This window comes from Camellia sinensis, chromosome 11 (assembly GCF_055761805.1).
Source record: "Camellia sinensis isolate YWXY chromosome 11, ASM5576180v1, whole genome shotgun sequence".
In the NCBI taxonomy this organism is placed as follows: domain Eukaryota; kingdom Viridiplantae; phylum Streptophyta; class Magnoliopsida; order Ericales; family Theaceae; genus Camellia; species Camellia sinensis.
In genome coordinates, this window is record NC_138971.1 from 42,030,252 (window position 1) to 42,174,430 (window position 144,179).

The 144,179-nt window shown below is 38.3% G+C and overlaps 1 protein-coding gene and 1 pseudogene across 1 annotated transcript; one reads left to right on the plus strand and one right to left on the minus strand.

Moving 5' to 3' along the window:
• Window positions 1–70,488: 70,488 nt before the first annotated feature.
• On the minus strand, window positions 70,489–110,806 carry LOC114255832 (uncharacterized; annotated as a pseudogene).
• On the plus strand, window positions 74,116–81,727 carry LOC114255804 (uncharacterized). Its single transcript, XM_082896551.1, has 6 exons — window positions 74,116–74,217; window positions 75,457–75,605; window positions 78,988–79,088; window positions 79,660–79,778; window positions 80,910–80,989; window positions 81,449–81,727. Exons 1-6 carry the CDS (start codon window positions 74,116–74,118, stop codon window positions 81,657–81,659), a joined length of 762 nt encoding a protein of 253 aa, XP_082752677.1. The 3' UTR covers window positions 81,660–81,727.
• Window positions 110,807–144,179: the final 33,373 nt, after the last annotated feature.

The following is a 144,179-nucleotide window of genomic DNA, read 5'->3' on the forward strand; positions in this document are numbered from 1 at the left end:
CAAGGAGGGTTTTTGCAAGGAGTACTAATGCTGGTAGTAGCGTTATTCCCAAACCCGCCGAAATTAATACAGTCGCCACAGCCAACCCTTTTGCCAAACCAAGCCTACAAACAGCCAGCCTAGCCCGAGCTCAGGGCAGAACTTTCACCCCCCTCTATATGAGCCTGACTAGCGCACTAAAAGTCTTGATGGAAAGAGGGTATCTCAAACCCCTCGATCCTTAACCTCTGTTTGACCCAGTCCCAGCAAGACATAACCCCTCCAAGTACTGTGTGTACCATCAGCAGCACGGTCATGGCACCGACCGTTGCTATCGCCTTCGTTACGAGGTCCAAAATCTCATCGACAACCGGACGATAGCTCCACCTTCAGACCCCAATGACCAAACATCTCCTGCCTACCTCAATCTCATCCATATACTGCCATCCACCTATGACCTCAACATATACATCACCTCGGCCCATCTACCCAAGCCTGAGGTGTTCATTCCAGAAAGCATGGACTTATGCATGATGGATACACCTGGATCCCAATCATCTCAAACCCGTGAGCCCACTACTTCTGAGCTAAAGAGAATGATCGAAGATCTTCAGAGAATTGTGACAAATCTGGCCTCCGAGACATTGGCTCCCTCATCGACCACATCACATATCGGGAATTTCATGACAAAAGGCTCCCTAATCTTGGGACTGGCTGCATTTAAAGAAAGCCAAACCCTTGGCAAAGGGGAAGCAGGTGGTAAGAACAAGGTAGGGGCAGGCATTGGTCCCCATGAACACCTTCAACGGGCTGTGGAGACTTTGAAAGCGGAAGGGCTAAACAAACAGCAAGTACTCGCAGTTGTTGCAAAGATTGTGGAGGATACTTTCGTCACGCAGAATGAGAGCAGTTTGAAACAAGGGGAAAACCGAGAGAAGGGTTGTCGTACCAGAAACGATCTTTTGAGCTCTAATCCTGCACTCGGAATAGATTGGCAAACTAGGCCAGCACCTTCCAATCCCTTTGCTGGTGTGTCCAGCAAAACTCTAGAAACTTTGAAGTACCAACCCCGAGGTCAGAGAGTCTTCCATGCCCTCTATATGCCTTTGTCCAAAGCTCTCCAAATCCTTGTTGGACAAGGCCATCTCAAACCCCTTGAGCCTCGGCCTCTCCCGAATCCTCTTCCGGCTACGCATGATACTGCCCAGTACTGTGCCTTCCATTAACAAACTGGTCATGGCACCGACAATTGCTTTCGTCTTCGCCACGAAGGGCAAGATTTGATTGACAACGGGGTCATTGCCGCGCCAAGCTCGGCAAAGTCTGTCGGCACTGGATCAGTGAACTTAGGGGATAATGCGAACATGTGATCAGGGGATGAACCACCTGCGGGCGGCACTCAGTTTACTCTAGATGTGGCGTATGGAACGCACTGTTTTAAGCATTTGTGAATGCTGGTTTTGTACTTTCTGACTCGGGTATTGAGTCAGTTTTGTTATGTCATTTAGAGTCTGTCCCGTTGTGTAGAGTTAATCTTTTCATACTGAGTCAGTTGGGTTTGTCTTGTTGTATCGAGTCAGTCTTATTTTGTTAGAGTCAGGTGATTCCGGGGATGTTACCTCGGATATTACTATTTTGTTTTGCGTTTGTCTTTTCACTTTCTTTTGAGTTTGTTTCTGCCTTGGAGCCAGTAATGCCAACAGATTTGAATGAACAACAGTGATTTTCACATTCTTGTGTTCGTTTCTGCCTTGTGCCAGTTGTGCCAGAAGTTTGAATGAAACGACAATGCATTTCACCTTCTTTTTTGTGCTTTGAAAATCATTGCATTGACCTAAGTTTTTCAAAACTTTTTGAATATTGTGATGAAAACAAAGAGGGAGGAATTCTTCGGGTTTTGCAAAATTTGATCAACTAAGAGAAAGAGAGACGTGCTAAACCCTTAATGAATGAAATCATGCTTGTTAATGTGAGTATTGAGAAGGACCCTGGCTTGATCCAAATTGGTTCTACACTGTCTTCAGCGCGAGCGATTTGTCGCTTTCTTAAAAAAATTTCAAAAAAATGTTTTGCGCGGTCCTGCGAAGACCTGTGCGGAATTGCTCTTGAGATTGTACAGCCTAGGATCGTTCTCAACCTCAAGACTCAACCCCTTTGCTTTCAAACCTTGAACTTTGATTCAGAATGTTTAACGGTCAATCACAAAGTGAGGCCTGTGTGGCCAGATTTGAAGCAGCCCACGAACCAGGGGCAAGAAAGTCAAAGGAAGCTTGCGAAGCTAGATCAAAAGCCCTCGAACTAGTGGCAAAAATGTCAGATGTGCTTGAAGAGTAAAAAATTGGGATGTTTCTCAAGCTAACAAAGATCAACAAGAATGCCAAATCCCAGAAGGGAGGAAAGAAGAAAGTATTGCTGAAGGACAATCGAGTTCCTATCCACAACACTAGAGGCAAATTCATCCTCCATTGGATGAACTTCTACATCACCAGCGAACAGCAGCCATTTTCCTGGATTCAGATGACTTCAAGATCTCAAACCATTCTACATGGACAAAGCTATACTTTTACCCTTGAGAGGCTCGCTGGGCCGAAAACTCGGAAGGGCGACCCAGGCAAAAGTTAGAGCAAGAAAAAGAAAAAAAAGAACAAAGAAAAAGAAAAGAAAAGAAAAGAAGAAAAAAAATGAAGAAAATGAAAAGAAAAGAAAAGAACAAAAAGAATTGAAAAGAAGAAAAACAGAGCTCGTAAGGTTGAAAACCCGGAAGGGCGGCCTTGGCAAAAGTTAGAGCACAAAAGGAGAGGTTAATACCCGAGTGTACCATAACCCCGAACTATGTAAGGCTTGATTCCCATCTTTGGGATATGTAGGCAACTTCATTCTGAAGTCCAGCCGTAAAACACTTCAAATTGATTGTGCCTATGTAATGGTTTTGATCATCTTCGCGTTCTCTATATTCGAGAATTTGGTTGTGTTCGTCACTCTGAGGACTGACTACAATGCGCTGCGGTGCCATTCAAACAAAGGGCAACTTTCCGTTGGCATTCAATGCGCCGCGGTGTCATTCAAATAGGGGGCAAATTTCCGTTGCCATGCAGTGTCCTTCCGACAAGGGGCAGTTTTCCATTGTTTTGGATCTGAGGTTGTGCATCTTGAGAGTAAGTTTCGTGCTCGTCCAGCAGTGGCCATTTGCAAAAATAGTTTTTGAGAATTTTTACTGAGGTTGACTAATTTTCTCGAAAATTATTTCATTTTTCAAAACTGGACCATTTCTTGGACCCAAAAAAGGAAAATTTTCAGTGCTCATAATCTGACTTGCATGATTTTAAATCAAAAATTGAACAAGTATGTTAATCTAACTCTCATGTTGGTCAAAATTGTTTTAGTAGAAAACCAAAACAAAAAATGGTCAAAATGATGAACTAGGGGCACAGTCGAGTCAGGTATTCTGCCTTTTCCCCATTGTCAATATACTTGCCAAGAAGAGCACTCCACCTACCAAAAAGGGCACAGCTGAAGCTGTCAGTAAAGGGCTGAAAGCTCTCTCATCCTCCAAGCAACGAGGTATTAGGCCATGTACAAAGCATGAATTGGAATGGATCAAGATTTTCCACTCCCTCATTTGGACAGATCTAACCACGTTCAAACTCCTCGGCAGAGCATCGATAGCCGATGTCAGCTGCAGATTCGCTACACGCTCAGTTGCAGCACAACCCCTCTGTGGGAGGAACTCACTAGCTATGCGCAGAAAAAGAAGAATCTAGTTGAGTGCTAGGGGCAAGAGCCCGCAACTTTTTGTTTATCCATCAGCCACTTAGGGGAGGGATAAAAAATGAGAGATTAAAGAATAGAGAGATGTGAGCTGAGAGAAAAAGTGAGGAAAAGGGTTTTGTGAGAAAAGCCGAGCCTGAGGGCCGAGTGATGTGAGAATCACAAATAAGAAATGGTGGGAAACAATACCCGGAGAAACTGGCTCCTCCTGCACCGAGAGGTCTCTTGCCTTTGCAACACAGCTGAGTATTGTGTTTGTGCGTTTTTGTTTGTCTCGATTTTTGCTTTGAGTCGTTTGAGTGTCAACAGATGTTTAGGTCATTTTACCTTGTTTTTCTTTCGTTGAGTTGTGTTTAGGTTGTTCTACCTTTGCTTTCCGTTGTTGAGTCGTTTTGGCTGTGGTCAGTTGTAGGCTCAATACCGGGTTGAGAATCCTTTTCTCATTTCAATTTCAAAAATCGTTTTGTGCTCAGAGTGCCGTGTCGTTCTCCACATTTGTGCAAAACATGATTGGTTCTTTCATAAAGCCGCAGGGTTCAACCCAGGTCATGTCAAAATAGTAAAACAAGGATCTATCTGAAACTATTTAGGGTCCGAACTGCAAAGCAAAAGAAAAGATGGAAAATTTGGAGCATCTTAGCATGTTTCACCTTCAGAAAATTCCGAGATTGCATTCCATATGCACCTCCTCAGGCCTTGTTAATGCTACCAAAGTATGAGTGCGCCTCTACCTCAAGTGTAAGCCTACTTCAAGTCAAAATGGCGGTCTAAGCAGCACATGTGGTTTTCATATACAGATGTTATCTCTTGCCAACATAAACGGGGTGTACCCTTTTCGAGCTGAGTGTGTTGCAAAGCCCTCTGAGAGTTAAATCGGAGGCACCAGAGTACATGTTTGATGCCCCTCTATTGCATAGAATGTGCACTTTCATATACACTATTGTTGCATGCGTGCCGCGCATCGTTATGATTCATGCATAGAATATGCTTGCTTTTGATTCCGCATAGAATATGCTTTGCTTGTCTCATACATAGAATATGCTTTCAATATTACATAGAATGTGCTTCCATACTTGCATAGAAAATGCTCGTATGTGTTGCGTAGAAAATGCTCCCATACTTGCATAGAAGATGCATTTTATCGCACTGTCTTGTGCACTTACACTTTGTATCTCACTAGCACTGTCTTGTGCATCTTGTGGTTGTATCTCACTCACACTATCTTGTGCATTGCATATCACTCGCGCTGTTTAGCGTATCGCATTGTTTAGTGCATTTCAAATCACTCGCTCGGTTTAGCGTATCGCACTGTTTAGTGCATTTCAAATCACTCGCGCTGTTTAGCGTATCGTATTGTTTAGTGCATCAAATCACTCGCGCTGTTTAGCGTATCGCACTGTTTAGTGCATTTCAATCACTCGCGCTGTTTAGCGTATCGCATTGTTTAGTGCATTTCAAATCACTCGCGCTGTTTAGCGTATCGTACTGTTTAGTGCATTTCAAATCACTCGCGCTGTTCAGCATGTCGCACTGTTTAGTGCATTTCAAATCACTCGCGCTGTTTAGCGTATCGCACTATTTAGTGCATTTCAAATCACTCGCGCTGTTTAGCGTATCGTACTATTTAGTGCATTTGAAATCACTCGCGCTGCTTAGAGTATCGCACTGTTAGTGCATTTCAAATCAATCGCGCTGTTTAGCGTATCGCACTGTTTTGTGCAGTTTACATTCGCGCTATTTTGCGCATTGCACTGTTTTGTGCAGTTTATCATTTGCGCTATTTTGCGCACCTCAATCGCACTATTTTGTGCAGTTTACATTCGCGTTATTTTGTGCATCGCACTGTCATGTGTATTACATTCATTCGCGCTATTTTGCGCACCTCAATCGCACTGTCTCGTGCTTTGCATATCACATTGCGCTATCTTGCGCACCTTACCTGCACTTGTTAGTGCATTGTATCGCGTTATCTTGCGCACCTTATCTATATCGCACTGATTTTGTGCATTCACCCTGCTCGTACTGTTTTGTACACCTTTAGCATCGCACTATTTTGTGCATCTGTTTAGCACTGTTTTGTGCATTCACTCTGCATCGCACTGTCTTGTGCACATTGTATTTTTGTATCATCTGCACTGTCTTGTGCACTCCCTGGTCCGGGAGACCTTAAATCCTCTGGTCTAGGAGACCTTAAATCCTGCATCTCTATTCGCACTGTCTTGTGCACTCTTTGGTCTAGGAGACCTGAAATCCTCTAAAGGTGCAATTCCTTTGGTGTTTGTCGTCCCCGAACGACTTCCAGTGGTCTGGTATAGCCACCTACCTGTGTTTGCGGTGAGTTCCTAGGAGACCAACTGAGACGGTGGAAACTAGAGTTCAAATGGCTCGTGCCTAGAACGCAAAGGTCCGGGATTTTCGAAACTAAAGTCTGGTTTAAATACCCAAGGGTATATCCTCGGCTTGAAATCTGTATAGCAGCCCCATAGATTGAGATAACATGTGTATGCGCCTCAATTCTGGATACCGAATCGACCTAGTCTGTCACCCTGTTGGAGAATAGGGAAAGCTGCGACCATAGCCAGGGAGAAAAGTAGTACCTACGGTTCGGAAATACAAGATACAGAAGAGGAAGATTCCCACATCAGCATGAGGTAGGACATTGCCGAGGTAAGTCATTCCCAATTGCCCCTATAAGGTACCTCCCTTTTCCTAGCTATCACATTGCATTTTAGTCACTACAGTGCATTGCACAAATCCTGAATTATCAAACTGGCTTTGTGTAGCGTATAAGTCCAATTATCAAATCGGCTTCGCGTAGCGTATAAGTCCAATTATCAAAATCTTCCTACATAACATTTTGCATCCTGCCCCTGAACTATGCTGGTTTGATTCCTTACAAAGGGATACGTAGGCAGCCTGAGGGCGCAACCATTTATTCATCTGTACTTTGTTTGTCCAAGTCTTCGGCCTTGTCAAAAATGGGTCGTCTCTGGGCTTTGAGATTCACTCCCGTCACTTCTTGACTTCCGAGTTCTGTCAAAGAGGGGCAACTGTAGACACCCCATTTTTGACCGCCCTTAAGACTTGGGCACTACTGATGGTTTACTCGGTGGAGAAAGATGTACAGGGAAAAGGTTCAGTTTCGTCGACAAGGAGAGATTCAAACCTCAACTTCATATCCCTTTTTGGACCAAAACAATCCTGATCAAAAGATTTTAGACCTTGAAACCCTCTCTTTCAAAATGTTTTGAAAATAAAGTTCTGACGATGTTCCGACGCTCGCATTTCGTTAAATGTTGCGCTTTTCGGTAAACCGAGCAAGGGCAAAGTAGAAATGAATGAAAGAGAGATGAAATCTTTGAAAATCTTTCAAAACACCTTACTTAGGGGTTTGGATTTGAGGAAAATTGGAGAAGAGGGAAGAAACCAAGTTGAAGAAGAAGGTGGACATGAATCGCTAAGAGAGAGTCGAGCAGTCCTCGCTAAATCAGGCTTATCTGTCTATACACTTGGATTTAAGCTATGAGGCCACCACCGTTTGGAAGAAGACTTCCAGGCCTTCATTTTACACTCAAGAATCTCCTAAAACCAAGTCCGGACGTGGGAGATATGGTTAGTTGAAGTAGGGCATCAATCCGGTTGGACCGAATCTGCGCGGCTTCACCAAAACAGGCATAACGTTTTGCACAGATGGAATTTTAATGCAAGGTTTGCGCCATTGGAAAGATAACTTCTGGGGCTTCATCATAGAGGATGGCTGAACACCTTGAACCCTTTGACCTGGTCGGCCAGCTCCCACCCTGTTTGTCTCAGTGAGTGTGTTCCAGCTGTGCTAACTGGGAGGCATTTGCTGTATCCTCCATACACGTGTATGGAGGATCTTGGCCCTTGGTTTGAAGCTTCTTTGAGAAGCTTTAGACCTTTTGTTCTATAAGAGAAACCATATCCCTCACTTGAAAGGGTTCAGAAAATTGCTAGGGCTAAACAATATATCTCTCTTTATATCTCTCTCTTTTGAGCTCTAAATTTCTTGGTTCTTGGCCCCTTTGCACCACCTCTCATATTCTAACACTTCCATCATCAACCTAAGGTCCTTGGAGGGTATTTTCAGAGGTTCAAGGTTGGGTTTTTGGGTCCAAAGGCTGCTAGTTTCTGCTGGTCTTCAAGGGTAACCATTTTTTCCCTCTTTGAGCATTATTTTGATCCATCTTTTAGCTATACTTGCAAGAATTTTCGAGCTTTGACATAAACTGAAAAGAGTCTTATTTTGCATCCCTCTTGAAGTTTGTTTAAGGACATTTTTCTGTTAGAGGTCATCTACCCCCTTGTATGCTCCATCCCTATTTTAAGGCTTATTTTACTTCATATCTTAGCCTTACTTGCAAGCATTTTCGAGCCTTGACATAGACTGAAAAAAGTCTTATTTTGAGTTGCTCTTGAAGATTGTTTAAGGTCATTTTTCTGTTGGGGGTCATCTACTCCCTTGCATGCTTGTTTGCATCTGATTTTGAGCCTTGCATCTAGGCCTTGGTTTTGTGCTTTGTTTGGCCTTCTAGCCACTGAAATCCAGTGGATTTTCAGTGGCTAGCATACTATTTTGAGAGCCAAAATCATAGGTGGGTGACCCCCTCTCTCCTTGCCTTGTTTGTTGGCCCTTTTAGCCTTACAAAGGAGCTCCACTTTGCATGTTTTGAAGCCATGTTTCAGGCCCTATTTGGTGAGTTTTAAGGTCTGCATGAACTCTGTCCAGAGCCCATATTTCCATATAAAGTGTCTATTATCCATGTGTAGAGCAATCATATTCAAGGCCTTTCAAAGAGGCTTTCACTTGCATGCTTCCTAGACTAATTTCAGGACCTTTTTGGTGAGTTTTAGGGTCCTCATAACCTCTGCCCAGAGGTGGTTTTGCCATTTTGTATGTCTATCTTATATGTGTGGAACAACCCCTTGCATGGCCTTCTAAAGGAGCACATCATTCTTGCATGCATTGACTGAGTTTCAGTGGGTTTTTGGGCATTATTTGGCATGGAATACTTCTATTTTTGGCTGGTTTGGTGATCTCTCATGTGCTTCATATAGCTGTAGTGCAAATCATGGTTCACTAGCTTACTTCGCATGCCTTGTTGACCCTTGATTTTAGCTTTTTTTGGCCATGCCTTAAACTGATTTTGTGCATATTTTGGACTGCCCTAGCTCTGTTTTTGGGTCTCATGGTCGAATGATGTTTGTTTTGCATGCTTGTAGTTCGATACACTTGCCTAGCTTTGAGTTTCGAGGTCCATTACATGTATATGCTGAGGCATTTTCTTGTTTTGGGGCCATTATACATCATATTTCAGAGCTTATGTGAATGCCATATTCCCATGTTTCATACTCTTTAAATACATTTGAGAGTCGGGCTTGTATGCCTCATTTGCCGACCATTGAATGAGCTCCATTTCTTTGCATTCCGAGCCATCATTTTAGGTCATTTCCCCACTGTTTCAGACCTTCCTAGGGTCTGTTTGGGGTTGATTTTGCCATCCGTGCATTGCTTTATGTACCTCTAGTGTAATCTGCTTCACTAGTTTCGGTATTCGGGCTATCTTGCTTGCATTGTGTGACATATTTTCATGATTCGGAACCATTGCGCATCATGTTTCAGAGCTGGAAATTGCATGTTTGTAGGCCATCTTTCATCCCTTGCCATGTTTTGGTAGAGTGGCATTTGATGCCTTAGGTTCGGTCCATTGCATTCGTGCATGTCTGCATGTATTTCGGTTGTCTCATTTTTCTCATATGGCTACTGATGTGAGTGTGGCTGAGGTCCACTCATATTGGTGTAAGTCTACCTTGCTTTGTGTATGCCATTTTAGTCCATAGCATTGCGTATGCTAGGTTGCATGTTAGTCGCATTGTGTATGCCATCTCATTGCGTTGTGTTTGGGATAAGAGTTAGCCCAAACACGAGAAACGAGGGACGTTTCATACCCGAAGTGACGGAACGTGCCTCAATTCCCGGTCGTCGACACTTCGGATTACCCATGATGGAGTCTAGGCCTTGTTGTGTTGTCATGTGCATTCATTTCACATCGAGTCGTGCAATTCAACCCCTCGGCCATCATGCATCGAGATGCGTGATTGGTGGCACGAGGATCGAGGTGTGCATATATATGTGAAAATACTTTGCCATGCTCCTTTCTTGCTCTCTGTTGCAGTAAACCAAAAATCAGCAGCCTTCTAGAGCTTTGCACAGCATTCCGGGATTAATCGCAAACAGAGGCAAATTGGGGCATCGCGAGGAATTTTCCGACGAGGCGACTCGAACATGCATATACCTTTCATCATTCGGAGCAGAACTGGGGCGGTCCATTTAGCTTGCATGCTAATTCATTTTCTTTCCTAGTTAATTTGTTAATTAATTGGGATTTCGTAATATTTAATTAGCTAGAGTAGTTAATTATTTATTCGGACTGTACTATTTATTCGGACCCTCCGAACGAGGGCAATTGTGTAATAAGTGTGCGTGCGTGTGATGTATGTCTTCCAACCCCACGTCTTTCTCCCTTTTATTTACCAGCTTTTGATGGTTAGATTAGGGCATGTTTCAATTAGCATCTATATGTTCGCATGTTTGCATTCATTCATCTGTATTGCATGCACCGGGCTCGGCGCATCATGCTAACTGCATTGTATTTCAATTCCAAGTTGAATACATGTATCGTTTGTTGCATCTCATATGCCATCTTAGAATAGCCGAGCCTATTGTAGTTGCATTTTTACATGTGTTGCATTAGGCATTCTTAACATAGTTAGGATTCATGCATGATTTCTAATTAGCTTCTTTCTTTGGCTCGGAGTACTCAGTAAGTGTTTATGCTTTAGCATCCTTGCATGTGTGTGAGTGACTGCCATGATAGCATGTTTACCATGAGTCTAACTGTTTATGTGATATACCTGCCTGAATGCCTGTGAGTAAAGGTTGGATTACCTGAATTGGAATAATGCATTGAGTGTGAGTTTTAAGCCCACTAGATAGTGGCAAAACCATGTTTTCTAAGCCCACCTAAGGGTGGCAAAATCTGTATTTTAGCCTACTTGCGAGTAGCAAACCGTTTTCAAAACAAACATGAGATGTTTTGTTCTAATTCAGGCGACCCAGTCTATACTTGTATGCTGTGCGCATCACATAGTAATTCTAGGCTAATAACCAGAATAAGAACGCATAATGTCTTCAAAACTCGATATCATGGTTAGTAGAGGCCGATCTTTGATCGGGCGAGCGGGGGTGCTCACGAAGTGACCTTCCCCAATCGTACCCAAGTTCCCGAGCCGAGGCAACTTTGGTGATGATGGACACGTGGCCTTAGGCAAATGAGTCAGGGTTTCCTAAATTCCCTAAAATAAAATATTTAGGTGGCGACTCTGTATCTGGCAAAGCAGTCCATGTTTGGCACTTCTTTCAAAAAAATCTGTTTTCAAAAACGATTTGCCGGATTTGGACTCTTTGAGGATTCTTCGGTCTTGCATTGCACTCTGCGAGATTAGATACAGGACTGTGACATTTGAGTTCTGAACTGTAGTGAGCCCAAATGAACAAAAAGGGATTCCCTCCCGGGACGTTCGGGGACGTCCATAGTAGCGCTATTTATAGACATACAAAAGAGATGACTTGGTGACGATAATTGAGATGTTGGGGCACTGTGGAAGAAGTGATACCCATGATATTATTTTATCTTATTCATTTCATGCAATCCTGAGTACTCGTGACTTTGTGTACCTGTGATGTAGTCACAGACGTGGTTATCAGATAAAATCATAATTGTGGGTCATCTTTTTTTACAATGCAATCCCTTCATATTCGAGCAGTGAGTTGTCAAATTAATCAGTAATGTAGTGAGTTGTCACATCGCCACAGTAAACCGTTTCTGATGCTTGCTTTTTTAATACAGTAAGTAGTCACTTTGAACTGACGATTTCAGTACAAATTGGTGTTTGCAAAAAATTATAAATTAAATCATAAAATGAAACAGAGGCTTTAATTTTCTTTGTTTTAAAGCAATACTGTTTATAAACAACTATGAAACAGAGTGCAAGTAAACACACAACCTTTCAACTCACTTCGACCTACAAAACTATCGTTGATTTTTTCACCAAAACAATGTTCAAAACAAAACAAAACAAAACAAAACAAAATAATAAAATGGCCACCTGATATGTAAAGAAGATTGGCATTGCAGCCTATATTTTATCTTATTTTCACTTTACAAAACTTCACAGTCATCCCCTTTTCTCCTCTTTGCATTTTGTGCTTTTTTTTGTATTCGGTAAATTACACTTACCTCTTTAGAGATTTTTGACAAATACAAAAATCTCTCCCATAATTTAATAATTACAGAAGTCTGCCTTACTTTTACTGACAATATGAAGATTCTCTCATTTTTGTACTGTTATCCACCCAACTAACCGAAGCTACTGACGTCATAAAAAATAACTACTAAAATGGCCATAATACCCTCAAGTGTCTTGATATGCCCATGAGCTAAGTCATATGAAATAAAATTGAAATTATTTTCTCAGGTGCAGACAGCATTGTGAAACACACCCACAGTGAAGTACCTAGATGTAGAACATGTACCTCAGTTAAAAACTTATGTTGCTTGGGGTTCTTTGAATACTGAGGGGACATGACGAATTTTATTTTATATATTTTTATGTGTTATGTAGATTCATATTACATTCATACCAGTCAGGGTATTCATACCAGTCAGTGTACATTCATATTAGATTCATATTACATTCATACCAGTCAGGATATTCTTTCGTTAAGTTATTCTTTGAGTTAGGTCAGTATGGAATCAATGTCCAATTCAGGGTTCAAAATCCAATCATTCTCAAATTTAATCAAACAAAATTGTTTTCAAACTCAAAGTGATATGCCAGTCACGCCATTGATGAGCAAAAAAGAAACTGATTTTATTGAAGTCAGGGAAGGACATCCCCGATTATAGAGACAACAAAAAAAAAAAAAAAACAAGAACAACAACATCAAACCCATAAATACAAAAAAAAAAAAGAAGAAAAAAAGAAAAACAAGCAACCCAGAAAAACAAAAGAAAAAAAAAGAAAAAAAGAGAGAAATCTCTGGTTTTGTTTCCGGTGACGGCCACACGCTGACTTCACTTACTCGGCTCTTCCACCAAGCTCTTGCTTTTTTTGTCGTCGACACTTGAAGGCCCTGCCACAGCGCTTACAGGACCACCAAGAGGGTTGACTCCCTGTTGGTCGTCAAAAGCAAAGTATAAAGTTGCTCCAAATCAGGCCATAACGGTGGCCTTCCGTTTCAACTCTTTGTTCTCCGCCTTCAGCGAGCAAATCTCCGCTGCGCATCTTTGTACATGTATTGGAGTAGAGAGAGTTGGGAGTTCAGCTGTTGTACCTTACTTGTCCTATTTTGCAACCGGTGAGACAACTTGGAGACCGCAGTCATTGTCTCCATGCAGGACTTCAACGTATAATGGTTGGCCTCAATGTCAGATTGAGCTGCCATTATTTGCTCGATTGATAGCATAGGAAAGTTAAGAGGAGCAAAAGTAGGAGCAGGGGTACTCGGTCCAGCAGAACTTATGGGATCGTTTAGGTCTGGAAACAGAGTAAGGGGATGAGAAGAGGAGGCCATATGTTAGAGGTGAGAGATGTAAAAGAAAGAAAAGAGTCACAGAGAAATAGCAGAGAACAAACTAGTTTTGGCAACCTTTCTACTTCACTCAGTCTCTCTATTCTGTCTCTCGATGAGGAAAAAGAAGGAGAAGAGAGTGATGAAGAAAAAGGAGACATAAGAGAGTGATGAAGAAGAAGGAGATGGAAGAGAATGAGGAAGAAGAAGGAGAAGTGAGTGATTAAGTAGAAGACGGAAGATACTGATTCAGAAGAAGGCAGAAGAGAAGAAGACAAAAAAGGAGAGAGAGCCGAGGCAATCGGTAATCGATGAGGTCTGCTTTTGTCGGCCAGTCGACGCAAAAGCAAGGCCGCGTGTCAAACGCGATTTTCAAAGGAAGAGAGAGACGCGGGAGAGTTGTATGTGTATGTAGATTCAAATTACATTCATCCTAAATTAAAATTAACAAACACTAACATAGTAACATTAATTGAATAAACATAACCATTACATTCAACAAATTAATAGATCATCTATTCACAAAAAAGTCCTAATAAACGATAACCAGAACTAAGACGAGAAGGGAAAACATCCAATATCCAACAATATTTTTCACAAAAACACTAAATAAGAGAGGCAAAAGATTAAAAAAAAAAAAAAAGGTCCTGCCGTGTCCCATGCTGTGTCCCCGCCATGTCCCTGCCGTGTCCCTTACTAAAAAATCATTAAATTAAAAGGACACGCCATCTGGCATGTCCTGTGTCGAACACCGCCATGGCATTGATTTTGGAGTGTCCATGCTTCATAGCCTTCAAGTTATATTAGTCATAAGCATTGATGCATTTAGTGGAAGGAAGACTGGAAGACAAGCTTGCTTAAGTTAATCAAGCTTTTGATTATGTTAAGCGTTGACTGAGACATTTAATCAACACTAGACCATCCCTCTGTGTGTGCGTGTCCGTGCCAATACTAAACCTTGCAGGTTTCTTATTTGTAACCAAAGAGAACATTTATGCCCATTTGCTACAAGATATGGAAAATTGAAACGAAGGTAAGCAGGGTGGAAAAGTAACTTGAGCAAAATAAAACAGCAGTGTTTTCCATTAAATCAGTCTGCCAACTCATACTGCACCACCCTATGCTGCATGAATATATGAAACAAGATGTGGGCGCCAGCTGAAAAATGCCAAAAATATTGATAATGATTGGATAATCTTGCCTCATGAAGTAGAGGGAAGCTTAAAAGACAAGGCAGCTTAAGATTATGTTTGTTGACAGAGGTAAATAGTAGACCGTCCATAAGCACATCCATATCATCGCTTGTCCCCCTTCCTGGGTGTGCATAAGCATATTGAACCTTAAGGTTCATTAGTCAAATAGTGAATCTCTTTTTCATAACCAAAGAGAACATTTATGCCTCATTTTCTAGAAGATATCGAAAATTGAAAGGAAGAAGGTAGGTGGGGCGGAAATGTAACCTTTGGAAACAAAACCATCTTCATTCCCATCTATTTGGCTGATTACCGGAAATGGACATGGAAAGAAGTGTAACTTTATTTTACCATCATACCATTACATCTTACCACAAGAGGGTTATTTAAGGCAGCAAAATTGCAGTAGAATATCATCCTTTCCCTCTTCTTTGTCCCCCCTTTTGGGCAGAAGGAAACTGCAGCTACAGGGGTAACTTCCTTACCCTTCCCATTTCCTTCCAAAGAAAGGATAACATGGCAACTCAAAATTCCAGATAATCTTTACTCGGAAGGACGTTGATGATTGAGTAAAGATTACATGGTAACTCAAAATGTCAGATAACATGGCAATTTGGCTAAATGTTTGGCATATGGTTTCCTGTTCAAATGATGCAGTTTTAAGATGAGATTTTATTGTGAACTCATGAGAATATATAGTTTCCCACTTTTGAAGATTGTGAGCTTGTTTGGTTTGTATCCCAAGATACATTTTTGAGAAAAAATTTCAAATTTTTGTTGAAAAAAATTCCCAAAATCACTTTCTCTCTTCTACACATCAATCAATCACTTTTTCTCTCTCCTCTCTCATTCTCAATCATTTTTTCTCTCACACACATCTACTCAACTACAACAAAATATCAAATCATCCAAAACTCCCAAACTCTAAAACAATTTTCAAAATACATAACCAAACAAATGAAAAAAATTTCTAAACTCTCTTTCGAAATTTTTTTTGAAAATTTATCTCAAAACACAAACCAAACAGACCCTGTGATTTTTCGATATTTATGAATTTTGGAAAATCATTATGACTCCTCATTCAGGTTGATGTTTCCTGTTGTTAATCAACAAATGGCTCAAATGCTATATTAAGTGGGTATGGTGTGCTACTACCTACCTTCACACCCAGAGTGGGCCTGATATGGGCAACCTCAAGGGAGCTCCATGGATAGTGTCATCAAGGGGCATGAATGCTGACACTGCACGTTCCTCCTAGGAGCAAGGTTTAATTGGCTAAAAATGTTCTTCTTTAAAAATAAAAATTATATATATATATATATATATATAAGATTGCTACCACTTCAAATTGAAAAGAAGAAGAAGATGGGTTTGGAGCAGATGTTCCATGGAAGAATAAAAGAAAATATTCTTGAATGTCATTTTCATGGAAGAATACATTCGTGAAGGTCATTTTCTTCTTCCTTTGCCGCATTTCTTTCTTATATTGAATACTCATCAAATAAAAGAACACTCATCTCCTTTCTCTATCACTTCAAATTGACAGACCTCACTTTGTCTCCATTTCTATTTCTATCTTCACTTACTGGTGGAACCAAATCAAGAAAGAGACTTCTTTAGAGAGAGAGAATCCCAAAATGGGTACAAGAGCTCTCAAGCTCTGAAATATTAAATATCAAAATATCATTAACTAAATACTAAAGGGGCTTAACGACCTATTTATAGGATAAAAGACCCAAGTAACTCTAACTCTTATGGTACTAAAACATAACGACCATACTAATTCTAACTACATCACTTACAGCCATCTGCAGAGATGCCATACATTCCAAGCACATGTTGAGATAGTAAATTAAACATGTGTGTCCATGTCAATTCCAGGGTAGGCATTGTCCAACAAAGTAAAATCTTGTATCCACTTATTATACATCTAAACTAAGGACGCATGTAAATGTGAGGATGAATGTAGGGGTCAGAGAGTTTAAATTGATGTTCTTGCATTTCTTGCTAATATGCACATGAGAAGTCAATGATAAGAGTCCATGCCAAGGAACAAAATAGAAACCCATGTATCCATGCAAATGCCCCAAATCATAAAGATTGCTAAATCCAAACGATGGAAAAAGAAAGAATGGCAAAATAAGAAGTAGATCTCCCGTCACCGAAAATACATTAACTCCTAATGAAAATGTTGGAACTTTCCGAAAGACATCCTTCAAACTACGCTATACATAAACATTAATTCCTTGTTCGTCCCGTATCATTGGCTTACCAATACAACCATTGATTCCTACGTCCATGTTGATTCCCAAAATCTGCAATATTATAGCTGAAGTTAACATTGCTTCACTACTTCAAGTTTAATGTCTGAACCAAGACTTCAAACAGAAAGAAATACCTCTGCATCAAGAACATCAAGATGGACAGCTGAAGGATCTTTCTCTGGGCATCCATGCCAACTAAATTTATTTCTCATTTGCAGCTGGCCCAGATCAAGTTGCATGAAACTGCAACAATAAATACAAAAAAGTGAATCAATACCCAGTAATACTTAATATTAAAGATATATCTCAGTTGCACGAAACAGAAGTAGGGACAGGGTGGGGGCGGAGATGGGGGAGTGACGGCTCATAAAGGTGTCCAAGGTTGGGAATACCTAAATATATTAGTATATTGTAAGAAATTTTTTTTGCTTAGTTGTACTAAATATTTGAAATTATGAATAAATATTGGAGAATCTTGTCAAGTTTTCAACTGAAAATTGTAATTATTGTAAATATAGAAAATAAAAAATAAATAAATTGTAAATACACAGTAGTAGTATAAATTTAAGTTAATTTTTTCCTTCTAATGGTTGCAATACATTTTCTCTTGCTTGATAACTGTTCTTTTTGTTTCTTTGGGATTCATATGTTCGAGAAGTTTCATCATAGTTGAGAACGTGGTTCTTTCTTGATGGGAACGAGATTCTAACTTGATTCTTACTCTGAAACACAATTCTAGAGCAGATTTGTCACCCCTAGTAGGAGGTTACTACAACTACGAGCTATATACTACTAGGAAAACAATACTTTTTCCACATTATGATTGTGACTAGTTTTTGAAAGTAACAAAAGAAAAGGGCAACTATAACCAAAAGTCAACCTGAACAAATTGAAAGAGCATCTCAATTGATGGGAGCAACAAGACAGTAAAACAGAACAAATTCCAGGAATCATTAAGCAAAAAATAATAATTTGGAGAGGAAGAGGAAGAAGAAGAAAAACCAAAATGACTACATTTAAGAGACATGTCAGAACTATTTAGATACCAAACCAGCATAAGTCTCATATAATGTCTATTATTCCCATCCCACAAAGCATTCAAATATGTTTTTATAGAAAACATCCAGTTAGATAATTTTATGTAATTTTTGGACCCAGCACGACACATGTCCCAAAAGGATAAAGGTAAGAAGAGAACACAAGTACACAAGGAAGTGTGTTCTGACACAAAGTGAGTATGCATGAAATTATTTATCCTTATCCTTTAAATTATTTATCAAAAAAAAAAAAACTTTTCAAGATCAATAAAATTCTATATATCACCTTATCTGCGCAAACTTATTATTCCTTTGCTGCCAAAAAAACTAAGAACTAAATTAACCAACTGAATACTAAATGACGTGAATTTCTTTAAGAAATACAGACTCTTTACTCATGGAATTTCTTGGTACGATTATTATTGGAGTATCGAGTGAAAGGTCTAGCTTCAATGCCGAGGATCCATCAATCTCATATTTATTAATCAGCCACTCAAAGCCTCCAACTTTATCAACAAGTTTAATTGCTTCTTCAATATGCGGGGTTGCAAGTTCCATAAAGTAAGTAGTTATCTGCAGAAGCATGTATCAACATCTTATGTCAGAAATTCACAACACTAAAACAAGAATTGAACCCAAGAAGTAACAAAAACAAAATCAGTTCAACTAACACCAACAATGAAAAAAACCAGTTATATGAAGTCTAAAAAGTACGGACACAACTATAGAGGAGGCGTGTGGTGTCGGACACCCGTGTCAGACACGACACTCTGTGGACACTCTAACAAAGCGAGTCCGACACTTCTTCAATGTGTCTTAATTAAAAATGTAAACTCCTAATATCAGACACTTTATAGACACTTCTTAAAACCTCCAGACACAACATATGTGATGAATCAATTCATAGTAATAATGTTATGTATTCTTTGGAATGCAACTTATTCACTCTAATATGTTTTGAAACACTTTATAAGATAAATACATTATGTGCATTTTTATGTTCTATAATTATTTTTCATTCTTTATATTGTAATTGTTACATGAATGATATTTTGTTATTTAATCTAATTTTAATTAGTGTTTTGTTGTTTATTTTTTTGATTACCTCTCAATAAACTATTTGTATATATCATTTATAATAAATTTATAAAAATATAAATTTGTAATGTGTCCTAGACGTGTCGTGTGGTGCATTTTTTTAAAAATTGACGTGTCGGCATGTCAGTGTCGTGTCCACATCTTGTCACGTGCCCCATGTCTATGCTACTTAGTATGAAGTAAATGAACAAGAAAGTTGATTAGTGCACTAATTACCAATACTATATATGCACTAGCAGCTTCACCAATATTAACATTAAGAAGAGTTTCCATTTTTAACAGCATCAATTAGACTTACCTCCTGAACAAACCCATTGAGGTAGACAATGCGAACTACAGAAACTTGGCCTTGCAAGCTTTAATCATATCCTTCATAATCGTCATCTTCAGCACTATAAGAATTGAAAGTAAACTGTGAGAGAGAGAGAGAGAGAGAGAGAGAGCAATATTAGAACAATGCAAAAAAAAAAAAATGACAAAATATAAATATAAAAAATAGATAAGAAACCTGTTAGGCATCAGCTTCTAATCAAACTAATTAAAAGGTACCTTGATAAGAGATTCAACCCCCTGATTGCGTATATCACAAAGCCACCCCCAACAGTGATCCATACCAAGAGACATATCACAGAGCCTGAAATTTCCTAATGTGCCTTCAATGGATATAGAACTAGGATGAAGCTGAAAGAATTAAATAAACTCTATCGGACAATGAAATTTACACCAGAATGATAGGCTCAAATTCATGGACCAAAACACATGCCAATAAAAATGCATACGAAAAATTAATTCCCTAAAACAAGCGAGCAGATGACAAATTAATTCCCTAAAACAAGCGAGAATGTTTCATTCAACAAGAATACAAAGTGTTGGGCTTCTCTCAAGTTTTGAACTTGAGTGGTAGGACCCACAATGGGTCCCATCTCGATGTTCATTTTTTAGGGCCTTTCGTGTAAATCATCCATGAAAAAAATTAAGTCAATCCAATAATCGTACCTTTTTTTATTTTTTGTTTTTATAGACGATATTCACGGAGGGCCCTACAAGATGAACGGTTCGGATCTAAGATTTTAGATAAGAGCTAGTGATACAGAATAGGTTAGACCTCATTCCCTTTTATATTGATAATACTGAGTAATTACAGGAGTGCCATAAGGCATAAATTATGGGCCAGCACATTACATCAGTAAAGGGAAAAATAAATACAGAAAGAATAAAATATAACAAATATTCTTTCCTATTCTAACACTCCCCCTCAAGCTGGTGCGATGACATCTCTTATGTCCAGCTTGTTGAGAATGCCATGAAATGGTTTGTTTCCTATGCCCTTGGTGAGAACATCTGCTAGTTGGTCCACAGTTTTCACAAATGGAATACATATGGTGACACTAGTGAGTTTTTCCTTGATGAAGTGCCTATCAATCTCCACATGCTTAGTCCTGTCATGTTGAATTGGATTATGAGCTATGTTGATTGCGGCTTTGTTGTCACAATACAATCTCATGGAATCGATTTGATGGATCCCCAAATCTCCCACTAATAGTCTAATCCATAGCAACAAACATATACCATGAACCATAGCCCTGAATTCTACCTCAACACTAGATCTAGCAACCACATTCTGTTTCTTACTTTGCCAAGTGACGAGGTTGCCTCCAACAAATGTGCAATATCCAGAAGTTGATCGTCTATTAGTGACGAATCTAGCCCAATCTGCATCAGTGAATGCCTTCACACTAAGATGTCCATATTTTGAAAAATAGAGACCCTTTCCAAGAGAAGCCTTCAGGTATCTCAGGATTCTCATAACTGCCTCTAAGTGGGAATTTCTTGGAGCATGCATAAACTGGCTAACCATGCTTACAACAATGGTAATGTCTGGACGGGAGTGGGATAAGTATATAAGCTTATCCACTAACCTCTGATATCTCCCCCTGTCCACTAGATCTCCCCCTTGATCCTCACTTAGTTTCTGGCCCGGTTCTAGAGGTGCATTACATGGTCTACCTCCAAGCATTCCAGTTTCCTTAAGCAAGTCAAGTACATACTTCCTCTGGCATATGAAGATGCCATCCTTGGACCGAGCTACCTTAATGCCCAAAAAATGCTTCAAATTGCCTAAGTTTTCGATTTCAAACTCCTTGGCTAAGTATGCCTTCAACTGAGGAATCTCCTCAACATCATGTCTTGTCAAAATAATATCATCAACATAGACAATAAGAGCTCTAGTCATACCAAGGGAGGAGTGTTTCGCAAATAAGGTGTGATCAACTTGACTTTGCTCGAACCCATATGTCAGCATAGCTTGAGCAAACCTTTTAAACAAAGCCCTAGGGGATTGCTTTAGCCCATGGAGTGACTTCCGAAGCCTGCACACTTTACTTTTGGACCTAGAATTCTCAAAACCAGGGGGAATATCCATATAGACCTTTTCTTCTAGGTCCCTATGAAGGAAGGCATTCTTTACATCAAACTGATGAAGTGGCCAATCCAGATTTACAGCAAGAGAGAGTAGTATTCTCGCAGAGTTCGTTTTAGCAACCGATGCAAATGTCTCCTGGTAATCTACCCCATACGTCTATGTAAAAGCCTTAGCAAGTAGTCTTGCTTTGTACCGTTCTATGGAGCCATCTGCTTTGTGTTTTACAGTGTACACCCACTTACATCCAACTAGATTTTTGCCTCTAGGTAACTCCACTAACTTCCAAGTGCCATTCTTGCTGAGAGCTTTCATCTCTTCCATCATGGCATGTTTCCATTCAGGAATAGTGAGAGCCTCCTGAAAATTTTAGGTAGACTCACAAAAGAAATCTTAGACAAAAAGGCTTATTTGAGGGAGACAGATTAGAATAAGGGACATAATTCGTAATATGATGCTGAGGACATGACCTAACCCCCTTTCTATTAGCAATGAGAACATCAAAATCTAAAAGCGCAAGAATGGGAGCACTAGGATCAGAATTACCTGGACTCTCAGGAAAGGAGGTGACTCTGGACACTCATCCAAGGAAACAGTTGGCAGTAGAGAAGGGACAGTAGGTTCTTGCATCCAGGTGACTTTCTGTCTATCCTTGTCCCTGACATAAACTTTTCCTGCGTCAACAATTATTGTTGGCTCATCATCCTTTATCTGTGCAAACACTGGCAGAGGTGGAACTGGAATCTCTTTACACCATGGCTCCCCCTGAAAGGATGATTGGGACCTTGGAAATGGTAGAAAATAAGACTAAGACTCGAAAATTGTGATATCCATGGAGACAAACCATTTGCGAGTGGGAGGATGATAACACTTATAACCCTTTTATGTGGCAGAGTAACCTAGGAAAACACACCTAAGAGACCTAGGATCCAATATAGGAAGCAAAAGAAGCTCGGTGTTGTTTCCCAAGTAGACAAGACTCACATTGAAAATCAAACACACTATTGTTCTCAAACCCAAAAGGAAATAAATGCTTAAGTAGTAAAAAAGAGGGATGCCCTAAATGACGGGGCCACAGCCAGAGGTCTTCCTTGGGGGATGGTAACTAAATAGAGGAATAAGCCAGCCTATCTGTCTAATCGAGAATGTAGAGACCATGTTCTGCTCTACCACTGCTAATCTTTTTCCTCGTGATAAGGTCCTGGAAAAGACAACGATCAGGAAAAAAACGTCATGCTACAATTCAAATCACGAGTAATACGACTCAAAGATAAAAGATTAACACTAAAATTAGGAACATAGAGAGCAGGTGATAAAAGAAGGGAAGATGTGACATGAATTAAACCTTTTCCAGATACAGACGACATAGTACCATCAGTAATATGTACTTTTTTTTGACCTGAACAGGGGTTATACTCGGAGAATAAATGAGAGGAACCAAACATATGGTCAGAAGCACCAGAATCAATTATCCAGGGCACAATGGTATGAGATAGCAATACATATGGAGAGGAAGCCAAGTTACCTGAATTGGCAAAGGAAGAAGAGGTGCACCTGTGGCAGAAATGGAGGTGCGACGGTCTAGCAAGTGGCGAAGAGCGATCTCAAAATCCGAGGTAGATAACCCCGAAACATTAGCAGCCGGTGAGACAACGGGAGATGAAGGTGGTGGCTCAACCGTATCTGAAAGTTGAGCCCGACCATTGTCCCCTCGGCCTTTAGACGGGCCAGATCTACCCCCGCGAGTACCAGGACGGTCTCTACAACCACCAGGAGTCCCATGAAGCTTCCAACAAGTCTCTCGGGTATGTTGAGGTCAATGGCAGTAGTCACAAAAAAGATTATCCTTCTCAGAAGAAAGATGAGAACCATGAGACATACGCTCGCAGCGCGGGAAGGTGTAGAAACCAAAGCAAAACGATCAGTGGCGGTAGAAGGAAGCATCGCAGAGCAGTGACTCTTCTCATTCTGCACAAAAACAAAGGTTTCCTGGAGAAAAGGAAGCATATCCATGCCAAGGATGCAGCTCCAAACAGGGTCATACTCCACATTTTGGCCTTCCAAGAACTTGAAGACCCGCTTTTGTGCCACAAACTTCTGATAACCAGCAGAATCAGTGGACAGACAGGATTGTAATTCTGAAGATGATCAAGCCTCTTCCACCCATTGCTAAGAAAGGTAAAATACTGGAGAATAGTCATCTCACCTTGTACCGACCTTTCAATGGAGCGACGTAACTCAAAAGCCTGGGAGAAGTTCCCATTTCGGGAGTAAGTGGTAGCCACAACTTCCTAAATATCCTGGGCAGTGTCCATAGAGAGATAGCCCTCTCCAATATCTGGAACCATAGAATGGATCAACCAACCCATAATAAGGGAGTTAGTGATCTCCCACTGATCATAACTCAAGTCTGTGGTGGTTGGTGCCAGTATCCTGCCATCAATATACCCCACCTTCCCTTTGCTCTTTAAAAAAATAGTCAAACTTTGGGACTACGCTAGATAGTTTTGACCATTAAATAGAGATATGGTGATCTTGAGGCCAGGGTTGAGGTTATCAGTCATAGTAGGAGGTATAATGGAACTCTCACCCTGAGGTGGCTGAGAAGTAGTGGATTTACTAAAGGAATCTGCCATGGATACTGTGCTATTTAACTCTCAAAAAACAAGGCCAATCACAAACCCAGAAGATAAAAGTGGAAGGAAAGACACAACTACCAATGTGACAGCATAAAGAATAATTAAGAACTCATCAGTATTTTTTTTTTCCCACTGCATTTTTTTTTTTTTTGGGGTTTAGGTTAAAACAGAAAACAGAGAGCTTAAAACATAGAACGAGAGACCCAGAGACTGGCTGACAGAGACAACCTTCTTGAGTAGTGAGTGTGATGAAGTCTGAGTTGATTTGCCAAGGGTAGTTGATGAATACCTGGATGTCTTTCTCGAGTATCTCACTAGTTTACCACCTTATCGTGAGATTGAATTCTCTATCAACTTGGCGCTTGGCACAACACTGATTTCTATGGCACCGTATAGATTTGTACCCGCCGAGTTGAGTGAGTTGAAGATCCAACTCCAAGAATTGTTAGATAAGGGTTTTATCCACCCTAGCACTTCGCCTTGGAGAGCATCGGCTCTCTTTGCCAAGAAGAAGGATGGCACATTACGACTTTGTGTAGATTATCAGTAATTGAACCGAGTAACTATTAAGAACAAATACCCAATACCTCGTATAGATGATTTATTCGATCAGTTGAAGGGGTCTTGTTGCTTTTCTAAGATAGACCTGAGGTCGGGTTATCACCAATTGAGAGTGAAGGAGGAGGACATCCAAAAGATGACATTCCGTACGCGGTATGACCATTATGAGTTCCTAGTCATGCCCTTTAGGTTAACCAACGCACCGGACATATTTATGGATTTGATGAATCGGATCTTTCGTGAGTTCTTAGACCGCTTTGTAGTCGTCTTTGTTGATGACATCTTGATTTACTCACCCTCTGAGGAGGAGCACAAGGAACACTTGTGAGTTGTACTTGAATTGCTCAGAGCTCACAAATTGTATGCTAAGTTCAGGAAGTGTGAATTCTGGCTGAAGGAGGAAAAGTTCTTAGGCCATGTGATATCCGGGGAAGGAGTGACTATAGATTCCTCTAAGATCGAGGCAGTGCAAGATTGGGAATAACCTAAGAATGCCTTTAAGATTTGTAGTTTCTTGGGGTTGGACGGGTATTATCATCAGTTTGTGAATGATTTCTCTAGATTAGCCTCGCCATTGACTAGGCTTACGAGGAAGGGAGTTAAATTTGTGTGGAATGAGACTTGTGAGAAGTTATTTCAGGAGTTTAAGGTTAGACTTACCACTGCTCCAATGCTGATTATTCTAGAGAGGGTTTGGGCCATTCGGTGTATTGTGATGCTTCACGGGAAGGCTTGGGTTGTGTTTTGATGCAAGAAGGGAAGGGTCTATGGCTTGCGTTAGTTGAAAACACATAAGAGGAACTATTCTACCCATACTTAGAACTAGTAACCGTGATCTTTGCTTTGAAAATTTGGAGGCATTACCTTTATGGTGAGAATTTTGAGGTGTTTTCTAATCATAAGAGTTTGAAGTATCTATTCTCACAGAAAGATCTGAATTTGAGGCCAAGGATATGGATGGAGTTTATGGAGGATTACGATTTTTAGTTGCACTATCATCCGGGAAAAGCCAATGTAGTGGCCTGTGCCTTGAGTAGAAAGTCCTTTAGCAGTATAACGAATATTGCCATTTGGAAATGGGAGATGTTGGGTGCTATTGGTGAGTTTGACTTGCATCTTGGTGAGTCCGTTGAGTCAGCAACCTTGTTTTCAGTAGTTGCACAACCTACACTTGTGAGCCGAGTTATAGAAGCACATAGGGGTGATCTTGAAATAGAAACACTCTGGGAGAAGATCTCTAGGGGGAGGTAGAGAAGGGCTTGAACGTATATTTTGACTCTAGTGTTAGATACCTTGACCGCCTTTTTGTGTCGGAGTCTTCTGGAGAGGAGGTACTCCGAGAGTTTCTGTGAGAACCCGAATATAAAAATTAAGTAAATAATTAAATAATAATATTACAATCTCAAATATTTTGGTGGTGAATTCTAAGGTGCAAATTAAATATTATTGGAGGATCTTTTAATTAATTTTTAAACCTAAAATAAATTTATGGCGAAAGTTTTTAATTTAGAGGCAAGGTTTATTATAAAAAATAAAAATAAAAAAAATAGAGAAGAGGGTGTGACTTGAACTCTAGACCACAAAATTAATAAATAAGGTTCTTACCATTTGAGTTGCATATAACTTATACATATATTTTGTATATTTATCTATTTATTTGACCTACACATGCTTTAGGTGTATCCAACCACTAGTATAAATAAAATAAACACAAACCCTAATTATTATGATATTGTTTTCCCACAACTTTTATGAGCAGCCGTGAGAGGTAAAGGGAGGGAGAGAGATGTCTAGGTCATTGGGTGAAAATTTGTTGAGTTTTGAGGTGGCCATTGGCAAGGTAAATCCCTTATTATTTTTATTCCTTCACTATCTTTTTCTTCTTCTTGTGAGTTGCTAAGTAGTTGATGGATCAAATCGGTGAAGTAGGTACATGTGTTGGGCATGGCTATGAAATATTTGGCTGATTGGGATAGTGTTTTATGTATAAAGAATGGTGTAATTCTTAGTCCAAAAATTCTGCACAGAATCACAAACTTTAAAAATCAAGAAAACATATCAAATGGATGAATTTTAATCTGAAATTTTTACAGTAGATTAATTACATATTGAATTGAATATCTGAATTTTTTCATAATTTTTGGGAGTCAAAATCCATATAAACTGATGTGTTTAAATCTGTCTAGAAAACTAGTTTTTAACAGTAAATTCGGGAGTGTTGTTCTCTTTGGGTATAAATCCAAAAATTATCAAATCAGCGCCATTAGAACTGGTTACGAGTCTGGTTTCTTTAATTTTTGACCTTGCATTGATTGTTCGTGTATACTAAGAGAACCGTCAATTTCTTTAAAGTACTACAGAAAACAACCTGTTTAGATATAATAAATTGTAGATAATTATTTTGATAAGCAAATCAAGTGAAACCAATTGGGTTTGAAACTTAGGATATATTATTTAATATCTGGAGGTTTTTGGAATTCTTCAAATAGCGTGGAGTGGGTTTTGTAATTTTCAAAGTTAGAGAATAGATTGGGAAAACTTGTTTAAAATTCTGTTTTATCTTAAAGTTATTTTTAGTTAAATTTCGATCGGAACCCATGTTTTGGGTGATTTTAGACCTTGAAGAACATGAACTTAGGTAATATTTAAGAGTAACTGTGAGTTGGGTTGAGCCGTGTTAGTGCGCTTTAGTTTGGGGTTACTTAGTTCTTATTCTTTAGTATTTTTAAATTAGTAGTGACGTGTAGTTTTCATACTTGGTTTAGGGTACAAGTTGGACTTTTATACTCTATTCGAGGATTATATTATTTCGGTTTCAGGTGAGTAGTTTTATGCTACATATTTTTACAAATGTTCCCCTACCTTGAACTGTTAGAAAATTAAATTGTTGTTTTATGACTAAACTGTTTTGATAAATTATTATATTATCAATGGAATCAAATTATTTCTAAAACATGTGTGAACTTGGCATACTGTAAACTATTTGTTTTGGTCTCATGTTTATAATGATGAACTACCATGTTTTGCGAAACTGATGTGTATTGATTATTGGGACCATATGTGTATTTAGTCCAGGGAAATTATTCCACTGTTTGTGGTGACTCTGGCCACTAGGGAACAAATCCGGGTTGGGCCGTGATGACTCTAGTGCTCAAGGATTGTAAGGAAAAGACCTTAAAAAAAAACTAGGTGACCTTCAATCGGATCATCTTTGAGAAAAGGCCCAGGTGCCACCCTAAGGATGACTCTTAGTTCGATTTTGGATCCAACGGGGCTTATAGCCTTGAGAACTGTGTGGCATATTATTTGTTTTTCTTGGTACCTAGAAAATTATTGGTGTTCATGTTATAATCCGTTTTAAGTGGAAAATTTCATTTATCATGTTCTTGCGAGACATGAGTATTTTAAGTGTTAAACTGTGAAACCTTCTTTTTGAAACAGATTGTATTTACCAAACTGTATGTCAATCTAGTTTCTGTGATATATATCTTATTTTGGAATTGAGCCATGTTTTCAAAACTGTATTTACTATCCATGTTGCTACTCACTGAGCTATCAGCTGACTTAGTTTTTATCATTTCCAGGTGTTAGAAGGACTTAGGGTGGACTCATGGTGTAGCTGAGACTCGATTTCATGGACCTCAAGGACATACATTTATTTTGTTTTAGATTGTTATGTCAAGTTTGTGCATACTTCTTTTTATTTTTATTGAGGTTCATTTAGGATTATTTTGATATGTGAGCTGTTTATATCCCATAAGTGTGGATGGTATTGATTACGGTTGGTTTTGTCGTTTATACTTGTGGCATGTCACTGGATTGAGTTTGGTTATTTATTACTGGACTTTTGTATAGTTGCTCAATGTGATTATGGATTAGTGGTTAGGCTTACGTGTGCCTTGGGCTAAGTCTCTGTGGGCCACGGCCGGTCATACCCGGATTTGGGGTGTGACAAATTTGTGGTATCAGAGCTATAGTTTATCGAGTTACATATCTTGCATTTCATCATTTAGACGAGGTCCGAGTCCCTATAGTTCTTAGTAGCGTGTGGTTGAGTTAGTTTTATTAAAACTTGTGTTGAATCTTTCTTGATTTAATTTTGAAGGTAGAGAGTTAGTACCTAGGTGTCTATTTGGATTGTTTATTCCTTGTGAGCCTTTTGATGTTTGTATTACCGTGTCTATTCCATTAGGAGAAACAATAGTGCTAGGGGATGTTTGTAGATCTTGTGAGATAGAGATGGATGGTAGAATTTTTCCAGTGGATTTGATTTCTTAAGAGATTAAGGATTTTGATGTGATTTTGGAGATGGATTGGTTGATGAAGTATCATGCCTCTATTGATTGTTTTAGAAAAAAGGTAGTTTTTGCTATGCCAAGACAATATGAGTTTTTTTTTTTCAAGGAGATAGGAAATGGTCTTTTATCTATTTTATTTCTTCCTTTCAGGCTAATCGAATGTTAAGAAAATGGTGTCATGGCTATTTAGCTTGTGTGGTGAGTAGTGAACAACTAGAGCAGAAGTTAGAGGAGTTGCCTGTAGTGAGTGAATGTGTTGATATTTTTTTTCTAGAGGATTTACCTGGACTTACTTCAAATCGTGTGGTAGAATTTTCCATTGACTTGGTCCCCAACACAACACTTATTTCTAAAGCGACCTATAGAATGGCACTGTTGGAGTTGAGGAAGTTACAAACTCAGTTACAGGAGTTATTAGACAAAGGTTTTATTAGGCCTGGTGTTTCACCTTGGGGAGCACCTGTGTTGTTTGTGAAGAAGAATGACTGGTCTATGAGGTTGCGTATTGATTATAAGGAATTGAACAAAGTCATAGTGAAGAATAGGTATCCTTTGCCATGTATTGATGACCTATTTGACCAATTGTAAGGAGCTTAGGTATTCTCTAAGATTGACTGGAGGTCAGGCTATCACTGGTTGAAGGTGAGGGATAAAAATGTTCCTAAGACCGCTTTTAGAACCCGTTATAGGCATTATGAGTTCTTGGTGATATCTTTTGGTCTCACAAATGCACCCGCCGTATTCATGGATTTGATGAACAGAGTATTTAAACGCCATCTGGATAAATTTGTGGTAGTGTTTATTGATGACATCCTAATTTATTTGAGAAGTAAGGAGGAACATTGTAGACGCGCCCTTGGGCTTCATGCTACAGTTCGGACTCAATGTCATGGTTTTTAATCTGATCTCGCAAAGTGTAATGCAAGACCGATAAATCACCAAAGAGTCCAAATCTGGCAAATCGTTTTGAAAAACTGATTTTTAAGAAAGAAGAGTCAAACATGGACTGCTTTGCCAGATACAGAGTCGCCACCTAAATATTTTATTTTGGGGGAATTTAAGAAACCCTGACTCATTGTCTAAGGCCACGTGTCTGTCATCACCAAAGTTATCTTGGCTCGAGAACTTGGGTACGATTGGGGAAGGCCATCTATGAGCACCGTCGCTCGCCCGATCAAAGATCGGCCTGTACTAAGCATGATATCTTGTTTTTGAAAACACATGCGTTCTTATTCCGATTAATTAGCTAATCTTACTATGTGATGCGCACAGCAAACAAGTATAGACTATATCGCCTAATTTGGAACAAAGCATCGCATATTTGTTTGTTTGAAAACAGTTTGAAGTTTGCTACTCGCAAGTAGGCTAAAATGCGGATTTCAATGAATTGTCCTAATTCAAGCAATCCAACCTTCACCCACAGGCATTCAGGCAGTTATATCACATAAGCAATTAGCCTCATGTTAAGTATGTCGTCATGGCAAAACTCACACTCATGCGAGATGCTAAAGCATAAACACTTACAGCGTACTCCGAGCCAAAACAAGAAACTAGTTAGTAATCATACGTGATCTTAGTTCATGTTAAGATGGTTAATGCGACGCATACAAAGATGCGACTAGAAATAGGCTCGGCTATTCTAAGATGACATATGAGATGTGACAATTCGATACATGTATTCAACTTGGAATTGAAATACAATGCAGTTAGTATGATGCGCCGAGCCCGGTGCATGCAATACAAATGAATGGATGCAAACATGCATAGCATAAGGATGCTAATTGAAATATGTCCTAGAACTAACCATCGTAAGCAGTTAAGTACAAGGGAGAAAGATGGGGGGTTAAAAGGCATGCATCACACATACGCACACTTATTACAACAATTGGCCGTCTCGACGGAGGGACCGAAAGAACAATACAAATTAACTAATTAACTAACTAACAAGCTAATTAATTAATTACACAACCAAATCGAAATAAATAACTATTCTAAGTTATTAAAACACTGAAATGGTCTCGAGACGAGGGATGAATGCATGCTCAGACGACTTCGCTTCGAAATCCATCGCCATGCCTCATGTTGCCTCTGTTTGCACTGTTTTGTTCCCCTGAAGACTGAACAAGTCTCTGTGATGCTCCAGAACCAGTTCATGGACATTGTGAGAGATCATCGGCCAAATGGTATAGCCATCGGCCAAGGTAAAGGTGCCATCGACCAACAATAAGGCTCTCGGCCAACAATACTTAGCCGATCGGCACTGCAGATAGCCGATCGGCCATCTTTTCCTACAGAATGTTCTTTTGCTGCAGCAAAGGACAAACACAACATGGCAATACATTTACAAGACAATGTTTGCACGACCACCCTCTCTATCATGTTATGAGCTCAAAGGAGTATAGTCCTCGACCCTCGGGCCCCTAATCACGCATTCCAATGCATGATGGCCAAAGGAGCCAAGTGTGCAATTCAATATCAAATGAAATGCACAAAACACATAAGGGGCCCTAACCTCTATCATGCTTGATCAAGAGGCAAGGAAATGCACACATAATGCAATGCGACCTAAGCATGCAAGCAAGCATGGAAACAACTCAAGTATGATACAAATCTAATGCAACATGAGCATGAAAGTATACAATATGCAATAGGCATACAACCTAAATATTCAAACATGCATAGCATGCAACAACATGCAAAATGAAACAAGCATTCAATAACATGGTAAGATGGACTTAAACCAAAATGGGCAACTCTTAAACATGCCCAAATCAGTGGTCAAAGTGCTATGGAAATGAAGACAAAGGTACATACAAACATGCATGCCAATTGGCCTATCACCTAAGCATAGGAGAGCAACTTTCAAGAACACTTAAAAGGAGACAAAGCATGCAAGTATGACAATACTACAAGCTCTGAAAGGATGCTAAGAATGATGCCAAATCACACAAACAAACCAAGCAAGGCATGCAAGAGGGCCTAAAACTTAAGGCTTGCCAAGGAGCTCAAACCATGGCCATGCAAGACAAGCCCCAAAGGGCCGAGGGGACCTAAAACAGTCCCAAGGCAGGTCCAAACAAGACCAAAAACATGCTTGAAACTAGCCAACACAAGCTAGAACACAATGCCAAAAACATGAGGCATGCAAGGCTACAAAAGGGGTGTTACACTACACCTATCAAAACCAAACATGGCATGACATAAACCAATAAAATTAGAGTTATGTCGTGGTAAAACAAGTCCAAAAACCCACTTAGATGGCATCCCAATGACCTAAGCACTGAAGCATACACAATGACCCGTTCAAGAGGCATAAAACATCAACTCTTTAAAACATTAAAGGAGTGATAAATGCAAGTATATGAGCATACTATATGGACTGAAATAACATAATAAGTGATGCCAAATCACTGAAATAGGCCAAGTAAAGCATGCTAGAGGATTCAATACACAAAGCTTACAAGCTAGAATGCCTTATGGCTATACAAAGCATGGCATATATGACCAAAACAACACAAATTAGACCTTAAACATGGTAAAACACGAACAAAGTCTTCTTAGAGCTAAGCCAAAAGCATGCTAAAATGATATGTTAAAGCATGAGACACATTAGGCTATTTCATGGCATTACACTACAAGTGTATGGAGCATGCAAGGGGCCAACAAACCCACCCAAAACAGAGTCATGGTATGCTAAAACAACACCAAAAACCTACTGAAATGGACACAACATAAGCTAGAATGACAGGCTACTTCATGAAGCATACAAAGCTAGTGTGTGTGATTTACACTACAAGTGTATAAACCATGTATGGAATGACCAAGACAAGTAAAAACAGTGGTAAGCCTTAGCAAAATAGCCACAAATACATGCTAAAATATGGTCAACATACACTTAGTAAAGGTGCTCAAACATGAGGCATATTAAGGCATGTATTGAAGATGCAAGGAGAGGGGATGGCCCCCCCTTTCTTAGGACCTTAAAACACCATCCCCACCACTGAAATCCCTTTAGATTTCAGTGATGAGAAGGCCAATACAAGGTGGTCCCGAAGCTCACAAAAAAGGCTCAAAAACAAGGCCAAACAAGGCCTAAGAAGGGGTAAACAACCCCAAACCGAAAAAAGACCTTAAAAAAACTTTTTAAGCATGCAAAAATAAAACTTTTATCAGTTATGAGCTAAGCTTAAAACAACATAAAAGATAAGCTAAAAGCTTAAGCAAGAAAGAGGTATCTAAAGCAAGAATGCTCACTCTTGAAGAACACCTTCAAGAACAAGGCTCCAGCACCTTTCTCTGATCAAAAACACCTCAAGAACTCTAACACCAACTCCCTAGCACCTCAGCAACCAAGGATGGTGTATTGCTAGGTGTTTGTGTGCAATAGTAAGACAATACTTCACTTTAGAGCACAAACACACACACACAAATGCAAAGAGAGGGAAATATAGAGATAGATAGATATATATCTTCTATCTCAGATTCTTGGAACCCTTGAGAAGGGAAGAGGGCCTTCCCTCTTATAGAAATCCAAATTCAAAGCTTCTAGGAGAAGCTAAGTAAGGGGCAAATCCCTCCACACACGTGTATGGAGGGGGTGAATTGTGCATGCCAGTTGTGACAGTTGGCATAAAATATCTGCATAAAGCAGATGAACAGGGTTCGGCCAGAAAATATGGCCGATTGACCAAAATAAGTGTCGATCGACCAAAAAGAGTGCCGATCGGCCAAAACTTTTGGCCGATGGCAAGAAAACAAGGCCGATGGCTTCAAGCCTTGGCCGATGGGTTTAGGGGATGGAAAACAAGCCATCCTCTTCCCTCAGAAGCAAAAACACAAGTGTTTGGTCCACAACCAAGCACAAAAAGAGACAAGTTGAGAGATCTTGAGGCCAGGCGCGTGACCAAGACCTCCGAGAACTCAAAACGAACACGAGTATGGATGATCATCGAGTGTTCAAACGATGACGTCCAAGTCTTGAGGACGGTAAAAAATGGGGTGTCTACAAGCATGAGCAGCATTTGAGGATAGTACTTCAGATCATTAGGGAGAAGAGACTGTATGCAAAATGTATACAAAATTTAAGAAGTGTGAATTTTGGTTGAGCATTGTATCCTTTTTGGGTCATGTAGTGAGTAAAGATGGGATATTTGTGGCTAGCACGAAGGTGGCAACAATTGTTGATTGGCCACGACCTACTTAGATGATAGAGATACGTAGCTTTCTAGGGCTTGCTGGATATTACAGATGGTTTGTGAAAAGATTCTCCCGTATTGCTTTGCCACTTACCAATCTCACCAAGAAAGGGGTGAAGTTTGAGTGGAATGATGATTGTGAGCATAGCTTTCAAGAGTTTGAACAGAGGTTGACATCAGCTCCAATCCTTGCCTTACCTGTAAATGATGGTAGTTTTGTGATTTATAGTGATGCTTCACGACATGGTTTAGGATGTGTGCTCAAGCAGCATGGGAAGGTGATTGTTTATGCATCATGACAGTTGAAAGTACATGAGAGAAATTATCCTACGCACTACTTGGAGTTAGCAGCAGTGATTTTCGCTCTTAAGATCTAGCGACATTATTTGTATGGAGAGTCATGTGAGATTTACACTGATGACAAGAGTTTGAAGTATACTTTCACACAGAAGGAACTAAATTTGAAGCAAGGAAGATGGCTTGAATTACTAAAAGATTAAGGTGTGAATATTTTACATCATCTGGAAAAGGCAAATGTGGTTGCAGATGTCTTGAGTAGTGTAGACACCCTATTTTTGACCGACCTTAAGACTCGGACGTCACCGATTGAACGCTCGGTGATTGCGCATGTTGTGCTCATTTTGAGGTTTCGGAGTTCTTGGCTGAGAGCTTTACCCCCGAACCTCAGGACCCTTTTGTGCTTTGCCTCGGTTTGCAAACCAAGTCTTGTTTTCTCTTCCCGAAGGGAAGGAGAGGTCTCGTAGACCATCTTTCAGTGGCTGTAGGCTATTTTTCATGGTCGTAGGCCACTTTTCCCGTTTGGAGACCAGTTTTCGATTTTCGGAGCCGTCGGCCGTGCGCTTCGGTTCGGGACTGCTTAACTTTCTCCGTTTGGCACGGTTTTTGGCACACACCTTGTTTCCTCTCTCTAGAGGGACACTGTGGCTCGGGAGACCACCTTTGTGGTCGTATGCCACTTTCGATGCTTAACAGTCAGTTTTTGGGGCACCCGGCTGCGCGTTTTGGCCCCCGAACCCTCGTTTTGCATCCATCTTGGTTCATTTTTGGCATGGACCCTATTTTCATTGTTTGGAAGGTGGTAATAGGGTGGGAGACCACCTTTTCTTCTTGGAGACCACCTTTCTCTACGCCGGTCGATTTTTTTGACAGGTAACTGGTCTCCCTCATTTTTGGGCCATAATTGCTGGTCTCCCACCACACCACTAGCTTGCATTCAATTGGGAGACCACCCTAGGAGGCTGTCGACTAGCTTTTGAGACTTGAACCTTTTGAACCTGGTCGGCCGACTAGGGCAAGTGCTCGGCCGACCACCTGAACTGGTCGGCCAGCTCCCATATTTTTTGTCTCAGTAAGTTGGTTCTAGCTGTGCCAGTTGGGAGGCACAGACTGCATCCTCTATACACGTGTATGGAGGATATTGGCCCTAGGTTTTAAGCTTCTTGGAGAAGCTTTAGCCTTCCTTGTCTATAAAGGAAGGCCTTCCCTTCCTTGTAGAAGGTTCAGAATATCCCTAAGGCATATACATCTATCTCCTTCTATATCTCTCCCTTTAGGCTTAGAAAGTGTGAAGTTTTTGGCCCTTTGCACACCATCTCCTAGCCTAACCCCTCCAACACCAACCTAAGCTTCTTGGAGGCCTTTTTCAGAGGTTGAGGAGCTACATTTTTGGTCCAGAAGCTGCTGGAGTTGCTGAGCTACAAGGGTAACACACCTTCTCCCTTTTAAGGCTTTATTTTCCTTCATCTTTTAGCCATACTTGCAAGCATATTCGAGCTTTGTCATCAACTAAAAAAAGTCTTATTTTGAGGTCCTTAACATGTTTGTTTAAGATTATTTTTCTGTTAGGGGTCATCTACCCCATTGCATGCTTCATTTTGCCTTATTTTGAGCCATGCATTAGGGCCTTTGCATTGACCTTTGTTCAGCCTTCTAGCCACTGAAATCCAGTGGAGTTTCAGTGGCTAAAATGCTATTTTGAGTGCCAAAATCCTTGTTTTGTTTCCTAGCATATTTGGCCTAACAAAGGAGCCCTTATTTGCATGCTTTCGAGCCATGTTTCAGGCTATTTTTGGTGAGTTTTAGGACCTACATAGGCTCTGTCCAGAGCTTGTTTTGCCATATTGGGTATCCATCTTGCATATGTAGAACAACCCTCTTCATAGCTTATCAAAGGAACATGCCATTCTTGCATGCATTGACTATGTTTCAGTGAGTTTTTGGGCTTTATTTGGCATGTCATACCTCTGAGTTTTTTTGGTTTAGTGACCTCTTGAATGCCTCATATGCTTGTAGTGTAAATCCTCTTTACTAGCTTACATTGCATGCTATTTTGTCCTTTGATTCTAGCATATTTTGGCCATACTCCAAACTGATTTTGTGCATATTTTGGACTGCCTTAGCTCTGTTTTTAGGCCTCTTGGTCAAATGATGCTTGCTATGCATGCTTGTAGTGTAATGCCCATGCCTAGCTTTGGGTTTTGAAGCTTCTTGCATGCTTGAATGGTGGTGTTTTCATGTTTTGGGGTCATTGAGCATGTCATTTCAGAGCCTATACTTGTGCCACATTCCCATGTTTTGCACTCTTTAAATGTGTTTGAGAGTCGTGCTTAAGTACCTCATTTATAGGCCATTGCATGAGTTTCATATCCATGCCTTTCGAGTCATCATTTTAGTCCATTTTCCTACTATTTTGGGCCTGCATAGGGACTGTTTGGGGCTGGTTTGGTCATTTGTGCATTGCTTTGCATACCTCTAGTGTAATGCCTTTCACTAGTTTCGGTATCCGGGCCATCTAGTATGCATTGTGTGAGGTGTTTGCATGATTTGAAGCCACTCTGTATGACATTTCAGAGCTGGAAAATGTGTGATTGTATGCCATATTTAATCCCTTGCCATGCCTTAGTAGAGTTGCACTTTGTGCCTTAGGTTTGGTTCCTCGCATTGTGCATGTTTGCATGTGTTTTTGTTGCCTAATTTCATCATGTTTGGCCACTGATTTGAGTGTGGTTGAGGCCCATTCATTTTAGTTTAAGTCCATCTTGCATTGTGTGTGCCATGTCCATGTTGTCGTATGCTTGATCGTCGCATTGTGTATGCCTTGATTATGCCTTTGTGTATGTCCATCGTCATATGTGCGTTGTGTATGCCATATAGCGTCATGTGCATTGAGTACGCCATTCGCAGTTCATAGCATTGCGTATGCTAGTTGCACCTTTGCATGTCATTCCTTGCATGTTTGCATGACTTAGTTGCATTGCATTAAGATTGCATCTAGAGTTGCATTGGTGCATGTCTTGTTTGTTGCATTGTGTTTGGGATAGGAGTTAGCCCAAACACGGGAAACGAGGAGCATTTCATACTCGAAGTGATGAAATGTGTCTCGATTCCCGATCGCCGACACTCTTGACTACACATGAGGGAGTTTTGGGCTTTATGTGTTCATATGTGCATTCATTTCACATTGAGTCGTGCAATTTGGCCCCTCGGCCATCATGCATCGAGATGTGTGATTGGTAGCCCAAGGGTCGAGAACTACGCTCTTTTGAGCTTACACAATGACGGGGAGAGTGGTCGTGCATACATATATTGAAAATACTTTGCCATGCCCCTTTCTTGCTCTCTGTTACAGCAAACCAGAAATCAGCAACAAAAACTGGTCGGTAGTATCCCTACAGCATGGTGGAGCTTCAGCCTTCTGGAGTTTTGTATAGTGTTCTGGGACCAGTTGCAAACAGAGGCAAATCGGGGCATTGCGATGGATTTTCCGGCAAGGCGACTCTAGCATGCATGCATTCCTTATCATTCAAGACCGAGTTGAGGGAGTCCATTTCATATGTTTTGCATGCTAGCTTATTTATTTTAGTTAATTTGTTAATTAATTAGGGTTGTATAATAATTAGCTATAATTCGTTATTCATTTGGTTGTGTATTATTTATTTGGACCCTTCAAGGAAGGCAATGTTGTAATAAGTGTGTGTGTGTGTGTGTGTGATGTATATCTTCCAACCCCACGTCTTTCTCCCTTTTATTTACCAACTTATGATGGTTAGTTTTAGGGCACGTTTAAATTAGTATCCTTATGCTCGTATGTTTGCATCCATTCATCTGTTTTGCATGCACCGGGCTCGGCGCATCATGCTAACTGCATTGTATTTTGATTCCAAGTTGAATACATGTATCGATTGTTGCATCTCATATGCCATCTTAGAATAGCCGAGCCTATCGTAGTTGCATTTTTGCATGTGTTGCATTAGGCATTCTTAGTATAGTTAGGATTCATGCATGATTTCTAATTAGTTTCTTTCTTTGGCTCGGAGTACTCGGTAAGTGTTTATGCTTTAGCATCCTTGCATGTGTGTGAGTGACTGCCATGATAGCATGCTTACCATGAGGCTATGTGCTTATGTGATAGCCTGAATGGCTGTGGGGGAATGGTGGGTTGCTTGAGTTGGAATAATTCGTCGAAACCCGTGTTTTAGCCTACTTGCGAGTAGCAAACTTCAATCCATTTTCAAAACAAACGGATATGCGATGCTTTGTTCCAACTTAGGCAATCTAGTCTATACTTGTATGCTGTGCGCATCACATAGTAATTCTAGGTTAATAAACGAAATAAGAACGCATGTGTTTTCAAAAACTCGATATCATGCTTAGTAGTGGCCGATCTTCGATCGGGTGAGCGGGGGTGCTCATGAAATGACCTTCCCCAATCGTACCCAAGTTCCCGAGCCGAGGCAACTTTGGTGATGATGGACACGTGGCCTTAGGCACGAGTCAGAGTTCCTTAAATTCTCCTAAAACAAAATATTTAGGTGGCGACTCTGTATCTGGCAAAGCAGTCCATGTTTGGCAATTTATTCTAAAATCAGTTTTTCAAAACGATTTGCCAAATTTGGACTCTTTGGTGATTTATCAATCTCGTATTGCACTTTGCAAGATCAAATCAAGAACCGTGACATTGAGTCCGAACTGGAGTAAGCCCAATGGACGAAACGGGATTTTTCTCCTGGGACGTTCGGGGACGTCTACAAGTAGGAAGGTCGCAGTTGGAGATGTAGCCGCTTTGTCTATTGAGAGTTGTTTGGTCGAAGATATGAGACGTTTGATGCTTGAGGTTGTTACGCTTGGTGATAGGGCTTATTGTAGTCAATTGATAGTTTAGCCGACCTTCAGAGAACGGATTCGTTTAACTCAGGAGATTGACCCCCAGTGTGAGCGTATTAAAGGAGAGATAGCAGAGGGTAAGCATGTAGACCTTGTGGCTAGTGATGATGGGTTGCTTAGATTCCATAGCTGAATTTGTGTTCCTGTTGGTGGTGATTTGAAGAAGGAGATTATGATGGAGGCACATAGTTCTAGTTACAGCATTCATCCTGGAAGTACTAAGATGTATCGGGATCTTTATGAAAATTTTTGGCGAATGGTATCAAGAGAGATATTGCAAAATTTGTGGCTCAGTGTTTGGTGTGTCAACAGGTTAAAGTAGAACATCAGAAACCCGCGGGGAAACTACAACCTTTACCTATACTAGAGTGCAAGTGGGATCATGTTACCATGGATTTCATGTGTGGATTACCTCGTTCTAGTAATAATCACGATGCAGTTTGGGTAGTTGTGGATAGATTAACCAAGTCAGCACATTTTATTGTAGTACGGATGAACTATTTTCTAGCTCGATTTGTACAGTTGTATGTGAAGGAGATTGTTAGATTGCATGGTGCACCTGTGTCAACAGTGTCCGATCGGAACTTCGTTTTGTGCCTAAGTTTTGGGGTGCATTACAGTCAGCTATGGGTACTCGGTTAAATTTTAGTTCAGCTTATCACCCTCAGACATATGGACAAACGGAGAGGACTATTCAAACCCTTGAGGATATGTTGAGGGCTTATGCTTTGGAGTGGAGAGGTAATTGGGATGATTACTTGCCGCTCATGGAGTTTGTGTATAATAATAGTTATCATTCTAGTTTGGGAGTAGCTCCTTATGACGCTTTGTATGTGAGGAAGTGTAGGTCTCCTTTGTCTTGGTATGAGGTTGGTGAAAGGCAATTGTTGCGACCTGATTTGGTGGAAGATGCTACAAAAAAAAAAAAAAATTATCACCTTCAGAGAGAGATTATTGACTGCTCAGAGTAGACAAAAAAGTTATGCTGATCATCGTAGGAGAGACTTAGAGTTTCATGTGGGGGATATGGTATTCTTGAAAGTATCACCATGGGAAGGAGTGATTAGGTTTGGAAAGAAAGGAAAGTTGAGTCCTAGATACATTGGTCCATTTGAGGTATTGGAAAAGATTGGTGAGGTTGCGTACCGTGTTGCTCTACCCCCTAGGTTGGCAGGAGTGCATAATGTGTTTCACGTGTCTATGCTGAGGAAATATGTGCACAGTCCGTCGCATGTGATAGATTATGAGCCGCTTCAGATTAGAGAGGATTTTTCATATGAGGAGATGCTTGTTCATATTTTGGGTTCGAAAGAGAAAATGTTGTGTACAAAGGTCATTAAATTGGTTAAAGTATTGTGGTGTAATCATTTAGTTGAAGAGGCGACTTGGGAACGCGAGGACAAGATATGTGAGAAGTACCCATATCTATTCTCATGATTTACTCAGGTTAGTTTCGAGGACGAAACTTTTCTTTTAGGAGGGGAGAATGTGAGAACCCGAATATAAAAATTAAGTAAATAATTAAATAATAATATTACAATCTCAAATATTTTGGTGGTGAATTCTAAGGTGCAAATTAAATATTATTGGAGGATCTTTTAATTAATTTTTAAACCTAAAATAAATTTATGGTAAAAGTCTTTAATTTAGAGGCAAGGTTTATTATAAAAAATAAAAATAAAAAAAGTAGAGAAGAGGGTGTGACTTGAACTTCAGACCACAAAATTAATAAATAAGGTTCTTACTATTTGAGTTGCATATAACTTATACATATATTTTGTATATTTATCTATTTATTTGACCTACACATGCTTTAGGTGTATCCAACCACTAGTATAAATAAAATAAACACAAACCCTAATTCTTATGATATTGTTTTCCCACAACTTTTCTGAGCAGCCGCCAGAGGTAAAGGGAGGGAGGGAGACGTCTAGGTCATTGGGTGAAAATTTGTTGAGTTTTGAGGTGGCCATTGGCAAGGTAAATCCCTTATTATTTTTGTTCCTTCACTATCTTTTTCTTCTTCTTGTGAGTTGCTGAGTAGTTGATGGATCAAATCGGTGAAGTAGGTACATGTGTTGGGCATGGCTATGAAATATTTGGCTGATTGGGATAGTGTTTTATGTATAAAGAATGGTGTAATTCTTAGTCCAAAAATTCTGCCCAGAATCACAAACTTTAAAAATCAAGAAAACATATCAAACGGATGAATTTTAATATGAAATTTTTACAGTAGATTAATTACATATTGAATTGCATATCTGAATTGTTTCATAATTTTTGGGAGTCAAAATCCATATAAATTGATGTGTTTAAATCTGTCTAGAAAATTGATTTTTAACAGTAAATTCGGGAGTGTTGTTCTCTTTGGGTATAAATCCAAAAATTATCAAATTAGCGTCATTAGAACCGGTTAAAAGTCTAGTTTCTTTCATTTTTGACCTTGCATTGATTGCTCGTGTATAGTAAGACAACCGTTAATTTCTTTAAAGTACTGCAGAAAACAACCTGTTTAGATATAATAAATTGTAGATAATTATTTTGATAAGCCAATCAAGTGAAACCAATTGGGTTTGAAACTTAGAATATATTAGTTGATATCTGGAGGTTTTTGGAATTCTTCGAATAGCGTGGAGTGGGTTTTGTAATTTTCAAAGTTAGCGAATAGATTGGTAAAACTTGTTTAAAGATCTGTTTTATCTTAAAGTTATTTTTAGTTAAGTTTTGATTGGAACCCATGTCTTGGGTGATTTTAGACCTTGAAGAACATGAACTTAGGTAATATTTAAGAGAAACGGTGAGTTGGGTTGAGCCGTGTTAGTGCGCTTTAGTTTGAGGTTACTTAGTTCTTATTATTTAGTATTTTTAAATTAGTAGTGACGTGTAGTTTTCATACATGGTTCAGGGCACTAGTTGGACATTTATACTCTATTCGAGGATTATATTATTTCGGTTTCAGGTGAGTAGTTTCATGCTACATATTTTTATAAATGTTCCCCTATCCTGGACTGTTGGAAAATTAAATTGTTGTTTTATGACTAAACTGTTTTGATAAATTATTATATTATCAATGGAATCAAATTATTTCTAAAACATGTGTGAACTTGGCATACTGTAAACTATTTGTTTTGGTCTCATATTTATAATGATGAACTATCATGTTTTGTGAAACTGAAGTGTATTAATTATTGGGACCATATGTGTATTTAGTCCAGGGAAATTATTCCACTGTGTGTGGTGACTCTGGCCACTAGGGAACAGATCCGGGTTGGGCCTTGATGACTCTAGTGCTCAAGGATTGTAAGGAAAAGACCTTAAAAAAAAGCTAGGTGACCTTCAATCGGATCGTCTTTGAGAAAAGGCCCAGGTGCCACCCTAAGGATGGCTCTTAGTTCGATTTTGGATCCAACGGGGCTTATAGCCTTGAGAACTGTGTGGCATATTATTTGTTTTTCTTAGTACCCAGAAAATTATTGGTGTCCATCTTATAATTTGTTTTAAGTGGAAAATGTCATTTATTATGTTCTTGCGAGACATGAGTATTTTAAGTGCTGAATTGTGGAACCTTCTTTTTGAAACAGATTGTATTTACTAAACTGTATGCCAATCTAGTTTCTGTGATATATATCTTATTTTGGAATTGAGCCATGTTTTCAAAACTGTATTTACTATCCATGTTGCTACTCACTGAGCTATTAGCTGACTTAGTTTTTATCACTTCCAGGTGTTAGAAGAACTTAGGGTGGACTCATGGCGTAGCTGAGACTCGATTTCATGGACCTCTAGGACATACATTTATTTTGTTTTAGATTGTTATATCAAGTTTGTGCATACTTCTTTTTGTTTTTATTAAGGTTCATTTAGGATTATTTTGATATGTGAGCTATTTATATCCCATAAGTTTGGATGGTATTGATTACGGTTGGTTTTGTCGTTTATACTTGTGGCATGTCACTGGATTGAGTTTGGTTATTTATTACTGGACTTTTGTATAGTTGCTCAATGTGATTATGGATTAGTGGTTAGGCTTACGTATGCCTTGGGCTGAGTCCCTATGGGCCACGGCCGGACATACCTGGATTTGGGGTGTGACAGTTTCACCACTCATGCCTTATAGTACATCCAGGAGGCACAAATATGTATCACAACCTTAGCCACCAGTTTTGGTGGAAGGGGATAAAGAGGGACGTAGCAGTGTTTGTATCAAAGTGGCTTACTTGTCAACAAGTGAAAGCTGAGCATCAGAGGCCGGCGGGTTTATTGCAACCCTTGCCTATAGCTGAGTGGAAGTGGGAGCATGTCACAATGGATTTTGTTGTGGGTCTTCCGAGGACTCAACGGGGTAATGACGCCATTTGGGTGGTGGTTGACAGACTGACCAAGTCAGCGCACTTTGTACCATACGCACGAATGACCGGTAGATTATCTAGCTGAACTTTACATTAGGGACATAGTTCGACTTCATGGGGTCCCTGTGACTATTGTTTCGGATAGAGATCGCGTTTTACGGCTTGGTTATGGTAGACCCTGCAGAATGCCTTGGGCACTGGGTTGACTTTTAGTACTACCTATCATCCTCAGACTGACGGGCAATCAGAGCATACTATTCAGATCCTTGAGGATATGCTTCCAGGTTGCATCCTTGACTTTAAGGGGTCATGGGAGAGATACTTGCCTTTAGTGGAGTTTGCCTATAATAATAGCTTCCAGTCGAGTATTTGTATCGTACCGTTTGAGGCCTTGTATGGCCGACCATGTAGATCTCCCATGTGTTGGGCCGAGGTGGGTGATATACCTATGTTGGGTTCAGAGTTGGTCTGGGAAATGACGAAGAAAGTTGCACTTATTCGTAAGAGATTGCCCATGGCTCAGAGTCGTTAGAAAAGCTATGCTGACCGTAGGAGGTGGCCGTTATCCTTTGAGATAGGAGATCATGTTTTCTTAAAGATATCACCTAGACAGGGTTTGATGAGGTTTGGGAAGAGCGAAAAGTTATCTCCTAGATTTATTGAGCCTTTTGAGATCCTAGAGCAGATTGAAGAGGTAGATTATCATTTGGCCTTGCCGCTACAACTTTCTAGGGTACATGACGTGTTTCATATCTGTATGCTCCGGAAGTATGAACCGGACCCATCGCATGTGTTGGATTGGACGGAGTTAGAGGTAGACGAGGACGCCTCGTATAATGTGAGATCGATTAGAGTTTTAGATACTTGAGACCAAGTCTTGCGAGGCAAGACGATTCCTTTAGTAAAGATGTTGTGGCGACACCACGAGGTTGAAAAAGCTACTTGGGAGCGTTAAACAGAAGTCCTTGAGAATTATCTGAACCTATTTGTTGATGTTTGAGCATGTATTGAAAACTTTGTTATATTAATGTAATATAAAAATTGTAGATGTTTTAGAAATATGAATTGTACATTCAGTATTGAAAACTCTTTTATCATATCGATGGGAATGGATGATCGGTGGATGGTCATGGTGATGAACTTGAATTCTATCATTGTTGTAATTGGTTAAAACATAGTTTTAATGTTTGGTTTAAAATTTTGGGGATGAAATTTCTAAAATGGGGGAGATTATAGCGATTCTAGTTTGGACCCGATCCATTTGATGTTTTGAATTTGGGTTTCATTGTCTTATATGGTTGTTCATGTCTTGTTTCCCTTTTTCTCTCTTTGAGTTTGGCTTTTGGGATGTGTTGGTTAGGTTTGGAACAGATTGGTAGCGTATTTTTCAAACTGTTGTTGCCTAGAATTATGTTTCTTCGCTCGAGCGACACTTCTCGTACTCGAGCGGTCTTTGTAAGCTTCCAGTACTTTTGCAGGTCTGCAAAAATACTGGGAGTTTGTATTTTTTGCTCGAGCGAAGCTTTTTATGCTCAAGCGATGGTCTTCTGTCTGTAAAACTACTGGGAGTCTGTATTCTGCGCTCGAGCGAAGCTTCTTGCACTCGAGCTGTATAACTTATTGTGTACGGTCACTCGAGCGATAGATCTTGCGCTCAAGCGAGCTGCGCATATATCAGTTCGTAAAGTCACTTTTTCACCTCTCTCTCTCTAAACATTTCAAAACCCTAATTTCTCTCACACTCTCTCTAAACCTCATCTATTTCACTCAAATCCACCCAGATCCGTCAATCTTTTCACCCGTGTCCCTTTGTTAAAACGGTAGAGCTCGGCGTGGGCTTCGTTCTAATCGGAGCAAAGTTTATTTTTGGTATCTTTGAGTTTCCCACTCTCTCTCTCGTCTTCTAAGCTTGAGGTAGGGATATATCCACACTTTTTACGAGTTTTAACTTAGTTATTTGTTATTTCTAAACAATATTGAGATTTTTGAAGATTTGGAACAAATCTAGGGTTTTGGGTTAAAAATCAAAAGAGAAGTTTTTCAAATGGATCCTTGAAAATGATTGTGATATTGAAACTAATGTTGAGTTGGGAAGAAATGGTTGGTTTTGATACTTGGGATTGATTTTGGAAAAAAAATGGATTTTACCCTAAATATCTCAATTATTGATTATATATATATATTATCAAATTGATATTGAAATTGTGAAATTGAGTTGATATTGGTAAGGATGGTGGAGTTGGATATATATTATCGCTTACCTCTTGAAATTTGGAAAGTTTATTTTTATTAGGAGTTGTTTATCTGTTTATAAATATCTATTTTGGGCTATCGGTGGATGATAGCTATGATTGTTGTAGAAATTGCATGAGAATTAAGAGAATTTATACTATTTCTCATTCATTTGCATTGAGCATTATCTCACACTTATACATTAGAAATATTTATCGTTTTGAGAAAATTGGGTGAATTTGGGAAACATGTTTTGTTTCGTTGAAATAAGTTGGCCTGAGTGTTCATGGTGAATGTCTTAAAAACTATGCGTATATATGGGTGTCGATCTCGCAGACGAAATATCCGTAAAATGGCAATAGCAGTGCTTGTAGAGCCTACGTTTATGGTTTCCCATGGACGAAATTTCCGTTAAAGATTGTATTAATTTTGAGATTCCCAGAGTGTGATTCATTGCCCTATTTTCTATTGTGAAGGAGAGGATTTATGAATTATGATATTAACATGGCATTGCATAGTTTTGGAAAGAGATATAAAATGTTTTGGCATGAGCATTGCATATGCATTCACATTATAGCTTTGTTAAGATTCATATACTATGTTGGATTATTTCTACTGGGCTTTAGCTCACCCTACATGGAAAAAACATTTCAGGTGCTAATGACATGCCTCTGCCAAGGCAATAGCTTGGGAGGACTTGGAACAAGGGCTCTATTTTGTTAATTTTGTATATGTTTTGTATAGACCAAGGGCCTTTAATTGTATTGGACTTTAAATTCACTTTTGTTTGAAACCAAGCATCGTCTTGGAAAGTGGTAAGCCTTTAAGGCATTTATTATCTGTTTTACTTTCATGTCTCATCGCTTGTTGTAACATATACTGTAGATTCAGGGTTAGACTTGTGAATGTATATCAGCATATGTCACTCTTTTGTAAAACTTAATGGGAAATGAATGAAAGATAATTACTTCATTACCGTTGTTACTCATTGATATTATGTGTGGGTTATAATAATTATTTCGGGGCATTACAAGAACATATTGACTGGTCTAGCATGTATACCTAATTGTAAACTGTCAACAAATCACTTTATCTAGAAGGCATTATTAATCGCTATACTGCAAGCTATGTACTCAGCTTCCATAGTATACTTTGCAACACAACTATGTTTCTTACTTAACTAAGAAACTGTTGTTCCACCAAACAAGAACACATGATCACTAGTAGATTTTATATCATCTACATCTCCTGCAAAATCCGCGTCAGTGTATCCTTTTATTTCTAGATCATACAAACCAAAGCACAATTTTAAATTGGTACCTTTTAAAAATTTGCCAATGTTCCTTACCTAGATTGGATTAAAATCGACTTACCAATCCTTCTACATGACAAATATCAAGCCTTGTGCTTGTCATAGCATACATTAGGCTGCCTACGGCCTAAGCATATGGGACAGATCTCATTTCCTCAATTTCAGACTTATTTTGGGGATTCATAATTTTACTAAGGCTTTGTCCCTTGCAAACAAGTATGCTTAAAGCATTACAATTATCCATATTAAATCTTTTGAGCACTTTTTTTTCAGATATTTTTCTTGATCTAGATATAATAACTTTGAATTTCTATCTCTTGAAATTCTAATTCCTAGAACATATGTTGTAGGACCCATGTCTTTCATTTCAAATTTAGATGCTAAGAAAGTTTTAGTTTTTATAATCATTTCTGGACAATTTTCTGCTAACAATATGTCATCCACATATAAAGACAACAATGCTAACTTGTAATCATTTTTCCAGATATAAACACAATGATTTAGTGGACTCACAACATAGCCAATTTCTAAGATGGCTTGGTGGAATTTCAAGTACCATTGTCTTGAAGATTGTTTGAGTCCATACAGGGATCTCTTCAATTTGTAGACTTTATCCTCGTTGCCTTGGATCTGGAAACCATCAGGTTGCATCATAAAAATTTCCTCTTTTAATTCTCCATTGACAAAAGCTGTTTTAATATCTAACTGATGCAATTCTAGATTCATCCTGGCTACGACTAACATTAGAATCCTTATTGAGGCAAATTTTGCAACAGGAGAATACGTATCTACGAAGTCTACTCCAGGTTGTTGAGTGAATCCATTGGCTACTAGCATTGCCTTGTACTTCTCCAAACTCCCATCTACTTTGAATTTATTTCTAAGAATCCACTTGCAACCAATGACTTTTCTTTCATTCGGGAGATTAGTTAATTCACAAACATCATTTTTCTTGATCGAATCAAGTTTTTCATTCATAGCCTCAAGCCATTGTGTAACGTCACTACTACTCATTGCTTCATTTTAACTAGTAGGATCATCTACCAAGTTATTGAGTTCTTCAACTTGAAAAACATAATGATCTTTCAAAAATGTAGATGGACGTTGAAAAACATAATGGTCTTTCAAAAACATAAACGTAGATGGATGTCTTGCTCTCGTATTCCCACTTATCTCAAGATTTGAATTAGGTAAAACGTCACTTTGTTTTCTTTTCCTCCCACTATGAGGTTGATCGGTGAGAACTAGAGGGTCTTGTGACAAATAGGGGAGAGAAGAATTTGGAGAGAGCAATTCAATTTTCTCAATTGGAGTAACAAGATCAATGGATTCAAGAAAAATAGCATCTCTACTTTCTATTAATCCACGTTTAGGATGGTCAAAATGATAACGACTCCCATTTTCAACATAACCAATAAACTTGCATTCCTAAGTTTTACTTCCTAATGTATTCCTTAAAGGTTTGGAAATAAGTACATGTGATTTGCATCCCCAAACTTTTAGATTTAGAATATTAGGTTTAGTACCATTCCAGTGTTCATAAGGAGTGAGAGGTTTGGCTTTTGTTTCAACTCTATTTAATATGTACACAATGGTGGACAAAGCTTCTCGCCAAAAATGAATAGAAAGGTCAGCATGAGCCATCATAGACCTTGCCATTTCCATTAGAGTACGATTTCTTCTTTTTGCAATCCCATTTTGCTGTAGAGTGCAAGGCATTGTAAACAAATATTTGATGTCATTCTCCTTGCAGAAAGAATCCATAGCTTCATATTCGCCACCTCTATCATTATTTAAGTTTTTAATGGACCAACCAAGTTGCTTTTCTACCTCTAATTTATATTCTTGAAAATTTTCAATTGCCTTTGATTTGTGTTTAAGAAGGTAGATGTGTCCATATCTTGAATCATCAGTATAAGTAATAAACTATTTCATGCCTCAATGAATCTTAGTTCTTAAAGGACCACAAGTGTCAAAATGAATTACTTCAAGTAATTTCGATGATTTCCAATGTTTTGAAAATGGCTTGCTAGTCATTTTAATTTTAATGCATGGTTCACATGTATAAAAATCATCAGAACATACATTCTAGACATTTTTTTTTATTAATGTAACCTAATCTTAAATGCCATAAATAAGAACTATTACTAGTAGAAACATGCAAATAATCAGAAATACATACTTTATTATTATCAATAGGAAGAGAGTACATGTCTTTCACCCTTACATCTTTCACTAATACATTTCCTTTCTTGATCAACATTGTGTCAAGCCTAAAAGTAATTTCAAAACCCTTTTGGGTTAACACTGGAACTGAAATTAAATTTCATCGGATGCTGGGTACATCAAGCACATCATGAAGTACGATGGCAGATCCATTAATAGAGAATTGACAGTTGTCGATGCCCAAAACATCACTGTAAGAGTTGTTGCCCACATAGACTCTATGTTCACCAATCTTCTTTTAAGTAAAATCCACAAATATTTCTTTGCTTTGCACTATATGTCTAGTTGCAGCAGAATCAATCCACCATGAATTTGATGAATGTTCAATTACCATTGCTTCAGAAACCTTCATGGCAATGGGGATAGGATTCTTTTTTGCTTGTTATTAGGGCAAGTGGCTTTGATGTGACCTTTGTGACTGCAAATATAGCATGGGCCAACCTGGTTCTTGTTGTTCTGTTGTTATGTTGTTTTTTCCACCCTTTCTAGAACCCCTTTTTCCATCTTTTCTTGAAATGAATAGTCTTCCTCTTGTTGAATGGCGTGTAGGAATTATTCTATGGTTGTGTCGAAGATTGTGCCATCAACAAGTTAGAAGACAATCCTTCTTTGTGCCTTCGCATCACTCTTTCTTCTTCTAAAACTAAGAGTACATGCAATGTCATCATTGAAATCTCTCGTCCGCTATGAGTTAGAGATGTGACAACATAATCCCAAGACAATGAAAGACTATTAAGTATGGTAGTGACTTGCATCTTGTTCGACAGAGGGTAATTAACATTGGACAATTCTTTAGCAATTAGTTCCATTTCATTAACATGATCACCAACACTATCGTTATCACTCATACGAGTGTTATTGTATTTGTCCAAAAGCAATTGAATTTGAGTGTTTGATCAAACTCTATACTTACTTTCTAGTGCTTCCATCACTTGTTTTGCAGTTTCATGTTCTTCAAATAGCGGAATAATGTTGTCTTTTATATTATGTAACATAGTTTCCTTTGTCATTGCATCATTCTCTATCCACTTGTTTTGAAACCAATTAGAATCATTATTTGGTTTATAAGTGGATAAAGTGTACAAATTTTTTCATGTGTAAGAAGATAAGAAATATGGCGTTTCCATGCTCAAAAATTATTTTCATTAAGTATCTCAATTCTTGAAGTATCAATAGCATTTTTAATAGCCATTCTAAAAATGTGTTACAATAAAAGGAACAAATATGGATACACAAAAATAAAATTAAATAAAATAAAATTAAACACAATAACAATTTTTAATAAGATTGAGCCTTATAGTTGTTGAGTCCGCCCCTGTGATAAGCAAAATATCAATTAGGCGAAGCAACGCAGTCTCCTTGCCTTAGGTAAGAAGAATGATGAAAACCCAATGACTAATTAAACCCGATTCTCTTCTTATGAGTCTTATGAAACCAGGTACAAGCCCAAGGAACGATGTTTTCTTATGTAACACCCTTGGATAGCCTCCTTGTCTGACTATGTCTTCGAAAATTCAGTACAATGATCCACAAAAAAAAAATCTTAAAAGAATTTTGGAGATTTTGGCTATTGAATGACTGCAAACGGCTTTGAAATGAATAAGAACGAGCTGAAAAACTCCTTGGAAAAGGGTTCTGCCGGTTCAAGGGTTGAGATGGATAGGCTTGAATCGGCTAGAAATGGGTCGGTTTGAGACGCGGGTCAGTGCACAGGTCAAGGCGCGAAGTAGACGAGCACGGGTCGCGTGGAGTAGACGGGCACGGGTCAGGGCCAACACGCGAGTCGACGTGCAGGTCTTAGCGCTGGGTGGGCTGTGGCTTTGGGCTACGACTCTGTGCAAGGTTGGGCCACCTGCTGGGTTGGCCCAATCTGATTCTTTTTAATAATTAAGTCTAGTGCAATAGTTTTTCTTGCTGTGTGCCTAATTCTTGGACCCTTGTTATTTGGTTTTGGATTTGGCCCACTTCCTTGATTTTTCAAAACAGATGTAGCAATGTTACTCTGGTTGTCTTCTCCGGTGATACGAGTCGGAGACCAAAATTTGAAATTCAAATCTTTTGGGTCAATCCTTTGCCCTTTTTCACAACGAATTTCACCGTTGTGATCGAAATTCTGAGAAGAACAAAATGATGCTAATGTGGAGATGTTAATGGAACCGAAAATTATTTCGTAAAATTTCTTCCACCGGTATAATTCAGCTACACTTTTGGCAAGGTTTGGTACAATATCACCACCAACTATTATTTTCTTTGGATATTTTTCTGGGAATACAACGCATTGGTGATAATTAAATAGAAAAATGGAATTAACCAATGCCAAAGCTCGTTGATCAATTACTTATTGAATTTTTGGTAAAAAGATTTCAGAATATTTTTGTTCTTTTGGGTAGTAGTTCTACATCTGCGATTATGTGTAAACAAGGCTCTTATACCAGTAAAAGATAAACTTTACAACGGTAAATTGATCGAAGTTCCCGTGAAGGTATTTATCACGCACAAGATTCAGACTACAATGGAAGCAAGAGAATGAAATAGTTGGAAGTAATAAAAAAATAAAATAAAATTTAATAACATCACCCATTTGTAAATGTTGAATGCATCTATATCCTAAAGGTTAAGACCATTAGAACATATGCCTTCATTCATAGAGTTGTGTCCATTAGGATTTGAATTTGAATCAATTCTAATAGCTTCATCTTGTACAGGAAGGTTCTCCAACCAAAGTAAGGTTTGATTAGGTGTGAAAGAGTTCGTCGAATTATGGTGTGATCATCTCTCATACCTTCAAAAACTCTATGCTCAAGCAATGTCTTGGCACTTAAAAACAACTTAGATTTCCTGTGATTAATTTTAAGGCTAGAATACTCACAAAAAGCATTAAGAAACCAAAGCAAAAACCATGCCTCCTCTCTGTTAAACTTCATAACAATGAAGCAATCATCCACACAAAGTAGATGCGAAATTGGTGGGGAAGTATGACTCAAAGCAATGCCCTTGCAAATGCTCTAAGAGCTCAGATGATCAAAACCTTCAAAAAGAATTTGCATTACTAATATGAATAGATATGGCAATAAAGGTATTTGAAATCCAAACTCAATTTGGTATTGAGGATTGAAGAAGGCTGATGAAGTTGCTAGAAAATTAAAAAAAGTTGATGTAACGCCCCGAAATATCCCAACACAAATAGGTACATTACCCAACATCCACTAAATAAATATAACAAACTTCCAACCTTTACATCATTAATTACAAGGTTTATACAAAAGTTTCACATGCGAATTATACATTCAAGGATATAGAAATACATGAATCTATAGCATGTAGAGTATCAAATCCCAAAATAAATAAAATGCCCTTAAGGGCTTACATCTTCCAAGGCTTGAGTCCGGTTACAAAAAAATGGTTTCACGACCCATACATTTAAGCCCTTGGCTAGCAAATAAATTCACAACAAAAATAGAGTCATCTACTCTTCACAAAAGATGTCCACACCCTCAACTTGGCGGGATCACCACATCTTTTCCTGCACCAAAATCCCATAGGGGTGAGCATAAAGCCTAGTAGAGAATCCTTACAAAGTATATACAGTTATGCAAGATTTCCAATAATTAAATGCAAATGCCATACAATGCCAATTTAAAGAGAATTTCATTTACTTGCTATTTTAAAAAGCACCATCTTCGTCAATAGCTTGAAATCTCATAAATTTCGAAGTTTACAGTTTTATTCAATGGGGTAGTAAATACGACTCAGGTAATCCCTAGGTTAGTGTCTGCAAGTAGGCTTTACAAGCACTACCAAATAACCCCACTTTATCGGTTGCTAACCAGAAGGGAAGTGGTACCTCCTCCGCGCGTGTTTTCGGTCTTTCACCCTGGACACTCAGGCCAACTTATCAATTCAACTACACTTCCTATCCGGACTTACCAACGTATTTACCCCATAACATTTCAGTAGTTCTCATTCAAAATATTCTTTTCTCAATGTAATCGTTTCCAAACTCAATTCAAGATGCATAATAATAATAAATTGAATGAGTAGGTAATGTAATAATTAATGCCTCATAACATTTCTCCATTTTTCCTCCCTCCAATGTTATTTCATAAAATAACTATATGCCCAACCAAAGCTATCAACACATAGCGATATTTCCTCATCATGCACAATTCTTAACAATTGAGTCTCTTCAAGACTATATGTAATCTTTCGAACGTCAATTTCCAAGATTTACAATTCTCACAAAACATGGTACTCAACAATTAGTCACCTCACAACTATACATGTTCATGCATTTAACAAAAATTTTAAAATAAATTCTCAATCCTCATATATCAAGAATGTTGCCATTTATGCAAACCATTTAATGAAATCTATACTCATTCATTCCTTTAACACAAGAAAAAGAAGGAAATCCATAGGTATTGTCACATGTTCCAAAACCCCCAAATTTCTAGGGTTTTTCATCAAAACTAAAACATCTCTCTATTTCCTTGGTGAAACCTCACCAAAATCATCTTTCTTAAGTTAATGAAAATTGAAACCCTCAAGGATTGAAAAAAAGGGTTGAGATTTAAACCCACTTTTGAAATCTGCACATTTTGAACCACAAAATCAAAAGAAAGAAAATAACTTCAAGAAAACCCTTAAAACACATCATCATTGCAAAACATATATATATAACTCAAAGGAGTCCCTTCCTCAAGTTTCTTGTTGAAAGGTGAGATCAAAACCCTAGAGCCAAAGATGAGAGATTTTCGATCTCTACCACACAAAGGAATGTTCTAGCTTTGATCTTCAAAACTTATGAGGGAAGATGGATCTAGGCCCAAAGGATTACAAGAAATCAAGGGTTCTTCGAGTTTGGTGAGAACTTTTAAAGAGAAGGAGGAGTAAAATGATGTTTAGAGTGAGAGAGAAGTGCCCCAGATGTGATACAACACAGCCAAATAGAGAAAAAAAAAATAGAGATTCGGACTGCCAGTGTCCCGCATGTGCGGTACATGCCCCTGCACGTGCGGAGCCTATTTCTCGCACGTACGGCCTTCAACCCCTGCATGTGCTGCCATCTCCTCTACCTCTCACTCTACACCTTCTTATTAGGCAGTGTGCAACCTTCCCAACTTAGCCCTTCTTGCACGTGCGGCCATGGCCCAACAGCCCAGAATTTTTCTGGTTCGCTCTCAGGCACTCCAGACTCGGTCGTGCACCCTCCGAAACAAAAGACGCTCAACCCAGAGTTAGACAAGAATCGAAATTGAAAGAAAGCTCTTGAACACTACACTCAAAGTGGACAAAATGAAACGACATGCAATGAAACCGGTGATTACAATTGAAGACCAAGTTGAATTCTATAGAAGAAGCTTCATGGAGGTTGCCATGGTCAAAGCTTAGCAATGAAGCAAAGAAGAAAAACGTGGAGGATTAGATGTGTCCAACTCATGTTTATACTTGAGAAAAAAACTTATAAATAGATGTGTTGATATATTGTTTTAGATAGAGTGGGAGAAATAAATCTCAGTGTGGGAGGTATCTGCGCGAGTTATGAGAGATACAGAGAGGTTGCTCTGCTTGTATAATTTGTTTTTGTGATTGAATAAAAGTTTGTTTATTCATTCCATTCCTCACTTTGTGTACCAACACAATTGAGAACACACCCCTCTCTCGTTTCCCATCAGTCATCCTGACAAAGACCAACATTGAGCGATAAAAATTTAGATGGCTGCCCATTGACCAACACCGAAAAGGTTACAGTGGAAAAACATTGACTGACTAGTTGAATACATTTCTCACTAAAACCAACCAATCGTAAAATCTTAACCAAGAAAGACCAGTTGATCCAATCATAGGCCATTTTCATGTCAAGTTTAAATCCGAAAAAACATTGCTTGTCCCTCACGTGTTTACGAATGTATTCTATAACCCCGGTAGAACGAACCTAATCCTATTGGACTTGGTTATTTTAACCAAGATGTTCATTTAACTAGGCTTTTGTAGTTGTTTTTAGGAGAGATTATTTGGTAGTTTTGGAGCAATATTTTATACTATTCATCACCTAACATGTATTAAGGGTGTTCATGGGTCAGTTTGGTTTGGCTTGGTAAATTTGGAATCAACCCAAACACAATTGGTTCTAAGTGGTTGGAATTAGAACCAAACCAATAATTAGGAGTGCAACTCAGGCGAGTTCGGGCGGGTTGAGTGGTTGTTCAAGCCCAACCCAAGTTGTGCTAAGAGTTGTCAGGCTCACCCAAACCCGAATTGTAACCCCGAGGTTGCCTGCCTAAGCCCGACCCGAGTTAAATCTGAATTACCCGAATTGCACATCAAATTCCTTTTTTTAATGCAGCTAAGTTAATTAATTTGTTAAAATTAGACTATTTACAATTTTTTTATTTATAAAATCATTAATAATATTAAAAAAATTATATAATGTAATAGAGATGTCATTATGATAGCCTTTACAATTTATGAGTGAGAAATAATAAATAAGCAAAATTTTGTATTGTGAATCTAACGATCTAAATTACTTTAATTTCATCTAATAGCTAATACTTTAGGGAGAATTACTTAATAGTGAGACAGAAAAAAAAATTTGCAAAAACATTGGGGGTGCAAGCGATTCTGTAATGGGGTGCAAATAAAAAATTGTAGGGGTGCAAGTCTCACTAGCACCCCTCCATGTTTGGGGTTTTTTTTTTTTTTTTTTTGTCCAACTGGTTAATAACTTCCCAAATAATTTATATATATTAAATATTTATTTATATATAATTCAAATTTTGGGTTGCTTGAATTGTTTGATATCTTTGTCCAAGGTTGCCCAAATTTAATTCGGATTTTTGAATTTTTGCCCAAATTCGTTCCGAATTTAAAAATATTTTGCCAAAGTCCTAAAAAATTTAGGACTAAGCTTGGGTTGAGCCTGCCCAAGTTGCACCCTTATCAATAATCATGCAATAAAACCAACCCGACCCAACCCAACGTAGCTCAGGTTTGTTTGTGTTGGAATCATGGTTCCACTATATTAAAAATAGGGAGATTGACCAATAAGTCCCATATTTTGAACCTGCAATTTGTATAGTCCCATATTTTTTTCTTGTAATCCATTTAGTCATTTTAGATATGTAATGACATATTTGCTCACCACATTAGAGTATCACATTTAGAAAAAGTACACTAAAGAGTTGTTTAGTGTTATATCATACCCGCCATATTAGAGTATCATATCATACTCGCTACGTTGGAGTATCACATGTCACGTTTGGAAAAAAAACACTAAGGAATTTTCAAATTTTTTTAGAGTGTCACATCATACACGCTATGTTGTCACGTTTAAGAAAAGTACACTAAGGAGTTTTTATTTTTTTTGAAGTGTCACATCATACCCGTCACGTTGTCACATTTGAAAAAAATACACTAAAGAGTTTTTTTTTTTGAGTAAAAGTTTTGGAGTGTCACATCATACCCGCCACTTTGTCGTATTTAGGAAAAGTACACTAAGGAGTTTTATCAAACCCGCCATGTTGGAGCCTCACATGTCACATTTGGGAAAAGTACACCAAGGAGTTTTTAATTTTTTTAGAGTATCACATCATACCCGCCACGTTGTCACGTTTGAGAAAAGTACACTAAGGAGTTTTTTTTTTTTTTTAAAGTGTCATATCATACTCGACACGTTGTCACATTTAGGAAAAGTACATTAAGGAGTTTTTTATTTTTTTTGGAGTAAAAGTTTTGGAATGTCATATTATACCCACCATATTGTCACATTTAGGAAAAGTACACTAAGGAGTTTCTAATTTTTTTTTTGGAGTATCACATCGTTGAAGTGTCACATCAATACCTGCTACATTGGAGTATCACATCATACCTGTCACATTAATAAAATGGTATAGTTGTCCACCAAAACACTACTAAAATAAAAAAATAGGACCGCACGAAAAGAAACTCTCCACCAATAGGACTTAACAGATTAATAGAAAAAATTTGAGACTAATTGGAGTACTTGTTTGTAAGATGAGATTTACTAGTAAATATCCCTTGAAAATAAGTGATTCAATCAACAATAAATAATTAAAATAAACAAGTCTTTAACATTTAAACATAACACAAACAGAGAGTAAAACATTATTTAATGCAGCATCATGATCATGTGTTATGTATCTATACATGCATATGATCATGATTGTCACACCCTCAAATTAAACCCATAATATACATAACACTAACATGCATTAATAAAAGAAAACGAATCATTTGAGTTATTCATCAGAGTACTTTTATTGAAAGACATCACATGTAACATCAAAATAAATGCCCTAAGGGCTTACATCTTTCCAAGTTAACACTTGGACACAAAAGAATGAGTACTAACTCATTTACAAGTTAAGCCCTTGGCTTGAATGTTTTCATGTAATCTCAAATAAAAACAAATAACTAAAGACAAGTCTTCAGAATCCAAAAATCGAATCCTTCCAAGCTAAGTCCTTGGAGGTAGCTTATCACCTGAACCTGAAAATGATATTCCCATATAGGGTGAGCCACAGCCCAGTAGAAATATACTAAACCAAATATAAGCATTGAATAAAGCAATAGCATTCAATAGATGGTTAACCAAGATAATCAATTGTATCATTATACAGTCTCATGACACTAATGTCTATGACACGTTTCACTTTCCATTATTATCAATATGGCTCAGAACCTGGCCACACTGACAACAGTGAACTATATATCATATTCACATTACTTCCAATATCAACCAAACAAATGAGACTCAAGCTCATAACAAAACATTTCATACTTCCCGTTTGATACACATTTTAGTGCTGTATCAATAACATGTAAAAACACTTCAATATCAATAAGCACACATAATAGTGATGCTAATGGAGTCCATCCCCTATCTCCTCCCAAACAAAATCCGGTTTAGAGGTCCATCCCCTATCTTCCCCTAAACCGTGGAGTACATCCCCTATCTCCTCCCAAACAAAAATGCATATACAATGTATTAAACACTTGTCATATGCAACACACAATCAATACATGTATTTTCTGTATTAATTCAACAGTCTAAATCAATGACTTAACCAATGCGATTAGTTTCAGTTTTCCCTAATCCACATGCAATGTCTACAACAATCACGACTATCCTCCACCGATAGCCCAAAACAGTTATTTCTAAACAGGAAATAAATGTATTAACTAACACAATTCCAACATTCTCATAGGTGAGTGATTAAACTACCAACTACACCACTTAATCAATAAATTCATTAATTCCATGAATTCAACTAAATTCCCCAGTTTTCCCTAAATTAATTATATAAATTAATTTATTACAACAACTAGGGTTTTTCCCAAAATTACCAAACAACCCCCAACATATCAAAATACCAAAACTTAGAACAAAACCTATAATATGGAGTAGGAAATCCCTACCTCGAAGTGAGGAACTCAAACAGAGATGATGACCAAAGACCAACGTGCTCCAAATCCCAAGTTTCTCAGATTAAAACGAAGCCTTCAACCCACTCTATCTTTTTAACAAAGGACTTAGGGTAGAAATACACTCTAAGTAGATCAAACCTAAGAGAGAAGGTGTGTAGGGAGAGGGAGAAGACGGTTCTAGGGTTTTAGAATCAAAAGGGAGATGAAAAATGATCCAGAAAGTCGGGTCTCGGATTTTTTATAATAGTCGCCCCGCTCGAGCGTGGAAACCCCCGCTCGAGCGCCACTCACAGACTCCCGCTCGAGCGGCCAAACTCTCGCTCGAGCGGCGGATGTACATTCCCAGAAGTTTTTGCAGACAGGTCCCTGCTCGAGCTCCCAACTCCCCGCTCGAGCGTCACTACAACATCACAGGACATACTGAATGGGTGTATTCCCCGCTCGAGCGCTCAAACCCCCGCTCGAGCGGACAAGCCAAAATCTGGGCAACTAGACTTGGTTCCTAAGCTCAACCAACCTGCTCCAAATCTTCCCAACACAACCCAAGACTAAATATAAGGATTAAAGGGTGCAAACAACATACTCTCAACAACCAGCTCCACGGAACCCAAGTCCGGATATAACAAGTAAAGAAAAGGGAAACCGGGATCGCTATAACCTCCCCCCTTTAAAGAATTTCGTCCCCGAAATTAAGCATAAGTTTTCAACAATTTCCAACAATATGACATTACGATATTTAAACAATCTGACCCAATACCGGTCATTCCATCTCTTATCAAGAGGCATCTCGTAATATATAAAACACATATATTTCAATTTGTATTATAAATATGCATTTCCTTTCAATTCAACAATATTTTCTACATACACAATATTCCATTAAACTTCCATTATAAGGCAAGTTTCAAAATACTTCCATCAACCAAAAACATAAACCATGTTTCACAACCTAAGTTATATTCAATACACTTAAGGTTCAATATTACAAATAAACAACATATGCTCAAGCATCTACAAACAGATCCGGATATTTCTCGCGGACTTCCAACTCACGTTCCTAAGTGGCTTCCTCCACTCCGTGATGCTTCCACAGAACTTTTACCAAAGGGATGGTTTTGCCTCGCAAAACTTGGTCCCGCTTATCCAAGACCCTAACCGGTCTCTCCTCATACGAGACATCCTCGTCAACAACTAAATCGGTCCAATCCAACACATGTGATGGATCCGGCTCATACTTCCGAAGCATACTCACATGAAACACGTCATGTACTCCGGACAACTGCGGTGGCAAAGCTAAACGATAAGCAACCTCGCCAATCCTCTCGAGGATCTCAAAAGGACTAATAAACCGAGGGGACAACTTCCCACTTTTCCCAAACCTCATCAACCCCCTCCTAGGTGATATTTTCAGAAAGACATGATCACCCACTTCAAACACCAAGGGTCTCCTCCTACGGTCGGCATAAGATCTCTGACGACTCTAGGCTATAACAAGCCTCCTACGGATAAGCTCAACTTTCTCTGTGGTTTCCCTCACTAACTCCGGACCCAACAGAGGTGCATCACCCACCTCGGCCCAACAAACAGGAGATCTACACGGTCGGCCATACAAGGCCTCAAATGGTGCCATACCGATACTAGACTGGAAACTGTTGTTGTAGGCAAACTCCACCAAAGGCAAGTGTCTCTCCCACGACCCACTAAAGTCAAGAACACAACCCCGAAGCATATCCTCAAGGATCTGAATAGTACGCTCGGACTGCCCATCAGTCTGAGGATGATAAGCTGTGCTAAAGGTCAACTTAGTGCCTAAGGCACTCTGCAAGCTCTTCCACAATCTGGCAGTAAAACGAGGGTCCCTATTGGAGACGATCGTCACCGGAATTCCGTGCAACCTCACTATGTCCCGAATATACAAGTCGGCAAGATGACCTACTGAATCTCTCACACGCATAGAAATGAAGTGCGCCGACTTAGTCAACCGGTCTACAACCACCCAAATAGCGTCACTACCTCGCTGAGTCCTCGGAAGACCTACAACAAAGTCCATAGTGACATGCTCCCACTTCCACTCGGCAATAGGCAAGGGTTGCAACAAACCCGCTGGCCTCTGATGTTCGGCCTTCACTTGCTGACAAGTAAGGCACTTAGACACGAAAGCTGCCACATCTCTCTTCATACCCTGCCACCAAAACTGGCAACCCAAATCCCGATACATCTTAGTGCCTCCCAGATGCACTGTAAGGCGCGAATGATGAAACTCTCGGAGTACCTCCTCTCGGCAAGACTCCGGCACAAACAGACGGTCTCGGTATCTCACACTCAGGTCGGAATACACCGTCAAACCCTTCTCAACTTTCCCACTGGAGATCTTCTCTCGGAGGGATTCTACCTAGAGGTCACCCCTCTGAGCCTCTAACACTCGAGTCACAAGTGTAGGCTGCGCATCAACAGAAAACAAGGCCGCAGCCTCAACGGATTCGCTCAGAAGCAAATCAAACTCTCCAAGTGCACCCAACATCTTCCACTCCCGAATGGCTATACTAGCTATGTCACCAACAGGTTTCCTGCTAAGGGCGTCGGCCACCACATTGGCCTTTCCCGGATGATAATGCAACTCGAAGTCATAATCCTCAATGAACTCCATCCACCTCCTCTGCCTCAAGTTCAAGTCTTTCTGTGTGAATAGATATTTCAGACTCTTATGATCCGAGAATACCTCGAACCTCTCACCGTAAAGATAATGCCTCCAAATCTTCAAGGCAAATATCACAGTTGCTAACTCTAAATCATGCGTAGGGTAATTCTTCTCGTGAATTTTCAACTGACGTGAGCCATAGGCAACCACTTTCCCCTCTTGCATCAACACACAACCCAGACCCTCTCGTGAGGCGTCACAATATACTACATAACCCAACCCTCTCTCCGGAATAATCAAGACTGGAGCGGTGGTCAATCTAACTTTTAACTCCTGGAACGACTTTTCACAAGTCTCACTCCAAACAAATTTGACTCCCTTCCGAGTCAATCTAGTCAAAGGCGAAGCTAACCTGGAGAAATCATTCACAAACCGGCGATAATACCCAGCTAATCCCAGAAAACTGCGTATCTCAAACACACTCTTAGGCTGTGCCCAATCTTGCACTGCCTCCGTCTTGGATGTATCAACAGACACCCCTTCCCCAGAAACTACATGGCCTAAGAACTTCACCTCTTCTAGCCAGAACTCACTCTTCCCAAACTTAGCATAAAGCTCATGGGCTCTAAGTAACTCAAGCACCACTCTCAAGTGTTCCTTGTGCTCCTCCTCCGAAGGTGAATAGATCAGAATGTCGTCCACGAAGATGACTACAAAACGATCTAGAAATTCCTAGAATATCCGGTTCATCAAATCCATAAACACTGCCGGTGCATTGGTGAGCCCAAATGGCATCACCAGAAATTCATAGTGGCCATACCGCGTACGGAATGCCGTCTTCGGAATATCCTCCTCCCTGACTCTCAACTGATGATAACCCGATCTCAAGTCTATCTTCGAGAAACAACGGGAACCCTTCAACAGATCGAACAGATCATCTATACGAGGCATAGGGTACTTATTCTTAACCGTAGCCCGACTCAATTTCCGGTAATCGATACAAAGTCTCAAAGCACCACCTTTCTTTTTAACAAAGAGGGCTGGTGCTCCCCACGGTGAAACACTAGGACGGATATAGCCCTTATCTAGCAACTCCTGGAGTTGAATCTTCAACTCAACTAACTTGGCTGGGGCAAAACGGTAAGGTGCCATAGAAATTGGCGCCGTGCCGGGCACTAGGTCAATAGAGAACTCAATCTCTCGATGCGGTGGCAAACCAACAAGATCCTCGGGAAAGACGTCCAAGTACTCACAAACCACCCTTGGCAACACAATCTGGGTCTCATCACACTCACTACTCAAAAGGCTATCAAGTAGACCATTAAGCTCACTCCGCCCTCGCGAATCACATCCCGGTGGCAAAACACTACCAATCCGGTCCCCCAGAAAATGAAAACACTCCCCGCCTACGGTACAACAAGTGACCCTCTGACTGTAGCAATCAATAACTGCCCGGTATGACGATAACCAGTCCATACCCAAAATAACATCGAAGCCCTTCATGGGCATAACTACAAAAGGAAACAAAAGTCTATGATAGTTGACCTCTATATCACAACTCCTAACACCTTGTTTCAAGATCAATTCACCCCCAAAAGGTGACATTACACAAATAGGAGATGATAACTGTGCTAACTCCAACTCCAAAACAGATGTAAATGCAGCAGACACAAAGGAATGAGATGCACCTGTATCAATCAAAACATTAGCAACCGAGTTGCAAAACAAGAAAGTACCTCTCACAACAGATGGAGCCGGTACAAGATCCTGCGCGGTAACAGCATACACGCGCCCAGACGACCTCTGATCAACCTGCTCACCCCTAGGAGCATAAGACTGCTGCACCGACTGGAACGATGAAGCCCCCTGATTGGCCCTTGAGGCCTGAACTGACTGAGCTGGCTGATGACTCTGAGTCTACCTCAAACCAGATGCACCAGATGTGCCACTCAACTGCGGGCAATACCGTTTCATGTGCCCTGCTTGACCACACTGATAACACGAGAGTGGCTGGCCTCTAACCTGACTCTGGCTCTGAGATCGAGCCGAATATGATGCTGCTCTCTGTACTCCTCCCCGCTGAGGACAAACTGGAGACTTGTGGCCCAGCTGGCCACACTTAAAACAGGTAATATCTCCCTGACTGCCTTTCCCCGAACCTGCACTCGGCACTGGAAAAGTTGATCTAGAAAAGCTACTCTGAGACTGTTGAGGAGTGAAACCTCTCTGTCTCCTGCCATCACTCTGGCCATCCTGACTCCTCTTGGAGCCTTTCTGCCCTTCCTCCTCCTCTTGCATCATGATCTCCATATGGGCTACAGCATCAACCAAACGCCCATAATCCCGAATCATAGTTCCTCCAACTCTCAGCTTGAGGCCACGCCTCAACTTCTTCTCAAACTCAATACAACGACGTTCCTCAGACGCCATCAACTCAGGTGCAAACCTGGATAAACTAGTAAATGCAGCCTCAAACTCGGCCACTGAAGAACTCGACTGCTTAATTTGACAGAACTGGTCTCTCAACTTTTCCCTGACAGCTGGAGATAAAAACCTCTCCTGGAAAGCATTTACAAAAGCCTCCCACGTACCTCCTATACGACCCTTAGTGAACTTCCACCACTGACCCGCATCCCCCTTCAGCTGGAACGATGCCAAGGTCACTTTCAACCCCTCATCTTCGATGCCAAGCATCTCAAACGTCTTCATTGTCTGTTCGAGCCATTCATCTGCCTTAAGTGGCTCTTTGGGATCACCCACAAATTCGTCCGGATTAGACCAGAAGAACTCTCTCTTCAGAAAGGCAGGTCCAGCATCCGCAACAACTACCTGAGCTTGATTCTCAGCTCTGAGAATGCTTACTGACTCCCTGAATGCCCCTGCTATCTCTCGGGCTAAAGCGCCCATAGCCTGCTGGCTTACTGGCTCGGCCACATTGGCCTGGCCAACTCCCTCCTGTACTGCCGGAATCTCCTCTGGCACAGGCACCTCTTGCCTACCTGGCCTACCACGCCTATCGCGTCCTCGTCCTCGTCCTGACATCCTAATAAAGGAAACAAAGACGTTAGCATATTAATAAACGTGCCGAAGCTAAACACTTGCGTCCTAATGCATTGGACAACAATAATTCATTCCACGTAAGCACATAATCACCTAAGCAACTACGAACTTCATTCCTGGATAATGACAGTCCCGAGGCGTCACTATAGTTCCAGTTGGAAGCAGCATTGATCAAGTGCCTTTCCAACAAGACTATCAGAAACTCAAGGGTCCAACCAATATCCTAGAAACTACATTCCATACCCAAATAGTCACATAAACATGTTATCATATAAGCACATAACAGTACATCTAAGTCTCTATCAAGCGAGACGAACCCATTGTGATACTAATCACTTCCCGCGTACCCAAAGTATTCGAACCCGGTACGCTCTGATACCAAGTTGTCACACCCTCAAATTAAACCCATAATATACATAACACTAACATGCATTAATAAAAGAAAACGAATCATTTGAGTTATTCATCAGAGTACTTTTATTGAAAGACATCACATGTAACATCAAAATAAATGCCCTAAGGGCTTACATCTTTCCAAGTTAACACTTGGACACAAAAGAATGAGTACTAACTCATTTACAAGTTAAGCCCTTGGCTTGAATGTTTTCATGTAATCTCAAATAAAAACAAATAACTAAAGACAAGTCTTCAGAATCCAAAAATCGAATCCTTCCAAGCTAAGTCCTTGGAGGTAGCTTATCACCTGAACCTGAAAATGATGTTCCCATATAGGGTGAGCCACAACCCAGTAGAAATATACTAAACCAAATATAAGCATTGAATAAAGCAATAGCATTCAATAAATGGTTAACCAAGATAATCAATTGTATCATTATATAGTCTCATGACACTAATGTCTATGACACGTTTCACTTTCCATTATTATCAATATGGCTCAGAACCTGGCCACACTGACAATAGTGAACTATATATCATATTCACATTACTTCCAATATCAACAAAACAAATGAGACTCAGGCTCATAACAAAACACTTCATACTTCCCGTTTGATACACATTTTAGTGCTGTATCAATAACATGTAAAAACACTTCAATATAAATAAGCACACATAATAGTGATGCTAATGGAGTCCATCCCCTATCTCCTCCCAAACAAAATCCGGTTTAGAGGTCCATCCCCTATCTTCCCCTAAACCGTGGAGTACATCCCCTATCTCCTCCCAAACAAAAATGCATATACAATGTATTAAACACTTGTCATATACAACACACAATCAATACATGTATTTTCTGTATTAATTCAACAGTCTAAATCAATGACTTAACCAATGCGATTAGTTTCAGTTTTCCCTAATCCATATGTAATGTTTACAACAATCACGACTATCCTCCACCGATAGCCCAAAATAGTTATTTCTAAACAGGAAATAAATGTATTAACTAACATAATTCCAACATTCTCATAGGTGAGTGATTAAACTACCAACTGCACCACTTAATCAATAAATTCATTAATTCCATGAATTCAACTAAATTCCTCAGTTTTCCCTAAATTAATTATATAAATTAATTTATTACAACAACTAGGGTTTTTCCCAAAATTACCAAACAACCCCCAACATATCAAAATACCAAAACTTAGAACAAAACCTATAATATGGAGTAGGAAATCCCTACCTCGAAGTGAGGAACTCAAACAGAGATGATGACCAAAGACCAACGTGCTCCAAATCCCAAGTTTCTCAGATTAAAACGAAGCTCTCAACCCACTCTATCTTTTTAACAAAGGACTTAGGGTAGAAATACACTCTAAGTAGATCAAACCTAAGAGAGAAGGTGTGTAGGGAGAGAGAGAAGACGGTTCTAGGGTTTTAGAATCAAAAGGGAGATGAAAAATGATCCAGAAAGTCGGGTTTCGGATTTTTTATAATAGTCGTCCCGCTCGAGCGTGGAAACCCCCGCTCGAGCGCCACTCACAGACTCCCGCTCGAGCGGCCAAACTCCCGCTCGAGCGGCGGATGTACACTCCCCGAAGTTTTTGCAGACAGGTCCCCGCTCGAGCTTCCAACTCCCCGCTCGAGCGTCACTACAACATCACAGGACATACTGAATGGGTGTATTCCCCGCTCGAGCGCTCAAACCCCCGCTCGAGCGGACAAGCCAAAATCTGGTCAACTAGACTTGGTTCCTAAGCTCAATCAACCTGCTCCAAATCTTCCCAACACAACCCAAGACTCAATATAAGGATTAAAGGGTGCAAACAACATACTCTCAACAACCAGCCCCACGGAACTCAAGTCCGGATATAACAAGTAAAGAAAAAGGAAACCGGGATCGCTATAATGATGCTGCATATGTAATATGTTCAAAATGGTTTCTCATTTCGTAAAAGGTTTTCATCCATTCAATGACTAAATCCAAACATTTTTCATCCAGACAACGTTTTCTCACATTCATTATAATTAACTCGATGAAACCTCTCAAGTACATGTATATGTGAGTTGTCATCACTAAGCACTACCTAAACTAGTGCGTTATCAGAAGCAACACTCTACTAGTGATCATCACTAAGCGTCACCTAAACACTACCAAATTTATTGGTTTCTAACTGGAATGAACTTCGGACCTACACCGCTCGGGTTTCCGATCTTTCATTGTGGACTATTGAGCCAAATTATCTCATTCTCAATCTTATCTATACATGATCCGAATACACAATTTCTATTCAATTTAAACCATAACATTTAGATGATATAATGCAACTCATGCCATTAATCAATTTCGATAAAACGTATTCAACGCACTTACGTTCAACAATAAGTTTTCATCTCATAAATTCAACAATTCATAATGCATAAAAATAAGTTTTTGTCATCCTAATGTATCGATCTCTACAATAATATATCAATCTCTACAAGAAAATTTTAGAGAAATACGTAATTATTCTCAAACCATAATCCTCTGTCATGTAATTTTTCAAACCTCTATCAATAACTCAACATTTGTGTATCAAAATACCATCTATACATCCATAAACCCCAAATGAAAGGAAAACCCTACAGAAGGAGAGACAAAATTTTGAAATTGCCTTAATCAAATTTGGGTTTGGATGAAAACATAACCCTTATCGAGCTCTACAACGTTAATACTAGGGTCGGAGATTGATTCCAACACTAAGGGCTCCAAATGGAAGATTGAAGTTGAGAGTTATAGTGGAAAGAGAGAATGTAGAGAGAAGATATATATATATATATATATATATATGTAGAGAGAGAGAGTGAAGAGAGTAAACAAGGAAAAAGGGAGAAATGTGCTGAAATAGAAAAGGGGGTCGTAAAACTCTTGGCTGAGAGGCTACCATGTGCAGTTTCCTCGACAGCATGTGCAAAGTTGATCGCCGCATGTGCGGAGCCTCCTTGCCACGTGTGACATGCCCATTGGCCGCACCTGTGGTTTCACGCAATCCAAGTCTAGCCCTGCCAACCCTTGCCACATGTGCTGAGCTGGTGGCTGTACATGCAGAAAGAACCACCGCACGTGTGGGATTCTGCTCAGCGAACCTCACGCTTCCTATGCCAATCTGCTTGTGCGGGAAACCCTTTTTGTGCATGCGGCCGCACCTGGTGAAAGATGATCCCTTCTAAGTTGCATGCTAAATAGGAATTAACGCTAACTCAACCAACTCAACAAAATACAATCCATCAAATCAAGGGTTCGAATGTGTATCGGGACATCTATATATGTAGGTTCAAGTCGGGTTTAAGACCCGAGATGTTACATCATTATAGATAATATATATATTGTAGGACAATCTTCACTGTATTTAAATTAATTAAATTCTGTTGTGTACTAAACAACAACCAGAATATAAAAAAATAAAGAAAATGAGAGAATATGTTTGATTACAAAAATCAAACTTGAAATAAAAAATATATAAATAAAAACAGATTTTATTTTGTTACAAAAACAAAATTAAAATCTGAATAAATAAACAAATAAAAACAACACTGAAAGTAAATTAAATAACTTACTTGATTTAATTTCTTCGAATTATTTTTCTGATCAAGTCCAGTGTTTGACACTGTGTCCTTAAGACAGATTCGTCCTCTCCACGGTGCTTTCAGAATTCGGACGTCTATCTCCCAAGATGAAATGATCTACCACAAACAATAGCAGCACTACTAATTGTTTGCCTTACGAACACACTAAGTGTTTACACTCTTTCTTTCGAAAATAAAATGCAGCAAGATGAAGAATAGAATTAACAGAGGTGAAATACGAAATTTCTGAATGCAAACATCAAATGAGGGTGGTCCTATTTATAGATGTGAAGGTGGCTCTTGGATTTGAATTAAACAGGTATGTAACTCTTGGTTTTGAATTGAACAGGTATCATACCTGTTGGGTTTTGAATTCAAACAGATTTGAATTAATTCAAACAGATAGTAAAACGGGAAGGGCCCTGTTTGGGTGTGCATTAATTCCAAAACAGTTTATTTCTGTTTGAAACCGGGAAGGGCCCTGTTTGGATGAACAAAAAATCCAAACTAATTTAATTTGAATTCTGGATTTTATTTTAATAAAAAATAAAATTAAATTCAAATGTTTTTGGCCCAAAAAAGATTAGAAGCCCAACCCAACCACACACCCGCGCCCAAGCCTAGGCCAGCCCGACCGACCGGACGGCGGCGCGCGCGTGTGGTGATTTTTGGGTCCAATGGGTCTAGCCCATTTTGCCCATAACCTCTCCCTCTAAAACACTTGGGTACCCCTTGGGGCACACCCCAAGTATCTCACCCTAAGCCTTATAAACCTTTTCAAAACCTCCCATCAAATCAATGTGGGACAAGCCAATTTACAACCTTAAGGAATTTCCACCAAAACTCCAATTCCATGGAGCACACTTTGGCTTCAATTTCCCATTCACTCGGTAATGGTTTTGAGCAACCAAATATACCACGTGAATCACAACGCGGCATAGAACGCGTTACCACTTTGACCCGAGTAAATCGACACTCGGGGCCCACCTAAAAATTAGACCGAACTTAGGAAAAAATTCTGATTTTATCCAGAATTTTATAACCATTTCCAACATATATATATATATATATATCAACTATAGCAAAGCAGGATGATTTCGGAGGTAGATTATAAATTTCAAATCGCAGATCAAACTAACCCGCGGTTAGCGGGCGAATCGCTGCAGATTGGAAAGTATTTTGCACAGCCTTACGAAATACCAACCCAATCGTATCGGTTTAATGATTTGAAGTCCCAGAACCAAGCCAGTGCACTTAAAAAACCAAATCAAACTAACACAAAAATATTAGGACCTACTGTTTTAATCAATAGAAATCAAGTTAAGAAAATACATATATTTACCTAAACGTCATAATATAATTTTCTGTATTTTACATATTATACACTTTCTTCTATTGTACACTTGTTGATGTTAAATTTGGGAGAGCTTACTTTTCAAACATTCTTAATACTTTTGACTTACTTTCAAGTATTTTTTGAGATTTTTAACACTTTGTATATTTTGGACTCTTGTTTTTATTTTTATGTGTACTAGATAAAAAATAAAAACCAATGATAAATGTTTTTCGTAGCCAACAAAATAGCAAACTTATTTGGATGAAAAACAAGAAAAAAATATTTTTCCAACTATAGTCTTACCTACCACTATATCCCTATCGCTACCACTCCACTACAACCTCCTCCACTATATCACTATCGCTACCAGTACTACCCCACCACCACCTCAACCTCTTCTACCACCGTTGCCGCTCCCATCACCACTACCATTATCCCACCACTAGAACTATTAATACAATCGCTAACATGTAAGTTTCAAGATTGTAACCAAATATAGAAAATTATTTTTTACGAGTTTTTTTTTTGTCAAAACAAACAAAGTATAAGACACTTCACATATGTTTCTTAGGATAGTTTGATCCCATGATCAGCACTTAAATTGTCGTTGATAGTGGTATTTTAAGACCATGAGCCAGTAATGGTTCCCCAAAATTGTGACTAGAATTTTCAGTGTCGTGACAAAATTGTGGCCACTCATTTTGGAATGTATGGCTATAATGTGTCGACTTGACCTCTCCATAGAATTCAAATCGCTCCTTACAATGAGCATCTGATGGTTTCCAAAGCTCAACTAGTGATAAAAGTACATTGACTACATGGGCCATGTTGGGCCTCTGTGAGGGGTTCTTTGCACAACAATGACCAGCCAACTCAGCAACAGTGTTGATGCTCACAAGTATTTCTTCGTCAAGATCAATTGTTAGGTCGATAGCTTTTTGGAATGAGCCTTTGTAAATACGTATTTTACGAAACCATGCGACGAGATCAATGTACTCATCCTGCTGGGGCTCAAGTTCAAATTCTGCATTTCTTCCAATAATCAATTGCATTAAAATTACTCCAAAACTAAACACATCAATCTTAACCGTCACTCGTCCTGTTACTGTCCAATCATACAAAAGATTTCAAGATCAAAAGCAACTTTTATTAAAAACAAATTACCAAATGCAAATACTTTTGAACTTATATATTTCAAATCCTGAAGTCGTGTTGTCAAAATACAACTTTAGATTTAAAATTGTGTTTCAAACGGGCAAATGTAAAAAATTTAACAATACATTAATTAAAATTATGTATTTAAAGCACAATTTTACTTTTACTTTGAAAGCATAACTTTTACTTTGAAATCATATTTTCAATACTCAACTTCCAAAAGGAACATGGGTTTGAGAATATGTGCAAAGACCTAGATTTCGGTAATATGTTTTCAAAATGAGAGATTTATTAGGAAATTCTTTTTTAAGTATTTATATGTCAATTAATCCATAATATATTTTTGCATTTAAACATGTCCTCTTATTTGGATATTTGATCCACCAAATCACAATTCTCATGTTTAAGGAATTTTATAGATAATTTTACGTTTATAAATATTTTTTGAACTCTTAATAACTTAAACATTCATGTCAATGTGAATATTGTTATTACGAGTATTTTGGTAATTATGTCACCCATAGGACTTATTGGAATATAAGAAAATAATTTGAATTAAGTGACACATAACGAGCTGAAGAGGGATTTATGAATAAACGGCCTTTTCAAGGGACTCAACTTTTGTCATAAAAATAAAAAAATAAAAAAATAATAGTAATAAAAAAATCCAAGATTTCAATATTAGATCCAATATAGATCCCAAAAAAATAAATAAAAAAAACAATGTACTGCCCGGACTATTTAAATTATCGGATACTCAACATTGAACATTGGTAAAATGAGTGAAATTGTTGTATAAATGCTTTACAATAAGTTTTTTTTTTTTTTTTTTTTTTTTTTTTTTTTTTTTTTTTTTGATACGGTCCATTACACATAATACTCAAATAAAAAATATAAAAATATGATTTTTTTGTGTGCACGCGCGCAGAGTTTCATATATTTAATTTTCAGATTGGGTAAATTACATTAACATTCCCTGAGGTTTCTGTTTGATACAGATTCCCCCTCATATTTAGAAAATTATTTTCTCCTCCCTGAGATTTGTAATCTCCAAATTGCCTCTTGGATTGCTGATGTCATGCCTTAAAATTTTGAATAAATTACACGACTCCCCCTGAGGTTTTTGTTTAATACAGATTTCTTCTTCATGTTTGAAAAATTACACTTACCCCCTTGTCAAATTAAAATGTCATATTTATCCCGTAGCCTTTCTATATATAAAATAATAAAATAATACTGATATTTTATTCGTGTCATTTCAAAAGAAATAACAGTTATCTTCTTTGGTTTAACTCACACAAAAAATTGAATTTCTTTATTTTTTTTGTGTTTTTATTTTTACTGAATTTTTTGAAAAAAATATTTTAAGCAATTTTTTTATTTTTGTAGATACACCTAATCTAGATATACTTAAGAAGTATAATATTTTGTGATTTTTTTAAATTTACCAAATACAAAAAAAAAAAATATAAAAATACAAAAATTCAATAATACTGTAATAAATGTGAATGATGGTATTTGGTAATACTGTTATAAATGTAGATGAATAGACAAGAAAGGAAAATGATAGTAGAAATAAAAATGAAAAATTATATTTATATATAAAAATTTATACAAAAAATATCATAAAATATTATGATAGTGATGTTATAAATATAAATCATATTTATGGGTGTGTTCTGTTTTAAAGTGAAAAGTCACTATTAAGCTATATCATTGTGTTTGAAAATTTTATATAAAATTAATTTTTGTATGTCATCACTCAATAAGAATATGTTCAGGTAGAATTTAATGGTGGAAAGTTGTAGAATGCAATCCAGATAATAGGGAGAAGAAATGGTAGAAAAAAAAAGAAAAGGAAAATGGTCATTTAAAAAATTTTAGAGCATGACATTAGCTATCCAGGGGACCATTTTTAATGAGATTACAAACATTAAGGAGGGGAATGTAATTTTTCAAACGTGAGGAAAAATTTGTATTAAATAGAAACCTGAAGGAGGTGTCAGTGTAATTTATCCTAAAAGTTTCTAAATGACTGTCTTGTCCTTTTTCCTACCATTTATTTTTCTTATCATCAGGATTACATTCTACAATTTTCCATCATTAAATTCTACCTGAATATGTTCTTATTGAGTGATGATACACAAACATAAATTTTATATAGAATTTTCAAATACATAATGGTGACCTTTCATTTTAAAACAAAACACCCATAAATATGATTTATATTTGCAACAATATCACTATCATAACATTTTTATGATATTTTTTTTGTGTGAATTTTTATATATGAATATAATTTTTATATCTAGATTAGATTAATTTAATCTAATATTTAATAAGTATAAGATATGTACAAAAAAAAAAATTAAAAAAATTCATTGAATATAACAAAATAAGATAATGTATTGAATTTTTATATTTTTATAGTTTTTTGTATTTGGTGAATTTAAAAAAAATCAAAAAATATTATATTTCTTAAGTATATTTAGATTAGGTGCATTTAAAAAAAAATTATTGCTTAAATATTAAAAAATTGAGTAAAAATTTAAAAAAAAAATTTTTAAAAAAAAACTAAATTTTTTGTATGAGTTAAACAAAAGAATATGATTGTTATTTCCCTTGAAGTGACATGAATAAAATATCTGTATTATTTTATTATTTTATATGTATAAAGACTAAGGAATAAATATGTTATTTTAATCTAATAGGAGAGTCAGTGTAATTTTTCAAATATGAGGAGGGAATTCATATTAAACAAATGCTTCAAGAGGTGCTAGTGTAATTTATCCTTTGAAATTTGATGAATCCAACCTTAAATACACATTCAAACTCAACACTCATACCTAAATCCATATACCATAGGAGCCAATATCATGGCACTTATTTAATTTAAATTGTATACCCTAAGGGACATGCAATCACAAAAGTAAAAATTTTAAATATCAATTAAAAAAAATAGAAGAGACTATTTAATTAGGTGAAACATTCTTTTAGAACTAAACTTTGTGACAAGAATCCATTTTTTGAGTTCATCCTGATATCTATTTTGTTAATGTCATTAAATCATGGGAAATTCGAATATGCACATCCTTCAAAAGGGTGTACTCTATGTGTACACGGACTCTATGAAATTTTGGAGGTACCTATGTCGAAACAACACAACATGGGTACGAGTGTGGGATACGACCGAGATATGGTTCATTACATATGGATACAGCTCTATTTTGTCCTATATGCAGAAAAAACGAAAGGGAGAGCAATGAGAGAACCTCTCGCTGGCTTCGATCCTCTGTTTGACTACTTCGACAAGTGTGGCCCCTTCGATCCTCTGTCGCTGGCTTTGACTTTCCCTTTTGACTTCGACAAGCGTGGCCCTATGACTTCGGCTTCAACTTCGTCTCTCTCTCTCTCTCTCTGGATCTCTGTTTTCTCTCTCTTCTACAACAAAAGTAACTTATGGTAATGAAAAGTAGTGAAGAAAATAAATTTTGTCACTAAATAAGAATAATTCGTGACGAATTATAAAATTTTGTCACATATAATAATGAGTAATAATAATAATAAAATAATAGGTGACAAAATTTATTTTCGTCAATAAATACTTCTTTTTAGATAAAGAAAAATTAAGTTTCATCATCGAAGGTTTTCCCACTAATTTTTTTTGGTGGCGCCAAAATTTTGAGACTTTTGGTGAGAAAAAAATTTGTCACAAATTATAAAATTATTAGTGAGGAATATATTTTTGTCACCAATAATATTATTTTTTTTTCAAAAAACTTTAAATATTTTAAGATTATTTGATGAGAAATATATTTTCGTTACTAATAATTTTTAATATTTTGAAACCTTTTAGTAAGAAAATTATTTTGTCACTAAGTTTGGAGGGAAAATTTTGACAAATTAGGTGGTAATAAAAAAAAAATAGACTACTAATTTTTTTTTTTCATCAATTTTCCTCTCATATCTCTCTCTAAGTACACAAATTACATTTTTAGCGATGGAATTTGGCGACTAAAAAATTTCATAAACCAGGCATCTATTTTTGATGCAACAATGCTATAGAGCTCTAAAAGTAGAGCTCTAAAAAGAGCTCTACTGAGCTGGCATGTCTCAAAAAAAAAAAAAAAAAAAAAAAAATTTCAAACTAAAACATCACATCAAAATTGGACCCCACACAATTCCATGTCACTAGTGTTTGGTTTAGAGCTCATTTCCTAAGCATTTTTCATTTTTGATGGGAATAATTTTACATTACCGTCTCATTTATTAATTATGATTGATTGATTTATTTATTTATTTTCATATTTTTTTGTCTTTACACCCAGACAAGTTCAGTCTCTTGCTCTCTCTGTCTGTCTGTCTCTCTCTCTCACACAGACTCACCGTCACTGATTCGCCGTTCATAGTCACCGTCGGTCTTCTATTGTCAATCTTCCACCGTCGCTCACTGTCCATCTTCCACTGTCGCTCACCGTCGATCTTCTACCGTCAATCTTCCACCGTCAACATCATTACATTGCCACCGCCGCTCGCAGCGCATCGTTTCAACATTGAGGTTTTTCTCTTCCTCTCTCTATTTCTCTTCTTCTCTTTATCTTTGTCCCTCTCTCTCTCTCTCTCTCTCTCTCTCTCTCTATGTTTCTCTGTTTCCCCATTTCCCTCTAGCTCTAGGGTTTATTTTGTTATGTTGTAGGGTTTTCATTTATGTGAAATCAATGAATCAATGATTGAAATGGGTTTCTATAGAACGATTGAAGGAACATGTAATTTCTTGTTTTTCTTTTTTGGATTGTGAAAGCCTGAAATTTCATTACCAACGATCGAAATAGGTTTCTCCCTCTCTTCTCCTTCTTCTCCTGTTCGTTCTGTTTCCCTCCTTCCCTATCATTCTTTCTGGTTGTATATCAAATTAAACATCTCTATTCATTTGTTTTTATTGATAAACTATGGGGTTGTTGGCAAATTTTACATCTCAACCACAATGTACCCTATAAAATACATTATATCTAAAATGTATTTCTTCCTAGAGAGTTTTTGGTGCAATAATGCTGAAAAGATTTCAATGTGATTTGAGATGCTCTTTCATTTGGATTAGCTAGAAGTTGTTTGCTAAAATGATAGTTGGGTAACTTAATTATTTCCTTTCTGGGATTTGGTTTTCTATAGTTCTATAATATTGGCATTGGGTAACTTAAGTATTGAATGTGTGTGTGTATATATATTTACGTATCTAGAAGGGGAAAAAAAAAAAAAAGTTGTTCCATGTGTACAATCACTCAATCTATGGTTAATATGAATTTGTCCCTATTCCATCATATATCCCTAGACGAATATTCAAGACTGAGATACTAAATGTTGAGATTAAAAGTAAATTTTTTACTGCCCTTGAAATATCTATAGAAGTTAGGAAACAATCTAACAAGCTTTTCTTCAGAGAATCGAATTTGCAGAATTGAAAACCACCAAATCTACCAAAAAGAGGCCAGTTCCTTTGTTTTTTTGACAATGAAATGTACACTAACTAAATTTATGAATTTTGAAGATTCAAATAATCAAAAACAAGACTTGGGGATGAAATAGCAAAACTCTCGTGATTAAATTTTCAGGTTGGTCATTATTAGTTCAAACACCACTCAATCAAGCAACACATCATTTATAGAAACATTCAAAAAAAAAAGCATAGTTTTGAAAAATAGTTCCTACATAATTTAGAACTAAAGATTGCTGAGTTGAGTTGAGTTGAGTATTCCATACATCAGAACTTGAACTTGCAATGAATACCATAGTATAAAACTACATGCCCAAACGATAGAGGTTCAAAAAGACATTCCGCCAAATGATATTCCAAGAAAAGAGAAAAGATAAGTCAAAATTAGCTGTCAATAAAGCCTTCTTTCCACTACAAAACTACAGCTATCAACTTGATCCTGGAATATTTAATAGTTTTGATTCATATATTTTCCTTAATAAAAACAACAACAAAGGAAATTGGTAAATCCGCATTATTTTTTGATGAATTTATAGCTATTACTCCCATGATGGGTGAGGCCCACTCGTGTCAAATAATAAAGTTTATCACTCAATAGCAGAGTCTAATTTGTTTGTTTGTTTATTTTTCTTTTGATAGCCCATTCTAATCCCAATTTAACAAAATATAATACAATTCACATGTTTCTAGTGAATCGCATAATCACATCATACCACTAGATCATCCCCTTCTTAAATGCTGCACTAGCATACCAGCAGCAGTGGCAATAAAAGAGAGGGAAGTGCAAAGATGTAAACAGAAACATTGTTTTAATAGTCGGGATATTAAGAAACTTAGCTCCTCTTAAGATCAACCACAAACATCAGCTTACCAATATGATAGTGCTACTACTACATAGTAGTAAAAAATACTTGATTCCGGTATATACCACGAAGACAGCTATATAACCAGCTAATGATATTGACCTAAAGCAACTAGTCACATTTAAGACAAATTCTTATACAGTTGGCTATGTGGTTGGAATCTATAGCCGTGTTCTCTATTAAGGAATTGAATAAATAAGGTCTTGATAAGGGATTTCTTATGGTTCTATCTTATGATACATTAGAAGACTCTAAAACTTGGTGTGGCAGACACAATAACAGAATGTCCCCCTGTGTCTGACACATGGATACTTTATCTACCGAAAAGGAAATGTCTATAAATACAATGATGATTACATCCTCATTTAACAACTGTATGAAGGTGCTAATCCCACATCCCTCACTTACATGTGCCGTTCAAAAAGGCTGTTTAAAGCAGCTTCTAAATTTATACAACAAATATTATTTTCAGATTTACTAGTAATAGTATGTATGGGGCTCATCTCCATGCAAACACAATTGCTACACCTTTTAGTTATGCCGATTCAGACATATGCATTTATCACCACATCTACGTAGAATTAGGGTATCACCACTTGTGGTATGTTCACCAATTGTAAGTTCCACTGGTATGTGACTTCGCAATGACCTATTCAAATCAAACTGTGAAAATAGCATGTCGCTTGCTAGGTAGTAGGGAGAAGGTATGTGGTTTCCTTATCAAACAAAAATGTTTCATTGGGTAATATGATGTCTTCTTCAGTGCTCCTAAAACTTTACATGAAATCAAAGTAAACTTTATGTATCACAGAAGAGTTATTTACTTTTAAATGTTTACAAATTTCTAGTGTTGGCTTCCTCTAGAAGATTGCATGTGCTTTAAACTCATACCCTGCTCTCTCTGGCATGGCATTCGGTTCTGGTTGTATATGCACCCAAAGGTTTGAATTATATAATCATTTCATGTACATTTAGTTTTAGTTTTTTTCAAGGGTCACGGACAACAGTCTCTTTTGGCAGGATTTTTCATGACAAAATAACACATGGAAGTTGTTATGGCAAGTATTTGGTGTTCAAGCTGCAACTTTGTGCCTCTATGGCATTCTTGAGCTTGAGCAAATAATGTGGAATGCATTTAAGCTTGCAGGTTTTGACTGATCTATTAAACATGACTTAAACTACATAAATCAACCCACAAAAAGAAGTCCATTTTGATAGCCCACTTTATGGCCCAAATGCAAAATTATAGAACTGCCCGACTTAAAAATTTAAGAAAAACATAAAACAGTATTAAAAAATTAACAATTATTTTCGCCGGCAATTTCTGAGTTAGAATCCTACCAAATAACTATATTAGATCTTGAGTCTGGCTTCCTGGTCATTTATAATACTTTCTATACTTACCTTGCTTAATATTTGCATCAGTAATGCATTTACAGTTGTAGTATTGCGGAATTCACTTTTGCTAATTTAACTGCAATCATCAGGTGTCATTTATTACATGAATGTGTGTCAAATATATTTGTTGGCCATGATTCTTGGACTAAGTTGATGTTTTCTTAGTATCCGTTCCTTCAAAATGACAGAATTCTGATTGCATTCTACATTGATTTTTGGGGCCTTTATCCCAACAAGAATGCACCAACAAAGTCGGTTCATGATACCTTTAGTCAAGATTCTTCACCAGGTCAAGAATGCAAACTGAACATGGTATTATTTTCTTTTTCTTTTTTTAATTTAAAAAATCATGAATCATGCTGATTGTCTTTTCATACATTTGCAAATATATTTTTATGGGAAAAAGTTCATCATATACTATGTACATGAGCACCTTATCTCTTGTGACCTTTTGCGAACATTTTTTGAAAATGTTGCTGGGTTGTAGCTTTATTAAAGAAAAATAGGCCCAAAAAAATTCTGTTAATCTTGGCTTGTCAAATAGATTATGTGAAAATGAAGGTCTTTGATTTTCATTTTAATTCCAAGAAAGCCCTATTATGACCATTGGGAGTTGCCTATGTGAATTCTACTTTGCAGTTCGCTCTATCTCTGACCATTTTTTGAATCAAGCCTTGGCCATCATGCCAGACTTTATCCTTGGTCCATTGTGAGAACTGAAAAGATAATTGACAGAACATTTCAATTCATTTTGTAGGATCTTTCCTTTCCTTTCTTTTTTTTTTTTCCTTTGTTTTTGTTGTGTGTCATTAATGTAGCTTTGCTCTACTTAATGTGCAATTTCTTACTTCTTATTTCAGTTCAACAAGGTGGTAATTTTCATGTTGATTCTGCACAGACAAATGGAGATAGAACTTTGCACTTTGTTTTGCTTGATGGTACATGGAACAACTCTGCTGCCATGTTCAGACGTTTGAAGGTCATACTGAATAATGGTGTATTTATGTGTTTGGCAAAACTATATGCTTCTGTTTTCTCTGTGATGTTGACATTTGTCATGCCATATATTCCTGGACTAGTGATCTCTCTTCCTTAGACATTCCCTTGAACCTCTAATGCATAACTGTGATAGTATACCCTTTCCTGAAATTTGTGAATATTATGGTTTTAATAATATATTAAACTCAATCAAGTCATTAAACACACAAAACCTTGAGTTCAGGAACTATATCTCTCGTGATTTTTTACAAATCTTAATTTTTTTTTTCTTTTCCTTCATTTTCTTATCTTTTTTGCTTTGTTTTTTCAACATACATTTAACATCATTTTAACTTGAAGTTTGGTTCACATCTTACTGGTATAGCCTTGCAATTTACTTTGCACATATTTTGAGGAGTTATGTTGTTTGGAGGCAACCTGACATATAGCACTGGGCCTGTCACAGAGATAGGTCCAGGAAGGAATTTTTTTTTTTTTTTTTTTTTTTTCTAATTGATTTTTTAGTCTCTTCTGGCCTAAGGCATCCTTCTGTTTCCCACTGCAGACCCAGATTTATTATTATGAATAAAAAAGAGAAATAAATTATAGGGTGAAGTGTTCCTCATAATTCACAACTCAAAATCATGAATAAATTCATTTGATCGACATAATAATGACAACTCAGGGTTGAGTTTAATAATCAGACAGAAAGGTGGCTTTCGGTAAATAACCCCTTTTGCGAAGCCATATCCTTACCGTAACAAGTGATTTAGCTACAGTGGTTTAATTATTGCTTCATTTTATAATAAATTATGTTATGATATTTTTTCTTCATGATAAATTCCTTTGATCAACATATGAATGAAAATAAGGGAAAACATGACAGCTAATTGGCGCTGCAGGATTTGTGGAATTCTAGCTGATTAAGACATTCATTCTAATCTCTAAAATTGTTTAGTGATCATTGAAAGGATTGTTGGTTTTTGAGGTTTTTCCAAGCACTGATACAGTTGCTTTTACTAATTTTGACAAGGCCCCGTTTCGCTCTTTTTATTTATTTATTTATTTATTATTTTTGGAATTTCGAGGTGGTATGTGAAAAATATTCTGATGTGAATTGTTTTATTACTAGGATCGAGCAAATGAAATCTGGGGAGAGGACCTTCCTTGCATATCTCTTGCCACTGGTGCATCTGCAATGCACAAACTGCGGTGAGATATAATTAACCCAAACTGTTTGGAGGTCTAATTGTGTTTTGTTTCAATATCTATTCATGCGTGTTTGTTTTTGTTTTGTTTGCTTGCATGGGTGTGTTTTGACTTTTTTACCTCTTTGAGGATAAAAATAAAACAGGAAAATATTTAGATTTAAATGAAAATGGTAACTCCGATAAAAATCATGGGCTGATTAGTTTGTGTTAAACATGTCTTGTGATTCTCTCTGGTTCTTGTTGGCATTAGTGCTAGTGATACATGGTATTGCTGCAATCTTTTGGCATCTTCTCTTATCTGTGTTGCTTATCAAGGATCACCTTAACTCTTTAAAGTTTTGAATTGTTATATGCATTTTTACTAAATTCGTTTATAAAATAAAATTATATATATATATATATGAATTTAGATGTAATTAATAATATATTAATGTTTTTCTTTTCTTTTTTTTCTTTGCAGATTGGTTTTTGATGACGTTTGGAAGCATACTTGCAAATCAAGATTAAGTTTGAATTTTTTTTCTTCTGAATTGATACTTAGTTCTAGTTGCAAATCAAGATCGAGTTTTTTATTTTATTTTATTTATTTATTTATTTGTTTGTTTGTAGATTCCACATTAGTTTATTTTGGGATTTGCTATGATGTTTTTTTCTTCTTTTGTTATAAATAATGGATTATTATTAAATTTGTTTGATGGATATATTTTGATTTATAATATAAATTGTTTAGTGAATTTTTTGTGGAATGGTGTATAATAGCTAGTGTATTTCTTAAGTACATTTAAAAGGCTATTGTGATATGAGCAGGGGTATTTATGAAATAATAATTTAAATTGAAATATAAAATATGGAACAAGTGTAGTGACGAATTTTTTCGTCATCTATACTTGTTAGTATGACAAAGTGATTATTTGTCGCTAATAAATCTTTTTTGTGACAATTTATCTCAGCTTATATATGAAAGTTTTCATTGATTTTGTTGTTTGGTGATTAAAAACTTCGACAAGTATATATATTTTTGTCACGAAATATATTTTGTCACCTATGTCTGACTTTTGGAAATGAAAAATTTTGTTAACTTTACATCTTACTGTGACGAAATTATTTCCTCATCAATGATCAACGTGTGTGACAAATTTATTCGTCAACAAAAGTTATATATACAGTACTAAATAACTATTTGGTGACGAAAATGGCGATTTTTGGTGATAAAATACTGTTTTATTGGTGACAAAAATTTTCGTCACCAAAGTTATTTTATTGGTAACGAAATTATTTTTCCTCACGACGATTTTTAGTGACAAACATTCAATGACGAAACTGGTGTGGAAAATATTTCATCACTAATATCTATAGTGACGAAATTAGCTCTTTGGAGACAAAAAAAGTCGTCATTCAAGACCCAACTTATCCTTTGATCTCTTTTCTCTTCTCCTCTTATCTATGTCGGTGAATATTAATCTCTTTTCTTTCTCTCTGTCTCTTTTGAAAAGAAATTCCATAAAATCATATAAATAGTTGTCAAATTGGGATTTATATCGTTAATCGACATGGCCTTGTAAAGAATCGCGAATCGAATCGAATCGTGAATTGTAAAGATTCGATCACTTTTTGTAAATTACTTAAAAACATATATCTACACACTTAATGTTAAATATATCTTATGAATATGAAATATTTAGACTTAAATAAATGAAAATGTTATTTTGAATAATAATCACATAGTTTAATAGGTAAGAAGTTAACAAAGATTCCTATGTAAGATCACCATGTTACCTTCTTTTTATTTATTTATTTATTATTTTATTTTATAGATATTTCTTATAAATCATTCTTAATAATGAAAATAACCAAATAGACAAATTATCAATTTCCAAAGTAATAATAATTAACAGTGATATTAATATTTGGATAATAAGCATACATATTTTTTTAAGTAAAAGTGAGCAAATAATAAGAAAAAATTATTTAGAATCTTTTATTTTAAAACCAAAAACATTTTAAAATGTATAACTAACATCACACATGTAATATTCAATTATATTCAATTTAATAGAATAGCAATAGATAATTTATAGTGTAACTTTAATCTTAAATATCTTTAGAAGATATATTATAATTTTTAAGAGGAAAAAAATGAGAAGAAAAGTTAAAAATATGTTGGGTCTGACTGAATGTAGTGGCTCGGATTCTAATACTTATCGGATTGGTGTAAATTGGTGTTCGTCACCTTAAAACTTGTCTGGTTGTCAGACTCTTGGTATTGATGGGTTGGCAAATGAACTTTAAATATTATAATTGAGGACTATTGGATGATGTTTGGAACCTTGATTGAAGCCTTAACAAGATATTTAGCCAAGATTAGATCAAAAGCCCCAAGTTTGAATTTTTGTTTTTGACCAGCCTTCACTCTTTTGCCCTTTTTTTTTTTCCATACTTTGAATTTGGATGTGAGGCTGGAACCATTAGAAAACTTGTTTCCGGGGCTTCGATTTGGACACAAGAACCACCTAAAACGGAGTCCGAACGAGAGAGTTATGCTTGTTCTAATTTTGAATTTCTGTGTTAGAAGCATGCTCGCTCGAGCGAGACTTTATTCGCTCGAGCGAAAAGTGCGTTTTTCAGAAATCTGAGAGCTTCTTTTCCTTGCTCGAGCCAAGCTTCCTTCGCTCGAGTGACCTGGTCACTAACAGACAACAGACATTATAAAGCGACTTTTTAGCCCAAAAACCTTACTTTTTCATTCTCTCTTCTTCTCTCCTCCTCCATGTCCGAAAACCTAGCCCCCAAAACTTTGATTTCATCCATCCTTACCAACAATCCACCATGGATCTTGCATCAAAGATGAAGAACAAGTGAAGATCAACATTTTCAACCGATTAGATTTTGGATTTTCGAAAGGACGCTTTTGATCTAGCTTCTTTGCATCCAATCTTGAGGTAGGGAGTTCTCTTAGCTTAAATATTTATGATTCAAAGTGATTTTGGTGACATTTTGGGATTTTGAGTTGATTATGGATTAGAAAACATTAATGGCTAGTTGTTTATTTACAAATGGGGTTTTCACTCAAATTTTCAAAGGGTGTTGAATGTTTTTAGCATATTCATAAATAGTAATTGATGATTTGAGGATTTAACTAAGAAAAGAGGAAAACTCCTAATTTTCTTTAAAACCCTAGGTTTGAAATATTGAGTAAAAAGGGATTTTGGACTAATTGATAGTTTTATGTTAAAATTGACATTAATATGGTATTGGAATATATGAAAACTATGAAATGGGTAAATCCTAATAATTTGATGAAACTAGTGTGGGGATAGAAGTTGTAGATTAAATTATTTTGGAACCTTAGTTTGGAAGTTTATTGGAAATGAAATAACTTACTTAAGAAATGTTTCTAAGTGGAACTTGAGTCGTTTTGAGTTGATATTCACATGATGTTGGCACAATGGAGAATTTGGAATTGATGTTGCTAGATGAGATGATTATGGAAATTGTTGAGATTGCCTTGCTTATGTTTTATGTTAATTATTTTTGTAGTAATGATTTGAACCTTAGGCAAATTATGATATTGGCAACCCATTTGCATTGTATTGCATCGTGTCTTCATGGCTTTGGGGCCAAGTGTGTTGAGTTAATTAAAATGGGTTACTTTGAAATGTGTTGTGTGTGTTGAGAATGTGATAGATCCGTGCTTATTGTGACAGATCCTAATTATTGAATTGTATACCTGTGCTTATTGTTCATATATTGGGTTGGTAGCATATCGTGGTGTAAATATCGGGGTGTCACACTGAATATGATTGAATCCTATTAAAAACTCCATATTCATTAAAATAATAACAAATCATGCATATATATGTTAGTTATGTTGGTATTAAACGCTATTAAAAGTTGTATTATGCCATTTTCACTAAAAAGATGGGAAAAAAAATAGTCAAAAATATGTCAGACACAATAATTTCAAAAATTGCATGAATTGTAAAATGTGAATCGAATCGTAAATCGATTGTGAATCATGCGATTCACTAAAGATTCACTTCCAAAATAGATTCACTTCCAAAATAGATTCACTCATAAGTTTGTATCAATTTTGCGAAAATCGCGAATCGAATCACGAATCGTAAGATTCTAATAAAATCTATAAAACAAATCATCCATTTTTTATTTATTATTTATTTTAACATAATTTGTTATTCTTTATTTGTTATATTTTTTTAATTTATAATATATATATATATATATCAATTAAAAATAAAAAAATTATATAAATAAGGCCTAGTTTGGGAAGACTAAATAAGTGCACTTTTTGACTTTTTATGAAATATGGGTTGGGTTTGGGTTGGGTTTGAAGTGATGTGTTAGAGAGGTGATGTGACTTAAATAAGATGATGTGACTTAAATAGGATAGTGACTTTTTGACTTTTTGTCTTTTTTCAATCATGCCAAACTTATTATCAATAAAAATAATACATAAGCTAATAAATAATAAATATATTTTAAAAATAACTATTTAATGTATTCCCGTATCAGTATTCAAATTTGGATCTATATCCACGTACCCTTAATTTTTAATTTTGAAGTATCCAATTCCTAGATACACATCCACTCCCGCACCCGACACTTGCACCTGAGTCTATGTAACGTAGGGTGTACCATAAGCACTCTTAATTATGTCATTTTATTTTTTAATTATGATATTATTTCAGTTATAACTCATGAGATATGTAATTATGTCTCATATTGTGTTTAGTTATGATAAAAAAAATATTTCTAGTTATGATTCAAAAAGTATAAAAGTATGATATTTTATATTTTAATTATACAATATATATATATATATATATATATAATACACATCTTTTAAAAGGTGAGTACCATATGTTTCCCTTAAATCATTGTCTCTAAATTTTCTAAAGTTGGTTTCAAGAGTAAACATTGAATGTGATAGTCAATCCTATTATTTCTAAAACACATAAAGGCTATTTTCTTGGATAATTAGTTTTGTAGAATGGAAAAGTAAAAGCATTTTAATTAGTTCAACTATGTGGAAACTCGTGACTTGTTAGCTAATTTTTTGAAAGAGTCCAACTGCCTTAGGTTTAAGATCAAGATTGAACCGTTTAATTTGTTTTATGAGTTTATTTTTGAATTCCGTTTCAATAATTCAAACCGTGAAATGTATAGAACTCGTCAAGTACTATATCCTTATAAAAAATCACGTTGATCGGATATCCATAACTATTTGATCGTATCAGATTTGTATAAAAAAAATAAACGGTGAAAAAATAAACGGTTGACAGAAATTGGGTTCGATCAAATAGCTATCAATATCCGATCAATGTGATTTTTTACAGAGATTTTGTACTCGACAAGTTTTACACATTAACAGCTCAGATTATCGAAATGAGACCTAAAAATAGGCCCATGGACCGGACTGGACAACAATAGACAAGCTGGACCCTTTCTGAAAAATGCAGTTCTAACATAAAATATATAAAAAATAATTATGACAAATTATACCAGTGATCCTTATATTTTATTTCTTGTGTCATTTTATTCCTTCCACTTTCAATTGACTCAATTTTGACTCTTAATTTTAAATTTTGTATCAATTTCATCCAATTGATAATGCCGTAGTGATTTTGACAGAAAATAATCACTAAATTACTTAAATTTAACTCATTGAATTTAATAAATTTATAATTTTACTCTAAAAATATGAAACATGCCACATATATGTATTTTTCATAAAAAAAAAAAAATGCTAAGAGTTGTAATTAATTAGACCAAATAGAAACAAAATCATAAATTCAAGATCAAAATCAAGCCAATTGAAATTATAAGGACCAAATGATGGAAGGATCAAAATACAAGAACTACTATTATGATTTGTCCAAAAAATTATTTGTGAACGTCATTTTTTAATTTAAGAACCACCTTGATGGTTGTTTTGTTTCAGGCATAACATACTTTTTTCTTCTTTTTTTTTTTTCCTTTTTCCTTTCAAAAGCTTATAGAGAACAACTGAAAATGGTTGCGATAAACAAATACTTCAATACAAAAATTTCTATAAAAAAAAAATGTTGGACATTGTGGTGGTTCTCTCATTTTCAAAAGAAGGTGCTATTACTTGGGCACAGAATTTTAAAAATATGTTGAATAATTCAGATTGAGTTTTTGTATCAAAATTCAATGTGTATAATTTTTAGTTTATAAAAGAGTACCTGCATATTCTGGTGCAAAATATCCAAAAGTTCCTGCTGGTCTAGTTAAAACTGAAGAGTTTCCATCTTGTGCAAGACGAACAAGTCCAAAATCTACTACTCTGGCCACATCAACAGCAATGGTCAGCCTCTTAGATCACTCAAGGGGTTTCAACCCTTTCTTCTTCCAGTTAAACAAGAACCTACTAAGAGTCCCTTGATGCATGTACTAATAAACTATTAGCCTCTCGTTTCCATCCAAGCAATATCCAAGAAGATTAACCAAATGCCGATGTCGGACCTTCGTAAGCACATCTATCTCAGACTTGAACTCATCCAAACCTTTCTTAGTTACCACTCCCGACTCTATCCTCTTAACCGCAATTTTAGTCCCATCGTGCAACTCCCCTTTGTAAAGAGTTTCGAATCCACCTCTTCCCAATATATTCTCTTCGCTAAAATTGTTAGTCATGCTCTTCAAAACTTGAATCGAGATCACCATGCTTCCAGATTCAATAACATGAATGTCACTAGGTCCATTACTTCCATGACTAAATGTTTCACTCTGCACCCTACCATAATGCTTTTGTTTAGCCCTGGAAACACAGAACAATCCGACCCCAAAAGTGAACCACACAAACACCACCAATCACCGAACCAACAACCACACCAGTCGAAGACTTATTGCCACCACTATCCTTCCCAATATCAGGATTGCCATCAGTTTTCACAAGCACATTACTCTTAAACAATGGAATTTTCTGTTGGGGTATATCTCCTTATTGGAGTATGAGACCCAATTGATTTGTTAAATTTTTTTAATTTGGTTTGGTTTGGTTTAGTTTAGGTATAATATATTTCTAATATATTATATCTAACTTGTGGAAGTCTAATTCAATTTGGTAACAATTAGAGTTTTGATAAAAACAAGTCAAGATTCAACAATATATATATATATATATATATATGGTCTTTGTTGTTCTTGAAGGACATATAGAACGGCTGCTACACACATCAATTCAGTGGAATCAAATTTTGGGTGAGTGAAAAGTGGAATTAATTTGGTTGCTTCTTTGCTTCGTTTTTCAATTTTTTGAAACACTGTTAGTGTGCATATTTTGGATGATTTGGTGATGCTGATTTGGGCATTATTTTGGGTCTTCTACAATTTTGTTTCGAAGACTTTTGTTCATCTATTTGGTGAGATCTTTCCTCTTGTTTATTTGTAATTATTTGGAATTCACCTAAGGGTAATTTTGTGAGACCATTCGTGTCTTGTTTGTAATCGTTCGAAAATTGTTTGGTTGATAGTGGAATCGGATTTCAATTCTGTGGACGTACCTCACATTGAGGGACCCACGTAAAATTCTTGCGTTGCTTTTGATTTAATTTTTTCGCATTAGTTTTTATTCCCATTGATTGATTTACTTGTGGGGAATCATATATTTTTCCTAACAACTGGTATCAAATCTTACTGTTTATTTGGGTTTATTTATTTGTGTAAATCAATGGAGGGCAATGTGGGTCGTATGTCTAGCTTCAATGGAAGCAATTGGGTAACTTGAAAAACTAAAATGAAGGACCTATTATTTTGTAAAGATTTGTATGGGCCTATTGTGGGTGATAGTGGCAAACCTGATGATATGAAAGATGATGAATGGAAGAGACTTAATCGAAAGGCCGTTGGTGTTATCCGTCAATGGATTGATGATAGCGTGTTTCATCATGTTGCTTTTGAAACTTCAGCACATGATTTATGAAAAAAATTAGAAAGTCTTTATGATAGAAAATCAGCCACAAATAAAGCCTTTATATTTCGTAAGTTGATTAATTTAAAATATAAACATGGCTGCCCCATTCCGAAACATTTGAATGAAATAAAGAGTATTATTAACCAACTTGCTTCTATAAAAATTATTTTTGATGATGAGTTGCAGGCTTTGATGCTACTTAGTTCTTTGCCCCGAAAGTTGAGAGACTTCGGTTATGACAGTTAGTAATTCGGCACTCGATGGAGTTGTCACAATGAGCCAAGTCACTAGTAGCTTGTTGAATGAAGAAATTAGAAGAAAATTAGCAGGTTCCTCTCATTCAGAAGCATTTGTTGTGAGAGGCCGAAACAAAACAAGGGGGAGGAGTAAGACTCCTCATGGTCGTGATCAAAATCATGACAAATAAAAAAATGGTTCTTTTTCAAAGAAAGACATTGAGTGCTATTATTGCCATGAGAAAGGGCACATGAAGCGAGAATGCCGAAAGCTTAAAAACAAGGAGAAAAGGCGTGATAAAAGTGTAGATAAGAAGCAAGAAGACACAACGGCAGTTACTACCGATGATCTCATGGTCATTTGTGAAGATGATTGTATCAATTTTGTGGGCCAAGAGAGAAATTGGGTGATTGATTCCGGTTCTTCTTTTCATGTGACTTATCGAGTTGATTTTTTCACTACCTACATCAAAGGAAATTATGGTTCTGTTCGAATGGGTAATGAAGGTTTATCCAAGATTATTGGTATGGGTGATGTTTGCTTGGAAACAAATTTGGGCTGCAAGTTGTTGCTTAAAGATGTGAGGCATGTTCCCGACATTTGCCTCAATTTGATCTCTACTGGGAAGCTAGATGATGAAGCGTTCAACAACAAATTTGGTGATGGAATATGGAAGCTCACAAAGGATTCTTTGGTGGTGGCTAAGTGCAAGCAGACTCATACACTTTATTTGATGCAAGGAAAAATTTGTAAAGGTGTTGTCAATGCACTTGAAGATGATACTTCTACCGAATTGTGGTACAAGTGGCTTCGGCACATGAGTGAAAAAAGGGCTACAAGTTTTGTTCAAGAAAGAGCTTCTACCCGGTTTGAAAGGTACACATCTTAAAACTTGTGTTCATTGTTTGGCGAGTAAACAACATAGAGTTTCTTTTCATAAAAATGTTGCGTCTAGAAAAGAAAATGCTTTGTAGTTGATTCATTCGGATGTTTGTGGTCCTTTGAAAGTTAGAACACATAGTGGTGCACTTTATTTTGTTACTTTCATTGATGATTATTCAAGGAAAGTTTGGACTTTTATACTAAAAACTAAAGATCAAGTTCTAGAAGTATTTAAGCATTTTCAGGCCATGGTTGAAAGAGAAACAGGGCAGCAATTGAAGTGCATCCGATCAGACAATGGTAGTGAATACATTGGGCCAATTGATGAGTATTGTCGCAGCCAAGGTATTCGGCACCAAAAGACAGTTAAGAAGACTCCTCAACAAAATGGCGTTGCTGAGAGGATGAACCACACTATTGTGGAAAGAACAAGGTGTTTGCTTTCACAAGCTAAATTACCAAGATCCTTTTGGGGTGAGGTAATGAGGACAACGGTTGACGTGATCAATTTGTCTTCTTCCTATCCTTTGAATGGTGATGTTCCTAAAAGTGTTTGGACTGGAAAAGATGTGTCTTATGAGCACTTGAGAGTGTTTGGTTGCCGATCTTTTGTTTACATTCCAAATGATAAGAGGTCCAAGCTTGATAGCAAGTCAAGACAATGCATTTTTCTTGGCTATGGTCATGATGAGTTTGGTTATAGATTATGAGATTCGGTCGACAAGAAAGTTATTCAAAGCTATGATGTTGTGTTTCTTGAAAACCAAACAATTGAAGACTTCGGCAAAGGTGATCAACCGGAACAAAAAACTAGTGATCTCATTGACATGGATCAATCTCCTTCATCTTTAGTTGATGATGAAAATAGGGGAGATATGCAGCCACATATTGAAGATGTGGAGGATGATGCCAATCCTAATGAAATTGAGGAAGGGCATCCAACTCAAGAACCACAACCACAACTTGAGTTAAGGAAATCTACAAGGGACTGACAACTTTCAAGAAAGTATTCTCCCAATGAATTTGTGTTGATTTTCGATCAAGGGGAGCTCGAGAGCTACCAGGAAGCAATTGAGTATGCAAAGAAAGATGATTGGAAAAAGGCCATGGAAGAGGAGATGAATTCCTTACTTGAAAATGATACTTATGATTTAGTGAAGTTACCAAAAGGAAGGAAAATTCTGAAAAATAAGTGGGTTTTCAAATTGAAGAATGGTAGCAAGAATCTGAGGTATAAAGCACGTCTTGTTGTGAAAGGTTTTGGGCAAAAGAAAGGCATTGACTTTGATGAGATTTTCTTGCTGGTCATGAAGATGTCTTCTATTCGGGTTGTACTTGGCATGGCTGTAAGTATGAACCTTGAAGTTGAACAACTTGATGTGAAGACCGCATTTCTTCATGGTGATCTTGAAGAAGAAATTTACATGGAGCAACCAGAAGGTTTTGTAGAAAAAGGGAAAGAGAAATTTGTTTGCAAATTGAAGAAAAGTTTGTATGGCCTCAAGCAAGCTCTGCAACAATGGTACAAAAAATTTGACTCTTCCATGATGAATAATGATTTTTCTAAAACCACTTTGGGCCATTGTGTGTTTGTGAAAAAATTTTCGGATGACAAATTTATTATTCTTTTGCTTTATGTTGATGACATGTTAATTGTAGGTCAAGATTCTACCATGATTAACAGGTTGAAATTGGAGTTGAGCAAGTCTTTTGCTATGAAAGATTTGGGACTGGCAAAGCAAATACTTAGTATGAAAATTGTTCGTGATCGCAAAGAAGGGCTGATTTGGTTATCTCAAGAAAGTTACATTGAGAAAGTTCTTGAGAGGTTCAACATGGATAAAGCAAAGTCGGTTGGTTGTCCACTTGCGGGTCACTTCAAGCTTAGTTCGAATTAATGTCCTACAAGTGAGAAAGACAAGGAAGAGATGCAGAAAATTCCTTATGCTTCAATAGTTGGTTCTTTAATGTACGTCATGGTTTGTACAAGGCCGGATATTGCTCACGCCGTTGGTGTGGTGAGTCGTTTTCTCTCTAATCCGGGTAAAGAACATTTGGCAGCGGTAAAATGGATTCTAAGATATCTTCGAGGGACTTCAAAGGCGTGTTTGTGCTTTGGGGATGGTAAGCTGATGTTCAATGGGTTCACAGATTCTCACATGACCGGTGATGTTGATTCTAGAAAATTTAGTTCGGGTATTTTATGACATTTGCAGGGGGAGCTGTGGCATGGCAATCTAAATTACAAAAATGTATTGCTCTCTCAACTACAGAAACTGAATTTATTGCCATTACAGAAGCTTGCAAAGAAGAGTTATGGTTGAAGAAATTTTTGCAAGAGTTGGGTTTGAAGCAAGAAAGATATGTTCTTTATTGTGATAGTCAAAGCGCTATTCACTTGAGTAAAAATTCTACTTTTCATTCGAGATTGAAACACATTGATGTAAGGTACCATTGGATTCGTGATGTGTTAGATTTGAAATTGTTGCAACTTGAAAAGGTCCACACAGATGATAATATTTCGGATATGTTGACTAAGACTTTGTCGAGGGACAAACATTTAAAATGTCAAACTTTGACGGGTATGATTGATGTCTCCATAGTTGATAGGGGGAGAATTGTTGGGGTATATCTTCTTATTGGAGTATAGGACCCAATTGATTTGTCAAAAGAATTTTAATTTGGTTTGGTTTAGGTATAATATATTTTTAATATATTATATCTAACTTATGAAAGTCTAATTCAATTTGGTAACCATTAGAGTTTTGATAAAACAAGTCAAGATTCAACAATATATATATGGTCTTTCTTGTTTCCCGAAGCACATGTAGAACGACTGCTACACACACATCAATTCGGTGGAATCAAATTTTGAGTGAGTGAAAAGTGGAATTAATTCGGCTGCTTCTTTGCTTCGTTTTTCGATTTTTTGAAACACTGTTAGTGTGCATTTTTTTGGATGATTTGGTGATGCTGATTTGGGCATTATTTTGGGTCTTATACAATTTGTTTCGAAAATTTTTGTTCATCTATTTGGTGAGATCTTTCCGCTTGTTTATTTGTGATTATTTGAAATTCACCTAAGGTTGATTTTGTGAGACCATTCGTGTCTCATTTGTAATTGTTCGGAAACTGTTTGATTATAGTGAAATTGAATTTCGATCCCGTGGATGTACCTCACATTGAGGGAATCACGTAAAATTCTTGTGTTGTTTCTGATTTAATTTTTCCACATTAATTTTTATTCCCATTGATTAATTTACTTGTGAGGAATATATATTTTCCCTAATATTTTCCCATAAAGCCGATTGTTGGAAACATCTAATTGTTTAAGATTAGGCAAAGTTGTAAGCTCATTCGGGATAGTATCCATCAAATTATTATTAGCAAGAATCAGTATCTGCAACGAAGTAATCGAAGAGAAATTCGGAGAAATCGTACCCGTAAGACCCATTTTCTGAAAATTAACAACAATAATGTTTCCTTCCCTACAACTGATCCCCAACCACGCTGCACAGGGATCATTACCTCTCCAATTCACCACAAAAATAGTCGGGTAACCAATAGATTGCGCAGTCAAAAGCAATGTATTTACTCGGGGATCGCACGGAACTCCAGGACCAGATAAGCAGAAGCTATTTGTTCCAGGAATTGTATTAACCCCAACAGAAGGGGGAAATTTCGGGGTTGGACCTTGCAATTGATTGTTGGTCAAATTCACAACCATAAGCGATGGAAGATTCACAAAAGAATCCGGTACCAGACCCGTAATCGCACTGTCTATCATACTGAAGTTCTGCAACATGGTAAGCCCCGAAAGGTCTGGTAAAGGACCTGAAAAGGAATTGGATTGTAACCAAACTTCGGTTAATTGAGTCATGTTCTAAATCACAGCAATTGAGACATTGAGCTTAGAACTACTCATCTGCCAATTTAGCCATAGAGACTGAATCGGAGAACCCAAAAAGCTAGCCAGAAGCTCACCCTCGAGGTAATTGGAGCGAACCAGTGAGGTTGGTTGGACATGACCTCGAATCTCAGTAAGGCAGTGAGATCGTTGATTGAGGGAGGGAGAGAGCCTTGGAGGTTTTGATGCCCGATTTGGATCCGGGTGACTCGGTCGTCGCTGGAGCAAGCTACGTGTTGCCAATTGCAGGGGTTTGAGTCGGTCTAGCCGGGTGAACTCGGTGGGTTGAGTCTGGTTTTCAGGTCCTGCATTACTGAAGCGTCGGTTGAGCTGGACTGAGACTGAACCGAGACGAGGAAAGAGAGGAGGGAGAAGAGAGAGAAAAACATGGAACCCAGATGAGGTTTTGCCATTTTCTCAAGAGAGGAGAAAGAAAGTGATGGTAGTGATTTTTGGAAGGGGGTGATCAAAATGAGAATTTTAAAGAGAGAAAGTGAAAAGTGGTGTCTAAGATTGTAGACGAAGCGGCGGAGATAGAGGGAGAAGAAAGACTGAGATAGAGAAAGAAAGTGAGAGAGAGGAGAGAGAAAATTTTTGGAAGTTTTTCCATTTTTCCATTTCTAGTGAAGGGGGAAGTTTTGTTTTGTGTTATGGAGGAGAGGATATATATATATATATATATATATGAAAAATGTTTGGAAGCATTAAAAAGGGAATACTAGAGGAAGTATTAATGATGTGGCAGTGGGTTTCGTCAACTTTTTATGCCTTGTTTTTTTTTTTTTGTCATTCCTAATACATTAGTGCTATTAGTAATATATTTTTTAATGGTCTAAATCATTGTTGATATATATATATATATCATATATGTATGTATAGCTGGCATATATGCATGTGAGCCCCACTTTTTTTTGTTTTGTTTTGTTTTTGTTTTTGTTTTTGTTTTTTTTAGGTAAGGTTAGAAATATTAAAAGTTCTATCAAAATTGGTAGAAATTTTGGTAAAACTTTTGGGATCTTTGATATTTTTATTTTTTCCTTTTTTTTTTTGGGAAATGCTTAAATGGTCTATTTTCAAGTGAGAATTGGCTTCCCTTCAGTCTGTGATTAGATTGAAGGGTGTTGTTGGGTCCGTGAGGGCCTATCACAGGTCTCTTTTCAATAATTTGAAATTTTCAATGTATAGCACTCATCGATTACTATATGCTTGGAAAAAAAACACGTTGATCGGATATCGATAGTTATTTCATCGGATCAGATTTCTGTCAATTGTTTATTTTTTCACCGTTTATTTTTTTTTTATATAAAATTGATTTGTTCACGTAATTATCGATATCCGATCAACGTGAATTTTTTATAAGTATATAGTACTCAACGAGTTCTACACATTGAACGGTTCAAATTATCAAAATGGAACCCACTGTAGAGCCCCACAATCCCAACAATATCCTCTAATCCGATCACAGACCGGATAAAAGCCAAACCCTTCCAAGTGGAGTGTTCTAAGGGGGAAAATATTCCACAATTTCTCTACTTCAATTTTCTGTTTCTTTTTTTGTATTTATTCATTTTCTCATGCATTGGAAATTGAATTTTGGATTTGTGGTTTGAAAATATAATAATAATTAAAATCTATTTATATATTATAAGGAAAATGAAATTTCCAACCCAAAAATCTTTTGAGAGTTCTAATATCTCAATCTTAATTTTTTAATTTAAAAAAATCTCAGCTTTTATTGACTTCTACCAACCCACAAGCCTTTTTGACTTATCTTATACTTATTGCCACACCATTTTCAACTTCTCCCATACACTATGGTTAGTGATGAGATTGTTAAATTATTTTTATAAAAAATTTAAAAAATAATAATTTGTATATTAAAAAAATATCTAAAAAAAATATAAATTCTTATTAAAAAAATAAAAGACTACAATTTTGAAAAAAAAAGAGAAAGAAAAAATTACACTGTAAAAAATAATTTGTATATTAAAAAAAAATCTAAAACAAATATAAATTATTATTAAAAAATAATAGGTTGCAATTGTAAAAAAATAAAAAATAAAAAATTACATTGTTCATTTCATTAAAATCTAAAAAAAATAATTTTTATATTAAAAAAATATCTAAAACAAATATAAATTCTTATTAAAAATAAACAGGTTGCAATTGCGAAAAAAAAGAGAAAAAATTTACATTGTAAAAAATAATTTGTATATTAATAAAATATTTGAAACAAATATAAAATCTTATTAAAAAATAATAGGTTGCAATTGTGAAAAAGAAAAAGAGAATACAATTACACTATGCATTTCATTAATAATGCTCAAAAAATATGCCAAGTATTTGTGTAAAGGCTTGACACATGTCCACTCCCAAATTATCAAGTGAATATAGATGAAACTAAAGAATTCAGTTTTAATGGCTAACAAATATTAGAAACCTGACCATTGAAACCTTATAACTATTAATTAATAGAATTCAATAATTGAAAAGTCTCAACTATATCTCTTTGTCTTCTCAAATGTTCCTTTTTTTTTAGTTCATGCATTCATTCTAATATTGATAAAGAATTGGACGTGTGGAAGAGTGGGAGACATTAAAATTATATATTGAGTTATGTAATTATTGTGATGAAAAACAAAGGCTGTCTTCCTCTGCTATGACAATTTATCTGATTATACCTCCAATTAAAACGTCATGTGTGCTTCTAAATCATCATTGAACGTTGCTTTCATTTATTTTAGATACGTTGTCTCACAATTGTTTGTGTTTTATATTATGAAATTTATTACATTTGTACTTGCTAAAGCTATTAGATGGACCTAATATAAGAAGTACAAATTATTTCAATGTCATTCTCAAGATTATAAGTACAAAAAACATACACAAAAAGTATCTGAATAGACAAGATTTTACAAAATTTGTTTGTGAGTCTCACTTCTTGAAAATCCTATAATTCATTTATTTTTTGTATTATATTTTATGTTTAGTTTTTGTACTTTTTTTTTTTATATATATATAGTTTTCTTTGTTTTCTTTAAAAGTTTACTTTTAAAAATTAATTAATAAATAAATAAACCATTTTCTATTTCAAATAATTTCACTTTTGTTTTTATTTTTTATTTTTTCTTAAAGTAGTTTTAGTTATGGGCAATTACTTACTTTTTTTTTCCTTCTAATATATTGTAATTTTGTGCATTTTAAGTGCATGATACTTTTACTAATACACTCGGAGATGCACTATGAAAAAAGTATCACGTGAAAATCAAGAAGAAAAAGAAAAATAATAAAACAATACAATGAATGTGGAGCAAAGATCAAATATCAAAACTCTAAAAGTAAGCAAGTAAATAATTAAGCAAGCAGAATAGAGTGTTTAACAATAGACATTTGAAAATTTGCAATAAAATTTTATAACTTTCCTTTTTGTTAAGAAAATTATATTTGATACTAGCTAAATAAAATGTTTTTAATATATATATATATATATATGTCAAGACTCTTATTCTTACTGCTATTGTTCAACAAGTCAAAAAATATGTCAAGACTTTACCCTATCTTGGTATTCCTACTGAAAATTCTTTCAAAATTATTCAAACTGACGCCTCTGATGTTGGTTATGGAGGTATCCTTCTTAAAAAAATCACTCCTCAATCATCTGAACAAATCGTTCATTTTCATTCTGGTGTCTGGAATAAAGTACAAAAAAATTATAGTACTATTAAATAAGAAATTTTATCCGTTATTTTATGTATTAGTAAATTTCAAGATGATATTTTAAACCAAAATTTTTTATTAAGTGTTGATTGTAAAAGTGCAAAATATGTTTTAGAAAAAGATGTTCAAAACATTGCTAGTAAACATGTTTTTGCATGGTGGCAATCTATTTTAAGTATTTTTGATTTTGATATTGAATATATACCTGGTTGTCAAAATTTTATTCCGAATTTCCTTACTCGTGAATTTTTACAGGGTGGATAACAGATGGCCACTCCTTTCATTTCCTACCATAAATTAAAAGTCATCTATTATAGAAAACTTGTTTACCAAACTGCTTACCGTATTGCTTACCTTAAGACAGCTCGTAAAACTACTCGCCATGCACAAGTTAAAACAAAATAAAACAAGTTAAATAAATTAAAAGAAAGAGACAGAAGCAGCACATAAATTAAAACAAAATAAAACAAGTTAAATAAAATAGATAAGTAAAATAAGCTTATAGTTGTTAAAATTAACTTATAATTGGTTATTGGAAGTAATCGAAAAATACAAAATTGTTTACTGGAAGGAACTGGAAAATACAGTTTCTACTTGCATCCTTAAAAACTGAATTTTAAAACAAACTTAAAATTTTACAGAGATTGAGAGAAATTGTGAAAGAAAATTGTGAACTCGTTTTTTGCCTTCTGCCTTGGTCTTGGCTGAGAAGCCTTTTTTATATACAAAGTGGATAACTGTTGGGCTTGTGAAACTTGGAACTGTGAGACCCATGATTGGAGCGGTGATGCTTGTGACTTCAAAAGTTGGAAAATACTGTGAAACTTGTGACTTCTGAAAAGCTTGAAAATAAGAGGTACATGGGTGCAGAGAGCATCTTTCTATGTTCGAGAACCTTTTATACTCTCTTTTTTTTACTTGCAGTGAGGGAACATGATTGCACAGTTGACTGATGGGGAATCTATATATATATATATATCAGTAGCTTTTCTCAAAATAAGAGTAGCGACTGAAGCTGATTTATACATATATAGAATCCAATGGTTGACTGTTTATATATATATATATCAGCAGCTTTTCTCAAAGTAAGAGTGGTGACTAAAGATGATTTATACGTATATAGAATCCAATGGCTGACCGTTTACGCATATGGGTCCTGAGCATCTTGAAACTGGGGCCCATAAGGATCATTATTGGTTGAAGCTTCAAAGGAACTAGATTCTTCAGAGGTTCATCTCCAGTCTGTGACTTGGCTTGGGCCATCAATAGCTTGGCCATCCGAATTAATTCATCACTGGATGACTTGGTCTTAGCTTTGGGCTTTGACTGAGTTGACTTGGATTTGAATGATTTGGGCTTGGAAGAGCTGGTTATTGGGCTTCTAAGTCTGACTGGTGGAATTGGGCTTCCTTGAGTTCCTTGGGTGACTGAAGCGGTTGGGTTCTGCTGAGCTTTGACCGTTGCAGGTGTTAGTGCATGGAGATTGATTGGGAATTCTTCTTGAACTTGATCAATTATGTGTTGGGGTTTAAAATTATCCCACCATTTAACAAAGTGTTGACGAATAACCAGGTTATCAGAAATAGCATATTGCCATTTAAATATCCAGGGGACTTTGTATTTGGATATAAAAATGAGTAACCAAAGAAATTATTTTTGTTGTTGACTGAGTTTAAAAATAGAAGAGAAATAATTTACTTGTTCAATTAAAACAGAGGGAAAGATCTCAGGAATAGCACCATGCTGAGTCCATCATCGAAGAAACCAAGTGGGAAATTCTGACTTGAATTTATGGTCAAATTGGAGGAACCAGGAGTGACTGTATGACTCATTTTGGCACAGGAGAACTTTAAACTAGACATCCATATAGTTATAATAACTATATTGGATTTTATGACCAGGTAAATCTCTGAATTGAAAAGGACTCCATTCATCAAGAGAAACTATATTGTGGATGTAAAGAGAATGGTAAAGAATATTACTAGTGTATATACGATCATAGATGGCTTTAATGACTATTGACTGATGATGAAAGAGAATATCTTTGTAGTAGGTAATTGACTTTTCTGGATGGAGTGGAACAAAAAGCCAACCAGGAGGGAAATAGGATTTAACTAGATCAAGAACATTATGGGTATTCTTGTGAATAGGTTCTTTGAAAAAGAGATTAGTTGATTGAAATTTGACATAATCAGATCAGACTGATTTGACTGGGTTAGGAGGGTAAGGAGTGAGTGACTGAGAAGAAGAAGCGAATGGATCTGAAGCAAGAGCGGATGTATAACTAGGTTTAGGGATATTACCAAGAACTTGGTAACAGTTGATAGTGTCAATAGGATGATATCTAGTGACTAGGTCAATAAGAGGAACGACAATGGGTTTACTAGTTGGAACAATGGCTTCACTAGAAGGTCTTGTCAAGCAAAGAAGGTGAACAGAATTAGCATCCACTGAGGATATCTAATTTGTTCATATGGAAATGAAGGCAATTAGTATAATGAGCAAGTAAATTGCGACGACTGGTAATTTGATGAAATTGTATGAATTGTGCACGACGAGTAGTTTTGCGAGCTGTCTTAAGGCAAACAATATGGTAAGCAGTTTGGTAAACAAGTTTTCTATAAAAGGTGACTTTTAATTTATGGTAGGAAATAAAAGGAGTGGCCATCCGTTATCCACCCTATAAAAATTTGCGGGTAAGGAAATCCAGAGTAGAATTTTGACTACTAGGTATATATTCAATATCAAAATAAAAAATACTTAAAATCGATTGCCACCGGGCGAAAATATGTTTACTAGCAATGTTTTGAATATCTTTTTCTAAAACATATTTAGCACTTTTACAATCAACATGTAATAAAAATTTTTAGTTTAAAATATCATCTTGAAATTTACTAATACATAAAACAATAGATAAAATTTCTTGTTTAATAGTACTATAATTCTTTTGTGCTTTATTCCAGACACCAAAATGAAAACGAACGATTTGTTCAGATGATTGAGAAGTGATTTTCTGAAGAAGGATACCTCTATAACCAACATCAGAGGCGTCAGTTTGAATAATTTTGAAAGAATTTTCAGTAAGAATACGAAGACAGGGTAAAGTCTTGACATATTTTTTGACTTGTTGAACAATAGTAGTATATGTAGAACACCAAGGTAGACGATTATCTTTTAACCAATCAAATAGGGGTTGACAAGTTTTCCGAAGGTCCTTATAAAATTCAGCAATGTAATTTAAGGAACCTAAAAATAGTTATAATTGGGTTTTGTCCAAGACTTCATCAGGGAACTTGGAAGCACATTCAATAGACCTACTGATAGGAAGAATAGTACTTTGGTGAATATCATAACCTAAGAATCGAACTTTAGTTTGGAAAAGTTTAATTTTTGGAGCAGAGATGACCAAACCATTATATTTGATAATGTGGAAAAAAGAATTAAGATGTTTCTAATGTTCATCAAGTGACTTAGAGAAAATGAGGATATCATTGATGTAGACTATGGAAAAATGACTAAATGGATTAAAAATTTCATTCATAATAGTTTGAAATTCACTAGGAGCATTTTTTAATCCAAAGGGCATGACATTCCATTCGTAATGACCAAAAGGGGTAGTAAAGGCAATTTTATAACGGTCATCAGGATGAATTTGTATTTGCCAAAATCAACTTTTTAGATCAAATTTACTAAAAAATGATGGCTTGACTAAGTCTTTTAATTAAATCTTTTTTATTAGGGATTGGATACCGGATCCATTCTAAAACCTTGTTTAACGGTTTATAATTAATGACTAATCGGGGAACACCTCGTTCAAGTTTAGCATTTTTATTAACATAAAAAGCAGGGCAAGACCAAGGTGACTTACTTTTACTAATACCATTATTTTTTAATAGTTCATTAATTTCTGTTTTGCAAATTTCCATTAATTCATGATTCATTTGGATAGGTTGAGACTTGGTAGGAATTTGTTTTTCATTAAAATTTTTAATATAAGGGAGTGTTATTACATGTTTTTTCCTATGCCAAAAAGCACTAGGTAAAGTAGAACAAACGGTATTTGCTGATTAGTTTTTAAATCCATCAATTTTAGATATAAGAATGGGATTAGTTAATTGAGATTCAATTCGTTCGTAATTTACTTCTTGTTTGAGAAATTTGAGTTGTTTGGTTAATCGATTAATAGATTCAGAAATTGAACATTCTTTTAATTGATTTAATTTTTTGATCTCAGGTGGAGATAGAAATTTAAAAGTGACAGTGTGAAAGCTTATGTAGTTATTCCTTTAGGAGTAGTAGTGAAAGGATATAATAAAAAGATAAATGGTGTACCTAAAATGACTTTATCAGTTAACAAGCTCCAGCATATCCCTGGGATGGGACTAGGAAAAAGTGGCCGGAAGGGCATTACAGTATCGGCCGAAGTGCCGCATAACCCGCATACCTTTGGTTTAGGTTATCTGCCTACCAAAGAGGATTGGGTGAGGAAAGGCAAAGAGATGGCCGGGAGAACCAGAGCCAAGCAGACTGGGAGGCCTTATGAGCTGATGCACCGGCCTATCCAGGGTACTCTAAACGGACGCTTCGTCCGGGAGGGGAAAGACTTCTCATTCTGCGGTTTCCCAGAGCCATGGCTAAATGCAGAGAAAAGGTGCCTGCCAAGGTTTGAGATTTTCTTTGACTTGCAGTTGTCCGGGGATGATGTTGCCGAAGAGCAGATAGACCTACCAGCTGAGGCTGAGTAGCGTAAAGAAGAGGATTCCGAGAGTGCTGATATTGAAATGGGGGTAGTGCTGGCTTGTCTACTTTCAGATCCTCCGATCGTACATGAGTGTTTGGGGGATAACTTCTCGGTGTCCATGATTGGGAATGAAGCGGCTGCGAGCCCATCTTCGAACATTCTGGATGCGTCCATCGCACCCTCCCTCGTCTGGCAGTACGAGAAGGGATTCTTATCGAGCAGCACCGGGTCAGGTAGTGAGCCGAAATCTGATTCCACCGAGTCTGTGGAGTCATAATCAGGTTCCAGATCGTCTGAGTATGAGTCTGAGTCCGGTATTCCTAGGGGTGACAACCCGGATGCCACAATCCTCTCTAGGTCGTCTTTTTCTTTTTCCTTTGAGTCTGTTGTAACAGAGAAATCAGGCGACTTGGAAGTGATTAATGAGAATGGAATGGCTGTGGCCTTTGAGTATTTTTCTGTGCCCTTGATTTATTGCATTAATTCAGACTTTCAATACTTCGATGAAAACAACGAGGTAGACATTCCTCCGATTTTGAAATATTTGCTAGATCAAAAGCAGGAGAGGTTTGTAAAACCGCTGGTTGATAAAATCACCTAAATTAATGTTGGTACTGAGAAGGACCCGCGGCTGGTCCAGATCAGGTCCACGTTGTCTTCGGAGGAGCGCGAGCTAGGGGTGGGCAACGGTTTATCCGAACCGCTCAAACCGCCCAACCCGCATATAAATGGGCGGTTTCGCAAACATAATGCGGGTGGATGCGGTTTGAAATATGACAAATTTGCGGGTTACGGGCGGGTCGCGGGTTAAAACTGCAACCCGCAAAAACCGCCTGCACTTTAATTAGTAGTATTAATATTATTTTTTATATACCAACTTTGTAACTTTAACAGGAGCACCATTATATTCTCTATGACACTAGGATCCTTATTTTTAAGTATTTCTCAACTTTCTTAATGTCGTAGAATTATCAAGTCCTAAACTTGGTTTCTTATATGATTTTCATTGATGTCTCATCCACTTTTTTCTAATAAAAATTTTCTTCTGGTGATCGATGAAGCTTCTAGTTTGATTATTGATTACTGAATTGACAATTCTAATTGAGTACAACCTTTAATGCATTGATATACATTTTTTTCATGACAAAAATGCTAGTGATATTCAATTTTTATTTGTAAACTCATCAGAAAATTGTTATCAATTGATCACAAATATATAAAATGAATCTAATGCCTAAATTCGATGGGAAAAAAAACTTAAAAATTAATTTTTAAAGAAAAAAGTGTAAACCGCAAACCGTCCGCAACCGCCCGCGCATTTACAAACCCTATCCACACAAACCGCAAACCGCACTGCGGGCGGTTGCGGGTTGACTTTTTCCTAAACCGCATAGATGCGGGCGGGTCAAAACCGAACCGCAAACCGCACAAAATCGATCCGCGAACACCCCTAGCGCGAGCGCTTTTATTAAAAGATTTCAAAGATGTTTTTGCGTGGTCCTACGAAGACATGCCTGGAATCGATCCTGAGATTGTACAGCACCGGATCCCTCTTGACCTAGAGGCCCGACCTATTAAGCAGAAGCTCAGAAGGATCCGCTTGGACTGGGCTATGAAGATCAAAGAAGAGGTCACAAAACAAATTGACACAGGGTTCCTGTTGGTATCTGAATACCCAACTTGGTTGGCCAATATAGTTCCAGTGCCGAAGAAGGACGACAGAATTCAGGTATGTGTGGACTTCAGAGATTTGAACAAAGCCAGTTCGAAGGACGACTTTCCTCTACCGCATATCGACGAATTAGTGGACTTTACTGCTGGGCACGTATTGCTCTCATTCATGGATGGATTTTCTGGCTACAATCAGATATTGATGGCACCCGAAGACCGGGAGAAGACTGCTTTTACCACCCCGTGGGGGACCTATTGTTATAGGGTAATGTCGTTTGGGCTGAAGAATGTTGGGGCTACATATCAGCGGGCCGCGACCACGATTTTGCATGATATGATCCATAAGGAGGTTGAGGTGTACGTGGATGACATGATTGTCAAGTCCAAGGAAAGAGAGGGCCACTACACCACCTTGCAAAAATTCTTTCAACGGATCAGAGAGTTTCGGTTGCGACTGAATCCTCAAAAGTGTACGTTTGGTGTTACAGTAGGGAAAATGCTGGGGTTCTTGATCACATAGAGAGGTATCAAAGTCGACCCTTTCAAAATCAAGGCCATCTTAGAAATGCCACCACCAAGGACTGAAAAGGAGATGCGAGGCGTTCTAGGTAAAATGTAATTCATAAGAGGGTTTATTGCAAAATTAACTTTGACTTGTGAACCACTCTTTGGTCTCCTAAAGAAAGGAAAGAAATTCCAATGGGACGGCCGATGCCAAGTTGCTTTTGAACAGATCAAGCAATATTTATAGAACCCACCTGTGTCGTCACCGCTTGAGCCAAGGAAACTGTTGATTCTGTATCTTTCAGTGACTAAAACTACAATGGGCTGCATGCTTGCACAGGGGTCTGAGGACAAAGTGGAGAGTGCTATCTACTACCTGAGCAAGAAAATGCTGGATTATGAGACCCGCTACACTCCGCTGGAGAAGGCTTGTTTGGCCTTGGTATGGGCTACCAGAAAGCTGCGGCACTACCTGTTAGCTCACTCTGTAATACTGGTTTCAAGATTAGATCCCATCAAATATCTCTTCGAGAAATCAGCACTTACGGGTAAGCTAGCCCGTTGGTTGCTTCTACTTTCCGAATTCGATCTGAAGTATATGACGCGCAAGTCAGTGAAGGGGAGAGCGGTAGCAGAGTTCCTAGCCAATCACCCAGTTGAAGGGGATGAAGCAGTTGAGTACCTATTTCCAGATGAGGCCATTCTGCACGTCGAAGAAGAAACTTGGACAATGTACTTTGACGGAGTGTCAAACCAATATAGGTATAGGATAGGGGTGTTGCTGATAGCACCCGACAATTCTCGTATCCCGCTAGCATTCAAACTCCGGTTCAAAGTCTCGAACAACGAAGCAGAGTACGAGGCATGTATTGCTGGTTTAGAAGCCGCCTTAGAACTAGGGGCAAAACGGTTGGACGTCATCGGGGACTTGAACCTTGTTGTATCTCAAGCTAAAGGAGATTAGAAAGTCAAAGAAGAAAAGATGAGAATCTACCACCAGACCTTGGACATGCTGATTCCTCAGTTTGAGAAATTGAATTTCGCTCATCTGTTAAGAGAGAATAGCAGGTTCAATGATTCATTAGCAACTCTATCTTCTATGATAGACATCCATTTCGGAGTTCGGATGCGTCCGATCATCATTGACCAGAAATTTGTGCCGGTCTACGAGCTGATTGCTGCCATAGATGAGGTAGTAGATGAGAACCCCTGGTATTACGATGTCTGGAACTTCTTAGAAAAATAGGCGTATCCACCAGAGGCAAATGTCAAAGATAAAAGGGCAATTTGAAGAATGGCTACTCAGTTCATCGTCTGCGGGGGTAAACTATATGAGAGAGGACATCTCGGGATGCATAAGCTGTGTGTTGATGCCGAAGAATCGAAGCGCCTGATGGAGGCCATCCATAGAGGAAAGTGCGGAGCACACATGAACGGGGTGATGCTAGCCTGGAAGATCCTTAGACCGGGTTACTACTGGTCCACCATGGAGGAGGATTGTATTGGCTTTGTCCGGCGATGCCACAAATGCCAAATCCATGCAAACCGCATGAACATTCCGTCTTCGAAGCTATACAACATGCCTTTGCTATGGCCATTTTCAGTCTGGGGGATTAATGTGATTGGGGCTATCACTCCGAAGGGGTCCAATGGGCATGAGTTCATTCTGGTCGCGATAGACTATTTTACGAAGTGGGTTGAGGCCCAGTCTTATGTGGTGTTGAAGGCATCGCATGTTGCTAAGTTCATCAGGAACAATACCATCTGTCGCTACGGGGTCCCGAACGAGATTACTTCAGATAATGGTTCCCACTTCAAGAAGGAAGTGATCGACTTGTTGGACAAGTACAACGTGACTTTTCATAAGTCATCTACATATCGGCCGCAGACCAACGGAGCAATCGAGGCTACCAACAAGAACATCAAGCACATTTTGCAGAAGATGGTGGAAACCTACTGGGATTGGCCAGATAAGCTGCCATTTCCTCTGTGGGGCTACTGGACTTCAATTCGAACTTTTACAGGGGCAACTCCGTATTCCTTGGTTTATGGGATGGAGGCTATTCTGTCTATCGAAGTTGAGGTTCCGTCATTACAGGTATTGGCTGAGTGTCAGATAGCTGAGGCAGATTGGCAGCAAAGCAGGTTCGAAGAACTCATGCTGTTTGACGAGAGAATGCTAAAAGCACCGTACCATGTTTAGGGTTATCAACGACGAATTGCCAGGGCTTTCAACAAGAAGGTTAAGTCCAGGAATCTAAAAGAATGAGATTTGGTGCTCAAAGACAACCGAGCTCCCATACACGACCCTAGGGGCAAGTTCAGACCCAATTGGACTGGTCCTTACATCATCAAGTCTATCTGGTCGGGTGGAGCTGTCGTTCTGATGGACCTAGATGGCCTAGAGTTCTCCCAACCGATCAACATAAACAAGTTGAAAAATACTATCCCTGAGTGGCTCGCTAGGCCGAAAACCCGAAAGGGCAACGTAGGCAAAAGTTAGATCATGAAAAATTTGAAATTATAAAAACTGAGCTCTCAAGGTTGAAAACCCAGAAAGGGCGGCCTTGGCAAAAGTTGGAGCGCAAAAGGAGAGTGTTAATACACGAGTGAACTCGAACCGAACTACGTAGGGCTTGATTCCAATCTTTGGGATACGTAGGTAACTTCATCCTAAAGTCCAGCCATAAACACTTCCCCGATCAACTTTGTCTGTGTGATCTTGTTTGGTCATCTTGTCTATTCTGCATTCAAGAGCTCGGTTATGATCTCCAGTGCAGTGCTATTCAGACTAGGGGCAACTTTCCAGTTACTAAGGATCCGGGGTTGTACATCTCAGTGATAGATCTCGAGCATGTCTAGTTGTGATCCATATCGAAAATGGTTTTGAAAAGTTTTAATAAAAGTTGATTTCGCTCAAATTAATCTTTTTATAACTTAGACCATTTTTGGACCAAACGGAAAATTTTCAATACCCACAACCTTCAATCACATTGATTTCAATACAGAGTTCTCCTACTCTTGAATACAAATTGAAGTTGCTTTTTATTACATTCATAAAGAAAACTTGAAAGTACTGATTAAAGCAAATAAATTCGGGGCATAGTCAGGTGTTCCTGCGTCCCCTCCCAGAGCTTGTGGAAGTCTCTGATGCCAAAGTGAGCCCGATCTGCGCCTCCTCATCAAGCCAAGCTATGCACTCATCAGAGAGGGTGCAACTGAAAGTGGGAGCGGGGGCCAAAAGCTCTCTCGTCCTCCATGCTGTGGCATACCGGACTAGCTATGCGCCTCAGACCAGAAATGTAGCAGGGTACTCTATCCCCTCTGCCGGGAAAGTCTGATCATGTCCGAACTGGCGCTGAAATCAGAACGGGAAGTAAAAGACACAGTGTGTCAGGCCAATCAACTAAATCCCGGGCTGGCGAGTCATACTGTAGCTCATCGCCAGTAAATTAAGCCAAGGGCAGTGCCAGGCAATGTCAAGAGCAGACAAACTGCGCATCCAGTCGCACCACCATCCCTCATCAGGGGCATCGACTAAACGTTGCCAGAAGAAATAGCTACGAGCTGAATATGCCGGGCATGAATCCACTACTCTCAACTTGTCCATCAACCATATCTGGGGAGGGATGAAAAGTGAGAGATTAAAGAATAGAGAGGTGTATATTGAGAGAAAAACTGAGAAAAGGGTTTTGAGAGAAAAATCGAACTTGAGGGCTGAGTGATGTGAGAAATATATGTGAGATAGGGTGGGAAACATTACCTACTGCAGTAGTGGACTCCCCGCGAATCTAGTCATCTCCCGGCAATGAAAAGCGTCTAAACCCATCAATGTCTCAGCTAGTGTCATGGCGATGCAGCTCTTACCCTCTTTTAAACCCACGGCGACCTCAATCAAACGAGTACTAAACCCACCGGAGCCTGGGGCAAGCAAGAAATGAGACAATAAGCACAAGCAAAACGCATGTCGCCGATAACCCTGCCAATGATGATCGACGCGGTCACCGGCATCAGAAAGCCGACGAATCAAGCTCGGAATGTCCAGCTCTCCATCGTGAATCAATGACCGAGCATCATGCAAAGTAAGCCCACACATCCGTCCTAAGGCTTGGACGTAGCCGAAGCGGAATTGAGGTAAGATTTCTTCATCGCGCTCGGATTCCATTAAAGCTTGGAAGTCCTCGAAGGTAGGACACATCTCTTGTCCGCCAAAGCTAAAGACGTGTGTTACCGGATTCCAAAACCTTGCTGTGGCATGGAGGAACGGAAAACGTAGAGGGGTGCGATTCAACGTGAATAGTGCATTTATGCCAAAGCCCCGGAAATTCAGCTTTTCCGAGCCATCCAAGTTGGCAATCCAATTTGTGAGATCTTGGACAAGAAATGCTTCCATTTGGTGCAAAAATTGAGCTGAAATGGGAAAACTACGAAACTGGGGCTTTTGTAGAAGATAAGGTGTTGAGTGGAAGACAGGTGTCAGCATTCTGGAGGTGCTTGCCATTTCTGGCCGATCGGCCAAAAAAATTGCCGACCGACCATCTTTTTTGGTCGATCGGCGAGTAATAATGGCCGATGGCCATTTCTTGTGGCCGATGGCCTCTCACTTTGGCCGATGGCCTCTCTTCTTGTTCTCTGAGCTGTCTATGTGTTGAAAATGTTGAGAACTTGTGACTGGTTCCACTCCCAATGCCTTTCGATGATGATTTTGCGAAGTCGCGCCTGTGTCACTTCAATTTGTTTATCGAGTTGTTTTTTTACTTATCGAGTTGTATTTACATTTGGTTAGCTTGTCAAGTTCTTTGTTTTGCTTATCGAGTTGTTTTGTTGTTAACTGGTTCACTACCTAATTAATGCAATATGAGTGTTTAGTTTTCAAAACAAAAGTTCAATCTCATTTACATTGTTATGTAATGCGATGTGATGCGATGCGATGCTCAAAATGTACAAATGTAACACTTTTTCAACAAAAGCAACTGTTTCATTTCATCATATTTTCTCTTGCAAAAGTACAAAGTTTTGAAGAAAATAAAACCTGCCTGAGGCAGTACAATGTGCAAAACTACTAGTAAAAAGAAAAAAAAAGAAAAAAAGAGAAAAGCAGCAAAATGTCTGGATCAGTGCCAATCGCCTCATGTACGGGAGTCCGTCCTCGTCCTCTTCTTGGACGAAGGTCCTGGATCGCCATCATCACCTCCGCTGTCTGAGTCATCTCAAGCCTCATCCTGAGACGACCTTACCTCTGCATCAAACTCGTCATCATCAGGGGAAGGCTCCCGTGAACTACCCTTGGCGCGAGTACGCCTGTGTCTGCCTCGGCTGTGGATCGTCATCTCCCGTTTGGCTCCCCCTGCTGCTCTGGCAGGTGCTGAAGGTCCTGCTGAAGCAACTCCTGCGGTCGGTTTCTGAAATGGGGCCTGAAAAGAACAATTGGCAAACGCATCAGTTATACTATGCAAAGTCGAGTGCGAACACCGAATACAGTGTATGAGTACAGTGTGTGAATGCTGTGAGCAGTGTATGAATGCTATGAGTACCGTATCAGTGCTGTGAGCAGTATGCGAGTTACAGTGTATCAGTGCCGTGAGTGGTATGAGAGTGCAGTGTATCAAGTGCCGTATTGATAATGTGATGTATCAGATCAGTATGGAACAGAATGTGCAAAGTTTTGGGACTGGGGCTGAAGGAACTTACCGGGATACCATAAATGGTCAGTAGGTCTATGCTCCTTTGCAGCATCCCCATCACCGAGGTCATCAGCTCCAGAGACTGATTGGTGTACTCAATGAAAGCCTGTAAAAGTGTTGAAGTCATTAGTATTCTGCAGGATATCAAATGAAATGAAATGATTGCACATAATGAAAAGTATAGTAGCACATACCGGGGTCAAGCTGCGAACTCCGACAAGCTCATGATCAGCCGGAGGAGGAGCGATGGGTATCTGATAAGTCTCCCCACCCTGTCCTCAACATGTCATGGTGGTGGGCAGCTCTGGCCACCCAACTCCCTGCCCCTTCCGGGACCCACTCCTATCACGGGCCTGAGTCGCCCTCGGTCCTCCTGCTCCTCTCACAGGCGCTGCAGGCCTCTCCCTCTCAACTCGGCGAGCACCGATCAGAGGCCGCATGAGATAAGCCTGGATGAACTCGGTGTAGTCGCTCTCATCTCTGAAGAAGTCAGAGTCCCAACCGATTGTGTAGTCCATCATCTCCTCTTGGGTGTACCTCTCGGTGGCCCTCGTGTGGGTGGGAGGTGGTCTCGGGACTATCTGCTCGGGCAAGCCCAGGGTTTGCTACAGGAAGCGCTCTCTAAAATACCATGCCCGGCAGACCGGACCCTCTAGCAAAATCCTGAACCGGGTAGTCTCCCGAGCACCGGCATACTGATCTCTCACAACCTCCGGCAACGCGGCCCAGGGCTACTAGGTGATTTGCTAATGACAAGATATACAGTTTGTTATCTGTTATTGAAAGTACAATGCAAAGCGAAGCTCAAATAAACTGTAATGTTTGAAATACCTTTGCTGCGGTAATGGTATCGAAGTATTTGTGAAAAAACAAGAAAGACTCTCGCGGCCTCCGCTTGTATCTCACATCGTATCGATGAGAGTATGGGACAGCGAGGGGCATCTCTACATCCAGCACTGGAGCAAGCCTCGGAAAGTAGGCATACACCCACAACTGTAGAATGTAACAGGGTAAGAATCAGTATGCTTATCAGTAAGGCAGTATGCAGATAAAGCAGCAATCAGAGAATGATGTGCAGTGTATTGTGCAGTGTGTCAAGTGTATTGTGCACTGTGTGCAGTGTACAGCCAGTGTAAAGCAGATTGTGTGTGTGTAGTGTGCGTGGTGTACAGATAATGTAAAGCAGAACTGTAAAATAGAAACGGAAGGTGTACCTCCCAGGCTCGCCAGTAGCCTCCGAGCAGATGTCCGCTACGGCGGGACGAAGAGCTCATGTATCCGTAGAGTGTGGCCAAGCCTGCACCCTCCCAATCGTAGTGCCGGATCCGCATTACATCTACCATTGCACTCAGCAAATATAGGGCAACAATGTTTGCCCGGTCGGCAAAGAAAATGGTGCCCAGCAAGAACATGATGAATCCTCGAGCATACTGCTCGACCTCCTCGCGGGTCGTCGACGTTTGTATTCTGAAATGGTCCTCGAACCAAGAATACCTCATGAACCCTGGCCGGGAGAGAGGTGGCCAAGCGCCAAGTAAGTTGATTTGGGCGGCATCCCACTCGTCCATGTCAGTATCGAAAGGAATCGGATCACCCCCTCCTCTGATGCCGATGAGCATTGAGAAGTCGAATGGAGTCATCGTCATCTCCCCTTGCAGTGAAAAGGTAGAAAGAATCGGTGGTGTCCCACCACCGATCCACCAGAGCACCAAGAAGGGGCCTACTCGTAGTAAGGCGCGAGAGTCCTATACCGAAGATGCTGAAGCCGGCCTAGTCGACGATGTGGCGAACCGCGTTGGACAACTCCAGGTACCATCCTCAGGCAATGGTATTCCCATACCCCCGGAAGGCATGGGAATCTCCCTGTGTTCAAGACAAACAGTTGCGAAGCAATGTTAGAAATACAGTGTTTGAATGCATTCAGAATTGATGAAAATGCAGTGTGTGTGCATGTGTTCGAGTTTACACAGATATCGGGTGTGAGTTTGCTCACGATGAACTAAACATGTCATGTATCAGTGTGTTTCAGTTAATCAGTTACAGAACAGTACTGGCTATCCGAAGCGTACCATCTACATTACAGAAAATAAAAGAGGGAAAGAATGTACCTCAGCAGCGCCGTAGGAAAGGTGCGACTCCAGCTTACGTAGCAGGAGCTCCAATGGCGCACCTCGCGCGTAGCTCCTGAACTGACGGATGCTATCAGGAGGCAGTATGTGTATCACCGGCCAATATGTCGCCGGGTCGAATGGTCGAATGCTAAGAGGTAGGAGCTCGACCTCAGGATCCGTGTCTATCTCTGGGGGAGTCCCACCCCGTGGAATGTCGTCTACCATCTCAAGAAGAGTGCAAAAATGGTCGAGGGTGTGGAAAATGGGCAAGAATGCCAAAGTCAACCCCAAGGGGTGAAAAATGGGAGAAAAGATCGGAGTGTGGGAAAAGGCACGAAGATCAAGGTAAACTCGGGGGAAACAAATCCCAAGTGGTGGAAATCGAGAATGTGGCACTGAAAACGTGTTTCGTTCGGTTCAAAGTGTGTAAAACGAAGAGGGTTTCGTGAATCGAACGTCGCGGGAGGCTCGAAAACAAGGGAAAAGCTCGGATCTAAGGGTGGAGAATGACCTAGAGAGAGAGAGCAAGGATTTTTGGTAAGGGAAAAGTGAGTAAATAGGGTTTGAGGCCCTATATTTGAAGACCTAAGGTGAATGGACAAAACTGCCCCGAAATTGCCATTTTTGGCCGATCGGCCAAATTGTTAGCCGATCGGCTAAATTGTTGGCCGATGAGCTCATTTGTGGCCGATGGATGGCCAATGGCCTCCTTTTGTGGTCGATGCACCTCCAATACCCTTGTTTGGGTCAGTTATGTTGATTAGTACCTTCATCTCTCAAGAAAGTGCAAGAAAGTACACTTTTGAAGCTTAACCGGCCTTCGTGATGACCTCGATCTGTGCCTTCCGTGTGCGGCACTTGATACGCACAAGATGTATCCTTTTGTAAATTGCAAGATTTAGAAATTACTTTGAATACGTTGCATTACGATGTTTTGTTATGTTTGCTTACAAGCGCGCTTGTTATATGTCTTTTCGCTCTTGCATTGAGCATGCCTCGTCTTGCTTTGAAGTTGCATCTCAACATCGCGAATATCATGTCTTTACCATGCTTCCGTTGAACACATGCCTCTCTTTCTTTACACATTGCTTGCGTTGTCGCACGTGCTTTACGTACACGTGTTTATGCTTATCTTTGCATTGTTACACATTGCTTGCGTTGTTGCGTATGCTTTACTTATATGCGTTTATGCTTATCCTTGCATTGTTACACATTGCTTGCGTTGTCGCGTATGCTTTACTTACATGTGTTTATGCTTATCCTCGCATTATTACACATTGCTTGCGTTATCGCGTATGCTTTACTTACATGTGTTTATGCTTATCTTCGCATTGTTACACATTGCTTGCGTTGTCGCGCGTGCTTTACTTACATGTGTTCATTCTTATTTTCGCATTGTTACACATTGCTTGCGTTGTCACGCATGCTTTACTTACATGTGTTCATGCTTATCCTTGTATTGTTACACATTGCTTGCGTTTTCGCGCATGCTTTACTTACATGTGTTTATGCCCTTGACTTGTGTTGTTGCGCATGCCCTCCTTGCACTGTTATGCATCGCTTGCTTGCGTTGTCGCGCATGCCCTCCTTGCATTGTTATGCATCCCTTGCTTGCGTTGTCGCGCATGCCCTCCTTGCATTGTTATGTTTGTTTCAAAACTGCATTGTTATGCATCCCTTGCTTGCATTGTCGCGCATGCCCTCCTTGTATTGTTATGCTTGTTTCAAAACTGCGTTGTTATGCATCCCTTGCCTGCGCTGTCACGCATGTTTTATTTGCGTTGTTATGCTTGTTTCAAAATTGCATTGTTATGCATCCCTTGCTTGCGTTGTCACGTATGTTTTATTTGCGTTGTTATGCTTGTTTCAAAACTGCATTGTTATGCATTCCCTTACTTGTGTTGTCACACATGTTTTATTTGCGTTGTTATGCTTGTTTCAAAATTGCATTGTTATGCATCCCCTTAGGTTGCATTGTCATGCACCCCTCCGCATTGTTATGCGTCACACTTAGGTTACGTTGTCATGCACCCCTCTGCATTGTTATGCATCACGCCTAGGTTGTATTTTCATGCACCTCTTCACATTGTTATGCGCACACTTAGGTTGCATTGTCACGCACCCCTTTGCATTGTTATGCGTCACACTTAGGTTGCATTGTCATGCACCCCTTCACTTGCATTGTCACGCACTTTTCACTTGTATTACTATGCATGTTTCTAACGATATTGTACCAGTTAAGTTTCTTTCTTATGTAGGCATGATATTGTATGTACGGCTCATTTGAAGTTGGCGTGACCAGATGAACCAGACGGTATTGTATGTACTCCGCGTGAGACGTAATGAGAATTGTATAATTCTCTTACATCCTTTCTGCATGAACTGTAGTTTGATTCTTATTCGCTTGCTTAAACTGTTGCATGTTATGCTTCATTACAGTTCTCTTTGCATGATCATAAGTTATGCTCTGCATCATGCATATCACTTGCATCTTGCCCCTGCCTGCGGGCGCATCTCTTTGATTATCTTGTATGTTTGTCTAAGTCTTCGACCTCGTCAAAAATGGGTCGTCTCTGGGCTTTTGACATTCACTCCCATCATCTTATGACTTCCGAGTTCTGTCAAAGAGGGGTAACTGTGGACACCCCATTTTTGACCGTCCTCAAGACTTGGACGTCATCATTTAAACACTCGATGATCATCCATGCTCATGTTCGTTTTGACTTCCCGAAGGTCTCAGCTGCGTGCCTTGCCTTAGGATCTCCCAAGTTGTCTATTTTGTGCTTGGTTGTGGACCAAGGACTTGTGGTTTTACTTATGAGGGAAGAGGATGGCTTGTTGGCCATCCCTACAACCCATCGGCTAAGGCTTTGTGCCATCGGCCATGCTTTCTTACCATCGGCCATAAGTGTTAGCCGATCGGCACTCTTTTTGGTCGATCGGCCATATTTTTGAGCCGAGACCTAGATATTTTCTGCCAACTGTGACAGTTGGTGAGCACAATTCTTATCCTCTATACACGTGTATGGAGGGATTGCATTCAAGACTCAAGTTTGTTCAACAAGCTTGACAATTGAAATTCTATAAGAAGGGAGGCCCCTCTCCCTTTCCAGCGGGTTTGAGAATTTGATATACAAGTTCTATATCTCTCTCTCTATATATTTTGCCTCTCTCTCTTTATTTACCCATGTTTATGCTCAAAAGTGTGTTTTCTTCACACTATTGCACACAAACACCTAGTAGAACACCATCCTTTTGTGGCTGAGGTACTGAGGAGTTGGTTTTAGTGTTCTTGGGTTGGTTTTGGTCAGAGAAGGCTGCTGGAGTTATGTTCTTGAAGGTGTTCTTCAAGGGTGAGTCAACTATCTTTTAATTCCCCATTTTGGCTTAAGTTTTTAGACCTATTTTCATACTGATTTAAGCTTAACTTTCTACTGTAAAAAGTTCTGATTTTTCATGCTTGTGATGTTTCTTTAAGGTCACTTTTGTGTTGGGGGTTGTCTACCCCCTCTTAGGCCTTGTTTGGCCTTGTTTTGTGCCTTTCTTTTTGAGCTATGGAACCATCTTATTTTGACTTTCTCACCACTGAAATCCAGAGGATTTTCAGTGGTGGAAAGGTGGTTTTGGAGTCTCAAATAGGAGAGGGACACCCCTCTCTCCTTGTGTCTCATATGCTAGTATAAATGGCTCGTAATGGTAGCATGTTTGCTTAGCTTGTTTTGGCTCCATTTTAACAAGTATTTGGTGTTATTTTGCCATGCTATACCTCTGTCTAAAGTTGGCTTGATGTCCTCTTGCATGCACCATACACTTGTAGAGCGATTTTGCATACTAGCATAACATGCATCTTGTGTTTGGACCATCATTGTTGCATGTTTTGGATCAACTCAAAGGAGCTTTTAGCCTTGTTTTACCATGCTCTAGCTCTGATTTGTATTGTCTTGGTCATGCATGCATTGTTTTGTATAGCCATGGTTCAATCTAGCTTGTCAGCTTTGAGTGTTCAAGTCATTAGCATGCATTGCTTGGACCATTTTCATGATTTGGCATCATTTCATATGAGATTTCAGTCCATATAGTGTGGCCATGCTTTCACATTTGCCACCTTTTCCATGCATTGGGAGGTTGGTGTTTTATGCATCAAGAATGGATCATTGTGCAGGCCATCATACTTAGGCTTTTTGGGATGCCATCCCAGTGGATTTTTGGGTTTATTTTGACATGCCATAACTCTAATTTTTATTGGTTAAGTCATGCCATGTTTGGTTTTGATAGGGGTAGTGCAATCCCCTTTGTAGGCCTTACTTGCATCATGCCTTATGCCCTTCGTGTTGGCTTGCTTTGGCTTTGGTCTATGCATGTTTTAGACTCACTTTGGTATGCTTTAGGACTGTTTTGGTTTGCTTAGGCCATTTGATTCATGTTTTGCATGGCTTTAGTGTAAATGCCTATGCTAACTTCAAGCCATGAGCTTTCTTGCATGCCATGCTTGTTTTGCTTGGTTGATTTGGCATCATTCCATGCTTATTCTCAGAGCTTATAGTGTTGTTGCACTTCTACTTTTGTCACCCCTTGAACGCTCTTGAAAGTTGTTCGCTTTATGCCTTAATTCTTGGGCCAATTAGCATGCATGCTTGTCTTGTATTTCACGTCATCAATTCATCATTTTGGCCACTGATTTGGACATGGCTGAGGTGTGTCCATTTTGGTTTAAGTCCATCTTTGCATGTTGTTGCATGTTTATGAGGTTTAGCATGTTGTTGCATATTTGGTACATTGCATGTTGTTGCATACTAGTTCCATTGCATATTGTTCCATGTTTGTTGCATTGCATCATGTGTGCATGTTTGAGCTACATTGCATTTGGCATGCTTATGTTGCATTGCATAACATCTCCATGTTGCATGCATTGCATTATGTTTGGTTTGGGTGTTCAACCAAACACGAGGAACGAGGGACGTTTCATACTTGAAATGATGAAGCGTGCCTCAATCCTCGGTCGCCGACCCTCCTGGTCATGCATGATAGAGGTTAAGACATTATGTGTTTTTGTGCATTTCATTCACATTGAATTGTGCGACTTGGCCCCTTCGGCCATCATGCATCGAAATGCGTGATTGATGGCTCAAGAATCAAGACTATACTCCTTTGAGCTTCAAACATGATAAGGGGTGTAGTTGCACAACATTTTCTTGCAAATGTATTACCATGCCTCTGTTTGTACTCTGCTGCAGTGAAAGAAGCAATCTGCAGGAAAAGATGGCCGATCGGCTATCTGGAGTGCCGATCGGCTAACAATTTTTGGCCGATGGACTCAAAAGTGGTCGATGACCCTTTTCCCTTGGCCGATGGCCATATCTTTTGGCCGATGGTCTCTCAGCATGTCCATGAGGTGGTTTAGAAGTATCACAAAGATTTGTACAGTTTTTAGAGGTGCAAAATAGTGCAAACAGAGGCAACATGAGGCATGGCAACAGATTTCCGAGCGAGGCGATCGAGCGTGCATCATTCATCGTTCCAAGGCAGGGCTGTGGCAGCTTACTTCAGTTTCTTATTTAGCTAGTTTTGTAACTTGATTAATTTGTTTAATTAGTTAAGGGTTTTGTAATAATTAATTAGCTAGGATAGTTAGTTAATTAGTTGGTTTGTATTATTCATTCGGACCCTCCATCGAGAGGGAAAACTTTTGTAATAAGTGTGCATGAGTGTGTGAATGCCTTCTAACCCCACGTCTTTCTCCCTTTTACTTATCCGCTTATGATGGTTAGTTCTAGGTCATGTTTTGATTAGCATTCTTATGCTTGCATGTTTGCATTCATTTATTTGTCTTGCATGCACCGGGCTTGGCACATCATTGAAACTACATTGTATTTCAATTCCTATTTGAATACATGTACCTAGTGTTGCATTTCATATGCCATCTTAGAATGTCCGAGCCTATTTTTAGTTGCATTTTTGCATGTGTTGCATTAGGCATCTTAACATAAACTAGGATCATGCATGATTTCTAACTAGTTGTTGTTTTGGCTCGGAGTACACTGTAAGTGTTTATGCTTTAGCATCCTTGCATGAGTGTGAGTGTTGCCATGGCAGCATGTTTGCCATAAGGCTAATTACTTAAATGATATAACTGCTTGAATGCCTGTGGGTGAAGGTTGGATTACTTGATTGAAATGCGATTTTTAAGCCCACTTGAGAGTGGAAAAATCATGTTTTTCTAAGCCCACTCGAGGGTGGCAAATCCATGTCTTAGCCTACTTGCGAGTAGCACCTTCAAACCATTTTCAAACAAAGATGAAATATTTTGTTCCAACTTAGGTGATCTAGTCTATACTTGTATGTTGTGCGCATCACATAGTAAAGCTAGCTAATAAATCAAAATAAGAGCACGTATGTTTTCAAAAACAAAATATCATACTTAGTAGAGGCTGATCTTTGATCGGGCGAGCAGGGGTGCTCATTGCATGACCTTCCCCTCTCGTACCCAAGTTCCCGAGCCGAGGTAACTTTGGTGATAACGAACACGTGGCCTTAGGCAACGAGTTGGGGTTTCCTAAATCCCCCCAAAACAAAATATTTAGGTGGCGACTCTGTATCTGGCAAAGTAGTCCATGTTTGGCACTTCTTTATAAAATCAGTTTTCCAAAACGATTTGCCGGATTTGGACTCTTCGGTGATTTATCGGTCTTGCGTTGCACTTTGCAAGATTAGATTCAGAACCGTGACATTGAGTCTGAACTGTAGGAGCTTAAGAACAAAACTGATTTCGCGCCTTCACGTGCGGAGCCGGAGAGTTCTCGGGCATGTCTACATGGGCGTTACAACTTGCTATCAGAGCTACTGGATTTGAATACTTAGAGCTCGTGGGAAGTGGTTATTTAACCACAATGGGTTCATTTAGCATGCTTAGGAAGTGTTATGCATTTTGTGACTATGTGATAACATGCTTATGTGACTAAATGGGTATGGGACTGGACTTTTGGGATGTTGTTTGCGCTTGTTAAATTCCTTAAGGTCTCATTAGAAGGGTACTTGATCAATACTCGTTCTACTAAGAATTCTTGGTTTTTCGTGAGACGGATTTCATCGTAAAAGAATAGTCCGTATGTGTTTACATGACTAAGTGCTTATGTGGAGAGAAATTGAATTGTGTATATAGTAGAGAAATATATGGAATTGTTATAGTTGAACATGTGAGTCAAGTTACGAGCACATATAAGTTAATGTGCTAAATTATCTCTTTTGTGTCCTTTATTACGATGTCAGGAAGGGGTCAAGTCCGTGGTGATAGAGGCGGGAGGCGTGGTAGGGCTCGCCGAGGTGTACATGAGGTACCAGTCCATAGGGTTCTGGTGCAAGAAGAAGGGTTCGGCCAAGCTAATATGGCCGAGCAGGTAGGACAAGAGGGTCAAACCGCAATGGGGGCCCTAGCTCGAGAAATGGTAGGGGCTTTAAGGGAGTCTATGAACTTGTTGAGGGTGGAGAATTAAGCCCGAGAGAACACCGCGGAGTCAAGGGCGAGTTTCCTTACTAGAGAGTTCTTGAGGGCCAAACTGGAAGAGTTCCATGGTGGTCCCAAGCCCATGAAAGCGGATGAGTGGCTCGAACAAACTGTGAAGACATTTGAGATGCTTCACATCGAAGATAGTGAACTAAGAGTGACTCTAGCAAGTTACTACCTTAAGGGAGACGCGGGTCAATGGTGGAAATATGCCAAGGGTAGAGTGGAGCTAACATGGGAAGCCTTTGCAGTTGCTTTCCAAGATAAGTACATACCTCCCACTGCTAGGAAGAGATTGAGGCAAGAGTTTAAAGACCTTGAACAACTTGACATGCCCGTGGCCGAGTTTGAGGCAGTTTTCTCTAGTTTGTTTAGATTTGCACCAGAGTTGGTGGCAACGGATGAGCGCCGTTGTATTGAATTTGAAAAGAAATTGAAAACAAAAATTATGTTCAAACTTGTCGGAAATATGATTCGAGAATATGACCCTCTTGTGGAGATGGCGACACACGTAGAAATTTCCATACAAGCCGAGGAGGAGAGGCTTCGAAGTTCAAGGTCTAGGGGCCAAGAGTTTCAAGGAGACTATAGGCAGAACAAGAAGAGTAGGAACACCTATCCATCCAAGTCCCAACCACAGCAGTCTAGATCCACTTTTCTTTTGCCTAGTGCAGGTCCGGGAAAAAGTGTATCGAATAGCTTCTCGTGTTTCAAGTGTGGCCAACCGGGTCACAAATCCTTCTCATGCCCATAGAAGGGAGGAGGGCAGTTAATGTTACCACCACCTAATCGATCTTAAAGTCAGTCTCAATCTCAGAATAAAGGTCAAGGGTTTAATTGTTATCATTGTGGTCAACCAGGGCATATGAAGAGAACTTGCACACAGTTAGGAGGCGCATCTTGCGCAACGCATCAGACTCAAAGCCACCAACAGGCTCAATCAGTCCATGCTTCGTGAGTTAATCAAGGAGCCACTTCGGCTCAGTCAGTGCAACAGGCCTATGCTCTGAGAGGGGAGCAAGTTAATCAGGGGCCACAGGGGCGTATGTATGTTGTTACCGTGCCAGAGCAGTTGCCAGAATCCTCAGTTGTGAGAGGTATTTTTGTTGTGTGTAATTATTTGGCTAATGTATTGATAGACACGGGTGCATCTCATTCATTTATATCTACTGCATTTGCTTCTGCATTGGGGTTAGAGGTAGCACGGTTAGCGCCTCCACTCAAAGTAGAGTCACCTGTTGGGGGTACAGTTGATTTAGACCGGGGTTGTCGTGATTGTGAAATAGAAGTTCTCGGGCGTTAACTTCTGTTTGCTTTTGTGTTACTAGATATGTTGAGTTTTGATGTCATTTTAGGCATGGATTGGTTGTGTTCTTATCAAGCTGTGATTGATTGTTACCGTCAGAAAGTTACGGTGTGCACTTCGGGTGGTGATCGTTTTTATTTTCTGGGGAACCGAGTTGATAGAGCCTTGTCGCTAGTTGTTGACCCTCGTAGTAGGAGCAAGCTTAGTGGCCTTCTTGTAACTCTCTTGGATAGTGAGAGTGATGGGGCTCGCGTTGAGTTACCAAGGGTAGTTTGTGAATACCCGGATATCTTTCTAGAAGATCTTACTAGTTTACCACCTCACCAAGAGATCAAGTTCTCCATTGAATTAGTGCCTAGCACGGCACCAATTTCCATGTCACCGCATAGATTTGCACACGCCGAATTGCATGAGTTGAAGATTCAACTCCAAGAACTTTTAGACAAGGGCTTCATTCGCCCTAGTACATTGCCTTAGGGAGCGACGACTCTCTTTGCAAAGAAGAAGGATGGGTCATTACGGTTGTGTATTGATTACCGCAAGTTGAATAGAGCTACAGTTAAGAACAAGTATCCTTACCCATTATAGATGATTTGTTTGACCAACTTAGAGGGTCTTGTTGCTTCTAAAAAGTAGATTTTAGGTCGGGGTACCATCAGTTGAGAGTCCAAGAGGTGGACATTCAGAAGACGGCCTTTTGTACTCGTTAAGGCCACTATGAATATGCCTTTTGGGTTGACCAATGCACCGGCTTCCTTTGTGGATTTGATGAACATAATTTTTCGGGAATACTTGGACCGTTTTGTGGTCGTCCTTGTGGATGACATCTTGATTTATTCAACCTCTGAAGAGGAACACGAGACTCACTTGCAGGTAGTGTTGGGTTTACTTAGTGAGCACCAATTGTATGCCGAATTTGAAAAATGCGAGTTTTGGTTAACGGAGGTGAAGTTTTTGGGGCATGTAGTGTCCAGAGAGGGAGTGACTGTGGACTCCTCAAAGATAGATGCCGTACAGGATTGGGAACAACCCAAGAATGTTTTTGAAATCCGGAGTTTCTAGGGATTAGCAGGGTATTATCGACGTTTTGTGAGGAACTTCTCTAGACTAGCTGCACCTTTGACTAGGTTGACTAGAAAGGGTATCAAATTTGTGTGGAGTGAGGCTTGTGAAAAGTCATTCCAAGAGCTTAAGACTAGATTGACTACCGCACCGATTTTGATAATTCCGAAAAGTGGTTTGAATTACACTGTCTATTATGATGCGTCTGGGGATGGACTTTGTTATGTCTTGATGCAAGAAGGAAAAGTTGTGGCCTACGGATCACGACAATTGAAAACTCATGAGAAGAATTACCCCACCCATGATTTAGAATTAGCGGCGGTGATTTTTGCCTTGAAAATTTGGAGGTATTACTTGTATGGTGAGAAGTTTGAGGTTTTCTTCGATCATAAGAGTCTAAAGTATTTGTTATCTCAAAAAGACTTGAATTTACGACAACGGAGGTGGATAGAATTTATGGAGGATTATGACTTTGAGTTACACTATCATTCGGGGAAAGCCAATGTTGTGGCCGATGCTTTGAGTTGAAAATCTGTGAGTAGTTTGGCAAGTGTGGCCATTTGGAAATGGGATATGCTAGATGTTACTAGCAAGTTTGATTTTCACTTGGGGTGAGTTTGGAGAGAGTGCTACCTTGTTTACTTTGAATGCTCAACCTACCTTGGTTAGTAAGGTCATAGAGGCACAACGAGGAGACTATGATGTGGAATCAATCTGTGTTAAGATTTCTAATAGGAAGGAAGAGAAAGGTTTGAACGTTCACTTGGATCTGAGTATACGTTACCTAGATCATTTGTTTGTACTAGAATCTTGTAGAGAGGAAGTACTTCGGGAGTTCCATCACTCACGCCTTGCGGTACACCCGGGAGGCACTAAAATGTATCATGATCTTAGTCGTCAGTTTTGGTAGAGGGGTATGAAATAGGATGTCGCTTTATTTGTATCGAAGTTCCTTACTTGTCAACAAGTCAAGGTCGAACACCAAAGACTAGCGGGTTTGTTACAACCCTTACCGATAGCCGAGTGGAAATGGGAGTGTGTTACCATGGATTTTGTAGTTGGGCTTCCTAGAACACAACGAGGCAATGATGCCGTTTGGGTGATTGTTGATAGGTTGACTAAGTCTACACATTTCATTTCGAGGTGGACCAGCGACTCAGTTGAACGCTTGGCAGAGTTGTACATTAGAGAGATAGTTCGACTTTGTGGAGTCCTTATGACTATTGTGTCGGATAGGGATCCTCGTTTTACTGCCCGGTTATGGCAAAGCCTTCAAAAGGTGTTGGGAACTAAGTTGACGCTTAGCACCGCTTATCATCCTCAAACCGATGGACAGTCGGAACATACCATTCAAATTTTGGAGGACATGGTTAGAGCTTGTGTCCTTGATTTTAAGGGGCCTTGGGAAAAACACTTACCATTGATTGAGTTTGCTTACAACAATAGTTACCACACGAGTATTGGGATGGCACCATTTGAGGCCTTATATAACCGACCTTGTAGATCACCGGTTTGTTGGGCCGAAGTGGGTGAGGCACCATTACTGGGTCCGAAAATTGTTAGAGAGACAACCAAGAAAGTTGTTCTCATTCGGAAGAGGTTAGCTACGGCCCAAAGGCAACAAAAGAGTTATGCCGATAAGAGGAGATGACCTTTATCTTTTGAAGTTGGTGACCATGTGTTTCTAAAAATCTCACCAAGGTGGGGTTTGATTAGATTTGGTAAGAGCGGTAAATTATCTCCAAGGTTCATTAGGCCTTTTGAGATCTTAGAGCGAATTGGGGAAGTGGCATACTGGTTAGCTTTACCGCCACAACTTTCAGGAGTTCACAACGTATTTCATGTATCTATGCTTAAGAAGTATGAACCCGACCCTTCTCATGTTCTTAATTGGGTTGACTTGGAGGTAGATGAGGATGCCTCTTATGAAGAATGACCGGTTCAAATATTAGATACTCGAAAGCAAGTGCTACGGGGCAAAACTATACCGTTGGTAAAGGTGTTGTGGAGACACCATGGGGTTGAAGAAGCAACGTGGGAAAGGGAGGCGGAAGTCCGCTCCAAATATCTGAATTTGTTTGAAAATGCTTAAGTTGTTTTTCTTTGTAATATTCCCTAGTGTTGAGGGAAACGTATTTAAAGTTGTTAACCACATGTTGATATGTGCGTTGTTGTTTTAAGCATAAGGTTGTTAAGAGTTGCTATTACTTTTTAGGAAATTTCATGTTTATGCGTATTTGGGAGGTTGTTGTTAATGAGATAACCATGGTGGAAATGGTGGAATTTGGTTAAGAGTTGGAATTGTGATTTGAAAATGAAATAGCATGGCTTTGATTGCTAGAGACCCCTTCGTTTGGGTAGTTTGGTTTGAAATTTCGGGGACGAAATTCTTTAAGGGGGGAAAGTTGTAGCGATCCCGGTTTCGATCCTTCTTTCATGTTTTGCAAAGTCGAATGGGCAGGTCGGAGATTGAGCTACCCGGTCAGCTCGCGGGGGTACATGGGGTAGCGCACCTTAGCGGGTCCGAGGGCAGTGCCTTGGCGGGGTCGAGGGGTAGTGCCCCCGAAGCAAAAATACAAAATGCATTCGAAGTTGCTTGAGTCGCACATGCGGAAAACAGGGGAGGGCTTGATTAGCTACTGTAATAAATGCAAGTGCGGGAGTGCAAGTGCGGGAGAAGCGCCACACGTGCGGTGGTAGGTGAGTCCAAAATTTTAGTCTTTTCTTCTCTTTAAGCTGAGTGTATCTCACTTTTGTTAGGTCTCTCTCTCTCTAAAAAGCCTTTCCTCTCCCTTCTCTCTACATTTCCCTATGCCAAATTGGATCAAAACCTTGATTTCTCAAGATCCATTAGAGTTCTGCCATAGTTTCTTCATCAAAGTTGGTTAACTTCTTAAGGGCTTCGTTGTATGTGGTGAAGATCGAGTTTCGACACCATTGATTTTGGGGGTTTCATTTCATTTTTTTTTTCAAAACTTGAGGTAGGGATTATCTTAGAGTTATATACATGTTTTTGCAAGATCTATATGATTTTCGAAATCATATTTCGATAGCTTTGAAAATTGGTTGTTGATTCAAGAGGTTGAGCGATTCTGAAAGTGGATTTGTCTCCTATTCTTTTAAAATAATCTTATGGGTTTTGATCTTCATTGATTGAAGAAAAGATGATTTTGGAAAGTTTTCTTTCAAAAGATTTGAGTTGTATAGTTTTTGTGGGAAAACTTAGAATTTGGGAATTTTTTTTAAGAGACTGAAAATCCATGAATGATATTGTTATATTTATTTTGTGTGTCAAAATAAATGGATGTTTGGAAATTTTCTTATTTATATTTATATAAATGATGAATTTCAGGGAATATGAAAATTATTGTTCATTTTGGAAATTATTGTTCAAAACGTTGAAATAGTCTTGAAATGACTAATTGTTGAGGATACTTGAGAAGAGGGAATTGTGTTATTCCTTGGATGCTGAATTGGAATAAAAGTATTTATATTCATTTTGTGTTATTGGCATATCAATTCATTTGATTACATTAAACTTTGAAAGTTGATTTGAAAACTTGCATTGAGAAAAGAATGTTGAGAAACAAGTTTTCATGGAATGGTTTTGGGATAAATATGTTGGTAAGTCTTGATAGGTGGTGTAGATGATATTGAATAAGTTGGCCTGAGAGTCCGAGGTGAATGACCAAAAACCCGCGTGGATAGGTGTCGAGCTTTCCAGTTAATACCGGTAAAAATGACAAATTGATAGTACTTGTATAGTCTACTTACAGACACCGACCTAGGGATTAACAAAGTCATATTTACTGCTCTTGAAATGAATTGTTAAGTTTTGAAGAATTGAAATTGCATGACATCATTGAGCATGAGGGTTTTCAAAGATGAATATGTGATTTTATTTCAAAAGAGCATAGCATGGCATGTGTATTTCATCTCTTGAGACTTGTATAAAATGTATATACTTTGTTAAGGATTTCTTACTAGGCTTTATGCTCACCCTACCGAATTTTTATGCAGGAAAAGATGTGGTGATGCCGCCTAACTAAAGGCGAGGAAATGTGTGTTAAGAATACGAAACTCTCATTTTGTTGTGACTCTGTGTGTAAGCCAAGGGTTGTATGTGTGTGGATTTGAATAACCGTTTTGTGTAACCAAGCTCAAGTCTTGGAAACTTGTAAACCCTTGGGGGTATTTATTTGTTTATTTACTTGTTATTAGATTAATGTATTGTTACATGAAGAACTATTGTATCATGTAATGTAAGTTTGGAGATTTATATTCAGTTTTCTTTGAAAGAGCCATGATTGTTATATTATCATTTGGGCTAGAAATTTGGGGCGTTACAGACATCAATGCTTGATCGTTTTGTTTCTTGAAGCAAAACCATGTCTACCCTTTTCAACCTCAGCAAATCCTTTATCCTTAATCTTCTATTTGAACTACCCAACCCTTTAACATTCCAAGATAGAATCTTCATAGTAACAGAAGTATTCACCGAACCCCCAACCAAATGCTAGAATTAAGCACCTGGCCCCACCCCTTAACCTTTCACTCTATCAACGTCTTCGTTTTCCATCTGAAGTATTTGTTCTACAACTTTAGCTTCGTTCCCAGTCATCGCCAATCCCAAATTAATTCCCAATTGCACTGTAGCCTCTGCCTCTTTTCTTATTTTCATTGTTTGCATCAATTATTGCTTATAGAAAGTGGTGAAGAGGTGGCCATAACTGCAGCTCGAACGAGGGCACCTCTTTGGAAGCCATATCTAAATGGTGCCATATTTTTCCCTTTCCTTCTCCGGAATTTTCCCTGAACTCCAACATTGCTAACGTCCTTTTGTGTTCTTATCCTTTTACTTTCATATAATTGGGCCTCTAATCTATTAGCCCAAACATATGCACCAGGTTAAGACACTTCTCTTTCATCATCACTGTCTCCAACTTCCTCACCTGGGCTTTCCTCCTCAGCAAGAGCTACCTCAACATTTTCAAGCCCCTTATTTTCCCAGCAAAATGGGCTTCATCCAGAATCACTTCCAAAGATATCTTGGGCTTATTTAGAGCTCTTTCACTTAAGCTTCACATGAGCCCATCGAGCCCATTTGATGCCTCCACTACCGCAACTGCTCGTCTTCTACACCCCTCAGCCTCCCTTAATAATGATGTCTGCAAGATGACATCGGGCACTGGGTTGTCCTCAACACAATCGCGAATTCCCATCTTTACACTTGTCTCATTAACCACAGATATAGAGGCTGAATTACACGTGTGCTCAGACCTTACCCCCACCAACAAATCAGTACGCTTCTTACTATCTGCCATATCACGAATTTTGTCCACATCAGCCGCACTATTGTCCACATCATCATCTTCCTTCCTACTTTCATGGTACGTTGCAGAGCTATGAGCACCACTACCTATGGATTTTATTGGAAAATCACCAACTTAGACTACACAAACAGGGTAGATACTACCATCTGTTTCCAGAATAACCATTTTGTCAATAGGGTCCAATTGAGATATGCAAATTCAAACTTTCCCACACTTCAGAGACTCCATTGTTAGAACATTATGATCTAGCTCAACAACTTCACCACAAACTTCACCAATTTTTCAGAAATTATTAACATTCTAGAGATTTAGAGGCAACCCCAAGCAACTTACCCAAACAACTCTGTCATTATCCAACCTCGCACCTTTAGTCCATTTAGGTCATGTTTAATTCACAAAATTAATAGTGAAGTATTAATAATTCTAATTAGTGTGGTATTCACTATCCAATTGGATTAATATCCATTGGATTAATAATCCCACCCCTACCCCATTACTAATAATCCCACCCCTACCCCATTACTAATAATCCTACAAATTTGTTGGATTAATTATCCATTGGATTAATAATCTTAAACCAAAATGTTAAAACAAACATAGGATAATTGGGCCCACGGATTAATAATCCCAATCCCATACTCTAATCCACCTAATCAAACATGCCCTTAGTGATTGACTCACACCACTCCATAATCCAATCACCAGAGTTGTTCATCAATTGCTTCAGGTCCATTTTTGAATTGAAAGTTATAAACGTGTTTCTCCCTTCGCTTTCTCTGAGCTGAGTATCCTTCAGCCCTCGGATTTGGCATTCTGATTTGAAATCATCGAAGCTGCAATGGGTTTTAAGTTTAATTACTACACTCATAAGTAACCACCCAATGGCATATTCCTCTACCTTAATTTTGATGTTATTGCCACTAACATTCTTCCCTCCTATCAGAACCTCAGTGTAAGAACTTCTTCCTCCAATATCATCACCATTTGATCTCATTACCCCAACTGGTTTTTGAACCACTACTCTTGAATGTGTTGGTTCTTTATCTCTCCCAAAATCTTCCTTTTTCACCTTAAAAGTTCTATCACCACACCATACTCCATTAGCTTTCTGAATTGCTATCCCGCTGCAACAGGACAATCATACCTTACAAATCCGAATCTAGTTCTCGTTGCTTTTCTCATTTTCTCTAGGATATAGACATCTTTGGCAACACTGAAGTTTGAAAACATCGGAAACAATCCTTTAGGATTCATTGACTCCGGAATCTCATCCACAAAGATTGTGTGGAGCTCTGCTAACGGTCCTTGCCTCCCTTGTCTTTGTCGGAACACCGGCTTCCATCCACCATCGTCGGCACCCATTCTCCCTAAAAAATGAACTTTAGGAATGCTTGGATGCGGGTTTGAACACCCAACCTACTAATCAGCACCCAACACCTGAACCACTCTGCCATAGCTTTTTCTAATTGTAATTTCTAGCGGCAATTTATAAAAATAGTGACAAAAAAAGTCACTGATTGTCAATTTTTAGCAACATATGCCAAAAATCATCACAAAAATTATTTAACAACAATTTTATTATGACTTATTTTCAATAGGATTTGATAAGAATTAAATCCAACTATTAGGACATATTGATAGTTTACACTTTTAATTATTAATATATATAAAGTTTACTATTTATCTGTAAAAAAATTTTAAAGTGTACATTACACTAAAAAATTTCCCAACAAACATTTTGGGACATAATTACTTTTTAAGAAAAAATTATTTTTGTTATCAACTGTGTCATTATTACATTTTTAGCAACGAATTTGTACATTTAGTGATGAATTATTATATTTTTTGGATCAAATTTTTAGTTTTAAAAAATAAGCATTTTTGGATCAAATTATTTTATACATTTATTAGTGACATTGTCAAAGCTATCAATAAATTTTTTTTCAGCACGACCTTTTAGCAAAAAATAGCAATTCACTATAACAAATTCAGGTTTTAGAAAAAAAAAAAAAAAATAAACCTCATCTTTTAGAGATCAAATATTTTTGTTACAAAAAATGTCATTATTTTGTTTTTAATAACGAAATTGAACATCGTGATGAATTATTATCCTTTTACGACCAACTTTTTTTGTTAAAAAATAAAACTTTTTGGGACTAAATTATTTTGAGCATTTATTAGGGATATTTTCAAAATTGTTGCTAAAGGCCATTTTTTAAAATTTTTCAGGACAATCATTTAACAATTATTTTCACAACAATAGAAATTGATTTTCAAATATATTTTGCAACAAAATTTTCACATTTGTGGACAAAAAAATTGGTCTATAAATCTCTTATATGGCGTATTTATTGGACTCTAATTTTTTTTTATAACAAAATTTTCACATTACAGATAAAAAAAAAATAGTTTCTAAAATTTTTATTTGTTGCAGTGACACATTATTTTTTGTCTTGAGGTCAAAATATCAATAAAAAAATGATTTATATATAGAACTTTTTTTGTATTTTAACAATGATTACTGACAAAATGTTATAATTTACTAATGTTTCGTTTGAGTCTTGGCATTTTTACTTACACATATTCCTTGTCTTAAATATCGTACGAGGAATAGAATTGCTAAATTATAGAATGGTTTTGGGTAAGGGTTCCTTAAGCTACTGTGAGGGCATGGGTATTGATAATTTTGTAGAGACAGTTGAGGAGATCTTTCATAAAACATTAGATTAATCAACAATCGTGTAGTCATATAAACATATCACATTTCTTTTGGTTAAAAAAAAAAAAAAAATCCAATGGCAAGCATGATTTTGATAATATATCATTCATTCCCCCCCCTAAAACAGCAAGAAATTCATCGTATATCTATCGATATCTAATAATTTTGATTTTTTTACGTGAATAATATGATTGTGTGGAGGTGGATATCGAATACTCCTTCAATCCAAACGAACCCTTGGGTAATCGTCCCAGCTGTCAACTAAAATAAGAATAAAACTCCGAATGATGGTGCCGGAATTAGCACTTCGATGGACAAGTTAGTTTTTGCAGAAGGGTTGGTGTTTTATGGTTTCTTGAGGTTCAAGGTTTTTAGCACATACCTCTTTCTCCAGCATCTCTCCTCTTTTTATAGAGTCACTATCCTCGATCTTTACTCCATGCAGCTTAGCCGTTCATCATCATTCTGTTAAAGCCCATCCCCCAACTATACTTCATTGAAAGGGACATTATGGTCCCCACCTAATGGGTCCATGTCGACTTTCCCGACGTATTCATCTCTTCTATTTGGCACAGGTACTTGTAATTTAGCGCTCCCCAATATTTTTATGCTTAATCGGACATCTATTTTGCAATGATGTAGTTTGGTAGGCTTTGGCCTTATTCGGCCCATTTTAAACTGGCTTCGATGCTCTATTGGTTGTTTTGAAGTATATCAACTTTTCGGCTCCCACAATTACCTCCCAACCACCAAGTTAATACAAAGTGGGTTGTGTGCTTGGCATCTTTTTTAGGCTGTATTCACAGACTTCAAAATTAGTTGTACTTTGTGCCTCGAATACATGATGGACACGCTATTTTATTGCTGATATGTCAGATGGGATGCAATGCGAAATGATTATAGTTCCCTGCCTCTTCGTGATTTCTATTCATTTAATGCTCTTTCAAAACCTTTTGCCCTGCCATTTCCGAAAGGACTTTATGCTGGCATCTTCACAACATTTCCATCTTCAACTTCTTACTTCTAGCTTGCTCTCTCTGCCCTCTCTATTGTTCGTAAGTTCTTTGCTTTAACCTGTAAGTCCTCTTAGCCTAACTTTTTATTTCATTTTTTTTTCTTGAAATTTTTGGTCCGTCCTTCTTCTGTTACCTCCTCATTTTGTTTTTCTTTTCATGTTTTACTTCAATCCTATGGCTAGCCACCTAAAAGCCCTACTGTCCGAGGGTGGGATCATCGCCTTCCGTTGTTCCTTCTCGATCCTTGACGATGTTCAATTGACCTTCGTTGGGGATGCTAAAGTAAACATGGAGAAGGCTGACGCTAACACCATCATCTTCCCTCTACTGGCGATTGCTGATGGTGGAATTCGTTTCCCCCTTCATCCTTTACTTAGGACCATTCTCAACTATTGGGGCCTCATTCTTTCTCAACCTAATGTAAATTTTTACTGAATAGTAATGAGAATAATAAAGTCAAACCGTAGACTCCACTTGAACTTAGAAATTCTTGTTATTCGGCATTGTTACGCCCTTGCCAAATCGTTTGGTTAGCAAAGGCGTTTCTTCTTAAGAGCCAAGGACACCGACCACCACCTAGTAACCATGCTTGTCAGCTTTGGCAAAACGGTGGATGACGTGATGGTTGCCATTCAAGGCAACAGGGAATTCGGCAAATGAGAGGAACACTTAAATCCTGTGCCTAGGTAGAGGGGTAAACCAGGTGGCCAAATGGCTTTGTTAGTTATTTTTAGTTCTTTATTGATCGACTTGTCTATATGCTAATCATCAGTCTTATCTCTTGCAGGCAACAATCTCAAGAAGTCCTTTACCTCAAAGGACAAAGTCGTTCTAGATCAGGTCAAGGCCGCTCTTGACTACACTGGGCGTTCAAATCTTAAAGGATAGGGAAACGCCACCCAGATCCTCTTGAGATACGATCCATCCTACTCTTCTTTCACAATAGCCGACAACATCCTAATTCCCCGAAGCAAGTAATAGCTCTCGACTCTCGTATTCCCCAACTTTGTCAACTTGAGAGACATTGGGGTTGGGGAATCATCAATTAGTGAACAAGGAAAATGGGACGATCAAGAAGCCGAACAAGTCGTCGATTTTTTAGAGCAAGCTGCGCAAAAACAAGCCAAGCAAGCGAAATTGGACGCTGCCAATGACCAAGAAGCCTGTCAAGAAGAAGACTTAGACGAGGAGCTTAAGAGAGCTTTGATCAAATCAACTCAGAGGAGAGAGTCAGCAGCCCAGAGCTTGCGGCCTCCCCTATCCGAATAGATCTCGAGGATCAAGAGGAAGACATTTTTATTAATTTGGAAGATTTTCCTAGCTCCCAGTCAGCAGAGATGGTAGGTGAATCCTATTCTCTTACGTATTTTGCTAGAAAAAAGAATGTCGAAAGGGTGAAATTGAATAAGGCATCCGCTGATACTAGCCAAGTAATCGATACTCTAATTGTTTAGATGAAAGAAATCGCCGAACAAGCAGTGATAGAAGTATCAGTGCGACCCTTATCATCGTCTCCTATTAAGGTCATGTCGGTGTCTGTAGAAACTACCGACTCCGTTGGCTCCAAGCGTCCTACTGAATCACCACAGTTGACGGAGCGGTCTGCTGAAAAAAGAGCTAAAGTTGTTTCTAGCCATGATTTGACAGCGCCGTTCCAAGTGTTGCCCAAAATCAAATGTGGTCTAATTCTTGCTGGCGCTTCCGCCGTGAAAGAGCCAGGGGTCGCTCTGAATCTGGCGATCTTTATTATGTTTTCATTGGACAAGGAAATGTTTTGTGCTAAACCTAATGATCTATTTGTTGCCATGGCCACGCAATTGGCTAGTTTGGTAAGTTCCATTTTTTGTCCCTTGGTTATTTCGTTAAAAATATTTGGCACCTGTAGATCGCCCGAGAACTCCTGACTCTGCGCGCGAGGGCGCGAATTCGTTTGTTCTTTAGCTACTACAAGTTCGGACTCGTGTCACGGTTCTGAATCTAATCCCACAAAGTGCAATGCAAGACTAATAAATCACCAAAGAGTCCAAACCCGGCAAATCGTTTTGAAAAACTGATTTTTATAAAGAAGTGCCAAACATGGACTGCTTTGCCAGATACAGAGTCGCCACCTAAATATTTTGTTTTGGGGAATTTAGGAAACCCTGACTCGTGCCTAAGGCCATGTGTCCGTCATCACCAAAGTTGCCTCGGCTCGGAACTTGGGTACGAGAGGGGAAGGTCATGCAATGAGCACCCCCGCTCGCCCGATCAAAGATCGGCCTTTACTAACATGATATGTTGTTTTTTTTAAAACACATTTGTTCTTATTCCAGTTTATTAATCTATCATTACTACGTGATGCGTACAACACACAAGTATAGACTAAATCGCGTAAGTTGGAACAAAACATCTCATGTTTGTTTGTTTAAAAATGGTTTGAAAGTGCTACTCGCAAGTAGGCTAAGACGTGGATTAGCCACCCTCGAGTGGGCGTAGAAAACATGATTTTGCCACTTCAAGTGGGCTTAAAACTCGCATTTTGATGAATTGTTCCAATTCAAGCAATCCAACCTTCACCCACAGGCATTCAAGAAGTTAGCCTCATGGAAAGCATGATATCATGGCAACACTCACACTCATGCAAGATGCTAAAGCATAAACACTTACAGTGTACTCCGAGCCAAAACAGAGAACTAGTTAGAAATCATGCATGATCCTGTTTATGTTAAGATGGCTAATGCAACACATGCAAAATGCAACTAGAAATAGGCTCGGCTATTCTAAGATGGCATATGAGATGCAACTTGATAACATGTATTCAAATTGGTATTGAAATATAATGCGGTTTGTATGATGCGCCGAGCCCGGTGCATGCAAGACAGATGAATGATGCACACATGCAAACATAAAGATGCTAATCGAAATACGCCTTAAAACTAACCATCAAAAGATGAGAAGTAAAAGGAAGAAAGACGTGGGGTTGGAAGACATTCACACACGCACGCACACTTATTACAAAGTTCGCCCTCTCGACGGAGGGTCCGAATAAATACACTGAGCTAGCTACGCTAAGCTAAGCAACTAATCTAATTATCTAATTAGACTAATTATTACATAATCAAATTGAATAACTAGCTAACACTAAGCTAATTATTACAATACGTTTAACTAATTAACAAATTAACAGATTAACTAGTTTAATTACAAATTCAAAAGCTATCTAATCAAGTAAAGCTAATTACAAATTACAAAGCCTCAGCTCAGTTCTAAGAGTTCGAAGATGCATGCTCGATCGCCTCACTCGAAAATCCGTTACCATGCCTCATGCTGCCTCTGTTTGCATTGTTTTAGACTTCTAAAAATTGCGCCAATCTCCAAAACACTTCTGATCCACCTCATGGACATGTTGAGAGGTCATCGGCCAAGAGGTATGGCCATCGGCCAAAGGATAACGGTCATCGACCAATTTTGAGGCTATCAGCCAATTATTGATAGCCGATCGGCACACTAGATAGCCGATCAGCCATGTCTTCCTGCAAACTCTCCGTCTTTGCTACAACAAAGCACAAACAGAGGCATGGCAATGTATTTACAAGAAAATGTGTGTGCAACTACACTCCTTATCATGTCTAAGGCTCAAAGGAGTATAGTGCTCGACTCCTGAGCCATCAATCACGCATTTCGATGCATGATAGCCAAAGAGGCCGAGTTGCACAAATCAATGTCAAATGAATGCACAAAAAACACATAAATGCCTTAAACTCTATTATGTGTGGTCAAGAGGGTCGGCGATCGAGAAATGAGGCACATTTCGTTACTTCAAGTACGAAACGTCCTTCATTCCTAATGTTTGGCTTAACACCCAAACCAAACACAATGCAATCCATGCACAACTTAACAAAGCTAATGGCGTGCGAACAATGTAATGCAACATGAGCATGCAAGCACCATGCAATGCAACATGATTAACTTAGTAATACTAATGGCATGTGAACAATGTAATGCAACATGATTAACTTATCAAAGCCAATGGCATGCCAACTCAATGCAATGCAACCTAAGCATACAAACAAAGCTAATGCAACAAGAGCATGCCAACCATGCAAACAACATGCAAGATGGACTTAAACCGGATATGGACAGACCTCAATCATGTCCAAAACAGTGGCCAAAATGATGAAATAATGGCACGAAATGCAAGACAAGTATGCATGCCAATTGGCTCAAGAATTAAGGCATAAGAGGACAACTCTCAAGAGCACTTAAAGAGTGACAAACATGGACGTGTGACAACACTATAAGCTCTGAAATCATGCATGGAATGATGCCAAATCAACCAAACAATACAAGTATGGCATGCAAGAGGGCTCAAAGCTTAAAGCTAACATAGGCACTTGCACTATAACTATGCAATACATGAAGCATATGGCCAAGGCTACCCAAAACAGTCCTAGAGCATACCAAAATGATACTAAAACATGCATGGAGCAAAACCAAAACAAGCCAAAGTAAAGGGCATAAGGCAAGAAGTATGCAAGGCCAACAAAGGGGATTGCATTACACCCAACAAAACCAATCATGAGATGTCTTCACCAACAAAAACCAGAGCTATATTATGGCAAGACAAGACCAAAAATATACTGAAATGATAGCCCAAAGGCCTAAGCATGGTGGCATGCATAAAGACCCATTCTTAAGGCATAAAACACCAACTCTTCAAAGCATTGAAAGAGTGACAAATGCAAGTGTATGGCCACACTACATGTACTGTAATCACATTTCAAATGATGCCAAATCATGAAAGTAGTCCAAGTAATGCATGCTAGTGGCTTGGAAACTCAAAGCTAACAAGCTAGAATGCACTATGGCTATACAAAGCATGGCATGCATGACCAAAACAACACAAATCAAAGCTTAAGCATGTTAAAACAAGGCTAAAAGCTTCTTGGAGTTGAGCCAAAACATGCAAGAATGATGGTCCAAACACATGATGCATGTTATGCTAGCATGCAAGATTGCACTACAAGTATGTGAAGCATGCAAGATGCTATCAAACCAACTTTAGATAGAGGTATAGCATGGCAAAACAACACCAAAAACTTGCTGAAATGGAACCAAAACATGCTAGACAAACATGCTACTTTGATGAGCTATCTATACAAGCAAACAAGACACAATGAGAGGGGATGACCCTCTCCTATTTGGGACCTCAAAACACCATTTCCACCATTGAAAATCCTCTAAGTTTTAGTGGTGAGAAGGCCAAAACAAGGTGGTCCCAATAACTTAAAAAGAAAGCACAAGAACAAGACCGAACAAGGCCTAAGAGGGGGTAGACTACCTCCAACACAAAAGTGACCTTAAATAAACAGTACAAGCATGCAAAATCAGAACTTTTTACAGTAGAAAGTTAAGCTTAAATCAGCATGCAAATAGGTCTAAAAGTTTAAACCAAAACAAGGGTTTAAAGGCTAGTTGACTCACCCTTGAAGAACACCTTCAAGACCACAACTCCAGCAGCTTTTCTGAGCTTAAACCAATCCAAAAACTCCAAAACCAGCTCCTAGGAACCTCAGTTATGGTGTTCTAGTAGGTGCTTTAGTGCAAAAGTGTGAAGGAATTACACTTTTGAGCACAAACAAGTGCAAATATATATATATATATAACTTCTATATCAATTTTTCAAAACCTCTAGAAAGGGAGAGGGGTCTCCCTTCTTATAGAAATTCAATTCCTAAGCTTGTTGAGCAAGCTAAGGACTTGAATTAATCCCTCCATACTGTATGGAGGATGAGAATTGTGCTCACCAACTGTTACAGCTGGCATGAAAATATCTGAAAAAGCAGATAGAAAGGTCTCAGCCAGAAAATATGGCCGATCGACCAAAAAGAGTGCCGATCGGCCAACACTTATGGCCGAAGGCAAGAATATAAGGCTGATGGCACAAGGCCTTGGCCGATGGGTTGTAGGGATGGCCAACAAGCCACCCTCTTCCCTTAGAAGCAAAACCATAAGTCCGTGGTCCACAACCAAGCACAAAACAGACAAGTTGAGAGATCCTAAGGCAAGGCGTGCGGTCGAGACTTTCGGGAACTCAAAACGAACACGAGCATGGATGATCATCGAGTGTTCAAACGATGACGTCCAAGTCTTGAAGACGGTCAAAAATGGGGTGTCTACAGTGCCTCACAGATTTTTTTTTTTTTTTGCTGTCTTCCGAACGAATTGCCGACATTAGCCGCTGCTGTAGCTCGACTTTTTCGCGCTCCCTTTCGGAAACTCGAAATAATCCGCACAGTTTGAACTCTCGCAGTTCTGAATCTAATCTCACAAGTGCAATGCGAAATTGATAAACACCAAAGAGTCAAAATCCGGAAAATCTTTTGGAAAATTAATTTTGAATCAAATTGCCAAAAATCGATTGATTTGTCAGATACAGAGTCGCTACCTAAATATTTTATTTTGAGAAATTTAGGAAACCCAGGACTCGTGCCAAAGGCCACGTGTCCGTCAACACTAAGATTGTCTCGGCTCGAGAACTTAGGTATGAGAGGGGAAGGTCATGAATTGAGCACCCCACTCGCCCGATCAAAGATCGACCTCTACTAATCATGATATGATTTTTATCAACATTATATGCTCTTGTTCCAGTTTATTAGGCTAGCATTTACTATGTGATGCGCACACACACAAGGTATAGACTAGTTTTCCTAAATTGGAACAATTCAATTTCATGTTTGTTTTGCAAAGGGTTTGATTTTGCCACTTAACAAAGTGGGCTTAAAGTTTGTGAATTTGCCACTTGACAAAGTGGGTTTAAACGGGCATTCATTGAATCATTCTAATTCAAGCAATAAGTCTTCATCCACAGGCACTCAAGCAGTTTAACAAGTAAGTACTTAGCCTCATGGAAAGCATGCTAGTCATGGCAATCACTCACACTCATGCAAGTATGCTAAAGCACCAAAAACTCACCTACTACTCCAAGCTAAGATAAAACAAAAGAGTCAAAAAAATGCATGTTCCTAACTATGCCAAATGTCTAATGCAACGCATGCAATAATGCAACTAATAGGCTCGGCTACTAATATGGCATATGAGGCAATTTTATAACATGTGGTTAAACACGTATTCAAAGAATATATTTAAACAACAATGCAGTTAGAATGATGCGCCGAGCCTCGGTGCATGCAATACAAGATAAATGGATGCAAGCATGCAATATGCTAATTGAAACATGATGTCACTAATCTAGCCATCAAAAGCTGGTAAATAAAAGGGAGAAAGACGTGGGGTTGGAAGACATACACATTATTACAACATTGCGCTCTCACGAAGGAGAGTCCGAATTAACTAACTAACTAGCTAACTAGGCTAAACTAAGCTAATTATTACGACATAAATTAAATTAGCTAAACTAATTAACTAATTACAACAAATTGAACTAATTAACTAACTATGCTAGTTAACTAATTATTACAAACTGAATTAATTAACTATTCTAGCTAACTAATTATAATTACAACACAATACAAATTAGCTATTCTAAGGAATTACAAAAGCCACTAGTTAAGCATAAAATTAATCTATTACAACACAGATTCCAAGGATCAATGAGGAAATCATGCATGAACTTGGTTTCCACCCGAAAAGCCACTATTCTGCTGTTGCATGCCTCTGTTACTCAATATGACACTTGCACTGATTTCCTTTTCCAGACCAATTATGTTTTGTCTTAGAAGTACACTGCTAAATTTGCATTGGTGACTGACAGGGGGCTGGTCGGCCACTGATGGTGGTCGATCGGCCACTAATGATTGGACTCCCTTGCTGCAACAGAGAGAAAACAGAGCAGAACAATGTATTTCTCAAGGGTTTGTTTGCACAATTTATCCCCTTTTTCATGGACAAATCAAAGAGAGACAAACCTAGGTTCACAAACTATCAACTCAAGCAATTTCATTGCATGATGGCTCATGAACCAAAGTGTGCAATTTCATTAAATGCACAAACAATACTCACAACCTTTACCCTATCATGAATGATCAAGGGTAATGGAATTCTAGGAAACTTGGCACATTCCAGCACTTTGAGTATTAAATGCCCCAATTTTCCTTGTGTTCAATTAACATCCAATTGAACACACCAAAACACAAACATATTGTTATCTTCACACAATTTTAGTTTCAACTTTTGTTTATTCATTTTAATTACCCTTCTATTCTTTAACCAATTAAGTCCATTTGTGAGAAGTCCTCTAAAAGAGAAGGAACTGTCAAACAAGAGGTAGTTTAAGGTAAGAGAGAGGTGTCATGCCATTGATAATGAACCCCCTAAAGAAGATTAAACCATTAAGCATGAACCTCAATCTCAAGCTTAAACAACGCTAAGGTTGAAACAACTCTCAAAGCAAACAAAGAGTCAAGAAATGAGGGAGGTTGCAGAGATTATGGTTGCTGAAATTAAGTGAGAAAAGCACTTAAACATGCAATCAACCCAAACAAATGGTGTCTAAAGGCCTAAAACACCAAGCTTGTGAGGACACTTACACTACAAGCATACAATACAAGACTCAAATGCAATAACTAGTCAAAAATAGAGGAAAAAAAATCTAAAATAGAGCCTAAAACATGCCGGAATTAAGCTACAAATGGCTAGGAAAATAAGCTAACACATAGAGCTAGCTAGGCTACCAAATAAGACATAAGGATGGGAGGCCAACCTCTCCAAATTTGGACTTCAAAACATGATTTTCACCACTGAAATTACTCTAAGATTCAGTGTTCAAAAGCCCAAAAAAAGATAGTTTGAAAGCGGGAAACAAAGGTGGAAAGGCCTTATAAACAAGGAATAAAGAAGGGTGAGCCACCCCCTAACCTTAAATGGCCTAAAACCTCCAATTTCAGCCCACAAAACAGAGTTTTTTACTGCCCAAAATAGCCCAAAATTAGTGGGAAAAAGATAGAAAAATAAGTATACAAAGCAAGTTAAAAGGGGAAATGTTATACCTCTTAAAGCAAAGATCAATCCTAGGCAACAATTCAAGCCAAAACCAACTTCAAAAGCTCCAAGAAGGCTTCAAGGAACCTCAGTCCAAAGGTGATCAACTTTGGTTAAGGAGATGTAGGCAAAAGTGTAGTGTATGTAGGCTAATGTGCAAAAATTTTTAAGAGAGAGAGAGAAAAATGTAGAGAGAGAGAGAGATAGTTTTTGCTCCAAAAATTCTAACCCTCAAAAATTAGGAAAGAGACCCGCCATATATAGAAAACAAGAATTTCATACAAGGATATCCAGCCCTACACGTGGGTGCAGATGCATGCATCTGTGCAAACAGCTGGCACAACTAGCATAAAATATCTGCAAAAGCAACTGGTGGCCGTCAGCCACTATTGGTAACCAATCGGCCACCACTAATGGCTGACCGGCCATACTAGTGGCCAACAACAAGAGGCTAAGGCCGACAGCCTATAATGGTGGCCGACAGGCCACTAGAAGGTGCAAGCTAAAAAAAAAGGTTTGGTCCAAGAATGAGGCAGCCAGCGTGTAGGGTTTGAAAGGTGCAAAGCTGTGGCATCCTGCTGAGAACTTCAAGCACTTGATGAGCAAATAAACCCATCATCGGGTACACAAGCGATGACGTCCAAGCCGTAAGGGTCGTCCAAAATGGGGTGTCTATATCCGCCTTCACAATGCAGTGGAGTTAAGCAATTGTCTTCAAATGGAAGTGACAGCTGAATAACATAGAACGAAATCGGTGATAGTTGAGTTGGCAGTCGTGACCTAAAGAGTAGAGGCCGCTCAGCAAATGGTCGTAGAAGAGCAGGAGAAAGTTTTTGCCGAGAAGGAGAAAGCGAAGCACGCCGATTTGCTTCGTTGATCCACCGAAGTGAGGGCGAAGCTTTCTGAAGAGGACCTAAAAACGACCAAGGATGAGCTAGGGAATTTGAAGGCCGAGTTGCTTAAAGCGCAGAAACTACCATCAGAGGCTCAAGCGGAGACAACAAAGGCCTTTGAGTAAGGGGAGATGGCTGCAACTAAGAAATATGCTGACCAAGTTTCTGTCTTCGAAAATAAAGGCTTCAAACATGGCCGGCAAAAGGCCCTTGCTGTGGCTCAAGTTTCGCTTGACGTACCGATTCCTTTTGAGGTAGAGGATGTTGAGTCGTTGGCATCTAACCCCGAGAGCTCTAAGGCTGAATAGATTAGTTTAGACACTTTTTATGTAATACTTTATGTTTTGTTTTTGTTTTGTTTTGTTTTTGTTATTTTTGTTTTGCAATATATTTTTTCCTTGCAATAGATGTGTTAGGGTCGTTTTCATATGTAATGTGACTAAAACATGTAACAAGTCAGCTTATAAATGAAAATATTCTCTGGTGCATCAAAATTGTTTTTCATGTCTTTATACTTCAATATTTTCTAAATTAATACTCGCTTAAGCAACATAAATCTGTTCGTGCACTTTTAATTTGCCGAATATGTGCACCACTAGTAGTAATACAACTGTAAGCCAACTAAACATGTATTAATGCATTTGGACTTATCTGCCGAATATGTGCACCACCGTTGCACAGACAAATGTACTTCCATCAGTCGAGGTATATCTTGTATCAAATAGATTGTTAGGAACGAAGGTAGATAAAATTGGCACAACGCACCCTGCTGAGTTACAAGTGGGCAATGTGTGCACCGAATAGATTCATATATATGCCCCTTCCCTAGTGGGGAACGAAGGTAGATGAAATCGGCATGATGCGTCCTGCTGAGTTACAAGTGGGGCAATGTGTGCGCCGAATAGATTCATATATTTGCCCCTACCCTAGTTGGAGACGAAGGAAAATTGTCACGCCCCCAACTCGCCCCTAAAAGTTCGGGCATGACCTATGCAGAAACGGACACTTCACCTAATCTACATATCATATAGGGCCTGAACAGAAGCATTTAATATTATAAAGTAACACAGAATAACATCCATTGAGCTAAAACTAACATGCCAGGATCACATACTTGAGCGCATAACCAAACATTGGTAAAGAAAGGGGTCATATACATGCATTTTAACCTTAGGTAGATAATTGAAGTGCAAGTCAAAATCTTAACAAAACTTTACATAAATACATGAACTTGGTCTGGGTGCTTGGGCATACTGAGGTTGACAACTGAAGGGTGAGCATCAAGGGTTAAGACGGACTTCCAAAGTGCTTACCTACAGACATAATACAAAGTGAGCAAAGCTTAGTGAATAATAGTACATAAACAATTCAATACTCAACTTGAATTATAATACATATCAATGCATATATAAATGTAGAGGGCATAAGGTTAATTGATTCTATATTAATGTCAGAACGGCCTTAGGCCCAGTCTTTAAACATAATGACTTGAAACATAATATCTTGAAACATAATGGCCTTAGGCCCTTGAACATAGTGGCATCAAGCCCTTGAACATAATGGCATCAAGTCCTTGAACATAATGGCACCAAGCCCTTGAACAATTTGGCGTTAAGCCCTTGAACATACTTGTATGAATTCAAGAGGTGTCTCACGCGGATTCTAGAGGTGACTCACATCGTAGCACTTAGTTCCGCGTAGCAATTTGTTTCATATCATAACAACTTATACGGAATGGCCATAGGCCTCATAACTTTCACATATGTATGGACTCAAGAGGTGGCTCGTACGAATTCTAGAGGTGGCTCGCCTTGCAGCACTTAGTTTCGTACAACACTTTGTTCCATATTAGAAATACAGAATGGCCTCTAGCCTAATAAATCATACAGAATGGCCATAGGCCTAGATTGGCTTTAAGCCTAGTTCATATATGTATGGACTCAAGAGGTGTCTCACGCGGATTCTAGAGGTGGCTCACAATGTAGTATTTAGTTCCGAGTAGCACTTTGTTCCATTCCCTTAATCAATAGGTCTTACAGACCCAACCATTCATATCATGTCATACCATAAGCGGAAACAAATGTATATATATATTCTTTGTGCTTGAATCATAAACAGAATCAGAGTTCATACTTGATTATACATGGTACTTCCAATAGCGCTAACAAATCAATATGGAGCATTCTTGTTAATTCCATAAAGGGATCTCCGGTACTGGGAACTTGTGCTAAGGATGCCTTGAATACTTTATATAGATGGATAATCATACATTGATTAAGGCCAAGTTTGGGAAGCCTAAATAAGTGCACTTTTTGACTTTTTATGAAATATGGGTTGGGTTTGGGTTGGGTTTGAATTGATGTGTTAGAGAGGTGATGTGACTTAAATAAGATGACGTGATTTAAATAGGATAGTGACTTTTTGACTTTTTGAATTTTTTAAGAGTTGCCAAACTTGGCCTTACATAACATATCAGGAAACAGAGCATTTCTTGTCATGTCATGTCATTATCGTACACTTAACAAAGATAGAATAATTCACATTCTCATGTGGGTCACATAATAATGTTAAACTTTTGCATTTATGTTGCAGATTATGGATAACTTTAAGTTCATATGTAACGCAACAAAATAACTTTAGCTTCATTTGGATACACATAGCTTTCCAATTATTCTGATTCTTCGAAGGTGTCCACACTTGATAACCTATAACTAAATGGCTTGTGGCCTATGAATAGCAAAATAGTATGCTCTCATATTTACACGGAATCCGTTCTTCAAAAATGGACATAAATTCTCTTTATTCATTAAGAAATGACGTAGTTCACTTGCACCTTTGACCTGTAATTAACAGAGTGCTAATGGTAACCGTTGCATCATTCACATGAGTTAACATAGTTAACTTAAGTTTAACTGAATGTTTCTGATAATTATTAACGAAAGGTAAGCACATTTTACAGATTGTATGAGTCTAG

Excerpts from the sequence above, each read along its gene's own strand:
- LOC114255804 (XM_082896551.1), top strand. The coding sequence starts at position 74,116 with ATGGGAAATTCGAATATGCACATCCTTCAAAAGGGTGTACTCTATGTG. Across the intron at positions 74,218-75,456 it reads GTCGAAACAACACAACATGG|TCACCGTCGGTCTTCTATTG; the intron begins GTACGAGTGTGG and ends CGCCGTTCATAG. Across the intron at positions 79,779-80,909 it reads CCATGTTCAGACGTTTGAAG|GATCGAGCAAATGAAATCTG; the intron begins GTCATACTGAAT and ends TTTTATTACTAG.